Source organism: Trichomycterus rosablanca, chromosome 20, assembly GCF_030014385.1.
Source record: "Trichomycterus rosablanca isolate fTriRos1 chromosome 20, fTriRos1.hap1, whole genome shotgun sequence".
Classification (NCBI taxonomy): Eukaryota; Metazoa; Chordata; class Actinopteri; order Siluriformes; family Trichomycteridae; genus Trichomycterus; species Trichomycterus rosablanca.
Window position 1 is genome coordinate 19,844,160 of NC_086007.1, and position 144,179 is coordinate 19,988,338.

The window sequence follows — 144,179 nt, forward strand, 5'->3', positions numbered from 1 at the left end:
AATCGTGAGCCAAAAAAATGGGTCGCAGAGAAAAAAATTTGAAAATCCCTGCCATTAGAGTCATTAGTGCTACCATCCATTCCCTTTAGCCATGACAAATATTGGGGATTTTGCCAAGTATAATTTTTTTCTGGCAAGTAAAAACTGTAAATCTTGGTGTTTGTGTGGTCTACACAGACATTGTACACTTCTTAGAAGGTCATCTGTAAGAGGGCTTCAAATACTACCGGTGGAACTGTATTACAGTCTAGGAACCACTTCTCTACTGTACTGTACACCAATCAGCCATAACATTAAAACCACCTCCTTGTTTCTACACACACTGTCCATTTCATCAGCTCCACTTACCATATAGAATCACTTTTTAGTTCTACAATTACTAACTGTAGTCCATCTGTTTCTCTGCATGCTTTGTTAGATCCTTTTCATGCTGTTCTTCAATGGTCAGGACTCTCCCAGGACCACTACAGAATAGGTATTATTTGGGTGGTGGGTAATTCCTAGCACTGCAGTAACAATGACATGGTGCTGGTATGAGTGGATCAGACACAGCAGCGCTCACTGCTACTGCTGGATTGAGAATAGTCCACCAACCAAAAACATCCAGCCAACAGCGCCCCGTGGGCAGCGTCCTGTGACCACTGATGAAGGTCTAGAAGATGACCAACTCAAACAGCAGCAATAGATGAGTGATCGTCTCTGACTTTACACCTACAAGGTGGACCAACTAGGTAGGAGTGGACACGGTATTTAAAAACTCCAGCAGCGCTGCTGTGTCTGATCCACTCATACCAGCACAACACACACTAACACACCACCACCATGTCAGTGTCACTGCAGTGCTGAGAATGATCCACCATCTAAATAATACCTGCTCTGTGGTGGTCCTGTGGGGGTCCTGACTATTAAAGAACTTTAAAGACAGCAATACACGATACCTCCACTTAGATAACTCATGCTATTGGTGCCCTCTACTGACTCTCTAATGTAATGACTGCTTAAAAAAAAAGGTTAAAATCATTAATTTAGTCAAGCGATTAAGCAAATAATCAACTGAATTTTTATTATGGTCTTTATTTATATCAGGAACATTCATTAATTTTAACAAACAATATCACATAGGGCTCATTCTCAGAGTATTATGGCTTGGTTTTAATGAAGTGGTATAAGACATAATAGATGAATAATTTAAACAATGACCACATTTAAAAATAAAGCACAGTTGACACATAAAATGGAAAGTGGAGTTAAGTCAGCGTAAAAGACATCAAAGTTGTTCATCTAAATTCTTTGTATTACAACTGTCAGTTAAAATCGTACAATGAAGACAAACCTATTTATTTGTATTATTTACAAAGTATATAAAATGTGTGGGTGTTCGACTTATAAATACTATAAATACGATAAACATATGCAACCATATTCGAAAAACGACACACAGTAATCTTCCCCCCAATTTTTCCCTCCCAATCTAGTCGTATCCAATCACCCGATTGCATTCCGCTTCCTCTCTACTGATGCTGATCTCCACTTCTGATTGAGGACAGCGAGACTGACACACGCCCCCTCCGACACGTGCGCAGTAGCCGACTGCATCTTTTCACCTGCACGAGGCGAGTTCATATGCGGATCAGCTTTGTGTACGGAGAGCCACACCCTGATCAACGCATTATTCCTCGACTCTGTGCAGGCACCATCAATCAGCCAGCAGAGGTCGTAATTGCGTCAGTTATGAGGTCCTTATCCGGCTCCCCACCCTGTATGGACAACAGTCAATCGTTGTTCACGTAGCCGTAGCTGGACAGAGTTATTAAGCCAATGCATTGACTTTGGGACTCCAGCAAACCACAGTGAGAGCTATATCCACAAATAGAGAAAATTTGGAACAGTGGTGAACCTTCTCAGAAGTTGCCTACCAAAATCTCACCGAAAATGCATCAACAAAACAAACATCCAAAGAACTGCAGGCCTCAGATATGGTCACCATACAGAATTCCACAATAAGAAAGACACTGGACACCACAGTTTCAGCTCGCATTTGCCACAAAAACATCTAGATGACCCCAATGACTTTTTGGATAATATTCTGTGGACGGATGGTCTAAGGTAAAATGGGATCCATTACATCTGATTGTTTGATTGCAGTTGTATACGCCTGAGTGGGGGACTAGTGCTGGACTAGTAATCAAAAGATCACTGGTTTAAGCCCCACCACTACCAGGTTGCCACTGTTGGGCCCTTGAGCAAGGCCCTTAACCCACAATTGCTTAAACAATATTCTGTCACAGTACTGTAAGTCACTTTGGATAAATGAAAATGTAAAATTAAAATGTATCAAAATTAGTTGAAACATTGGAAACATTTAAATCTGACAAATTAGCAACAATAGAAGAAATCAGGTGAGAAGCAAATACTTCACAGCACTGTAGCTTATTACTTCATTAAAGCAATTTATCATCTGACCCATGTACAGCACAATTAAAAGTATTCTGATCCCTTGACGTTTTGCACACTTTGTGTCGTATTTAATTGTGAATATATTTCTTAATAATCTACACCTAATACCCCATAATTATGTTTTTTAACTAATTAAAACACTCTGTGGTGATCCCTCATACAGGACAAGCTGAACAACTCAATACCTTTTAAAATACTCTAAATATAAGGGCTGCTCAGGTGGCGCAGCGGTAAAAACACACACTGGAACACCAGAGCTGGGATCTCGAATACATCGTGTCGAGTCTCAGCTCTGCCTGCCGGCTGGCATGTTGTTCGGATAGGGGTGGGATATTAAAAGCCGGATACGGACTCTCTCATAACTAATGCAATTACGACCTCCGCTGGCTGATTGATGGCGCCTGCACAGAGGCGGTAAAAGAGTGCTGTCAGGGTGTGTCTCTCCGTACACAGTGCTGATCCGCATCGCACTCGTCAAAGTGCAGGTGGTAAGATGCATACGTCATGCTGCCCACGTGTCGGAGGGGGCGTGGGTTAGGTTCGTTCTCCTCAATCAGAGCGGGGATTGGCATTGGTGGATAGGAAGCGTGACGCAATCGGGCAATTGGACACGCTAAAAGGGAGAAAAAGGGGAGAAAATGCATAAATATGTTTTAGTTCGTAATTATGAAGAAGTCAAAGGATCTGAATACCTTCTAAATGCACATTAAAAAAGTAAAAAATAAAATGTGTCGTTTGCCAAATGACATTACACTTTACAACAAAATCAATAACCAGGGCAAACTGTGCATTATATATATATATATATATATACATATGAAAAAACTTTAAATATGTTAAATAAAAATATTAAATACAAAAAAAAAAAAAACATCTTTGGTCCTACCCAGTAAAACCATCAGTGAGTTCTAAGAGTAGTCACTACAACAAAGATGAAAACCCCACAATTCAAAGCACAAGCCACTCAAAGCCATGATAATGATAAGTAACTAATAACTGAACAGAGGGTTGTACACTATAATGTATTACCATACACAAAACTAAATAATAAATTAATAATTAATAATAACAGAACGTTAATTAGTCTAACAAATTTTTAGAACATACACTGATCAGCCACAACATTAAAACCACCTCCTTGTTTCTACACTCAGTCAATTTTATCAGCTTCACTTACCATATAGAAGCGCTTTGTAGTTCTACAATTACTGACTGTAGTCCGTCTGTTTCTCTGCATGCTTAGTTAGCCCCGTTTTATGCTGTTCTTCAATGGTCAGGACCCCCACAGAGTAGGTATTAATTGGGTGGTGGGTCATTCTCAGCACTGGTGGTGGTGTTGCGCTAGTATGAGTGGATAAGACACAGCAATGCTGCTGGAGTTTTTAAACACCTCACTGTCACTGTTGGACCGAGCAAAAATATTTAGCCAACAGCGCCCCGTGGGCAGCGTCCTGTGATCACTGATGAAGGTCTAGAAGATGACCAACTCAAACAGCAGCACTTTACGTCTACAAGGTGGACCAATTGGGTTGGAGTGTCTAATAGAGTGGACAGTGAGTGGACACGATCTCTGATCCACTCACACCAGCACAACACACATTAACACACCACCACCATGTCATTGTCACTGCAGTGCTGAGAATGATCCACCACCTAAATAATACCTGCTCTGTGGTGGTCCTGACCATTGAAGAACAGCGTGAAAGCAGGCTAAAAAAGTATGTAGAGAAACAGATGGACTACAGTCAGTAATTGTAGAACTACAAAGTGCTCCTATATGGTAAGTAGAGCTGATAAAATGGACAGTGAGTGTAGAAACAAGGAGGTGGTTTTAATGTTATGGCTGATCGGTGTATATCACCAATAAGTTGACAATAGGTGTTTCCTGAGGGCTGGATTTTCTGCATAACAGTCTTTAAAAGTTTCAGTATAACGCTTGATCACAGGTGGGTCACTGATAGGTTTAACATTTGGTCCAAACCAGCAGGGAGCACTGTTCACATCACTGTAATTCAGTATCAGCAGTGTTATGGCGGTTGGAGAATATGTGAAGCTGAGGATGCTCGATGCCATCATTGTGGAGATCTTCCTGCTTTTGCAGCCCATGAAGCTTCAGGACAAGCTCCTTAATGAATACCTAGATAGAAAAAAAAACAAGCCTCATTAAAGAAGTAATTTAGTTTAATAAGTTTATCACTTAATGCAGGATTACAAATAACTGAGGTCTTTTACCATCTACTGCACATATTATTATGATAAGATTAAGGAAATCTAGATAAATCTCAGTCTGTGTACAGCAAGGCCTGAAACCACAGACAAATGTCAGATGACACTGCATGAAAAACCGTAATGCTACTTTGATAATACTTCTGAAAACAGTTGTCACTTAATACAGTCTGGTGCTACATCAAGAAGTACAACCCAAAACTCTATTGTGCAAAGAGAAAGCCTATATTAACTCAATACACAAAGTTCTCTGGACATTAACTCGTCTCAGATGGACCAAAATACAGTAAAAAGGTGTGCTGTGGTAATGAGTCAAATGAGTTCACTTGGTTTTGGAAATGTGTGCGAAGGTAATAAAGATGTGGAAGTATATATTAGGACTTAAGATGATACAAATGCAATAATCAAGGCAACGCTTTTAGCAGGACAATGCCAGGCCTCATTCTACACAGGTGCAACAATGTAGCTTCATAGAGACAGAGTGACTGTACAACCCCAAATCAGAAAAAGATGGGACAGTATGGAAAATGCAACTAAAATAAAAACGCAGTGTTCCTTACATTTACTTTTACTTTTATTTGATTGCAGACAGTTTTATCTGCTCAACTTCATTTCATTTGTTGATATTCCTCCATTCCTGCATTTCAGGTCTGCAACACATTCCAAAAGAAGTTGGGACGGGGGCAGTTTAGGGCTAGTAATAAGGTGAAAAAACTAAATAATGATGTGATTCCAAACAGGTGATGTCAACAGGTGATTGTAATCATGGTTTGGTACAAAAGCAGCATCCAGGAAAGGCTGAGTCTTTGATGAGCAAAGATGACCAGAGGATCTCCAGTTTGTCAACAAATGTGTGAGAAAATGATATTGCATATGCATATTTCTCCCTCTACAGTGCATAATATCATTAAACAATTCAAGGAATCAAGATGAATTTGAGTGCGTAAAGGCCAAGGGAGCAAGCTTAAGCTGAACGCCTGTGATCTTCGATCCCTCAGACGGCACTGCATCAAGAACCTCCACTCAACAATAGCTGATATAACCACATGGGTGAGGGATTACTTTGTCAAACCTTACATATTACAAAGGCATGGCTGAGGAAGAAGAGGGTACGGGTACTAGACTGGCCTGCCTGCAGTCCTGACCTGTCTCCATTAGAGAATGTGTGGAGAATTTCGAAACGGAAAATGCGACAACAACGACTCCGTACTGTTGTACATCTTAAGACGTGTTTGCAGGAAGAATGGGACAAAATAAAAGCTGAAACACTAAATCACTTGGTATCCTCGGTGCCAAAACATCTTTTAAGTGTGGTGAAAAGAAATGGCAACATTACAAAGTGGTAAATGCTTTACTGTCTCAACTTTTTTTGGAATGTGTTGCAGGCCTGAAATGCAGGAATGGATGCTCAGGTTCATCCTGTCTGCAATCAAATAACAGTCAAAGTAAATGTAAGAATCTCCTTGTCGATTAAAGAGAGGTTAAAACAAATGAACAAAATAGTAAACAAATCACAGAAATGTACAGACAGACACGTCTCCTCTGGTATGACCCAAATAGTGTTAGTACATTATGTGGTCAAAGTGCTATACAAATAAATTTGACATGACACACTAGATTGTCTGGCCTATTTCTTGAGGGCTAACGGTTGAAACGTGCAAAAAGTGCTTCGGGTGGCATCATGTAACAGTGCTAGGCTGAAATTTACTGAGCTTTACAGTATATCCCATTATACATAGTTTATCTATGGCTCTATGGTTGATTATGTACCTGTTAGTAGTGGGTGTCTCAGTTAAAGTCAATCCCACCAATGAGAAAGGATGCTTTTAATACACCAAATAAGGTTAAAATTCAGGGAGGTACCTAGTGGCTAGATTTTGTCCAAGTCCAAGCTATCCTATCATCACATCTGGGACAAGTACTGAATAGTAGCATTATAGTTGAGTAACAGTAAGTTGACACATCAAATTAACATTTAGAAAAAAAGCCCAAGTTAAGGCTGTGTAAACTGTAACCAAACATTACTGATCAACTTATTAGTCTGTTTACATTATTGGTAAAGGTTAGAGCTACACTTATCAGCCATAACATTAAAACCACCTCCTTGTTTCTACACTCACTGTCCATTTTATCAGCTCCACTTACCATATAGAAGCACTTTGTAGTTCTACAATTACTGACTGTAGTCCATCTATTTCTCTGCATGCTTTGTTAGCCCCCTTTCATGCTGTTCTGTAATAGTCAGGACCCCCACAGGACCACTACAGACCAGGTATTATTTAGGTGGAGGATCATTATCAGCACTGCAGTGACACTGACATGGTGGTGGTGTGTTAGTGTGTGTTGTGCTGGTATGAGTGGATAAGACACATCAATGCTGATGGAGTTTTTAAACACCTCACTGTCAGTGCTGGACTGAGAATAGTCCACCGACCAAAAACATCCAGCCAACAGCGCCCCGTGGGCAGCGTCCTGTGACCACTGATGAAGGTCTAGAAGATGACCGACTCAAACAGCAGCAATAGATGAGCGATCGATCGTCTCTGACTTTACATCTACAAGGTGGACCAACTAGGTAGGAGTGTCTAATAGAGTGGACAGTGAGTGGACCAGCACAACACACACTGACACACCATCACCATGTCAGTGTCACTGCAGTGCTGTGAATGATCCATTAACTAAATAATACCTGCTCTGTGGTGGTCCTGTGGGGGTCCTGACCAATGAAGAACAGGGTGAAAGCAGGTTAAAATAGTATGTAGAGAAACAGATGGACTACAGTCAGTAACCCGTTACTGCAAGACTGTTAATCTCACAAAAAAGATACTTACTTCTGTGTTTTTAATACAGGTATGAAGAAGTTCCTGTAAAAAAAGAAAATAGTACAAATAAATAAAAATAGTGAATGCAATACTGTGGAAATGTTCGCCCTGTCTGATTTGTAACACAGGTAAAATTGAACAGAGACATTTTACATGTTTACTGCAGTTATGCAACACCCATTTAGACCAAATAATAACTAGTTACACCTCAACTAGTTATTCTTATGCATGTTCTCCCCATTTTCCTCCCTATTTAGCGCACTCAATTAGTCTTCCGCTGCTGAGGGATACCCGATTGCATCCGAGGAGAGCACGTCGCACAGCCCTCCGCCATTCAGGGTCCTTACACAGCGTATGAAGATCCCACCCACATATAGTCCGGCCTCCACCCTGCAGATACGTTGGCCAATTAATATCTGCTGCAGGCACTGCCAATTATGCCCGCCAGATGGCGCCCAGCCGACCGGTGGCAACGTAGAGATTCTGAACTCCTCGGTTGCTGGTGTGGTAAGGGAATATCCCACTGATGCACTATCTGCAAACAAAGTTTTCTTTAGATAATGAATATCATCCCACATTGGTACTACTCATTTTGTTCAACTCTGTAAGATGTCCATCATGCTTGACAGCTGGTGTAAGGTTCTGATTGTAAAATGCAGGATTCCAGGGCCCACAGATGGTTTGATTTGTATAAAAACAATTTTGTTTATACATTTTCTCCCCCTTTTTCTCCCTTTTAGCGCGTCCAATTGCTGGATTGCGTCATGCTTCCTCTCCACCAATGCCGATCCCCGCTCCGATTGAGGTGAACGAAGCTAACCCACGCCCCCTCCGACACGTGGGCAGCATGCCGTACGCATCTTATCACCTGCACTTTGACGAGTGCGGTGCAGCTCAGAGTTGTGTACGGAGAGACACACCCTGAGAGCACTCTTTTCTCATCTCTGTGCAGGCGCCATCAATCAGCCAGCAGAGGTCGTAATTGCACCAGTCATGGGAGAGAGACCCCATCCGGCTTAGTCCCGCCCATATCTGAACAACAGGCCAATCGTTGTTCATGTGGCCGCTCAGCCTCAGCCGGCAGGCAGAGCTAAGATTCGATGCGATGTATAGCAATGTTTTCTGCCTGTCTAATCTGCCATGGATCATTGTCCAGCAAAGGTCCTGATAGTATTAAAAATGTTAAAGGTTTTTGTTATTTTCAAAATGATTTTACAGGATACTCTTTGTGGTTGTGATTTTGCCATGATTGCCACTCCAGGAAACATTAAAGGCTCTTTAAACGTTTTCTGTTTGGACAATATGGAAATGAAGTGTGGTTCAACTGTGCCCAACAGGCTTCAATAACTGCTAATACAAAGTTTTGTGGCATAATTAGCCCAAATGTACAGTACTGTCAAGTTCTTTCTGAGTAAAAGCTACATTCATGGTGTGCCAGACTGGCCTTAATTAGGGCTGCTTGTATAGCACTAATAAGACATATACACTAGTACATTACAATGAAATTCGTTTCCGCGTATCCCAGCTTGTTTGGAATCTGGGGTCAGAGCGCAGGGTCAGCCATTGGACAACTCCCCCTGAAGTGGACAGAGTTAACACCTTGCTCATAAGCCCAACAGTGGCTGCAAAGCAGAGCCTGGATTCGACCAGACTATCTTCCGATTGATCGCCCAAAGCTCTACCCACTAGGCTACCACTGTTCCATAAAAGACCTAATTCAAGTAACACTGAGTGCATTATTCTTGAGGCAAACACTTTATCAAACCTGACAGTTGTTGAATTGGTACTTTGCACAAGAACCCAACTTCTGTCAATTTTCTACCATAATTACTTTACATACTACTACAATCCACATAAAAGCTGGATTATATTTTATTATATTTATATTATATTTTAATGTTAACATTTTAAATTTTTACCTGAAGCCTTTTGCTTCTCTCCTCATCGCTCTGAAGGTCCAAAAGCTCATCAATATTCACCTCCTCTGGCATGTGCTCTTCCTGCAGCGAGAGACAAAGAAACTCAGTCCATATAGACAAGCTGCAACTTATATAGTGCTGCAAAAAACCCTGACTGTTTGTGAGCCTGGCCCTCTCGTTCGACATCACTGCCTTTCTCCCACAATGTCTCTTTTAACTGAATAGAGACAATTCATCACAGACACACTTCAAACTCTTTTGATTTTTTCCCTAGAAGCATTGAAACAGTTATAGCCACAAAGCAAGGATCCATATTAATGCCTATGTCTAGTATGCTTATGGTAAGGGTGTCCGCATACTTTTAGCCACATAGTGTACTCCAACAACTGTGAAATAATGAAAACATACTACTACTGCCATAGCATAGCAATAAATGTTATAAACCAGGGGTGTCAAACTCGTTTTCACCGAGGGCCACATCTGCATTATGGTGGCCCTCAAAGGGCCGATTGTAACGTATCCTGCTGTGATTGCAGTCGCCTTTTAAGTCTTGGACAGTTTGTTGTTTTTCTTGAAGGCTAAATTCTGCATTTGGTGTCAAAATGCCAAATTTATACTGTATATTTGTAATGTACACTGATTTTGCCATAACATTAACACCAACTCCTTGTTTCTACACTCACTACCATATAGAAGCACTTTGTAGTTCTACAATTACTGACTGTAGTCCATCTATTTCTCTACATACCTTTTTAGCCTGCTTTCATGCTGTTCTTCAATGGTCAGGACTCTCCCAGGACCACTACAGAGCAGGTATTATTTAGGTACATGGTGGTGGTGTGTTAGTGTGTGTTGTGCTGGTATGAGTGGATAAGACACAGCAGCGCTGCTGGAGTTTTTAAATACCGTGTCCACTCACTGTCCACTCTATTAGACACTCCTACCTAGTTGGTCCACCTTGTAGATGTAAAGTCAGAGACGATCGCTCATCTATTGCTGCTGCTTGAGTTGGTCATCTTCTAGACCTTCATCAGTGGTCACAGGACGCTACCCACGGGGCGCTGTTGGCTGGATATATTTTTGGTTGGTGGACTATTCTCAGTCCAGCAGTGACAGTGAGGTGTTTAAAAACTCCATCAGCGCTGCTGTGTCTGATCCACTCATACCAGCACAACACACACTAACACACCACCACCATGTCAGTGTCACTGCAGTGCTGAGAATGATCCACCACCTAAATAATACCTGCTCTGTGGTGGTCCTGGGAGAGTCCTGACCATTGAAGAACAGCATGAAAGGGGGATAACAAAGCATGCAGAGAAACAGATGGACCACTGTCAGTAATTGTAGCACTACAAAGTGCTTCTATATGGTAAGTGGAGCTGATAAAATGGACAGTGAGTGTAGATACAAGGAGGTGGTTTTAATGTTATGGCTGATCGGTGTATTTCTTACAATCCAAGTACTCCTTACTACACAAGCACAGCTAAATAAACTTGTCTTTACATATAATGTCAAAGCCTGTAGGAGCCTGCAGCACAAGCTTTCAGCTCAATTCCAAAATCTGTCACTCACCACAGCTCTCTACAATCTACTGTTCTGTAAAATACACACACACTATATTGCCAAAAGTCTTCACTCGTCTGCCTTCACACGCATATGAACTTGAGTGACGTCCCATTCTTAATCCATAGGGTTTAATATGACAGCTATAACAGCTTCAACTCTTCTGGGAAGGCTTTCCACTAGGTTACTGTGTTTATGGATATTTTTGACCATTCTTCCAGAAGCACATTTGTAAGGTCAGACGTTGATGTTGGACGAGAAGACCTGGCTCGCAGTCTCCACTCTAATTTATCCCAAAGGTGTTCTATCGAGTTGAGGTCAGTCAAGTTCTTCCACACCAAACTCGCTCATCCACGTCTGTATGGACCTTGCTTTGTGCACTGGTGCGCAGTCATGTTGGAACAGGAAGGGGCCATCCCCAAACTGTTCACACAAAGTTGGGAGCATGAACTTGTCCAAAATCTCTTGGTATGCTGAAGCATTAAGAGTTCCTTTCACTGGAACTAAGGGGCCGAGCCCAACTCCTGAAAAACGACCCCACACCATAATCCCCCCTCCACCAAACTTTACACTTGGCACAATGCAGTCAGACAAGTACCGTTCTCCTGGCAACCGCCAAACCCAGACTCGTCCATCAGATTGCCAAACAGAGAAGCGTGATTCGTCACTCCAGAGAACACGTCTCCACCGCTCTAGAGTCCAGTGGCGGCGTGCTTTACACCACTGCATCCGACGCTTCGCATTGCGCTTGGTGATGTAAGGCTTGGATGCAGCTGCTCGGCCACTGAAACCCATTCCATGAAGCTCTCTACACGCTGTTCTTGAGCTAATCTGAAGGCCACATGAAGTTTGGAGGTCTGTAGCAATTGACTCAGCATCCGCCGACCCGCTCTGTCATTTTACGTGGCCTACCACTTCGTTGTTGAGTTGCTGTCGTTCCCAATCGCTTCCACTTTGTCATAATACCACTGACAGTTGACTGTGGAATATGTAGTAGCGAGGAAATTTCATGACTGCACAGGTGGCATCCCATCACGGTACCACGCTGGAATTCACTAAGCTCCTGAGAGCGACCCATTCTTTCACTAATGTTTGTAGAAGCAGTCTGCATGCCTAGGTGCTGGGTTTTATACACCTGTGGCCGTGGAAGTGATCGGAACACCTGAATTCAATGATTTGGATGGGTGAGTGAATACTTTTGGCAATATAGTGTACATCACATGAGACATTTCACAGCCTTGTTTGATTTCAGAGTCAAAAGTAGGCCAAGTGTGATTTCACAAACCCCTTGAAGCCAAGGGGTTTGAATCTCAACGGTGCTATTGGCCAGTCAGGTGTCTACACAGACAAGGATGGCTATGTCTGCAGGAAGGGGGGTTGTTCTGCATCGAAGTATTAATTATAATGGAGTCATTTACACCTGGCCCTAGTAGCAAAACCACGTTTATTTGCTTATTCATTTGGTTAAATAACGTGCATATTTTTTGTGCAACGGCAACAAGTTTAGATCAGTGCTGATTAATATTGTATGTAAAATATTTCAGATCGTGGTGGCTATAACACAGCAGTGCTCACAGTGACATGGTAGTTGACTGTCTGCCTCTTAGATTTATATTAAGGTTACTGAGAGCAACAGGGTGCTAAGAGAATATTCAAAAGTAGTTCAGAAACTGAAAGGTCAGTTGATGCAAGATCCAAGCAGACTGCCCTACTGGGGTGTTTGTGACCTTTCTTTACACTTCAAATGCTACTTAAATGTTCAAACACATCTTTGCACATACACCAACCAGGCATAACATCATGACCGGTGACAGGTGAAGTGAATAACACTGATTATCTCTTCATCACGGTACCTGTTAGTAGGTGGGATATATTAGGCGGCAAGTGAACATTTTATCCTCAAAGTTGATGTGTTGGACAAGCGTAAGGATTTGAGTGAGTTTGACAAGGGCCAAATTGTGATGGCTAGACGACTGGGTCAGAGCATCTCCAAAACTGGAGCTCTTGTGGGGTGTTCCCGGTCTGCAGTGCTCAGTATCTATCAAAAGTGGTTCAAGAAAGGAATAGTGGTAAACCGGCGACAGGGTCAAGGGCACCCAAGGCTCATTGATGCACCTGGGGAGCGAAGGCTGGCCCATGTGGTCCGATCCAACAGACGAGCTACTGTAGCTCAAACTGCTGAAGAAGTTAATGCTGGTTCTGATAGAAAAGTGTCAGAATACACAGTGCATCACAGTTTGCCAGTCAGGGTGCCCATGCTGACCCCTGTCCCGTCGAAAGCGCCAACTATGGGCATGGAGCACCGGAACGGGACCACAAAGCAATGGAAGAAGGTGGCCTGGTCTGATGAATCACGTTTTCTTTTACATCACGTGGATGGCCGGGTGCGTGTGCGTCGCTTACCTGGGGAACACATGGCACCAGGATGCACTGTGGGAAGAAGTCAAGCCGACGGAGGCAGTGTGATGCTTTGGGCAATGTTCTGCTGGGAAACCTTGGGTCCTGCCATCCATCTGGATGTTACTTTGACACCTACCACCTACCTAAGCATTGTTGCAGACCATGTACACCCTTTGCCACAAAGCAAAAATGCTTCAGGAATGGTTTGAGGAGCACAACAATGAGTTTGGCCTCCAAATTCCCCAGATCTCAATCCAATTGAGCATCTGTGGGATGTGCTGGACAAACAAGTCCGATCCATGGAGGCTCCACCTCACAACTTATAGGAGTTAAAGGATCTGCTGTTAACATCTTGGTGCCAGATACCACAGCACACCTTCAGGGTTGTAGTGGAGTAGATGTCTTGATGGGTCAGGGCTGTTTTGGCAGCAAAAGGGGGACCAATACAATATTAGAAAGGTGGTCATAATGAATACTGGAAATGTGGACTAAACACATAAAGGTAGAGTTTCAAGTAAAATCATGGTGGAAAGTACAGCTGCATTCATATTAACAAGAGTGGCGCCATTTCAAAATATTTTTCTTACCCTATCTAACCATATCAGTATACAAGATCTGAGAGGAAACGTTTTACTGGATAGTTAAGTTGTGACTTATTCCAGTTCCTGTTGCTGTCCTACACACAATATAAAAAACAAAGTCCCCTGACAAGTCTATAGGTGAAGGATTAGACTCATTGTTCTTAAGCTTAAGGTCACACCCATTTTGATTTAAAATGTTTAAAAACAATGAACCTCAAAGAAAGATTGGAAGGGATTTGCATATTTCTCCCTCTACAGTGCATAATATCATTAAACGATTTAAGGAATCAGGAGGAATTTCAGTGCGTAAAGGCCAAGGGTGCAAGCTTAAGCTGAACGCCCGTGATCTTCGATCCCTCAGACGACACTGCATCAAGAACCGCCACTCAACAATAGCTGATATAACCACATGGGTGAGGGATTACTTTGGCAAACCTTTGTCAGGCACTACAATACAGAGTTACAGTCCTGCTCACCATTATTGGCACCCATGAAGTTTAAGTACATAATGTGGAATATCTCCTGGAAAAAAATGAATCAAGTGTAACAGCTTTTTTCTATAGGGAACTTGTGTTTGATACAAAAGAGCAAATGATAAACAACATTTAAAACTAAAAACAATGGGAGAGAAAAAATAGAAAAACCTAAAGCTTGCTGTGGCACTGGTATTGGCACCCTTTACAGTAAATCAGTATGGAAACACATTTTGACTCACCTGTGCTAAATCACAAATGAGAATCACCTGTGATAAGTTGTCAGTGCCCATGTGACATTAATTACCCAATGAATGATGACTTCAGTGTTTTAAAAAGCCACATGTTATTCCCTGTTCCTTTGTCACAATGGTGAAGACTAAGGAGCTGTCTGAGGACATCAGAAGTGCTATTATTAGCAAACACAAGACCTCCAAAGGGTATAAGTCCATCTCCAAAGACCTTGGTATCTCTGTTTCAACAGTGTGCAATGTTATTAAGAAGTTTGCCAAGCATGGAACAGTCAAGAACCTCCCTGGATGTGGAGGGAAGAGGAAAATTGATGAGAGATGTCTTCGAAGTTTGGTGCGAATGGTGGAAAAAACACCATGTCAAACATCCAAAGACCTGAAGGCCAACCTGGAACAGTCTGGGGTCATGGTTTCAATAAGTACCATACGGCGCACACTAAACCAAGCAGAGCTTTATCGGCGAAGGCCAAGAAAGAAACCATTGCTAAAGAAAAGACATAAAAAGGAATGACTCAACTTTGCCAAAGAGTACCTGGACAAACCACAATCCTTCTGGGAAAATGTTCTGTGGACCGATGAAACAAAAATAGAGCTTTTTGGCAATGCACACCAACAGTTTGTTTACAGACGGCGCAATGAAGCGTATAAGGAAAATAACACCCTACCTACAGTTTAGCATGGTGGATGATCCATAATGCTGTGGGGCTGTTTTGCTGCGTCTGGTACTGGGGGCCTCGACCGTATCACAGGAATCATGAAATTGGAGAATTATCAAGAGATTTTAGAGCGAAATGTCCTACCCAGTGTAAGAAAACTTGGTTTGAGTCGAAGATCATGGGTCCTCCAGCAAGACAAAGACCCAAAGCACACATCCAAAAGCACGCAGGAATGGTTGAACAGGAAGAAATGGACTGTTTTAAAATGGCCAGCAATGAGTCCTGATCTCAATCCCATTGAAAATCTGTGGGGTGAGCTGAAATCTGTCATTGGGGAAAAAGAACCCTGCAAACATTCAAGAGCTCGAACAAACTGCAAAGGAAGAGTGGGAGAAAATACCAGCTGAGAAGTGCAAGAAGCTTATAGATGGCTACAAGAAACGTTTGGAGGCTGTCATCACTGCCAAAGGGTGTGCAACCAAATATTAAGGAGGGGTGCCTTTATTACTGCACATTCTGTTTTTTTCTGTTTCTTCTTTAAAATGACAACATGTAAGCTGAAAAACAATGTTCTTCATTATATTACTTTGGACCTCCAATTAAAAAATCCTGATAATATAAAATTGGTACATTTCCATTTATTTCTGAAGATATTGTACAGGTTATGCAAAAAATGAAGGGGTGCCAATAATGGTGAGCAGGACTGTACATGCACGAATGCCACTTAAAACTTTACTGTGCAAATAAGAGGCCTTATGTTAACCATGTCCAAAAGCGGCGTAGACTTCTCTGGGCTCTGAGGCATCTAGGATGGACCATCACACAGTGTCCAGGTCTTTTTTGGAAAAAATGGACACCGTGTGCTTTGAACCACAGACAAAAAGGACCATCCAGACTGTTATCAGGAACAAGTCCAAAAGCCAGGGTCTGTCATGGTATGGGGTTGTGTCAGTGCCCTTGGCAAAGGTCATTTACACTTCTGTGATGGCAGCATTAATGCAGAAAAGTACATTGAGATCTTAGAGCAACATATGCTGCCTTCAAGACGTCATCTTTTCCATGGACGTCCATGCAAAACCACATGCTGCACACATTACAAAGGCATGGCTGTGAAAGAAGAGGGTACGGGTACTGGACTGGCCTGCCTGCAGTCCTGACCTGTTCCCAATAGAGAATGCGTGGAGAATTTTGAAACGAAAAATGCGACAACGACGACCCCGTACTGTTGCACATATTAAGACGTGTTTGCAGGAAGAATGGGACAAAATAAAACCTGAAACACTAAATCACTTGGTATCATCTGTGCCAAAACGTCTTTTAAATGTGGTGAAAAGGAACGGCAACATTACAAAGTGGTAAATGCTTTACTGTCCCAACTTCTTTTGGAATGTGTTGCAGGCCTGAAATGCAGGAATGGATGTTTATTAATAAATGAAATGAAGTCAAGCAGACAAAACATGAAATATCTCTGGTTCATCCTGTCTGCAATGAAATAAAAGTCAAAGTAAATGTAAGAAACTCAAAGTTAATCAAGCCAAGCAAAACAAACTAGCACTAAAGCAATCTGCCCTGTTAATCTTGAACTGCCAATGGAGCAGCAGAAATCTAATAGCCCTAATTAATGAACCATGTGATGGTCTGCATTTGGTCCGAGGGAAAGTGATGTAGCGGGACAGAGGGGGGATGCTGACGCACCAGGGATTTCTGTGCGCTGCACTGACATATGGGGTCTTTAAATCCCCACCCCCCATTCTCTTTACTTTACAACCACCCTAAAGATGGAGATCAATCAATCACAGAATCATTAGCATTGAGACTGGGATGTGCAGTTCTGCTGTTGTTCTGGTCTATCCGGAAATGAAGGGGGTTACTCAGGAAAGGGGGTGTGATTACAGTCTCTGTTCTTTCTCTGCTAATAACTGTACAAACACAGTAAAACCATCACACTGTCATAATAATACTACAGGCTTCTGTAAAATCAGCATAAACATGTATTACTAGTATTATTGTCTCTACAGAGCAGGTGTGGCCCAATGGCTATCACTGACTGGTCGAACGATTAGATAGTATCTGCTAAATTGTGTCCACTGTGGGCTCGGTTTTATTACATCTTTATAAAAGCTGGGGTCACAGGGGGTACACGTGCTCCTTTGTGTGTTTATTAAATTCTTAATAGCTGCTGCAGTGAGAATATAACAAATTATATTAAAAAAATATAACTAATATATACACTGATCAGCCATAACATTAAAACCACCTCCTTGTTTCTACACTCACTGTTCATTTTATCAGCTCCACTTACCATATAGAAGCACTTTGAAGTCCTACAATCACTGACTGTAGTCCATCTGTTTCTCTGCATGCTTTGTTAGCCCCCTTTGTTAGACACTGACATGGTGGTGGTGTGTTAGTGTGTGTTGTGCTGGTATGAGTGGATCAGACACAGCAGCGCTGATAGAGTTTTTAAACGCCTCACTGTCACTGCTGGACTGAGAATAGTCCACCAACTAAAAGCACTGTGACCACTGATGAAGGTCTAGAAGATGACCAACTCAAACAGCAGCAATAGATGTGCGATCGTCTCTGACTTTGCATCTACGAGGTGGACCAACTAGGTAGGAGTGTCTAATAGAGTGGACAGTGAGTGGACATGGTATTTAAAAACTCCAGCAGCGCCGCTGTGTCTGATCCACTCATACCAGCACAACACACACTAACACACCACCACCATGTCAGTGTCACTGCAGTGCTGAGAATGATCCACCACCTAAATAATACCTGCTCTGTAGTGGTCCTGACCATTGAAGAACAGGGTGAAAGCAGGTTAAAAAAGTATGTAGAGAAACAGATGGACTACAGTCAGTAATTGTAGAACTACAAAGTGCTTCTATATGGTAAGTGGAGCTGAGAAAGTATGCTATAGCCTCAGGACTTAGCTACATAAAATGCACATTAACAATAATATGAGGAATGGCTAAAAGGAAACGAGAGGAAAAAATGGGCAGGAAACTAACCAGTCAAGCAGCTCAACTTCATAGCTACATGAAAATGAAAGCTAATTTGCTCACCCTGTAAAATGTAAAACAAGTCATACTAGTACCTACTTTCCACACCGATAATTACAGACAATTTATGATCTGGGTTATTGGGTGTGGTGTTCTGTTCTTATTTTTCCGGTAAATCAGAACAGTAGGAAGAATTAAAAATGGACTTTCATCATATTTTAGTGTATTTTACTTGGTACATATACATGAGAGTATATTTATTACCCATTTGTTTTATAGCTTTTAAATGAATGCATAAATACATTGTAAACAAACAAGTTTCACCTCTCAGTTGGTGCCACTACTATTACAAAAATATTACTAGTTTTTGTAGTGAATAAATCACTAATTAAGACAATGTAGAGATTATCTTTGGTAATAGGTTTAACTATCCTGTAAACACTAGGAGTAAAGTACATTGTATACAAGAATTCTAGACAATAGTCAAGGTTGTAGAGAAGGAACCAGTTCTCACGGGGCATAACAGACTTGCTCATTACCATTCACTTGATTTATGGTAGATGCTCCACTAACTGGCATATTTTTGAAATTCAGGTTAAAGGTAATACCTGGCAAAAACCTGAGCAGACATGGCAAAACATGCGGAACTTTACTTATCCATAGATCACCCATAGAACCTATAGATGGACTACAGTCCAGTTATCAGCAACAGTTTTTATCAGCTCCACTTACCATATAAAAGCACTTTGTAGTTCTACAATTACTGACTGTAGTCCGTCTGTTTCTCTGCATGCATTGTTAGCCCCCTTTCATGCTGTTCTTCAATGGTCAGGACCCCCACAGGACCACTACAGAGCAGGTATTATTTAGGTGGTGGATCATTCTCAGCTCTGCAGTGACACTGACATGGTGGTGGTGTGTTAGTGTGTGTTGTGCTGGTATGAGTGGATCAGACACAGCAGCGCTGCTGGAGTTTTTAAATACCGTGTCCACTCACTGTCCACTCTATTAGACACTCCTACCTAGTCGGTCCACCTTGTAGATGTAAAGTCAGGGACGATCGCTCATCTATTGCTGCCGTTTGAGTTGGTCGTCTTCTAGACCTTCATCAGTGGTCACAGGACGCTGCCCACGGGGCGCCGTTGGCTGGATATTTTTGCTTGGTGGACTGTTCTCAGTCCAGCAGGGACAGTGAGGTGTTTAAAAACTGATCCACTCATACCAGCACAACACACACTAACACACCACCACCATGTCAGTGTCACTGCAGTGCTGAGAATGATCCACCACCCAAATAATACCTGCTCTGTAGTGGTCCTGGGAGAGTCCTGACCATTGAAGAACAGCATGAAAGGGGGGTAACAAAGCAAGCAGGGAAACAGATGGACTACAGTCAGTAATTGTAGAACTACAAAGTGGAGCTGATAAAATGGACAGTGAGTGTAGAAACAAAGAGGTGGTTTTAATGTTATGGCTGATCAGTGTTTATATATATATATATATATATATATATATACACAGTACCATGTACTTTTTGTTTGTTTATTAGGATTTTAATGTCATGTTTTACACTTTGGTTACATTCATGACAGGAACTCATTACACAAGGTTGATCAGCTCACAAGGTTATATCAAACACAGTCATTGACAATTTAGTATCTCCAGTTCACCTCACTTGCATGTTTTTGGACTGTGGGGGGGGAACTAGAGCTCCCGGAGGAAACCCACACAGACACGGGGAGAACCAGTACCATTTAAGTACAGTACTGTATATATAATTACACATACGATGATAAAGCATTTTTTTTTTTTTAGAATAAATTAATACATAAAAGATAAATTGCTGGACAGAGAACCAGTTCTACACATGACCCAACCCCTGGGCTATTGTCCAGCATTCACCTGCTCATTAACACGCCCATGTTCATTATGACGTGGATCATTCTGGGTGTTCACCGCGACCACATGCAATCTGATTAAGCGGTATCAGAGATATGTGAGCTAAATCCAGCCTTACAATAAACTATACGTGTTGTACCTTTATTATATGTACTTCTATTAAACCACACTGATAATGATCATTTAGCTCAGTTCAGTGAGTTTAGCAGACATCCTATTTAAGACATTATCCCTATGTACGCAGGACGCATATTATAAAACAGTAATATATATATATATATATTATATTGATCCCATTAGTACTCACCCTTCCCGAATAGAGCTCATCCAGCCCGGCGTCTATCCACTTCTCCACATCCAGCCGCCTCTGCAGCTCTTTTCTGTTATATTTGACTGTTACTCGGGCTTGTCTCTTTTGAACACTTAGTCCAGCTTCCCGTGATGAGCCTCTGCTGGGTGAATGAACTTTGTTGTTATATCTTCTTCCCACTTTGTTTGCAGCCATGTCTCGCTTTACTGTCTGTATGTAGCGTAAGCAGATAAGACATGAAGCTGTATGTAGAGAAAGTGCTCCAGAAAAGCATGTGGACCGACTTCTGAATCTGAACGACAGAAGGAAATCACTGGGTCCTAGTGCCGCTGTGTTTAAACCTTCGCAGAGGCAGGGTGGGGCTGCATGGATAATCAGTCAGAGCAAATGTACAGTCGACCCTTGACTTACAAATGTAGTTGGTTCCGAAGGGCTGTTCTTAAGTCAAAATGTTCGTTAGTTAAGCCTTTTTTCCCATAAGGAATCATGTAAACAGAATTAATCCGTGCCAGACCTCCCAAACCACGCCCTTACCTAACCTTTCTAATGTCTTAAATGGTCTTTTTTGTTATAAATACAAGTATATTTTCCCTTAATCTTAAATTGTAGAATAGACATTCGTGTAATAAACAATAATAAACAATACACAGTAGTACTGTATTGTCCATAAAACACACACCACATTTCAGTACAGTACGTGTGCTGTGCTGTACTATACTTCTTCTTCCTCGGCCTTTGTCCCGTTCGGTTGCGGGGTCGGCTCTCGGAGGATCGTGATCCGCATTGATTCGGCACAATTTTTACGCCGGGTGCCCTTCCTGACACAACCCTCCCTATTTTATCCGGGCTTGGGACCGGCACTACAATGCACTGGTTTGTGCATCTAGCGGCTAGGTATCTATATACAACAGTTAGTTCCGACCTTACAATCTGACTGGTTGAGAAGCGTTCTAACCGCGCTGATATTCGTGATAACAGCACGGCCTTTTCACACCACAACTGTATTACTCCGCTGACGTGTCGCCAGTAACGACAAGCTTCAAGCACACAAGCCGGACTGTTTGATGCCGATGCACATCCTACAGAGCAGCCTTTTTTTTCTAACTGCACAATGAACGGAAGTGTGCAGATTAACATATACAAATAAAGCAATAACTCTAATAAATAACTAAATTCTATCTTTTAATTCTTAATAAATTTTATTTTTTAGCTTTTTCTCCTTTTCCTTTCATCTTCGTTTATTCATATTTGCTTATTATTTTTATTCCAAACTAGCGTTACTATATATATATATTACTTGAACATTTATTTAACTGATAAAAGTACAAGAAAACATGTTCAGTGTTGTCACGAACAAACCTAATTGTATTTTTTATATATAATTTCTAATAATCCATTTCTTATCTTTACCAGGGGTGACAATTTCAAAGGGGACTGTATAGTCTCTGTAAAGAGAATATCATTCATTTTTACTAACTGCTTCATCCTGTTAAGGGTTGTGGTGGGTCTGGTGCCTTTTGGTAACACTGAGTGCAAGACAAGAGTACACCTTGGGCAGGGCACCAATCAATTGTAGGACGAAGCACATTCACATACTCACACCTAATAGCAATTTAAAAGGTCATTTTCAGTCAACACAGTCAGAATTCTGAGTAAATTTATTTAGCAGTCTGGTGAAGTGTCATATTTATGCAATACTGGAAGGACATATACAGCACACACCACACACAAAAATGTTTTAATGAAGAACATACCACATTCCAGAATCCCTGGCCCTGGAGCCGAGACAACCTTACTACCGTTTGTGCAACAGTGCTACCTTCTTTTTGAAAATATTGTTCAATATTGTTTGTGACTGTAATCAATTGTAATTTAACCCTTTGTTAACAGTAAAATAACATTAAATGTTGAAAGCAATTGAAGGAATACGCACATCATTTATATTTAAATAAAATATTGAGACATCCAAAGACTCCACTGACCTGCAAGAAAAGTAATAAAAATATTAAAATATATTAAAATAGCCTAACCGTTTGTACATAACAATACATTTTGCATTACATTTAATATTTTGGTATTGTACAATAACCCCTAGCTCTCTCTTTAACCAATAAAACGATGTTTGCAAACTCCACTGTACAACTTGACCACAGGCCTGTTGTAGAAAAGTGGACGACTTTATATATCTCCTCTTCCAGTTTGCCTATAACGTTGGTTTAGCAACCAGTATTTCCTGGAATCCACTGTTTTAATTATTTCTCTGAAAGCTTCTTTCTCGATTGTCTATAAATGAATCGTGTCCTTGCATATGTGGACTGTTATTGCATTCGTAATGTCGTTGTTTGCAACAGCCATGGCTCGACAAACCATACAGTATATAGTGTTTCATTCTGTTCTAAACTGCCGAAATGCCTCATTTATTTGGCAGGTTTCTCCGGTGCATATTTGGTCTTCCTCTTTTCATCCTCCATCTGTTTTTGTTATTTTTTTTCCCCATATCGAGGTAACCTCTCATCTGTTAACACTGTAATGCTAACGCTACCTGGCTAACTCGTGAGCTGTATCTAATCTGCACAACGCTCCATGGTGCTTTTTAGCGGCGAACAATATTATATAATTTGCTGCCTACTGAAGCCTACAGCTGTTGTATTATCTATGCTATGTTATGGTGGTATTTGAGGAATCAAAAAATGGTATACCAAATGTACTGTTACTAAAATTTTGCAGGATTAATAATGCAGTCCAGTTTTAACCAGTTGAGAGAAATAAAACTTTACATACAAAGATAAACATCATCATATGGAGCTGACGATCTTAAACAACTTCCAGACTCTGGTTGGTGACATCTTGGATGAGCACTGTAACAAAACAGACAAGATGTGGGTGTGACATCACCTGAAGCATGACTGATTTAATATAGTTATATTATATGCTAACCCTGAAACTGGCTGTGTTCATTGAGGTAATTGGACTTCAGATAAGACATGATGTCTTTAAGACACAAAGAGAAACTGATTTTAAAAAAGTCTGTTTATCCAGAGGTTAAGTATCGTTGACAGACTAAGACAGGTGGGGATGCTACAAGTCTTTTGCTGCGTGTGGTGTTAGAGGTGTGGGAATAAAGGCACACGACAAGGTAGAGGTCACTTTACCTGTTTAGTCAGGACTTCAATGAGCGCTACAACACTTTAGACTGCCTAGCTCCAGCACCTGTGCTACCTATTGGGTTCAACGCTGGGGCCATACGGCGAGTATAAACCGGGTGATGCATTCTGATTGGCTGAGCTGAATGTAACTCACATATCGCCGCTACAATATTGTAAATTAATAATAACGACCTGGCGAGTGCAGCCAATGAGGGGGCAGTGGGGTGGGGGGTTGAGTTCATGTCGTGGAGGGTCTTCCCACGCCATGGGCCCCAGTGCACCAGCCCCTCTGCTCCCCCTGTAGTTACGCCCCTGCTTCCTTCTGCATCAAATCTCTTCTTGGACATTTTGGGATTACATGGGTCACAAAATCGACATGCATTGTGGAAGATGTAGTTTATGTACAACTTTACATTATATTTTAGAACAATCATACTCCTTTTAAGCTCTCATGTGCCACATAAAATGATGTGGGGGTCTTGAGTTTGACACGTGGATTAGACGGTCATTTGCAGGAGTGATGTTGGATAAACTATTCTTTATTTTATTAATAAAAAATTCATAAAATCATGACACATTTTAAACGACTTAGTAAGACTATGAACTTCTAGAAATAATGTCTGTAATAAATGTAAATGAAACCAAATTAATAGCAGCTGTAATAGAAACTGTATCAGATTAGTCCCTGCCCATTAGTTTGAATAATGTACATGCACACATGTATTTTCCTATAATTCTTTCAGATATAACAAAGCACCACAGACATTATACTAGGGTATTTGCATGGATCTTTTAATGTTTTTTAAACCTTGTGTGGATCATGGTATTAATACCAAATTAAGCATATGAAATCTGAAATAACACATAAACTCACTATCAAGCACTGTTAGTGCTATTTGTCGCTTCTCCAAAGCATTGCCCACTTCTCCCATCAGCCAAGGAAGAAATCCAGTCTCTATATCTGTTGTGTAAAAAGTAACGACATAAAAGCATAAAATGCAGACAGGTTTTATCTGTAAACATTACATTTTCAGCATTTAGCAGACGCTTTTTTACCCAAAGCAACTTACAGTACTATGACCGTATACAGTCTAAGCAACAGAGGGTTAAGGGCCCAACAGTGGCAACCTGGCAGCAGTGGGGCTTGAACCAGTGACCTTTCGATTACTAGTCCAGTACCTTAACCTCTAGACTACAACTGCCCTACATAGTACAGCCCAGATTTAAAAAGAAACAAAACCCATTATACAGTAGTATGCAAATTAATTAAAGTAGCATATTTACACAGTAAATGTTATAAAAATGATCATTTACCCCTTTTGTAATAAACTTTGCACAGAATAGCATGATTTTCACCGTCCGTTGTTTATGCAATACTATAAGCAGAGTAAATAGCTACAGCTAATGCACACTCTGTCTGTGGCCAGTATAGTTTAACTTTTACATGTTAACATTTGCAGTGTATATAATGTATATTGCAAATGTTAATATAAAGTTTGCACAAATTCCAATCGGATGGTTCGGACTAGGGTTCTATTGCTACGTATTAGATGTGCATTGATCATTTAAAGCATGAATAAAAGAAGCCCAGAATTAAATCTACAATATCAAGATTTATCTCAATCTGTGACATATGAAAAGAACTCTTTAAAAAAGTGCTTTAAAGTATGCTTAAAAAGAGGCATACCTCTCTGCACTGGGTCGTAAAAATATCCGTGGTCTCTCAGATTGGAATAGACGGAGGGAAGAAGGTCAGCCAGATATTGTTGAGTGAATGTTCTAGCAGCAATTTTATCTGCAAGCTCTTTCTCCTTCTGTAGGGCTAATCTTTGCTGCTTAATCCTGCGATCCTGCAATTAAATAAACACAATTGAGAATGGTGCAGACAAAAAAATATTTTAAAATTAGGTTTTTTATGGCCGGGAGAAAACAAATGGGCTGCAAAGCACCATCTAGTGGTCCACTGACCCAACCTGAAGTGAAGACATTGGCCTTATTGGGCCACTTTTAATTACACTAATTATGTCAGGATCTCTATTGTTTTAGATTGTGCTTTGAGATGCACCACATATTTGGCAACATATGTTTCCCAAAATGAATATGTACCCTATAGATTACACAATGCCTTCACATATGTGCAAGTTACCCATGCCATTGACATTTTGGCACTAATACACCCCAGTGCAATGACAGATGCTCACTTCTGAAGTTTGTATTGGTAACAATCAGCATGTTATTAGTTTATTTTATTTTTTTTATATTTTGTTTATGCATTTTCTCCCCTTTTTCTCCCTTTTAGCGCGTCCAATTGCCAGATTGTGTCATGCTTCCTCTCCACCAATGCCGATCCCCGCTCTGATTAAGGATAACGAAGCTAACCCACGCCCCCTCCTACACGTGGGCAGCAGCCGTATGTATTTTGTCACCTACACTTTGACAAGTGCAATGCGGATCAGTATTGTGTACGGAGAGACACACCCTGACGACATGCCATCGATCAGCCAGCAGAGGTCGTGATTGCATTAGTTATGAGAGAGTCCCTGTCCGGCTTTAATATCCCACCCCTATCTGAACAACAGGCCAATCGTTGTTCATGTGGCAGGCAGAGCTGAGATTCGATACGATGTATTCGAGATCCCAGCTATGGTGTGCTAGCGTGTGTTTTACCGCTGCGCCACCTGAGGTTCACGCCCCCCCCCCCCATGCTGTGAATCCTTTAATACTGTTATACATTGTAGATGGTAAAAATTCTTTGAAATGTTATGTTAAAAATGCTGTTTTAAAAGTGTTTTTGCAAAATTGACACATTTACCCTTTCTTACTTTCTTATACGCAGAATAAAATATAAAAACCATAGACACAAATGTAACTTAAACCATAAATAACTTTAAACTTTACCTTCTCCTCACGGTAACGTCTCTCCTGCTCCTCCAGTCTCTGAACCTCCACCAGCTCAGCATTACGCAACTCCTGGAATGCTCGCTGTTGAGCCCTCAAAGCTGCTAACTCTTCCTCTTCAAGAACTTCCAGCAGAGCCTGTTCCATGGTCTTTCCTACCAACACCTCTAACACAGGCTTCACCTCCAGGTCAAAGTCAAACAGCTGAGTCCAAGACAAAGAGCAGTAAAAGTTTTTACTTACATATACTTTGATACTATTTGGACATCCCTCCTAATTAGTGAGTTTTTTCATGTTTCATTTTTTGGTTTGTTTATTTATGACACCTTAGCAAATAGTTTGATCCAAAGCAACAGTTGGGACCCAATACAACTGAAGTAATTAAGAGTTAAAGGCTGTGAGCATGGGCCCAACAATGACAACTAGAGATGTACCGATCGGGGTTTTTGGCACCGATTCCGATCTCCGATCTCCTTTCAGGGACATGGACATTTATTTTAGCAGTAAATAAAATAAATAAACTTAAAAAGAGCCTCAGCGGATAAACCGGAGCAGCGCGCGCGTGTGTGTGTGTGTGTGTGTTTGTGCCTTTAGAAGAGACGCTTTGTTCACAGTATCGCTATAAGTGATTCATTGATTCATGAGTTGATTCGTTTTATGTGAAGCGTAAGTTTCTCTTCTCAGTTATCTCTCCGTGTTTACTGTTATTAATTAAATGTCGTGGTTTTAAATAAACACCAGATACTACAGAACATTTTGTGTGACTCTCTTACATTAAAAAGCTTCATTAAACTGCTATTACCACAGATCTGTAACCGACCGTCAGACTCATTCCGTCTAAGGAGCTAAAAGTTTTCTGATCCTAAAAGTTCAGCAGATGATCCTGAACTAACGAATTTGCTAATGAATAAACTTTTGCCTCGGATTGGCTCTGTAACATTTTCTGTTCTCATCTACATCACAAGTAAGAACCGCTCACGATTTACCAAAGTGAACCAGGAGTTTATATAACGTGCTGATAGAATCGACTCAGATGTGACCGGGTTGAATTATCTTTTTAAAGTAAATATTACAATCAGCAAAATTACATCGTATGTATGATGCACAACGTTAATGATGTTATTTTAGGTCATGAAGAGCTTTCACTGTGGTTTCTGTACGATGGTTGATGAATGGTGATGTGATGGTTGGCGCTTCGTAGCTCAAAGTCTGGATCAATCCACTGAGCTGTTAACTTAACATGGTCTTTATATATCACACGATCGGATCGGATCGGCTACTTTTAGGAAATATCGGCCGATCGCCGATAGCTTATTTTGATTAAAAATCGGCCGATACCGATTCGTAGCCGATCGATCGTCCCATCTCTAATGACAACCTAGTAGATCTTGATTTGATATGTATGGTGTGAGCTTTGGTTTGCACCATGTCATTAAAAGACCAAATCTGAAAAGCCATTTCTTCTATCCAGAGACCACTTCCATTTAATTCCAGGCCAAGGATGGTTTATACAGTCTGCCCTCAATTCTGTGAATTTTTACTGCAGCACTAAAGGACCTCCATTAAAAATACATTGCAATGCCCTCTCTAAAAATAAATACTGCTGCAAATAGTGCCACAATTTTAAGAAAGGATGCCAAATCAAGCATTTCTGTCCACACAGTTACAAAAAATTATTTTCAGGTTTACCTTAGTCCATAGTTTTTTAGAGTAAAGGTGTATCAAGACTTTCCTCCTAATTTGTGGGTTTTTACATCATCCCTACATATGTATGTTGTGTATATAAAATTTTTTTTTGGGTAACTCACTTTTATGTGGTGCTCTACTGTGGTTCAAATGTACTACTGAATACTTTTAAGGTAAAATGATATGTTACTAAAGTGTGGTGGTTTTGCATAATGTTTTTTTTGTTGTACATGGCAGAGATGGGGACTCGAGTCTGCGACACACGGCGACTTCGGACTCGACGCAGACTCATTTCAAATGACTCTGACTCAACTCAAGACTCGCAAAAATGACTCGTAAACAAGAGTCCCTAGCGTCAGCATAATATTTTGATCTGGGACACAGCCTCTTCTTGTGAGGCATCACAACATTCGGAAAGCATGAGTATGATAATGAAAGTAAAATTGGATTGGAATCTCACTTAAAATGGTGGAATACCCTACATAGTGCACTTCACAGGAACAACTGGGGTGAATGGAACGCTCCTACAGAATTGGCACTAATGGTTGAAAGACCGCTTTCTGAACCAATCAGACCTTCTGATTTAAATTTAATAAGAAATGCTGTTATTTGCATTTATTCAGTTTGCGTCACACAGATGATGTGTTAATGAAACGCTTGATTGGCTTTCTAACGAGTTCGTGTTTTACTTCACAACCAGGAAAAGTTTGGAGGTTTTTAATTAAGCACATTTACAAAATAACGGATTCTATTCCTAATGGGACACACACTTATAAATTTAACAGCATCTGGAAGAACATAAGCTAAGGTAAGAGGTGGTTATGATTTTTTTGCTGTGTTTTGGATTTTGGCCGCTGTGCCGTGATTTATCGCACGCTTGTGTTTTGCAATGAAAACAAAACGTATCAGTTTAAGCTTTTAACTGGTACCTTCTTGTTATGTAAATTACATTCATTTGCACAATGACTAGGAAAGTAAAAGTACTAAGTAAAACGGCAAATTACAGTCGCTAATCTGTTGTTTTCTATCTGAATGTACATATTATTTGTTTATTTCTACGCTACATTTCCAATATATGTTTTGTGTATATTATATTGACTCGTGACTTGACTCAGACTCTAGCCTACAGACTCGTGACTTGACTCGGACTCGTATTTTGTGACTTGTGAACATCTCTGGTACACGGTTAATACATCCAGTCAACGCTACCTTATTACACAGGCTTTGTACCTATGCACCAATGTCATAGTATTATTTCCTGCCCTAATAAAAAGGTAACATTTGGGCCCTTGTACTTATGTGTTTTTATTTTTCATTTTCTGTTTTATTAGCCATTTATTAAAACATTTGTGCATTTAGGACTATAAAATTGGTCCCAATCAAGACACCCTGCTGATGAAAAGCATTTCTACATAATGAATTCAAGCTAATGTCCATTTATTTACCATTTGATTTAGGTTCACTTAACATATAAGTGCACTTTTAACGTACACGTTTTTTGCACAGCAGTGACACCACATGGACGATGCTTGGTTGGCACAGCATCCATAAACATTGCTGAGCTAAAATATCAATTCAAAAATGTTGTCTTTTTGGCATTTGAACTGTGTTAAAACAAGCAAATGATAATAGAAATTGTAACTTCATTGGTGGTAAGGACTAAATATTAGGCATACATGTTAAATCTTGTTGAGAATGATTGAGTCATTTGTACCTCTCCTTTTTCTATTTGTGTTGCTACATCTTTCCCAGTTTTGGCAGGAATAAATACGGGAGTGGCTGGTTTATCCAGGAAGGCATCTGTCTGACATTCCACACTGGTCTCCTCAATATGATCACTCAGCTCTTCCAAGTATAGCTCTAAAATACACAAGACGTTCAGTCACAGCTTTGTGCACATTAGTGCATGCAATATTAAAACATCCTGATATACAGTAATAAAGTCCTGATTTTTTAGACTGGCTGTGTAAACCATACAATTCACAAACATGCACAAACAAAATATGTTAGCTAAGTATTTAGAATTTGTATTTAACTAATGTTATTTATTTATTAGTTTTTTACTTTCTACGAGAATAATGAAAATAATAAAAAAATAATAATACAAATAAAAAATGAAAATAAAAATGACATACGGTATACTTTAAAAGGTTAATTTTGCAAGGCCATTTGCCATTCTTTAAACTACTTTTTATATTGTAGAAGATTTGGCTATGAATTTTAAACATTACCACAGGTAAAGAGTACCATAGATAGAGTACAGTTTTTTATTTATTTTTTTTTTTTTACCCCTTTTTCTCCCCTTTTTTAGCGCATCCAATTGTTCAATTAGCATCGCGCTTCCTCTCTGTCTATGCCGAACCCTGCCCTGACGGAGGTGATTGAAGCTAACCCGTATCCCCTCTGAAACACGAGCAGCAGCCAGATGCATCTTTGCCACCCACACATTGACGAGTTTGGCGCCACCTAGCGTTGCATGCGGAGAGACACACCCTAAGGGCACCCTCTCCCATCTCTGTGTAAGCGCCTCCAATCAGCCGGCAGAGAACGCAATCGCATTCTGACAGAGAGAGACCCACATCCGGTTCTTTGTCCCACCCCCCACATGAGCAACCGGCCAATCGTTGCTCATACAGCCACTCAGCTTCGAACCGGTAAAGCAAGGCTGGATTCGATACCACGCTCTCAGAATCCAGCCCTGGTTGCAGCGCGTTTCTTTTTACCGCTGCGCCACCTGAGCGGCGATAGAGTACAGTTTTGTGATTCAATTCGAAAGTTTGTTTTAATTCCAAAGACCTGTGTATATATATATATATTTTTATACAGTGATAGTCAACAACAATTGGCAATGACATTCCAATTTCAGTTCTGCTGGTAATGGCATTCCAGACCTATACAATACTTTTTTACCTATACTCACTGAACTAGATTTTTGTCATCGTTTGAGAATGGTAAAATATCATCATGGCCTTTAACTGTTTTTTTTCTAATACTTTATGTGGTTTTCTGTAACATTAAACTATAAATATCCTTTTATGTACTGAATTGGATATGTCCCTCATAGGGTAAATGCAACCACCTTAACATTCATTAAAAAATATCTATAATATTTAATTATGTGTAATTAAGTGTCCTGTTATAAAGAAAAGATAAAAAGCACTGTGTAGGATATACACCGATCAGCCATAACAGGACCACCACAGAGCAGGTATTATTTAGGTGGTGGATCATTCTCAGCACTGCAGTGACACTGACATGGTGGTGGTGTGTTAGTGTGTGTTGTGTTGTGGATCAGACACAGCAATGCTGATGGAGTTTTTAAACACCTCAATGTCACTGATGGACTGTGACCACTGATGAAGGTCTAGAAGATGACCAACTCAAACAGCAGCAACAGATGAGCGATCGTCTCTGACTTTAAATCTCTAAGGTGAACTTACTAGGTAGGAGTGTCTATTAGAGTGGACAGTGAGTGGACACGATATTTAAAAACTCCAGCAGCACTGCTGTGTCTGATCCACTCATACCAGCACAACACACACTAACAAACCACCACCACCATGTCAGTGTTCTGTGGTGGTCCTGTGGGGTTCCTGACCATTGAAGAACAGGGTGAAAGCATGCTAAAAAAAGTATGGAAAGGAACAGATGGACTACATTCAGTAATTGTAGAACTACAAATTGCTTCTATATGGTAATTGGAGCTGATAAAATGAACAGTGTGTGTAGAAACAAGGAGGTTATGGTTGATCGGTGTAGTTACTAGAGTTATTGTCAACCTTTAAATTAGCTGAGCCACAACAGGCTGCACACATGTATTACTATATAATGAATTTAAACCTAAAGAGTAATAGTGTAGGCCTTAGTTACTTGTATTATGGACCACGGGTTTAAGAACCTCAAGAAACCAATTAAAATAATTCATGATTAGTTACCAGTCTGCACATCAATGTGTTTTCTGTCTTCAGGTAAATTTGGGCTTCTTGAGTAAGGCTGGTCTTTTGCATGCTTTCTCAATGTGGCTCTTCTTCTAGCCTCCTGCTGTCGCTGGTGCTCAACTGGGTCGGGCTGAGAGGTCTGTTAAATATAAATTGTCCAAATGGAGTTAAATAAAAGTATTACAGGAAATTAAATGTTTCATTATATAAATAAATAAATTGCAACCTTTTCACTTAGCTGTAAGATCATGGTGTTTCATAGAACACTTTATTTTTCTAAGTGAATATTTGAAAAATACAACCCCAAATCAGAAAAAGCTGAGACAGTATGGAAAATGCAAATAAAATAAAAATGCAGTGTTCCTTACATTTACTTTTACTTTGATCTCATTGCATACAGTTTGAACCTGAGATATTTCATGTTTTATCTGCTCAACTTCATTTCATTTGTTAATAAACATCCATTCCTGCATTTCAGGTCTGCAACACATTCCAAAAAAAGTTGGGACAGGGGCATTTTTGGGCTAGAAATGAAGTGCAAAAACTAAATAATGATGTGATTTTAAACAGCTGATGTCAACAGGTGATTGTAATCATGGTTTGGTACAAAAGTCTTTAATGAGCAAAGATGATCAGAGGATCTCCAGTTTGTCAACAAATGTGTGAAAAAATGATTGAAATGTTTAAAAACAATGTACCTCAAAGAAAGATTGGAAGGGATTTGCATATTTCTCCCTCTACCGTGCATAATATCATTAAACCATTCAAGGAATCAGGAGGAATTTAAGTGAGTACAGACCAAGGGCGCAAGCTGAACGCTTGTGATCTTTGATCCATCAGATAGCACTGCGTCAAGAACCGCCACTCAACAATAGCTGATATAATCGCATGGGCAAAGGATTACAGGAAGAACGGGACAAAATAAAAGCTGAAACACTAAATCACTTGGTATCCTCGGTGCCAAAACGTCTTTTAAGTGTGGTGAAAAGGAATGGCAGCATTAGAAAGTGGTAAATGCTTTACCGTCCAGACTTTTTTTGTAATGTGTTGCAGGCCTGAAATGCAGGAATGGATGTTTATTAATAAATAAAATGAAGTTAAGCAGACAAAACAAGAAATATCTCAGGTTCATCCTGTCTGCAATCAAATAAAAGTCAAAGTAAATGTAAGAAACCTTTTCTGATTTGGGGTTGTATTCTATTTAAATCTAGATGAATAAAACAAACTCAAAATATATAAATGTGTCTTCTTTGCTTATGCCATTGTGATTCATGTAGTTTAAGAAGTACAAAAATAATGTCTTGTCATTGAAATATGGAAACAGGGATTTTTTGTTTTTTCAGTATTTGTCTACAATGTGTCAGCTAAGCTAAAACAGAGTAAACGTATTTTTTTGTCTTTAAGACTAAACATACAATTATAAAAGTAAATTAAATAAACTTTATTAAATGTAGCATGATATTACCTTCCTTTGTTGACAAAAGCTTTTGTATTACCTATCTATTATTGGCTTTAGTTTCTAATGTGTTTTGATGTAGTAAATACATTCATTGATTCATTTAACTCATTGTCTGTCTTACAGCCATTTCATCCTGGTCATCATATTTATATTAAATTAACAAATCTCTTTAGCCACACCTATTGCAAATATGTGTAAAATAAATGATACCTGTGTTGCTACAGTTTGGAGAAGGCCCTCTTATTGTTTCAGTATGACTGTGCACAAAGCAGGGTCATAAAGGCTCATAAATATGGTTTGTCAAGTATGGCGTGGAACAACTTCAGTAGCCTTCAGATAACTTCAGATACTTGACATCAACCTCTTTAACATATTTGGGATGAATTGGAACATTGATTGTGGGCCAGGCCTTCTCGTCCAACATCAGTTCACAATCTTACAAAATAAATCTTGTAAAAAAACTCCTCAGAGTTGTGGAGGCTGTTAGAGATGCATAATAATGCCCATGGTTTTAAAGTTAGATGTCCAACGTCATGTTTCACACTACATTCATGACAGAAACTGTAGTTATTCGTTACACAAGATTCATCAGCTCACAAGGTTATATCGAACACAATCATGGACAATATTGTATCTCCAGTTCACCTCACTTGCATGTTTTTGGACTGTGAGAGGAAACCGGAGCTCTCGGAGGAAACCCACACAGACACGGGGAGAACGCCCCACCTGGGGTGTCGAACTAAGTACTTTCTTGCTGTGAAGTGACAGTGCTACCCAGAGCTTCCTTCCCCACTGGCCAAGTAATGTTGGCATAAGTTGTGTTGGTGATTATTGAGAATTGGCTTTTCATTTATATTATTATAATATTTTTATTTCACTTATATAATAAGTTTGTACACTTAAGTCGTTTAAGTGTATAAATGCTTACGGGCGGCACAGTGCCTCACAGCAAGAAGGTCCTGGGTTCGATCCCCAGGCGGGGCGGTCCGGGTCCTTTCTGTGTGGAGTTTGCATGTTCTCATCGTGTCTGTGTGGGTTTCCTCCGGGAGCTCCGGTTTCCTCCCACAGTCCAAAGACACGCAAGTGAGGTGAATTAGAGATACAAATTTGACTGTTTTTGACATTAAACTTGTGAACTGATCATTCTTGTGTTACGATACCATTTCTGTCATGAATTTAAGTGTAAAACATGATGTTAAAATCCTAATAAATAAATAAATGGGTGATTCTTCAATTGCGGGCTCTTTTTACCATCTTAACTTTTGAAAAATAAAATTAGTAATAATTTAGTTTCAATTATGTCAAGATAATGCTTACATGCTTTAGAGCAGTGGTTCTCAAACTTTTTAGACCAAGTACCACCCATTATCAAACCAAAACTTCCAAGTACCACCTATGTTTCTCATCATGGCACACATTAATTAGGTGTGTGTGTATATATTAGTGGTGGGAATTATGGCTTCTTGAAGGGAGTCGGATCTTTTGGCTCGGTTCCTTTTAAAGAGCCGTTCAAAGAAATGGCTCTTTGTTCTTCGGGAGGCGCTACTGGGTAAACTATAAGACACCCCCGATATTAATATCAAATTTTGCTACCTTGCCTTAAATGTATTCCTAATTCAAACAACACTTAAACGAGAAAAAAAAGTTACTTCAAAAGGAAAAAAACTACAGAGAAGAGACGTACTGTGGTTGCATCGCATTAAGTTTCAGAACAATCCTCTCTTGTGCAGAGATGTGACTGTGTTTGTTTCTGCTTTAAAACATAAGCGCCATGAAATAATCAGATTTAACACAATTAAACAAGTTTATAGTTTATTTCTCAATTATTTGCCATTATACTACTAGCTCTCTCTCTCTCTCTCTCTGTGTGTGTGTGTGTGTGTGTGTGTGTCTCGCTCGCTCTCCGTGATACTGAAAGTGTTTCGGATTTGAATATCGACAATAAACAGCTCTTATTACAATTTACGATTAATTCCCTCTACTGATGTGAAGCTGAATGGGTGGATTACAGTCTAGAACTGCGCAGAAATAAAAGACTCGGTTCCTTTCGTTCATTTCAAAGATCCGTTCAATAGAATCGGATCGTTCGCGAACGACTCATCACTAGTATATCTGCAGTTACCACTGAGCATTTCAGTGAGTGCGCCTGTTTAGCGGAGCAGCCTCGTGATGTCAGGAACGAGATCAGTGAGATTCAAACGCAGATCTGCTCTGATAAAAGTGAGAGAGCTACTGATAACTTTACTGATAACTTTTCTGAAATTTCGAGATGGAAACCGCGAACGTGAAGTATAAACGTAATGAAGTACGGTGGCTGCGTAGCCCCGAATATTTTTAAAAACACATTCGTTTTAATTAAACTGATTTTATTAAAACAGAATTATAAGAACTTTGAAACAGATTTCATTAGTAATTTCCAAATTTTTTTTAATTTTTTTTTATTTATAATTATTAAATTATTAATTTTTTCGGTGCATGTAATTACTTTTCCGAGATTATCTGGCGTACCACCTCGTGCTGCTTCACGTACCACCAGTGGTACGCGTACCACAGTTTGAGAACCACTGCTTTAGAGCAAGGACTTAATGATGGCTACAATTGAGCTTATATAGAATTTTAATATTTCATATTTATTTGCGAAGTGGCATAGCAAAATGTCATTATGTAATGACGTGTTGCGGTAATGACAATTTTTACTTTTTTTAAGAAAAAAAACTAGCTAGGCCATGGATTTGCTAAAGCTAGTCAACAGCTAGTACAAGATGAACTTTACATACATATAAATAATGTGTAAATTTCTTTTTTTTTTTGGTAAAGCACTGCCATACTGATGTAAATGGTAATGACGCTGAATAAATATACTCTATGATCAGGAGGAATACATGATTAAATTACTCACATTTCCAGACATTAAAATGTCAATCTTCTCTCATGGCTGGCATGTGCTTCCTTGCGAGTCTTTGTTTCCATGGTTACAACATAAACAAGCGTTACCTTCAAATGATTCCCTACAGAAACCGTACACTGTTGCGGTAATGACGATAATGCTGGGGACAGTCATATATTGCTCCAAAATATGCATAGGTTGTACAAATATGAAAAAAAAATTACATTTTGTTTCTTTTTAAGTTATTATAAACTCATATTAGTATAGTTATAATATAGTTGAGTGATATTTATACTTGATTTTAATGTACAGCACTTTGGTTGACACACGTTGTCTTTTAAATGTGCTATATAAATAAAGGTGACTTGACTCATATTGTGATTTTTATAATTAATTGATCACTTTTTAGCATTTTATTAGAGCAGAGAAGTTTTAAAGTCTGGGGACAAGGCCAAAGTAGCAAAATATTGATGTTTAAATCATCATAAAAAATGGAAATCATAATTATTTTGCTGTGTAATTTTTTTAGTGATGTAATGAATTATTATGAAGTATTTTTAACACAAATTTAAAACCTAGGGACGTAAAAGTTCCCCCAATTGAAGAATCACCCAAATATGTATGAATGCTTACAGTTGGAAGGATGTGCTGTGCATAGGTATTTCCCCTGACGACACGTCGATCGTACATGATGTTTCCATAGATCGTTTGTCCTTCATCTCTATATAATAAAAAGTATAAATAGAAAAGAAATCACAATTAAAGTAAACAATCGTGATACAGGTTTAGTAAGTTAAGAGCATAACATAGTATAAACATAAGCAGCACACAGCTAGTTAGTGAACTTGGCGATTCTACAGGATCTTACTGTATAGATGTAGAATCCCTGTATTTGTCGCGGTTAGGAACAGCACGAGGTCGACTAGAAAATATATATGTGCCATTTTGAGCGTCTCCCTGTGGCTGTAACACCGAAGTCATTCTTCCTTACTGTAATATTACATGAAAATAAACGTCTGACGGGTCACTAACTGCTTCAACAAGAGGAGCGTTATGGTAACGGTTATGGCAACTGTAACCAAGCATGACGCAAACAAACCCCGCCCCCTGTCCAGCCATAACATTAAAACCACCTCCTTGTTTCCACACTCACTGTTCATGTTATCAGCTCCACTTACCATATAGGAGCACTTTGTAGTTCTACAATTACTGACTGTAGTCCATCTGTTTCTCTACATACCTTTTTAGTCTGCTTTCACCCTGTTCTTCAATGATCAGGACCCCCACAGGACCACCACAGAGCAGGTATTATTTGGGTGGTGGGTCATTCTCAGCACTGCAGTGACACTGACATGGTGGTGGTGTGTTAGTGTGTGTTGTGCTGGTATGAGTGGATCAGATCTATCTATCTATCTATCTATCTATCTATCTATCTATCTATCTATCTATCTATCTATCTATCTATCTATAATATATATATATATATATATATATATATATATATATATATATATATATATATATATATATATATATATATATATATTTGGTATATTTTTCTAATCTCTTCTTGAGCCAAAACATGTCCACTCTATTAGACACTCCTACCTAGTTGGTCCACCTTGTAGATGTAAAGTCAGAGACGATCGCTCATCTATTGCTGCTGTTTGAGTTGGTCATCTTCTAGACCTTCATCAGTGGTCACAGGATGCTGCCCACGGGGCACTGTTGGCTGGATATTTTAGGTTGGTGGACTATTCTCAGTCCATCAGTGACAGTGAGGTGTTTAAAAACTCCAGCAGCGCTGCTGTGTCTGATCCACTCATATAATACACACTGACACACCACCACCATGTCAGTGTCAGTGCAGTGCTGAGAATGATCCACCACCTAAATAATACCTGCTCTGTAGTGGTCCTGTGGGGGTCCTGACCATTGAAGGACAGCATGAAAGGGGGCTAACAAAGCATGCAGAGAAACAGATGGACTACAGTCAATAATTGTAGAACTACAAAGTGCTTCTATATGGTAAGTGGAGCTGATAAAATGGACAATGTGTGTAGAAACAAGGTGGTCATAATGTTATGCCTTATCGGTGTATATATTGCGTTTGTAAGTTAAATGGAAACATTACTATTATAAATTGGTGTCTGTGATTCTGTGAGTGGGAATCCAGCGCATGCGCTTTAATGAGGCACAGTTACCGTGGTTACAGTGTAACACAGCAGGCTGAGTGAGAAGCTAAGAGAAGTGCTAACTTCGACAATTCTACTTTTGGGTAAGAATAAATACAGTTAAGTGAATTATTTTTAGACAAAATTAATAAAATTACTACACTTAACAAGCAACACTGTCAATTAATACATGACAAAAGACATTATGAAGAGGAATTAGTGCCAAATTGAAATGCAATTACTACAATGTATACTAAAGGGTCTAAATCAGGGGTCTCAAACTCAATTTACCTGGGGGCCGCTGGAGGTAGAGTCTAGGAGCGGCTGGGCCGCATCAAGTATTCCACAAAAAAAGGGTTTCAGGTATTCCAAACAAAAGTACAACTGATCAGAACTTCTCAATCTTTATTAATAACAGTTCAGAACATGAACAATTCTTCAGAACATAGGCTTCTTTTACCTACTCTTTGCTGCCAGAAACCTTCAAAGATCCATTATTCCCAGAATTGTCTTACATCTTGAAGGTTTTCATTTAGTGAAAGTCACAACACCTGTAACCGTGACTTGTTTTGAGTTATGAGATCTGCAGTATGATGTTGTTTGGTATTTGTTAGTGATGATAAGAAGGCTGGTCTATAGAATCCACAATTAATGCCAACTTCAGTGCTTATACAGTTTGAAAATGTTTTATGGGATGGTCTGTACTAAAATGACACATTACATTCCTAAATGCTTTAAATGTTCTATCAACATGTTTTTTCTATTATATTTCAATTAAAAACAGCTATTGTGAGATATATCCACTTGTCCTGTTTGCATTACACAGGAGAGACCCCCCCTGCTGTTAAGAATTTTTTTTTTACTAACACAAGTAACGAAGTAACGTTTACTCTGAGTATGTTTTAAATGAGTTACTTTTTTACTTGAGTAGGTTTTTAGACTAGTAATTTTACTCGTATTTCAGTAAAAAATGATTTGAAGTAGTAGTACTTTTACCTGAGTACAATATTTTAGTACTCTTTCCAATACCTGAGTGTTTGGGATATTATTCAGAAAGCCCTTTCTATATATTCTGAGAGGAATTAGAAAATTTTATCATTGTTCATAGCTTTTTTGAGCTATGAAGTTATAAGTTTTTCTTATCATTATTACATTTATCTCTCAGGTGTTTATACATTTCACATTCATAAATAAAGTGATCTAGATTTTATTCTTTCTGTTTACATCTGCTCTACCAAATCTCTCCGCCACTGAGCTAACTCTGGTGTCCATGTTACTTCACCTCTCTTAATTCTTAATATCAAGTGCATTGTCTGTTTTATATATTTTAAATTCTTGCTCTTTTTGATTAAATTGTTCTTGGTAAATTTGTTTTCTTTTGCGATCGCACCTTTCTGTCTTCTGTATCTTGCACTGGCTGACAGGATATATTTTCCTTCCACTTGGTGTCGCTCTGAATCACGTTTCAGCCAAGTGACGTTGCTAATACGTTGCTAAGTGAAAAAATAATGAGTTGCGCAACGACTCGGCAAAATAGGTGCGTGTGAGAAAACCGCGCGGGCCGCACTAACAATGAACTTTGACGTTAAGTCGGGGGCCACAAAATATCGGCCTGCGGGCCGCAATTGGCCCGCGGGCCGCGAGTTTGAGACCCCTGGTCTAAATGAAATGTAAAATGTCTATTATAAAACGGATAGTTCCGGTCCTAAAATCTGATTGGCTGAGCCGCGTTCGAAGCCGTTGTAAAATCCCCGATAAACGCACACCTATGACCGCCTCACATCATTCCATATTAATACGCCACTGAAAAGAAAAAGTTAATGTTATTTTCGCCCTCATGTTGCCTAGCAACACTGTTAATATGAACTACCTGGCGTCGCGGAAGAATGCTTTATTGTAAGTTTATACACAATAAATACATTTATGAATTAAACGTTGTTGTATTTATTGTATTTTATGTTGACGCACGGCCTCTCGTGGCTTATTGCTTTATTATATTGTTATCACATCGCTTGACCAATTATTATTAACAATTCACAATGATTTGTATTAAAAATAAATAAATGCTGAATTAATGTCAGAACTGTACAATAGTTGGCAGAGTTTGGAAAATGCAAATAAAAAATTCAGTCTTTTTTACTTTTGCTTAATTGCAGACAATATTAACCAAACCATTTCATGTTTTGTCTGGTCAGCTTGATTTCATTTGCTGCCCATTTGTTGCCCACAAATTAAACTGGGAGTGAACGCCAGTTGTCTATTTACTTGATTTAATATTTAATGGCATTGCTGGAATTTCTTGTATCCAGAAAGACAACTATATTGGGTAAGGCATTACATTTGTATTTATTTATTAGGATTTTAATGTCATGTTTTACACACTTTGGTTACATTCATGACACAAACGGTAGTTACTTGTTACACAAGATTCATCAGTTCACAATTTTAATGTCAAACACAGTCATGGACAATTTTGTATCTCCCATTCGCCTCACTTGCATGTCTTTAGTCTGTAGGAGCTCCTACACAGACACGTGGAGAACATGCAAACTCCACACAGAAAGGACCCACCGCCCCACCTGGGGATCGAACCCAGGACCTCCTTGCTGTGAGGTGACAGTGCTACCCACTGAACCAAGAGTGCAGGGATTTATTATCTTGGTTTGGACGTGCAGTATGTATCTGGACATCATTAAAATTTTTACATTTACATTTTCAGCATTTAGCAGATGCTTTTATCCAAAGTGACTTACAGTACTCTGACAGTATATTGTCTAAGTAATTAAGGGTTAAGGGCCTTGCTCAAGAGCCCAACAGTGACAACCTGGCAGTGGTTGGGCTTGAACCAGCGACCTTTCGATTACTAGTCCAGTACCTTATCCACTAGGCTACAACTGCCCATCACAGCACAGCACATCATCAGCATATAATCAGCATAATGAGGTATTTTATGCTCTTCTTCTTTCACTACAATTCCTGAGAGGTTTTTCATTCATACTATTTATCTGAGCTAGAGGTGCTTTGACAAAAGTGAGCAGCACGGTGGCTAAGTGGGTAGCACTGTCACCTCACAGCAAGGAGGTCCTGGGTTCGATCCCCAGGTAGGGCGGTCCGGGTCCTTTCTGTGAAGAGTTTGCATGTTCTGTCTGTGTGAGTTTACTCCAGGTGCTCTGGTTTTCTCCCAAAGACATGCAAGTGAGTAACTACCGTTCCTGTCATGAATGTAACAAAAGTGTAAAACATGACGTTATAATCTTAATACACAAACAAACAAAATAAAAAAGAAACAAAAAGGAAAAAAAAAACATGTACAAAACCAAGGATCATGATAAATTTATTGCATATTTTAATTACAGTATTACACAGATGTTGAGATTGAATTAATGCCATAGTGAGTTTTTTGTAATTGTGTTTTCTGAAAACACAGAGCGTCTTCGTAAATATGCTAAAATGTGGTCAACAGCGACTGTATTTTACAGTTTACTTTTTGTTTTGAAGCTTTTTACTACGATGACATCCCATGGTAACGATGAACCTTCCACCCCTCTTGCTGACGATTTAATAGAGAGTGAAGCTGAGAAGGAATTTCTGCTTGCCAAGGCTACATGTTTTATTGTCATTGGAAAACCAGTAAGTTTTTTTAATTAAATGATCCAAGTTGAAAACAGATGCACTGTATAGGAAGTTGTTATATATTACATTGTTTTATAGGGTATTGGCAAGTCTACCCTTGCCAGAAAACTAGCCCAAATTTGGAGATGTGTCCTCATAGATGGTAAAGATTTGTTGTGTGTTTTTTTAAATTTTATTTTAACTATTACTTGATTCCAGTGCTGTAAACATGTTTATATGCTCCCTCTTTTTAGACACTGAATTGCTCAACAGCCATATACGTGATGGTACAGAGCAGGGCAAAGAGGTTTGCTTTATTTACTTGTTTATATAATTAAATTCATGTTCCCAAAAATGTTAAATTCTATAGACATTTCATAGCATGTCTACTGTGATGTCTGGGTTTCAGCTTTTAGCTATCCTGACTGAAGGAAAGAGCATTCCAGAGGAAATGGTCTTCGCTTTAATCACTGAGAAGCTAAAATCGCCAGAGGTGGAAAACTATGGTAATAATTTGTTATACAGGTGCATGTAAAAAAAAAAAAACTTGGGGTTTAGGGTCCACATATATTAGTCTACATATTCTATAGTCTATATACTGTATATTTTATAGTAATATTTTTTATATTGATTTTCATTGTGACCCTATCACCAAAATTGTGGGTGATATTGTGGCTTGACACAAATCAGTAAAAGTCATATTACTCATTTAATTAAAAATGACTCACTTGCTAATGTGAATCAGTAGGCAGAAGAAGAGGTAGAGTACCTCCTCTCAAAGTTGACAAAATTAGAAAAATGGGTTTAGGTTACTAAAAACACACAAATTTACGAAAATGGCCTTTAGGAAACATAAAAAAGAAGAAATAGGGTGATTTGTCTGGCATTACAGATCTCACCGATACATTTGCATGTACAGTATATATATATAATACGTTATGATCAGATCATCTTTCATTTGAAATGAATACAGTAATCTAGACAAAGTTTTTACATTTGTTTTTCCAACTATACCTTTTTATGCTTAATTGTGTTTGTTAAAATTGCACAGGTTATATTCTGTCATGTATGCCATCCACGTCTGAGGAGTATCTAACGATACAGGAGCAAATAGAGCTGCTAAAAAATCTAAAACTGCCACCAGACATTATCATTAATATTAAGGTACCCATGTTTTCTTTTTATTTATACTTTTGCAGTGTTATTTCAATAAATATTCATAATTGAATTCATCACAGCATTGTCTGAAATGATTATGTTCATAACCAAAGTTTTTGCTTTACCCGTACTCAACCCAACACACTTAGAGTAATACTTGGGGTACAATAAAATTTGAAGTAATACTTGATGCCTTTGGGTGCAGTGTGCAGACCAGGACCTGATTCATCGTCTGGCAGGCCAGAAGCAGCACCCAGAGACAGGCCGCATATTTCTCAGAGAAGAGTGGGACTCTGTAGAACAAGAGACAAACAAGACAAAGAGCAGTGTCCAGGAGAAAGTCGAGAACGATGAGGACGAGGAGCAGGTGGAGGAGAGAGAGGAGGAGGTAAGCGGATTTAAGACTTGGAATAATTTTACACAGGCTGTAAATTTGGTACATCTCTAATTCTGCACAAAGAGCGTGTCTCAGTCTACACCGAAAAACAACATCCTACTGTACTTGATGTAATATGTCAAAGTAGTTAATTATCTGTGTTTTAAATATAAACACATTTAGAATTTGACACCTGCAACACACTCCAAAAAAGCTGTGACAAAAGCACAATAAGAGTGAAACGTTTGTAGAAGATTTAAGCATTCCTCAACAAGCAGGTGAACTGGTAGATAATTCAGTTCAATTTTACTACACCTGTTGTATCTATACATCACTTGAATAGAACCTCACTTAAGGTCAATGCACCAAATTCCACAGTATAAAGATAGTGGGCAAATGTGGCATCCATGGAAGAGTTGCAAGGTCTTGTCTTGCATTTAAAAAAAACATGTAGACGACCCCAAGATTTTTGGGGTTATATCCTATGGACTGCTGAGTCAAAGGTAGAGTTTTTGGAAGACATGAGTCCTGTTACACTTGGCTGACACTGCATTCTACAGTAAGAACTGGAAGTCTGGGGCGACCTGGTAAGAACTGGGATGACCTGGGCGATTTGTCAGAAATGATGGAACCATGAATTCTGCCATTGTTTGTGTGTGTCACCTGTGTGTGTGTGTGTGTGTGTGTGTGTGTAGGCAATACAGATGGAAATGATGAGTCAGCTAGTAAGAGTGAAAGAAAATTACCCAGAGGAGGCTGATCGCAGAATTCTCTCATATAAAGACACATTGCTAAAGCCGTTAGAGGTAAGGAAACCTGATGCTTGTCAAATTATTAGATCATAGCCGCTCAGGTGGCGTAGCGGTTAAATACACTAGCACACCAGAGCTGGGATTTTAAATACGTCGTATCAAATGTCAGCTCTGCCGTCCGGCTGGGCTGGGCGGCTACATGAACAACAATTGGCTGTTGTTCAGGGTGGGATGAGCCGGACCAGGGTTCCTCATAACTGGTGCAATTACGACTTCTGCTGGATGATTGATGGCATCTGCGCAGAGTTGGGAAATAATGCTGATCAGGGTGTGGCTCTCCGTGCGCAAAGCTGATCCACATATAAATTCGCCTCGTGCAGGTGAAAAGATGCAGTCGGTACTGTGCACGTGTCGGAGGGTGTGTGTGTCAGTTGCGAAGCTCCTCAGTCAGCAGTGAAGGGTTGTATCGGTAGAGGTGAAGCGTAACGTAGTCAGGGTAACTGGATATGACTAAATTGGGGAGAAAATTGGGGGAAAAAATCTGAGAAAAGAGAGAAAAAAAATATTAGATCATCAATCTCTATTTGGATTGAGTTCATTTGAAACCAAGAATCCAAGCGCAGAAAACAGTTAAAAAAAATGCCAACCACAAGATCAACCAATGGCTGGCAAAAGGGGAAAGCCTTATGCTAAGTCTACAGGACTGCTTCACACTACAGGACTTTCAAGGTGTTCAGATCGCTGTACAGTTCACACTACACAACTTGATCTCTTGTATTCGGGAGTCTTTTAAGTCGTGGTTTTCACACTACTTGACTGATAGGGGGTCGCACACTACGGGTGTGTTCGAAAACCTAGGGAGCTGCCTTGCTGTCTTACTGTCTACATAGGCAGCTGCCTTAGTAGAGAGGATTCTAATAAGTCAATGACTTATAAGGCAGGTTATTCGAACGCACTACTTAGACAGCGATTCCATCGGGTTTCGCATTTCGCGTTTAGCATCTTGCCATTAAAACCAATAAACTGAGGTAGCACAGCACGCTAACGTCAATATAACATTTTCCTTCATGTACCGATAACGGCTACATTTCCTGACAAGCCCGAACTTGCAAATAAAAACACTCGGTACAAGTTTATACAAGTTAAAAATCAGTAATATTTTATTTACGTTTGAAAATAACTCCATTCGTTTCTCCGCCCCGTCAGCCATGTTTATCTTTCTGTGAGAGATGAGCGCCCGACCCGCAATGAATGCTGGGATTGCCTAGATCACTAAGGACGCTTCCGATGCTCACTCGTTCTTGAGTCAAAATAACATTGAATTATGAAGATGCCTCAGAAGTGAGGAATTTAAGGCATCTAGGATTTCGAACAGCCTCCTTCTCGGGAGCGCGCACAGGATGACGTAAAATGCCGTCTATGTAGAGAGCGCACTAGCTTTTCGAACACACCCTACATGATCTATCACCAGGAGGAATCTCAGACGAGTCTGTCTGGTCTCCAATACTATGTTTGACTATGTGACTATGGGTTTAATGATACCATGTCCAACAATGCACGTCAACAAGAAGCGAGCGATCAAAGATGTTTGTGTGCTGACGTGTAGCGTAAAAGCAACGTGAAAAAGTAAATAAATCTGGCTGAAGGAGTGGGTTTGGCTATGCGGCCAGCAGGGGTTGTCTGTTGTGCAGCGAGAGTTGGCAGTAAAAATTTTTTTGCAGTGCAACGTTGGTATTATGTTTTTTTGGCATGGACAATAAGGTCACAAATACTGTAAAACGTGTGTATTCTGATAGAATATATATTATCTATATAATGAGCCAAGGCACGTGGCGAGCGAAGGCTGTCCCGTGTGGTCCGATCCAACAGACGAGCTACTGTAGCTCAAATTGCTGAAGAAGTTAATGCTGATTCTGATAGAAAGGTGTCAGAATACACAGTGCATCGCAGTTTGTTGCGTATGGGGCTGCATAGCCGCAGACCAGTCAGGGTGCCCATGCTGACCCCTGTCCACCGACGAAAGCGCCAACAATGGGCATGTAAGCATTGGAACGGGACCACGGAGCAATGGAAGAAAGTGGCCTGGTCTGATGAATCACGTTTTCTTTTACTTCACGTGGATGGCCGGGTGCATGTGCGTCGCTTACCCGGGTAACACACGGCACCAGGAAGCCAAGCTGGCAGAGGCAGTGTGATATTTTGGGCAATGTTCTGCTGGGAAACCTTGGGTCCTGCCATACATGTTTATGTTTCTTTGACACGTACCACCTACGTAAGCATTGTTTCATGGAAACGGTATTCCCTGATGGCTGTGGCCTCTTTCAGCAGGATAATGCGCCCTGCCACAAAGCAGAAATGGTTCAGGAATGGTTTGTGGAGCACAACAACGAGTTTGAGGTGTTGACTTGACCTCTAAATTCCCCAGATCTCAATCCAATCGAGCATCTGTGGGATGTGCTGGACAAACAAGTCCGATCCATGGAGGCCCCACCTCGCAACTTACAGGAGTTAAAGGATCTGCTGCTGACATCTTGGTGCCAGATACCACAGCACATTTTCAGGGGTCTAGTGAAGTATTTTGGCAGCAAAAGGGGGACCATGCCTGATCGGTGTATATGTGCATAGGTGTGTATGAATTTATGAATTATTTATGCAGGATTACATGGCGGATCATGATCCACAGTATCTATTTGAATTGGATGGAAACAAGGACCCAGAGGAACTTTTTGGGGTATGTCTTAATCCTCTTTGGCATTGATCAATTTACTATACACTGGTTAACTTTTAATTTCATAAACCACTTCTTTTGACCCAATTCATGTAAGTGTCTCTGATTTGTGTTTGTAGACTGTAGTTACTCGCCTTGAGTACATGGCTGTAAGAAAAGCAGCTGTACCAGTGCGCTTACTACAAGAGCAAGAAGAACTGCCTGAGGACACAGTAATATATGCACCAGTCACTATGTAATTCCAAAGACTGCAGGTTCTGGTTCACTGTCATATTTTTTGTTCTATTCAATGCAGGAAGAGTTGTTGAAGATGCTGTCCTCCTGCAGAGCTTTAGGACCAGGTTACCCATGGAGAAGGAGTCGCTGGGGTCTCATATGCCCAGTTGCCCTTAAAGAGGGCAGAATTATCAATGGCAAACCTGAATTTTCAGTCAGGTCAGTGCAGTGATGCTGATATTTATAGAGACTTTTTGTATCTGTAATAAGGGTGGTGAGAATATCAGGCAGAGATTCTGGGCACAAGTGCAAGGGTTGAACAGAATCGAAAATAGAGAAACTACAAGGAGCCAATTCTTTCCTTGGTTTGCACTCTAACAGGAGGGAGCACTAGGTGGAACTGCTACCATGGCCAGCTAGCTACCTACTTGACCCACCGACCAACGCGCGGTTGTGCCGCCAAATCTTCTTTTCCTTAAGAAAGCTAACATGGCAAAAAGGTGAAAGGAAAGCAGGAAGTCAGTCGAGCTTAAAATGTATTCAAAAATGGCAAATGTAGAGAGTGTGCTGCAACAACACGTGCCAATTGTTCAATTACTCAGGGTGTGTTCGAAAACCTAGGGAGCTGCCTTGCTGTCTTACTGTCTACATAGGCAGCTGCCTCAATAGAGAGGATTCCAATAAATCAATGACTTATTAGTGAGGTTATTCGAACGCTCTACTTAGACAGCGCTTCCATCGGGTTTCGGGTTTCGCGTTTAGCATCTTGCCATTAAAACCAATGGATTGAGGTAGCACAGCACGCTAACGTCAATATAACATCTCCCTTCATGTACCGATAACGGTTACATTTCCTGACAAGCCCGAACTTGCAAATAAAAACACTCGGTACAAGTTTATACAAGTTAAAAATCAGTAATATTTTATTTACGTTTGAAAATAACTCCATTCGTTTCTCTGCCCCGTCAGCCATGTTTATTTTTCTGTGAGAGAAGAGCACCCGACCCGCAATGAATGCTGGGATTGCCTTGATCACTAAGGCAGCGTCGGATGCTCACTCGTTCTTGAGCCAAAATAACATTGAAATATTAAGATGCCTCAGTCGTGAGGATTTTAAGGCATCTAGGATTTCGAACAGCCTCCTTCTCGGGAGCGCGCACAGGATGACGTAAAATGCTGCCTATGTAGAGAGCGCACTAGCTTTTTCGAACACCTCAGTGTTGCACTGATCTTCAGGCTTTCTTCAATAGTCCTTTGTAGCAGTTTGAAAACATTAGGGGAGCAATAAAAAAGAAATTGACAGAGTGGATACAGGCAGTGGCGCTGTCAAGGGGGGGCACCGCCATCCTTATAAAATTGCTGCCCCCCCACTGGCCTTCTTTCTGATATATTTCCTTATGCCAAGTTCACACTACACGACTTTCCAAGTGGTCAGGTCGCTGTACAGTTCACACTACACAACTGGATCTCTTGTAATCGGGTGTCTTTCAAGTCGGTGTGACTCCTTCCTTGCGTTTCCCCTCACACCGTATCTTGCGTTCTCATTGGCTGTTCGACATAGCACTCATTGCCAGTTGGGTGACATAGATCCAGGTATCTGACACGCTAGAAATCTTGCACGTCACGAGAGCGTTCAGGTCGAGTTGTTGAGTAGTTCATACATGGCGATCGAGAGCCGAGTTTCGATCGCCGACCAGTCGCCGAGCGAAAATCAGGGCAAAAGTCGTGTAGTGTGAACTAGGCATTAGGTGCTGTCCATTTCAGTCAATGATGTATATTTTTTACAGTAGTTCAAAAATGCAGGCAGCCAACCGCCATCGCTGTATCACACTCCGAACAACCAACAACCCCAACAACTCTCTACCACTGAAATTGTTAGGTTGTTGTTTTAGTACTATACGTCACGTAAAAATTTTTTCCCGTTAATCATTTTTTGTACAGCCTGTGTCGCTTTTATCTAGTCATATCAATAAGTACGTCTCATTCGCGGTTTGCCGCTTCTCATATGAATGCATACTTACACTGTGCTGCAGCCACCATCTGGTAAAAAGAGGAATTGCATGTTGAATTTGTATGATTTATTATTTTTGTTTGACTGTTCTGGCGGGCCACAAATAATGCAATTTGAAACAGAAATAAAATCCGTGATTGGCCCGCGGGCCGGACTCTAGACATGCCTGGTATACTACAGTAATAGACTACCTGTAATGTAGTTAAGGCTTTTGGTTTTGGTGTGCCACAACAAGATTTTCAGTGGCCCCATCTGGCCAGCCCTATGAAAAATTTCTGGGGGCGCTACTGGATACAGGGTTAAGAAAAGATAAACAGTGCCATGTTTTTGTCCATGTGGGAACTGTAAATCTGAGCATGAACAACTAAATATGTGACAGAATTGAACAAGAAACAGGAAGAAAAAAAGGAAAAAATTAACATTAAGAATGGATTTTAGCATTCAGCCAATGAATAGATAATTCATATAGCATTCTTTTCCACTAGCTTTCTGGATAAATTCTATGTCCTGTCCTCTGAAGAGGCTCTGCAAAAGTTCATGATAAACCCAAGATGCTACTTGCTCCCACCCATGCCACGTCCAACCTGCAGAGTGTCCGTTATTGGGCCACCACAGTCAGGAAAAAGCACGCTGAGCACATTACTGGCTGAGCATTACAACGCAGTGGTAATTGATATGAAGAAAATCAATGAGCTGGTTGTGAACAAGATCAGACAAGAAATGTTGGAAAAAGCACGTCATGATGCAACAGTTTCAGCACTAGAGAAGGTCAAGGAACGTATGAAAACAGATGGTGAACATGAGACTGGTAAGAATTATTTCAAAAATATTTACATTTTACAGACACTTTTATTCAAAGGGACTTACAGTATATAGTATAAGCAATTGAGGGTTTAGGGCCTTGCTCAAGGGCCCAACAGTGGCGACCTGGCAGTGGTGGGGTTTGAACCAGTGACTTTCTGGTTACTAGTCCAGTTCCTTAACCACTTTCTTAACCGCTTATCCAATTAGGGTCGCGCTCGGGTGCTGGATCCTATCCTAGCTTATCAATGGGCGCAAGGCACACCGTAACACCCTGGACGGAGCGCCAGTCCATTGCAGGGCAGGCAGACACACACACACACACACCCATTCACCTATAGGGCAATTCAGTGTCTCCAATTAACCTGACTGCATGTTTTTGGACTGTGGGAGGAAACCGGAGCTCCCAGAGGAAACCCACGCAGACACGGGGAGAACATGCAAACTCCACACAGAAAGGACCCGGCCCGCCCCCCCTGGTGATCGAACCCAGGACCTTCTTGCGGTGAGGCGACAGTGCTACCCACCCAGACACCGTGCCGCCTTGAGCTATTTAGATTTACTTAGATGTAAATATGAACAGTGGTAGCAAAATTTACCTACAAACCTCTACACGTTGTTAATTCTCTTTAATCTTTATTTAACTAATAGAAGTAGAACGAAAATAGTTCACTGATCACATTCATTTCTCAAGAATGCAAATAATTTAGGTATTTTACCATCTATTGTATATAATATGATCTACATGAATAAATACAATTAGACTCTAAATACACTGTTCTGTAGAATCAGAAATTGCTGAGGATCACCCGGAGGTAATAGCTCTTGTGGAAGAGGCCATAAAAGAAGTGGAGCACATTTCCATTGAACCACCAGAGGAGCAGTGTGCAGAAGTCTTGCAAAAATGGATCAGAAAGGTGTGGCCCTTAGTCTTTAATTTCCCCAAAGCACACAAAGTTTAACTATCAATTGCATTACATTATTAAGAGGACATTGCATGAGAATTCATTGTATAAAATGTTTAACTATCAGTGATTTTACACTTTTAAAACTGTTGGAAATGGGCAGACCCACCCTCACTACAGAGTGACAAATTAACCAGTAACCATTTATGTGAAAACACAACAGAGTCACAGTTTGGACAAAAAAACAAGCAACACTGAGACACTTTATTGTAATCAGGTTTCATGTAATACAGTGACAATGATTGGCTCTAGTAGATCTTCCACGGACGTCCCTGGAAAAGATGACGTCTTGAAGGCAGCACATGTTTCTCTAAGATCTCAATGTACTTTTCTGCATTAATGCTGCCATCACAGAAGTGTAAATGACCTTTGCCAAGGGCACTGACACACCCCATACCATGACAGACCCTGACTTTTGGATTTGTTCCTGATAACAGTCTGGATGGTCCTTTTCGTCTTTGGTCTGGAGCACACGGCGTTCAATTTTTCCAAAAACAGACCTGGAATGCTGATTCATCTGACCACAATACACGTTTCCACTGTGAGATGGTCCATCCTAGATGCCTCCGAGCCCAGAGAAGTAGATGTAGAAGAGGAGGGATCACCGGCTAATGCAGCAGTGTGGGCTTAAACCAGGGTCTGTCTCTGACCCTGGCCGAGCATCTGCTCATGCTGATCTAAAAACAGCACCCTGTTGTTCCAAGGCTCACTTGACTCCATTCAGCTTTGTTGAGTTTCTAGCTTGAGTCGATGATTACACTAACCATGGAAGTGAAAAAAGGAAATCAACCACCCAATGTGTTTTCTCTAAACATGTTGAACGTGCCAAAGACTTTATGTATGCAGTGGATGAAAACATTAAGTAGTTCCTATACTCCAAGGTTAGTGACGGTCATGTGATAAGTCAATAAGAATTGGCAGGACTGCAATTCGAGAAAAAAATCACCTAAACATTTTGGTTTTGTTATAGCCTTTTTTTATAATGACTTAACATACTATTAATTGAGCATTACTTGATGCTAGGGCTATTCATTTGCAATTGCAATTATTTAAAGCCACACCCTAATGTCAATGTAATCTTTATGTGTTGAGCAAGATTGAAGCAGATGATGCAGATGGAGAGTTTAAAAGGGGCTGGTTGTTGGACAACTTTCCTACTACTAGCAAGCAGTTGTTAGCCATTCAGGAGCTGTATCCAGACGTCATGCCAGATACGGTGTTCTGTATGAGAGATAGTGATACAGAGGGTGAGAAACAGTTTTAACACATACATACATACAGTATATACAAACATACATACAGAACAAAAGTCGTGCCACCATATTCGACGTATTCTGATATCATGATCATAAAAGATTTATGTACCTACAAAGACCTGTAGGTCAAATGGTTTAGCTCTGTGAGCATTTAACAGTCTGACCTTGGACAGAATTAGCTGCGATGCCCACTTCTGGGAAGATTGGCAACCACTGTCTCAGATTGATGATGAGCAACACTTTCTGGTTTAGGGTCATGCATGATGTTTTCCTCCTGACATGTTGACACCTTGACGTTTTGCACACTTTGTTGTGTTGTGGATTTGATTTTACATGGATGATATTGCCATTTTTATCCATAAACCTACCCTTTATGTTTGAAAAGATTTTTGAACGTGGGCCAATTTTGTTTTTTGGGTAAAAAAAAAATAGTTTGTATTGTTGTAGTTTGTAAGTTTGTAAAAACCCATTGAATTGTAGAAGGGTGTGCTTTACACACTGATCAGCCATAACATTAAAACCACCTCCTTGTTTCTACACTCACTGTCCATTTTATCAGCTCCACTTACCATATAGAAGCACTTTGTAGTTCTACGATTACTGACTGTAGTCCATCCATTTCTCTATATACTTTTTTTTAGCTTGTTCTTCAATGGTCAGGACCCCCACAGGACCACCACAGAGCAGGTACATAGAGCAGTCCAGCACTGTAGTGACACTGACATGGTGGTGGTGTGTTAGTGTGTGTTGTGCTGGTATGAGTGGATCAGACACAACAATGCTGCTGGAGTTTTTAAACACCTCACTGTCACTGCTGGACTGGGAATAGTCCACAAACCAAAAATATCCAGCCAACAGTACCCCGTGTGCAGCGTCCTGTGACCACTAATGTAGGTCTAGAAGATGACCAACTCAAACAGCAGCAATAGATGAGCGATCACCTCTGACTTTACATCTACAAGGTGGACCAACTAGATAGGAGTGTCTAATAGAGTGGACAGTGAGTGGACACATACTAACACACCACCACCATGTCAGTGTCACTGCAGTGCTGAGAATGATCCCCCACCCAAATAATACCTACTCGGTGCTGGTCCTGTGGGGGTCCTGACCATTGAAAAACTGCATGAAGGGGGACTAACAAAGCATACAGAGAAACAGATGGACTACAGTCAGTATTTGTAGAGCTACAAAGTGCTTCTATATGGTAAGTGGAGCTGATATGGACAGTGAGTGTAGAAACAAGGAGGGGGTTTTAATGTTATGGCTGATTGGTGTAGCTGGAAAGTTTAAAGATTTAGAAGCTGGAACCTCTGACATCTGTTGTTGTTTGCTGCAGGAAGTACCATTTTAAGACGAATCTATGAGCAGAACAAGGAGGTGATAAATGAATCTGTTCTTTCTCGACCAAAGGAGGAGCAAAGGCAGAAGGCAGTGGAAAGTAATAAAAAGCAGTAAGTAAGAGTAAACATGACTAAAAACCAACACTATATTATGTAGATATGGATTAATGGTGAAATATATACATATGGATGGTGGTGCCGCTGTTTAACCACATATGTAAACAACCTGTTAAAATTGTCATATTTATAATATAACCATTTGGCATTTGCTATGTTTAAACCTTAAAAAAGATGTAAAGTTTGGTGCAGTAACAATGTCAGTGGCCTTCCATGAGCATTATCATTCTAAATATTATTGTTTTTTAATTATGGTTGGGCTAACAGCAGTTATTTAATGATAGGCTCATATGGATGTCCATATGTATCTTAAGTGTTAAAACTCACAGATTTTTTACAATTTACTAAAAGAAAGCCGCTCAGGTGGCGCAGCGGTAAAATACGCTAGCACACCAGAGCTGGGATTTAGAATACATCGTATCTAATCTCAGCTCTGCCAGCCGGCTGCGCTTGGCGGCTATATAAAAAACATTTGGAAGGGAGTCGGATAGGGACTCCTCATAACTGATGCAATTACAACCTCTGCTGGCTGATTGATGGCTTCTGCACAGAGAGAGGAATAATGTTGATCAGGGTGTGGCTCTCCGTGCACAAGGCTGTTCGACATATAAACTCGCCTCATGCAGGTGAAAAGATGCAGTCGGCTACTGCTCACGTGTCGGATGGGGCATGTGTCAGTTCGCTCTCCTAAATCGGGGCGGGGGTCAGCACCACTAGAGAAAGCATGAATCAACTGGGTAAAGATTGGACGAGCTAAAAATCGGAAGAAAAAGGGAGAAAATGACAAGAAGTCGGGAGAATAAGGGAGAAAATGACAAGAAGTCGGGAGAATAAGGGAGAAAATGACAAGAAGTCGGGAGAATAAGGGAGAAAATGACAAGAAGTCGGGAGAATAAGGGAGAAAATGACAAGAAGTCGGGAGAATAAGGGAGAAAATGACAAGAAGTCGGGAGAATAAGGGAGAAAATGACAAGAAGTCGGGAGAATAAGGGAGAAAATGACAAGAAGTCGGGAGAATAAGGGAGAAAATGACAAGAAGTCGGGAGAATAAGGGAGAAAATGACAAGAAGTCGGGAGAATAAGGGAGAAAATGACAAGAAGTCGGGAGAATAAGGGAGAAAATGACAAGAAGTCGGGAGAATAAGGGAGAAAATGACAAGAAGTCGGGAGAATAAGGGAGAATATGACAAGAAGTCGGGAGAATAAGAGAGAAAATGACAAGAAGTCATTTTGTCAACCTTAATGTTTGCTGCATCATGCTTGCTGAGTGCTTTTCTGGATACAAATACACAAATTGGTTCTTTAAGGTTTCATGTCTTACATTTCAAAGCAATAATGCTCAAGTGCTCATCCGAGTGAGAAGTTCACTTGTAGGTCAGAGCGAGTGCAGCATGGAATGATGATTAATCAGAAATATATCTATGTATAGGTAAAAATAATTATAGAGAAAAAATCAAGGCTGACTGTTTAATGTCATCCTACAGTTGACGAGTGACATTCGAATGTGTAGACGGTGGAGAGTTCTTCTTGCTCTCTGCTGATCTGTAGCTTTACTGTCACCTATGTCTGCTGCTGAACCTTGTTCTTATGAACTGCTGTCTTTGAAATTTTAAACATGAAGCAACATGATGCTCACTTCTATCTTTATTTCCTCGGCTTGCTCCCGTTAGGGGTCGCCGGCGGATCGTGATCCGCATTATTGACCAGGCACAGTTTATACGCCGGATGCCCTTCCTGACACGACCCTCCCTATTTATCCGGGTTTGGGACCGGCACTACAATGCACTGGTTTATGCATCCTAGCGACTAGGTACCTAAAGGACAATTTAGTGTCTCCGATTAGCCTGGCTTCATGTTTTTGGACTGTGGGAGGAAACCGGAGCACTCGGAGGAAACCCACACAGACACGGGGAGAACATGCAAACTCCACATAGAAAGGACCCGGACCGCCCCACCTGGGGATCGAACCCAGGACCTGCTTGCTGTGAGGCGACAGTGCTACCCACTTATAGCATTTTTATAGTTTATACAGTTTGATTAAAGTAGTGTAGAGTGAGGTTTATACTGCCTTATATTTACCGATAATGAAAAATTCAGAGTAGACTCTGAATTCATTTTTCCAATTAAAACACAAACGGATGGTCTGTAATTGAATGTACCATAAACTGCTACTTGACCACTTGCTGTATTTTTGTATTACACATTAAGGCAACAATCAGAAGAGGAAATGCAACAGGACAGTGTTCCAGTGGTGCCTGAGGAGTCTCATGCTATTGGTACTATAAACATTTTTAATCTTATCTCTTTATATTAAGATTCATGTTATAAAATGAAACTTGTTTCCTCGTTGTTTCTACACACACTGTCCATGTTATCAGCTTCACTTACCATATAGAAGCACTTTGTATTTCTACAATTACTGACTGTAGTCCATCTGTTTCTCTACATATTTTTTTAGCCTGCTTTCACCCTGTTCTTCAATGGTCAGGACCCCCACAGGACCACTACAGAGCAGGTATTATTTAGGTGGTGGATCATTCTCAGCACTGCAGTGACACTGACATGGTGTTGGCTAGTGTGTGTGGATAAGACACAGCAGTGCTGCTGGAGTTTTTAAACACCTCACTATCACTGCTGGACTGAGAATAGTCCACCAACCAAAAATATCCAGCCAGCAGCGCCCCGTGGGCAGCGTCCTGTGATCACTGATGAAGATCTAGAAGATGACCAACTCAAACAGCAGCAATAGATGAGCGATCGTCTCTGACTTTACATCTACAAGGTGGACCAACTAGGTAGGAGTGTCTAATAGAGTGGACAGTGAGTGGACACGGTATTTAAAAAATCCAGCAGCACTGCTGTGTCTGATCCACTCATACCAGCACAACACACACTAACACACCACCACCATGTCGGTGTCACTGCAGTGCTGAGAATGATCCACCACCCAAATAATACCTGCTCTGTAGTGGTCCTGTGGGGGTCCTGACCATTGAAGAACGGGGTGAAAGCAGGCTAAAAAAGTATGCAGAGAAATAGATGAACTACAGTCAGTAATTGTAGAACTACAAAGTGCTTCTATATGGTAAGTGGAGCTGATAAAATGGACAGTGAGTGTAGAAACAATGAGGTGGTTTTAATGTTATGGCTGATTAGTGTATATAAGATGTGAACAAATTATTATTACTTTTAATCTGGTAAAATCTTTACATCTTTTGTGTGCAGAAGTAGTATTACCCACTACGTGGGAACATGGCTACCCTTCTGGTCCAGAGATGGAAGTGTATCAATTACAGATCAAGAATTTTATGCAGGACTGGGAAAACATGGAATCCTCTATCACTTCCAACTGTGCTGTACTGGAGACCAACCAAACCCTACAGGAGCTGCTCCAGAAAATGATTAAGGAAATGGAAAGTATGTTGACCAGTATAAAGCTGACCATATTAAACATCCTAATCATTTTGCAGAATGCCCTGTTGAAATATAAATACACTATTTTGCCAAAAGTATTCACTCACCCATCCAAATAATTGAATTCAGGTGTTCCAATCACTTCCATGGCCACAGGTGTATAAAACCAAGCACCTAGGCATGCAGACTGCTTCTACAAACATTAGTGAAAGAATGGGTCGCTCTCAGGAGCTCAGTGAATTCCAGCGTGGTACCTTGATAGGACGCCACCTGTGCAACAAGTCCAGTCGTGAAATTTCCTCACCACTAAATATTTCACAGTCGACTGTCAGTGGTATTATAACAAAGTGGATGCGATTGAGAACGACAGCAACTCAGCCACAAAGTGTTAGGTCACGTAATACGACAGAGCGGGTCAGCGGATGCTGAGGCGCATAGTGTGCAGAGGTCACCAACTTTCTGCAGAGTCAATCGCTACAGACCTCCAAACTTCATGTGGCCTTCAGATTAGCTCAAGAACAGCGTGTAGAGAGCTTCATGGAACGGGTTTCCATGGCCGAGCAGCTGCATCCCAGCCTTACATCACCAAGCGTAATACGGTGGAGACATGTTCTCTGGAGTGACGAATCACGCTTCTCCATCTGGCAATCCGATGGACGAGTCTGGGTTTGGCGGTTGCCAGGAGAACGGTCCTTGTCTGACTGCATTGTGCCAAGTGTAAAGTTTGGTGGAGGGGGGATTATGGTGTGGGGTTGTTTTTCAGGAGTTGGACTCGGCCCCTTAGTTCCAGTGAAATGAACTCTTAATGCTTCAGTATACCAAGAGATTTTGGACAATTTCACGCTCCCAACTTTGTGTGAACAGTTTGGGGATGGCCCCTTCCTGTTCCAACATGACTGCGCACCAGTGCACAAAGCAAGGTCCATGAAGACATTGGTGTGAAAGAACTTGACTGGCCTGCACAGAGTCCTGACCTCAACCCGATAGAACACCTTTGGGATGAATTAGAGCGGAGACTGCGAGCCAAAGCGTGGACCGACATCATATTAAACCCTATGGATTAAGAATGGGACGTCACTAAAGTTCATATGCGTGTGAAGGCAGACGAGCGAATACTTTTGGCAATATAGTGTAACTCTCTAGCTCTTTCCAGCCAGTTTGATATCTTGTTATCTAGCCCATCTGATAGTCTGAAGTATTGGAGAAGGCATTACCATTGTTAAAGACAATAAATTTGAAATTTAAGACAATACACTGTCATTAACAATTTAAAAATATTTTGGGGGACAGAATGCCCTCTCTGATAATGCATCCATTTTTGTATTCCAATTCCAAATCAGAAAAAGTTGGGACAGTATGAAAAATGCAAATAGAAACACATTGTTTCTTCCTTTAACTTTTATTTAATTGCAGACAGTATGAACTGAAGATATCATGGTTTTCAATTAATTTATTTTTTAATATCCATTACTGCATTTTAGACCTTCAACACATTCCAAAAAAGTTAGAATTGGCGATAAGCCAGTTAAGTTTTTTAGGAACCTCAAAGCGAACACCACACAACAGACACAGAGGTTTAACAATTACCTCAAAAGAATCAAAAATACTTAGAAGGAGCAGCAAGGGACCCAGGAGGCAGGAAGGAGGCAGGGGGATCCGTAACACTGGAGACAGTAGAGATGGAAGGTAGCGAGGAGCAGGGGATCCAAGAGGAGACGACTTGAGCCCAGGAACAGGAAGGAGCAGGAAATCCAGGGAAACAAAGAATACTTTTACACTAGAGTTTCAGGGAAAAGTTTTTGCTGACGATCTGGTGAGGAGTGGAGGAAAACCAGAGGCTTTTGAAGGCTGACAGATTGGGAGTAGATAGGGACCAGGTGTGCCTAATAATTAATGGGGAAGATACAGTATATTGGCTGAGCTGTTGGAGGGGGAAAACCTGTGCAGTTCCCTTTAGAGCCACTAAATGCCGCCAACACTTCTCTGAGTGGAGCACAAAGAATAAACAGCACAGATTGAACTCACACAAGACTGAGTCTATAAGCAGCAAATATGAGCAGAGGATCTCAGGTTTCTCAACAAATGAGTAAGAAAATTATTGAAATGTTTAATAACAATGTTCCTCAAAAAAAGATCAGAAAGGATTTGCATATATCTTCCTCTACAGTGCATATAATCAAATTTACGCAATCTGGAGGAATTTCAGTATGTAAGAGCAGTGTGCAAGCCTAAGTTGTCCACCTATGAGCTAAAATCCCTCAGACAACCCTGCATGCAGCATTTTTTCATGCTGTCCCAACTTTCTCTGATTTGGGGTTGTATTAAAACTAATGAATTACACTTTGTTTTTAATTTTCTGATTTAGAACCATTTAAGTATGAAGCATGGGAGGTCTCCAGCATGGATCTGGAAAAAGAAGATGAGGATCAGGAACTGGTACAGCTGGAACATGATGAAAACAAGTCAGAGGTAAGCACAGCTGTAAAAAACATTCCAGTCTACCATGTGTTAATCTAACGCTTTCTTAAATGCATACATTTCCAGGATAGCAGCAGTAAACGATTACTCGGGGACACTAGGGAGTACTGCTCAGTGGTGCTGAGGGAGATGGGTACTTTGGTTCCTTGCACAGATAATATTGCTGCTAGGTATAGAGAGAAGCTCTACTACTTTTCCAGCAGTGAAGCTCGAGAAAAGTTTCTACAGGAGCCAGAAATCTATACCTCAACTACTCACCTACTGAAGGTAGGAGGGTCTACAAATATTATCAGATATTTTCAGTAGCCTGGTTAGAGTGATCAGGATAACTAAGTGCTTCCACTTAGGAAATAGAACAAAGGCCACAAGTCATGAATACACCAAGAACAGCATGCAAGTACATGACATCACATACATCACACACTCACACTACAGGCATGTTTTTGAGAGGTGGGTGGTAACCAAAGTACAACCCCAAATCAGAAAAAGTTGGGTCAGTATGGAACATGTTTTGTCTGCTCAACTTCATTTTATTTATTAATAAACATCCATTCCTGCATTTCAGACTTGCAGCACATTCCAAAAAAAGTTGGGACAGTAAAGCATTTACCACTTTGTAATGTTGCTATTCCTTTTCACCACACTTAAAAGACATTTCGGCACAGAGGAGACCAAGTGATTTAGTGTTTCAGCTTTTATCTTGTTCCATTCTTCCTGAAAACACGTCTTAAGATGTGCAACAGTACGGGGTCGTCGTTGTCGCATTTCTCGTTTCAGAATTCTCCACACGTTCTCTATTGGGGACAGGTCAGGACTGCAGGCAGGCCAGTCCAGTACCCGTACCCTCTTCTTCCACAGCCATGCCTTTGTAATGTGTGCAGCATGTGGTTTTGCATCGTCTTGTTAAAAAATGCATGGACGTCCATGGAAAAGATGACGTCTTGAAGGCAACAAATGTTGCTCTAAGATCTCAATGTACTTTTCTGCATTAATACTGCCATCACGGAAGTGTAAATGACCTTTGCCAAGGGCACCTACACAGCCCCATACCATGACAGACCCTGGCTTTTGGATTTGTTGCTGATAACAGTCTGGATGGTCCTTTTTGTCTTTGGTCTGAAGCACACGGTGTTAATTTTTTCCAAAAAAAGACCTGGAATGCTGATTCATCTGACCACAATACACATTTACACAGTGTGACGGCCCATCCTAGATGCCTCTGAGCCCAGAGAAGTTGACTCCGCTTCTGGACATGGTTAACATTAGGCCTCTTTTTTGTACAGTAAAGTTTTAAGTGGCATTTGTGCATGTAACTCTGTATTGTAGTGCTTGACAAAGGTTTGCCAAAGTAATCCCTCACCCATGTGGTTATATCAGCTATTGTTGAGTGGCGGTTCTTGATGCAGTGCCGTCTGAGGGATCAAAGATCACAGGCTTTCAGCTTAAGCTTGTGTCCTTGGGCCTATACGCACTAATATTTCTCCCAATTCCTTGAGTCATTTAATGATATTATGCACTGTAGAGGGAGAAATACACAAATCCCTTCCAATCTTTCTTTGAGGTTCATTGTTTTTAAACATTTCAATCATTTTCTCACACATTTGTTGACAAACTGGAGATCATCTGATCATCTTTGCTCATCAAAGCCTTTCCTGGATGCTGCTTTTGTACCAAACCATGATTACAATCACCTGTTGACATCACCTGTTTGGAATCACATAATTATTTAGTTTTTTCACCTCATTACTAACCCTAAATTGCCCCGTCCTAACTTTTTTGAAATTCTTTGAGAACTGCTTTTTAAGCCTATTGTTGGTAATGCATGTGATATCAATCCTCTCTAATACAATTTGCATTTGCTAGCTGTTTAAAAAAAATCTACTTCTTTTTTCTTCATCCCTCTAGCCACCTGCCCTGCGTATATTTCAGCTAGGCGTACGTGGCTCAGGAAAGACCATTTTTGGTAGTTGGTTGGCCCAGCACCTGGGTCTCTTCCATATTCAGTTTCGTGAGCGATTGCAAGAAATAATTTTAGCAAAAACACAGACCCGTGTGCTCTACACTGATGAGATGGAACCACCTGAAGAGCCACCAGAGGAGTATCAGATGTTGCTGCAGGAAGAGGTGAAATCAAAAGTGTCTTCTATGGAGCTGGAACAGAATAACACTGACCACACAAAGGTAGGATTATAATGTAAATTGGATTTAAGGAATTGCCATGATATCGGTTTTGTCTTTATTACTTGCTTGTAGGTGCTATTGTATTGTTTTTGTCTCTTTTATAAACGTTGATTATCAGTTTCATCATTTATTTTCTTGTAGATATTAATTATTAAAAAATAAACTACATTGTATGGCAAAAACTACAGTCAAGCCGGAAAGTCTGCACACCCTTTTCACCTTATCCACGTTTTATTACATTACAGAATCATTCTATAATAGATTATAATAGAGTTCTTTTTTTGTCACAAAGTTCTACACAAAATAGCCCACAATGACACATTCGACACCCAAGAGTGAGCTGAGGTTCATTTTGTTTTCACTGATACTGCTCGAGATGTTTCTACAATTGAATTGGAGTCCATCTGTGGTAAATTCAATTGATTGGACATGATTGGGGATTGCCAACACCTGTCTATATAAGGTCCCACAGTTGACAGTGCATATCAGAGCAAACTCCAAGCCATGGGGTGGAGAAGGGTACAGAAACATTGCTGCAGCTTTACAGGTCCCAAAGAGCACTGTGTCCACCATCATTCATAAATGGAAGAAGTTTGGAACCACCAAAATCTTCCTAGACCTGGCTCCCCGGCCAAACTGAGCGATTGGGGAACATAGGCCTTGACCATGGAGGTAAGCAGGAACCTGACGGTCACTCAGATAGAGCTCCAGCATATCCTATCAGAAGATTAACCATCCAGGCAGCACTCGACAAGTCATGCCTTTATGGTGGAGTGGTCAGACGGAAGCCACTCCTTAGTAAAAGGCACATGACAGCTCGCTTGGAGTTTGCCAAAAGGCATCTAGAGGACTCTCAAACCATGAGAAACAAGATTCTCTGGTCTGATGAAACCAAAATTGAACTTTTTGGCCTGAATACCAAGTGTCACATCTGGAGGTAACCAGGCACCGCTCATCACCTGGCTAATGCCATCTCTACAGTGATGCATGGCGGTGGCAGCATCATGATGTAGGGATGTTTTTCATCAGCGGGATTGGGGCGACTAGTCCTGATAGAGGGAAAGATGAATGCAGCTAAGTACATCGAGATACTAGAAGAAAACTTGCTCCAGAGCGCTCTGGACCTCAGACTGGGGTGAAGGTTTACCTTCCAACATGACAACGACCCAAAGCACACAGCCAAGAGAACAAAGAAGTGGCTTTGGAGAAAGTCTGTGAATGTTCTTGAGTGGCCCAATCGGAGCCCAGACCTGAATCCAGTTGAACATCTTTGGAAGGAGGTGAAAATGGTTGTGTATCAACGCTCCCCATCTAACCTGATGGAGCTTGCAAGGATATTCCAAGAGGAATGGGCAAAAATGTCTAGAAACTAGTGTGCCTAGCTCATAGCTTCTTTCCCAAGACCATCAACCAAGTATTAGGCTAAGGTTATGTACAGATATGTAACCCTTAAATAAATGATTTTTGTCAGAAAACTTGCATATTTTCTAAACCCTGTTTTCACTTTGTAATTATTGGTGATTGTATGTAGATGTTTGAGGCAAAAAAAAGAACTCAATCTATTATAGAATGAGTCTGTAACATAATAAAATGTGGAGAAGGTGAACGGGGTGTGCAGACTTTCTGGCTTGACTGTATGTGGAGACCTAATTATGAGCTTGTTGGACATCACATTCTAAAACCATGGATTTTAATATAAATTCATGCCTAATGTCACACTTAAACCCAATAATAAGGAAGGTAGCCCACATACTTTTGTCCATTTGGTGCGTATGATATTTATGATAGTACGTTTTGTGAAAAAAAAAAGCAATAAATGGCTGTATTGTTTGTGGAAGTCCTTGTGTACATCATTGTGTAAACTGTGTGGTTTCTAGGAGAAACCAGCACTGACAGATGAAGAAGAAGCCATAAAGCTATATTTGTCAGACGGAGAGCCATTGCCGCAGGAGATCTTGGAGACTATTATTTTACCACTCTGGCAACAAGAGCCATATAAGTAATAAGATGCACTATTACACACATACAAGCACATGAAGTTTATGTCTACAAATTCAATTTAAAATGTAAAATATCTGGGGTTTTTTTTTTTTCAGATCAACAGGCTTCATTCTGGAAGGCTTTCCTCAGCATCTAGATGAGGTGTCCTTTCTGGTTGAGCATAATTTGTATCCAGATACTGTGTTGGTCATGAATGCAGAGGTGTCAACAGTGGTAAAGCATCTTCTGCCTCGGTGGATGGACAGATGGAAGGAAAGATGCGCGAGAAAGAGAGCACAGATGCAGCTACTCAAAAGTCTACGCAGCAAAATAAGGGTGATTGAAGGGTGGGGATTAACAGTGTAACCACTTTGAGAATATTTACATTTAATGAATACATTTTAAAATCTATTTTGGACGATTGTTTATTACCTGACACAAACTGCCCTTATTTTTTCTATTATGACTTTTTATTATGAGTTTCCAGCATACAAACAGCGACAGGGTGGAACAGGTAGAGTGGACATAGTCGCATCCTAAGGACAAAGGACTTCCAAACACTGCGTCCATGACTAGTATAGTGAAAATGAATGAAAGATACATACAGCTTTTTATTTTTAATTTGTAGGGAAATGAAATGTACATATACACTGATCAGCCATAACATTAAAACCACCTATATGTTTCTACACTCACTGTCCATTTTATCAGCTCCACTTACCATATAGAAGCACTTTGTAGTTCTACAATTACTGACTGTAGTTCATCTGTTTCTCTACATACTTTTGTAACCTCCTTTTACTTTGTTCTTCAATGGTCAGGACCCCCACAGGACCACTACAGAGCAGGTATTATTTGGGTGGTGGATCATTCTCAGCACTGCAGTGACACTGACATGGTGGTGGTGTGTTAGTGTGTGTTGTGCTGGTGAAGTTTTTAAATAACGTGCCCACTCACTGTCCACTCTATTAGACACTCCTACCTAAGTGGTCCACCTTGTACAGACTTGTAAAGTCAGAGACGATCGCTCATCTATTGCTGCTGTTTGAGTTGGTCATCTTCTAGACCTTTATCAGTGGTCACAGGACGATGCCCACGGGGTGCTGTTGGCTGGATATTTTTGGTTGGTGGACTATTCCCAGTCCAGCAGTGACAGTGAGGTGTTTAAAACTCTGTGTCTTATCCACTCATACCAGCACAACACACACTAACACACCACCACCATGTCAGTGTCACTACAGAGCTGAGAATGATCCACCACCTAAATAATACCTGCTCTGTGGTGGTCCTGTGGGGGTCCTGACCATTGAAGAACAAAGTAAAAGGAGGTCACAAAAGTATGCAGAGAAACAGATGGACTACAGTCAATAATTGTAGAACTACAAAGTGCTTCTATATGGTAAATGGAGCTGATAAAATGGACAGTGAGTGTAGAAACAAGGAGGTGGTTTACATGTTATGGCTGATATGGCCAGTTTGACTACTGCAAAAGTCTGTTACTGCAACAAATGATGTCTATTGTAGCTTTATTGTTTACTTAAATGTATCATCCGAATTGCTTACTCATCTGATCAGATCTAAGGTTTTATAGGTGTTTGACTAATTGTGACTGCCTGTCTTTTTAAAGGATGAGTCTATTGCCCAAAGACGAGCTGAACTTATGGCTGAATATTCAGCTAAAACACCCAGAGTAAGACAATGTTCTCATCTCAGAGATAGCATAGATGTGAACTGTGACAGAGCTGAAATATGACCCTGTCAACCTTTTTCACCTAAATAAAGGAGGAGGAGGAGATTCAGGAGGAAGATGGAGTTGCAGAGCAGCTGGACTGGGAGGAAGAGCTGGAGGCCACACTGCTAACAGAGTTTCCCCAGGAAGAAGATGAGTATGGGGAGGAAGAAGAGTCAGAAGCCAGTGCGGAGGATCGGATAGGAAGTGAGATCAGTGAAAGGTTTAACACTGATGACAGTAATGTCTCCAAAATGCTGGTGAGCGTTTGGAACTTTCAAAGTATGTTAAGTCAGTAAGTCATGATGAGTCGTACAAACATATCTTTTTTTTTACTCTGTTTTTGTTAATTGCAGTTTAACATGTAGTACATTTGTGTTATATTTACTTCAGCACCTAGCTGGATTAGGTCCAGCATTACATTTTACATTTACAGCATTTAGCAGATGCTTTTATCCAAAGCGACTTACAGTACTGTGACAGTACACTGTCTAAGCAGTTGAGGGTTAAGTGTCTTGCTCAAGGGCCCAACTGTGGCAGCCTGGCAGTAGTGGGGCTTCAACCAGCGACCTTCGGATTACTAGTCCAGTGCTTTAACCACTAGGTTACAACCGACTGCATTACTGTTCAACATTGTAACTTGCTCCATGGTGTAAGTAAATGAGTTAGTAAATGAGTGAATAAGAAATGCCTTGCAGTGGGGTGGTAATCAGTGTATTTTCTCACTTCCCGCCTGTTTCCTGCCTCTATTTTAATGATAATGGGTGAATGAATAAATCATTATATTTCATGTTTATTAAAAATGTAAAATACACAAATAATGCTATTCAATTTCATATAATGGTCAATTCTATGCATTAATTTCAGCACCTGCCACACTTTGATGTTCTTTTGTAGTTCTAAAACAGAATAATAAAACAGTAAACAACACATTAACTAACATAATGAATAAAATGTATTTATTATTACAACCCCAAATCAGAAAAAGTTGGGACAGTATGGACTTTGTAATGATGCCATTCCTTTTCACCACACTAAACAGACATTTTAGCACAGAGGATACCAAGTGATTTAGTGTTTCAGCTTTTATTTTGTTCCATTCTTCCTGCAAAACGTATTTTTCGTTTCAAAATTCTCCACACATTCTCTATTAGGGACAGGTCAGGACTGCAGGCAGGCCAGTCCAGTACCCGTACACTCTTCTTCCGCAGCCATGTAAAAGAAGAGGTTATCCCTTGCCCATGTGGTTATAGCAGCTATTGTTGAGTGGCGGTTCTTGATGCAGTGCCGTCTGAGGGATCGAAGATCACAGGCGTTCAGGTTAAGCTTGCGCCCTTGGCCTTTAGGCACTGAAATTCCTCCTGATTCCTTGAATAGTTTAATGATATTATGCACTGTAGAGGGAGAAATATGCAAATCCCTTCCAATCTTTCTTTGAGGTACATTGTTTTTAAACATTTTAATCATTTTCTCACGCATTTATTGACAAACTGGAGATCCTCTGATCATCTTTGCTCATCAAAGACTCAGCCTTTTCTGGATGCTGCTTTTGTACCAAACCATGATTACAATCACCTGTTTGGAATCACATCATTATTTAGTTTTGAAATGCAGGAATGGATGTTTATTAACAAATGAAAGGAAGTTGAGCAGACAAAACATGAAATATCTCAGGTTCATCCTGTTTACAGTCAAATAAAAGTCAAAGTAAATGTAAGGAACACTGCATTTTTATTTTATTTGCATTTTTCATACTGTCCCAACTTTTTCTGATTTGGGGTTGTAATGTTTTTAATAAAAAAATGTAAAAAAAAAAAAACAAATAAATGCAAAAATATTAACTATTTAAGTAACTAAAAGATTGTCACTAATTGGATGAACCATTTACACTGTTGCTCTTTGCATTTTAGCACTATATGTGCCCTAACAGCAAATCATTCTTACTGAAGATTCTGCATTCTTTGCCTTTATAATGCAATATGCATCATTGGTTTAATGAGAAAAAGAATTTGATGAATGTTTACTTTATAAATGAGACAGTATGACTTTCATTATCTAAATGTGACTGACCAGACATATTTCAGTCTATATGCACACAATTTTCTGTGCGTATCTGTTAATAAGTTGTTGACAGAAGCTGTTGACATAATATGACCACCCTGTATATGGCTCCCCGATTTGGAAGCTACATTATCTGTTCTGTAATGTTGTGATGTATTTTTCTATTCAGGACATCCTGGCTGAACACCGGATTTCTCGCCTTACAGTCAACTCTGGTCGGAAGCCTCAAATTGTGCGCTATCAACTACTGAGGCTAGTTAAACCCCTGGTGGACAACAGAGAATCACTGTTTCAAAAGTGTTATCCTATCACCTGTGATGTTGCACGTAAACTTCTACACTTCTCTTACAAGTTCTACAGTGCCTTTGGGTGCTGGGACCCTGTTCGGGTTAGTGATAAATACTTAAAATATACTTACAATATACAGTATGTACCTGCTGATCATATCTAATATATTATACAGTAAAAGACAATTATGTGTAGACAATAAGTCTAAATTTGTTGTTTTTGTTGTATATTTATATTTTATTCTGAAAGCTGAGCATGGGACTAATGCACAGCATGGCAGATTTATTTATGGATAATGTATCCAATTACCCTGATTGCGTTACGCTTCACCTCTACCGATACAACACTCCACTGCTTTCTGAGGAGAATCGCAACTGACACACGCCCCCTCCGACACGTGTGCAGTACCGACTGCATCTTTTCACCTGCCAGAGGCGAGTTCATATGCGGATCAGCTTTGTGCAGGGGGGAGCCACACCCTGACCAGCATTATTCCGCAACTCTGCGCAGATGCAATCAATCATCCAGCAGAGGTCGTAATTGCACCAGTTATGAGGAACCCTGAACAACAGCCAATCGGTGTTCATGTAGCCTCCCAGCCCAGCCGGATGGCAAAGCTGAGACTCGATACGATGTATTCGAAATCCCAGCTCTGGTGTGCTAGCGTATTTTACCACTGTGCCACCGGATTATTTAACTTTTAAGAATTTAATTGAAAACATCTAATATAGGGTGGTGTTGTACAGTTATATAACATTATTTTACGCCAGTGGTTCTTATGTTTTTAACAATAGATAGTTTATAACACAGATTCATGCTGACCTTTATATTTTATATAATTTAATTCTTTAATTTCTTTCTTTTATGTTTTTCTTTATGTAAAGCTTGCAGAAGGTGATCTCATCCAGCCTATGCAGGGTCCTGTCAGTGCCAGCTTCCCGGTCTGCTTCCACAACTCAATTTATTTTTTTGCCTCCATTAAAACACGCAACACCTTTATGATGAACCCCATTAAATACCTTCGTCAGTCCAAACCTAATCCATCCCTGCCCATCAAACTTGCCATCATCGGTCCTCCAAAATCTGGCAAAACCATGGGTGAGTGACCACTGCCTCGAGATGCCACATGGATTGTTGTTTCATTTTGTAGATCATTGTAGAGTTTTTTAAAGGGGCAAGTCGTAGCCTAGTGGTTAAGGTACTGGACTAGTGATCAGAAGGTCGCTGGTTCAAGCCCCACCACTGCCAGGTTGCTGCTGTTGGGTCCTTGAGCAAGGCCCATAACCCTCAATTGCTCAGACTGTATACTGTAACTGTAATGTTGGTTGCTTTGGATAAAGGCGTCTGCTAAATGCCTAAAATGTAAAAATATGTAAGTCACAAAGTATTAATAGTATTGTTTTTTCCCATGTATTGTGTGTGTGAGTAGTTGCCCGCATGTTTGCTCAGGAATATGGACTGTCACGCCTTTCAATTGGTGATGCTATGCGAGCAGTTCTCAATAACCAAGGCAAGACAGAGCTGGCCACTCAGATGTTAAAGCACCTAAATCAAGGTCTAACTGTGCCTGAAGAGCTGGCCATTCAGTGCCTCGAGGTGGTGCTAATGAACTTAATCTGCAGCACACGTGGGTAATGAAACATTTCAAACTGCAATCCTGTTCACAACAGCTTTTAATACTGGAGAGAGTGGATTCAGAAAGAACAATACCTTTTAATCAGAAAAAGTTGGGACAGCATGGAAAATGCAAATAAAAAAAACACACGTTTTACATTTACTTTGACTTTTTATACAGGATGAACCTGAGATATGTCATGTTTTGTCTGGTCAACTTAATTTCATTTGTTAATAAACATCCATTCCTGCATTTCAGGCCGGCAACACATTCCAAAAAAAGTTGGGACAGTAAAGCATTTACCACTTTGTTATGTTGCCATTCCTTTTCCCCACACTTATAAAACGTTTTGGCACCAAGAATACCAAGCGACCACAGCCCACACATTCTTTATTGGGGAAGGTTTGGGACTGCAGGCAGGCCAGTCCAGTACCCGTACCCTCTTCTTCCGCAGCCGTGCCTTTGTAATGTGTGCAGCATGTGGTTTTGCATCGTCTTGTTGAAAAATGCATGGACGTCCCTGGAAAAGATGACGTCTTCAAGGCAGCATATGTTGCTCTAAGGTCTTAATGTATTTTTTTGCACTAATGGTCCTGACAAATTAAAACAAATTAAGAAATATAGTTCTTGCATCAGTGGTTCTTGGGACTTGAGGGATCGAAGATCACGGGCATTCAGCTAAAGCTTGCGCCCTTGGCCTTTACGCACTGAAATTCCTCCTGATTCCTTGACTTGTTCAATGATATTATGCACTGTAGTGGGAAAAATATGCACAACCCTTCTGCAATTAAATAAAAGTCAATGTAAATTTAAGGAACACTGCATTTTTTTTTTTTTTGCATTTTCCATACTGTCCCAACTTTTTCTGTTTAATTCAGTTCAGTTTAATTAATATTGGTGAAATATTTGATTGTACTTTATTTGATTTGACATTCAGTTCTTGACTACAAAAGATGCTGATATAACTACTTGACTACTTAAAAATACAGTTCAAAAATGCAAGTTAGACATTATGTTGTTCCAGACCTTTGCTTGAGGAAATTTTATTTCTCCTACATATTGTCTGTTTGTTTGTCTCTGATTACATTTGCAATTTAGGCCCTGACAAATTAAAAGTAAAAAGTAATATAGTTCTTGCATCCGTGGTTTTTGCCAAAACAACAATCTAATTAAAATTGCACTCAGTAGCAATGTTGTGACATATAGTAATATAAAATTGTGGTTAATAATAATGATACAATAGGCTGTATATATTTTGGCCACTACCATTATTAAACGGTTTTCTTATTCCAGGTATGTGTTGGATGGCTTTCCTATGACCAAGAAGCAAGCCGATCTGATGGAGGCTCGGAGCATTATTCCTGTTCGAGTGATCGAGCTGCAGCTAGATACAGAGGAAGTGCTAAGAAGAGGTTTGGAGGATAAAATCAAATCAAACAGGTTTGGCTTATAGAATCAAAATGTTTGTCTGCACTGGTTGCTCTTTAAATAGTCCCTTTAAATAGGTTTGCCCTAACTAGAACTGCTACATTTTATACATATGGGTGTTAATTCTAGTTGTAATGATATTGAAAATCAATTTTTCATTCCTGGATATATTTATATGCATTATATGACAACAATTTGCCTGTTACATGTACACCGATCAGATATAACACCCCCACCCCTTTTGCTGCCCCACACACAACAAACTGTGATGCACTGTGTATTCTGACACCTTTCTATCAGAACCAGCATTAACTTCTTCAGCAATTTGAGCTACAGTAGCTCGTCTGTTGGATCGGACCACACGGGCCAGCCTTCGCTCCCCACGTGCATCAATGAGCCTTGGCCGCCCATGACCCTGTCGCCAGTTTACCACTGTTCCTTCCTTGGACCACTTTTGATAGATACTGACCTTTGCAGACCGGGAACACCCCACAAGAGCTGCAGTTTTGGAGATGCTCTGACTCAGTCGTCTAGCCATCACAACTTGGCCCTTGTCAAACTCGCTCAAATCCTCACACTTGTCTATTTTTCCTGCTTCTAATATCAACTTTGAGGATAAAATGTTCACTTGTTGCCTAATATATCCCACCTACTAACAGGTGCCGTGATGAAGAGATAATCAGTGCTATTTACTTCACCTGTCAGTGGTCATAATGTTATGCCTGGTCGGTGTATATTACTGATTTCAGATGTGCCCTATTAAATTATGAATTAGGTAATTACATTTAATTAATTTAAAAAATAAATGAAATAAAAGTAAATTCCTCACCCTATTCCATTTAACAGGCCATACCCAATTCACAACAGCACCCAGATTCTGAACACCCGGAACTTGTGCTTTAAGCGTGAAGTAAATGCTCTCCAACAGCACTTCAAGCAACAGTACCACAACTGGGTTCCTGTAGATGCACACAAAAGCAAGTGGTGGGTGTGGAATCAGGTTCTGGATAAAGTTTGTATAAGCATGAGACACATCCACAACTACCTGAAAAGAATTCGGAAAGGTGAGAAGACACCCCCTACACACACACAACCATAAATTACTAACTACTTATATTTATAAAGGCCAGCTACATTTAAATATAAACCCCATTGCGTAAAATGCAGAAAAAAAGAAGAATCTGTGTAGTTAATTCTATTGAATCTTTATTTAACTGACAAAATTTTAAAAGAAAATCTTTCCAAAATTTTCACTGATCAGCTTCATTGTACAACCCCAAATCAGAAAAAGTTGGAACAGCATGGAAAATTTAAATAATAAAAAACACAGAGTTTCTTACATTTACTTTGACTTTTATTGGATTGCAGACAGGATGAACCTGAGATATTTCATGTTTTGTCTGGTCAACTTCATTTACATTATTAATTAACATCCATTCCTGCATTTCAGGCCGGAAGAAGAATTTTGTCCCATTCTTCCTGCAAACACATCTTAAGATGTGCAATGGAGTCATCGTTGTTGCATTTTCCATTTCAAAATTCTCCATACATTGGGGACAGGTCAGGACTGCAGCCATGCATTTGTAATGTGTGCAGCATGTGGTTTTGCATCGTCTTGTTGAAAAATGCATGGACGTCCCTGGAAAAGATGACGTCTTGAAGGCAGCACATGTTGCTCAATGATCTCAGTGTATCTCAATGTCTGCATTAAGCTGCCATCACAGAAGTGTAAATGACCTTTGCCAAGGGCACTGACACAACCCCATACCATGACAGACCCTGGCTTTTGGACTTGTTGCCGATAACAGTCTGGATGGTCCTTTTTGTCTTTGGTCAGGAGCACACAGCGTCCATTTTTTCCAAAAAAGACCTGAAATGCTGATTCATCTGACCACAATACACGTTTCCACTGTGTGATGGTCCATCCTAGATGCCTCCAAGCCTAGAGAAGTCGACGTTGCTTTTGGACATGGTTAACATTAGGCTTCTTTTTTGCACAGTAAAATTTTAAGTGGCATTTGTGCATGTAACTCTGTATTGTAGTGTCAAAGTAATCCCTTGCCCATGTGGTTATATCAGCTATTGTTGAGTGGCGGTTCTTGATGCAGTGTTCAGCCTAAGCTTGCGCCCTCGGCCTTTACGCACTGGGGTTGTATTTTGTACATAGAAACACATTTAGAATTTGATACCTATTGATGCGTGAAAATATTCAATGAGATATCTCAATCTGTACAGGGCAATGTTGGAATCCACTGTTGAATCAGATCTATGCACAAATGCTTCCAAGTTTTCTGAGCCCAGGCTCATCGCAGATGGTCTGAAGGACAGTGGAAATGTGTGCTGTGGTTCAAAACACTTGAACTCTTTCTATCGTTATCAGATTTAATAAACATTCACAAATCACAGATTTTTTTATTACATTTTAGAAAAAAATGGTGTTTGTGTTTACGAATAAATACCAGCTCCTCCCACCAGCTCTTCATGTGTTTAAAAAATGTAAACCTTTGTGCATTTATTTTATCCTATATTACTAATTCAATTTTTTTTCTATAGGCCAGGCTGCCAGTATTGATTGCCTATGTATTACCCCACGTGAGCTCCAGTCTCGGCTAGGAGAGTTTGGCCATTATTGTCCTGTGAGCTTGGGTCTTCATAAACACCTAGTTGACTGCACCCATGACAAGTCTCCTAAACTGGCCGAGTTCAGGGGCTGCTATTACAAATTGTCATCCAGAGAGTATCTCCAGGTAAGGGGTTAAATCTTTGTTTTTTTTTAAGTGAGTTTATTATTTATTTGTTCAAAAATTATGTATATGTGCAACCTTGCCTATTATTAAACATCTTTTAGATTAATTTGCAGGCCAGGACACTCATCCAGTGCCTGACCTCACAAATGCTCTTTTAAATGAATGCGATTTCTTACTAACCCTCAAATCTTGTGAAAAGCCAGAATAAAGAAGGCTGTTATAGCCACCAAGGGGAGGGGGAAACTTCACATCCATGTTCTCAGTATTAAAATGCGATGTCTAACTAGCTCATAAAGTCCACATACAGAATTTTGTTTTCACTGATACTGCTTGAGATGTTTCTACAATTTCTACAACCTGTGGTAAATTCAATTGATTGGACATGATTGGGGATTGCCAACACCTGTCTATATAAGGTCCCACAGTTGACAATGCATATCAGAGCAAACTCCAAGCCAAGGAGTTAAAGGAATTATCTGCAGACCTCAGAAACAGGATTGTGTCAAGGCATAGATCTGGAGAAGGGTACAGAAACATTGCTGCAGCTTTGCAGGTCCTAAAGAGCACAGTGGCCACCATTATTCGTAAATGGAAGAAGTTTGGGACCACCAAAAATCTTCCTAGACGTGGTCACCCTGCCAAACTGAGCGATCGGGGAAGACGGAGAGAGGTGAGCAGGAACCCGAGGGTCACTCTGACATAGCTCCAGTGTATCCTTGTGGAGATGGGAGAACGTATCAGAAGATCAACTATTCAGGCAGCACTCCACAAATCATGCCTTTATGGTGGAGTGGCCAGACGAAAGCCACTCCTTAGTAACAGGCACATGACAGCACCTAGAGGACTCTCAAACCATAAGAAACAAGATTCTCTGGTCTGATGGAACCAAAATTGAACTTTTTGGCCTGAAAACCAAGCGTCACATCTGGAAGTAACCAGGCACCGCTCATCATCTGGCTAATGTCATCCCTACAGTGAAGCATGGCGGTGGCAGCATCATGATGTGGAGATGTTTTTCAGCAGCGGGACCAGGGCGACTAGTCCTGATAGAAGGAAAGATGAATGCAGCTAAGTACATCGAACGCTCTGGACCTCGGACTGTGGATGTTTAAGGCAAAAAAAGAACTAAATCTATTATACAATGAGTCTGTAACAAAATAAAACGTGGAGAAGGTGAAAGGGGGGTGCAGACTTTTCGGCTTGACTGTATAATTGGCCATAGAGTGTATAATAATGATTTGTATGGTTACCATACCGTTTTTTTTCTCTACTTGCAATACTACTGTACATCATCTGCATGCAGGATAGCACACTATTGTTTGTCTTGTTTTTCTAATTACAACAGATGTTCCTTGAGACTCCAGAGCAGTTTGTGGTTCCAAACTGTCCTCATCAGTTGCCACTTCCCGAGCTTCTTCCCCGCAAACTAAACGCAGGCCAAGTGAAGAGCTGCTTCCCTCAGCAGGTGGAGATGAAAGGCTTCTGTCCAGTCACATACTTTGAAGGCCATCAAAGGTATTGCACAATTAGCCATTACAAATCGCCACTAGTTATAGATTGATATAATGGTTTTGATTTTGTTGATCATTTTAAAATGTGTTTTATATATAATAAATTTATATCAGGGTCCTTTCTGTGTGGAGTTTGCATGTTCTCCCTGGGTGTGTTCGAAAACTTAGGGAGCTGCCTTGCTGTCTTACTGTCTACATAGGCAGCTGCCTCAGTAGAGAGGATTCTAATAAGTCATTGACTTAGAAGTCAGGTTATTCGAACGCGCTACTTAGACAGTGATTCCATCGGGTTTAGCATTTAGCATCTTGCCATTAAAACCAATGGATTGAGGTAGCACAGCACGCTAACATGTCCCTTCATGTACCGATAACGGTTACATTTCCTGACAAGCCCGAACTTGCAAATAAAAACACTCGGTACAACTTTTTACAAGTTAAAAATCAGTAATATTTTATTTACGTTTGAAAATAACTCCATTCGTTTGTCCGCACCGTCAGCCATGTTTATTTTTCTGTGAGAGAAGAGCACCCGACCCGCAATGAATTCTGGGATTGTCTTGATCACTAAGGCAGCGTGGGATGCTCACTCGTTCATAAGTCAAAATAACATTGAAATATTAAGATGCCTCAGTAGTGAGGATATTAAGGCATCTAGGATTTCAAACAGCCTCCTTCTCGGGAGCGCGCACAGGATGACGTAAAATGCTGCCTATGTAGAGAGAGAGCTAGCTTTTCGAACACACCCCCTGTGTCTGCTCTGGTTTCTTCCCACAGTACAAATACATGCAGTCAGATTAACTGGAGACACTGAATTGCCCTATAGGTGAATGGCGAATGGTGTATGTATGTGTGTGTGTATGTGTGTCTGTGGACTGGCGCCCTGTCCAGGGTGATAGTGTGTCTTGCGCTCATTGAAAAGCTGGAATAGGCTACAGCAAACTGTATTTACTCTATCATGTAAAGGTATGAGGCTCTGGTTCGTGGCAATGTAGAGTTTGCTGTGGAGTATCGGGAGAAGATCTACATTTTTGAGACAAAGGAGAAACAACAGAAATTTCTGCGGTGAGTAGTAAAAAAGTTTAGGAAGCATTGTTATCTTTTTCCTTAAATTACTAATTAAATTGTGTATGCAACTGTTCCCAGATCACCTGAGACTTACTGGAATCAAAAACTCCCTCATAAACTTCCACCAGTGGGAGACCCAATACAACTGACCTCTTTACCATTGCTGGGTTATTTGGAACAGGTAGTTGGGCAATGATTTGGCTTTCAGAACGTGTCTGTTATACAAGTATTTATATCATATGTGTGTGTGTGTATATATATAACATTAAAACCACCTCCTTGTTTCTACACTCACTGTCCATTTTATCAGCTGCACTTACTATGTAGAAGCACTTTGTAGTTCTACAATTACTGACTGTAGTCCATCTGTTTCTCTGCATGCTTTGTTACCCCCTTTCATGCTGTTCTTCAATGGTCAGGACCCCCACAGGACCACCACAGAGCAGGAATTATTTGGGTGGTGGGTCATTCTCAGCACTGCAGTGACACTGACATGGTGGTGGTGTGTTAGTGTGTGTTGTGCTGGTATGAGTGGATCAGACACAGCAGCGCTGCTGGAGTTTTAAACACCTCACTGTCACTGCTGGACTGAGAATAGTCTACCAACCAAAAAATATCCAGCCAACAGCTCCCCATAGGCAGCGTCCTGTGACCACTGATGAAGGTCTAGCGGATGACCAACTCAAACAGCAGCAATAGATGAGCGATCGTCTCTGACTTTACATCTACAAGGTGGACCAACTAGGTAGGAGTGTTTAATAGAGTGGACAGTGAGTGGACACGGTATTTAAAATCTCCACTCATACCAGCACAACACACACTAACACACCACCACCATGTCAGTGTCACTGTAGTGCTGAGAATGATCCACCACCTGAATAATACCTGTGAGGGTCCTGACCATTGAGGAACAGGGTGAAAGCTGAAATAAAAAAGATAAAATGGACAGTGAGTGAAGAAACAAGGAGGTGATTTCTTAATGTTATGGCTGATCAGTATATATATACAGTGTATCACAAAAGTGAGTACACCCCTCACATTTCTGTAAATATTTCATTATATCTTTTCATGGGACAACACTATAGACATGAAACTTGGATATAACTTAGAGTAGTCAGTGTACAGCTTGTATAGCAGCGTAGATTTACTGTCTTCTGAAAATAACTCAACACACAGCCATTAATGTCTAAATAGCTGGCAACATAAGTGAGTACACCCCACAGTGAACATGTCCAAATTGTGCCCAAAGTGTCAATATTTTGTGTGACCACCATTATTATCCAGCACTGCCTTAACCCTCCTGGGCATGGAATTCACCAGAGCTGCACAGGTTGCTACTGGAATCCTCTTCCACTCCTCCATGATGACATCACGGAGCTGGTGGATGTTAGACACCTTGAACTCCTCCACCTTCCACTTGAGGATGCGCCACAGGTGCTCAATTGGGTTTAGTCCATCACCTTTACCTTCAGCTTCCTCAGCAAGGCAGTTGTCATCTTGGAGGTTGTGTTTGGGGTCGTTATCCTGTTGGAAAACTGCCATGAGGCCCAGTTTTCGAAGGGAGGGGATCATGCTCTGTTTCAGAATGTCACAGTACATGTTGAAATTCATGTTTCCCTCAATGAACTGCAGCTCCCCAGTGCCAGCAACACTCATGCAGCCCAAGACCATGATGCTACCACCACCATGCTTGACTGTAGGCAAGATACAGTTGTCTTGGTACTTCTCACCAGGGCGCCGCCACACATGATGGACACCATCTGAGCCAAACAAGTTTATCTTGGTCTCGTCAGACCACAGGGCATTCCAGTAATCCATGTTCTTGGACTGCTTGTCTTCAGCAAACTGTTTGCGGGCTTTCTTGTGCGTCAGCTTCCTTCTGGGATGACGACCATGCAGACCGAGTTGATGCAGTGTGCGGCGTATGGTCTGAGCACTGACAGGCTGACCTCCCACGTCTTCAACCTCTGCAGCAATGCTGGCAGCACTCATGTGTCTATTTTTTAAAGCCAACCTCTGGATTTGACGCCGAACACGTGGACTCAACTTCTTTGGTCGAAGCCTGTTCCGAGTAGAACCTGTCCTGGAAAACCGCTGTATGACCTTGGCCACCATGCTGTAGCTCAGTTTCAGGGTGTTAGCAATCTTCTTATAGCCCAGGCCATCTTTGTGGAGAGCAACAATTCTATTTCTCACATCCTCAGAGAGTTCTTTGCCATGAGGTGCCATGTTGAATATCCGGTGGCCAGTATGAGAGAATTGTACCCAAAACACCAAATTTAACAGCCCTGCTCCCCATTTACACCTGGGACCTTGACACATGACACCAGGGAGGGACAACGACACATTTGGGCACAATTTGGACATGTTCACTGTGGGGTGTACTCACTTATGTTGCCAGCTATTTAGACATTAATGGCTGTGTGTTGAGTTATTTTCAGAAGACAGTAAATCTACACTGCTATATAAGCTGTACACTGACTACTCTAAGTTATATCCAAGTTTCATGTCTATAGTGTTGTCCCATGAAAAGATATAATGAAATATTTGCAGAAATGTGAGGGGTGTACTCACTTTTGTGATACACTGTATATAGGGCTGGACGATATGGCTAAAATTTATATCACGATATAACTCCTAATTTCGGTCGATACGATATAATTCCGATAACGATATGAATAATACAAATGTCAGAAAAACTGCCAAGAACACCAACATTGGAAGGCTGTACCTGCAAACCTCTGAAAAATTTATTTGCAAAGTCTATAAAATCTCACCCTTTAAAACTACATAATATTTTAGAAATAATAATAATAATAATAATGGTACAAATAAATTAGCTTTCACCTTTTACTTGTATTCACCATTTGTATACAGACAAACACACGACATCATTCTCATATAAACATAAGCTTTGACAATATATAATATAATATTTTAACATATGTCTTAACCAGAGGTGGAAAGAGAACTAAAATATTGTACTCAAGTAAAAGTACTATTACTTTAATGAATTTTTACTTAAGTACGAGTAAAGTTACTAGTCTAAAAATCTACTCAAGTAAAAAGTAACTCATTTAAAATGTACTCAGAGTAAACTTTTTTTAGTTACTTTATTAACAGCAGGGGGGGTCTCTTCTGTGGAATGCAAACAGGACGAGTGGATATAAATCTCACAATAGTTGTTTTTAATTCAAATATAATAGAAGAAACATGTTGATACAACATTTAAAACATTTAGGGATGTGTAATGTGTCATTTTAGTCCCATAAAACCACTAGTGATGTGTCGTAGAATGAATCGAATCTATTGAACGGCCCTTTAAACTGAAATAAAGGAATCAATTCGCGCTTCTGGGAGTCGTTATGTATATATACGGCTCTTTAAAGGAACCGAGACAAAAGATCCGACTCCCCATATCAGAATTCACTGCAGTAGTTTCCCAGACGCGATTTCTTTAGCGTTTTTATTTTACTCAGTAACGGATCTTATTGAAAATGTAGCGAATTACAATTCCTAATACGAAACATACTTAAGTAAAAGTTTTAAAAAGTACAAGTACACTAAAAAAACTACTCAATTACAGTAACACGGGTAAATGTAATTCCACCTCTGTAAATGTTACTTTCCACCTCTGGTCTTAACCAACTTTAATCCACAACATGGACTGATGATTATTTGTATGTAAACATTTTCGAACAAAAGTGCTTAAGAGTTGCTGCAGAATTTGCTATAGCAGGTGTTGTGCTTGAAGAATACAGAAAAAAAGAGTCTAGTCTTTCCTCTCTTATCAACTAGTTCTACTGCTTCTTTTTTAACTGTGGATGCTCGTTCACTCACAGCTGTTGAACTCATTTAGCCGCTAATATCCACCGTGTTGTAGCGGAATGTAATCAGAGCAGTAACTCTGGCTTCGTGCCTGTGGCGCACGTCATCACGCAGTGACGTATGCATATCGATCGAATTTGTTTACAAATCATATCACCGTTATTGAAACATTTTCTATCGCGATATATATCGATATCGAATTATTGTCCAGCACTATATATATACAGTGTATCACAAAAGTGAGTACACCCCTCACATTTCTGCAAATATTTTATTATATCTTTTCATGGGACAACACTATAGAAATAAAACTTGGATATAACTTAGAGTAGTCAGTGTACAGCTTGTATAGCAGTGTAGATTTACTGTCTTCTGAAAAGAACTCAACACACAGCCATTAATGTCTAAATAGCTGGCAACATAAGTGAGTACACCCCACAGTGAACATGTCCAAATTGTGCCCAAAGTGTCAATATTTTGTGTGACCACCATTATTATCCAGCACTGCCTTAACCCTCCTGGGCATGGAATTCACCAGAGCTGCACAGGTTGCTACTGGAATCCTCTTCCACTCCTCCATGATGACATCACGGAGCTGGTGGATGTTAGACACCTTGAACTCCTCCACCTTCCACTTGAGGATGCGCCACAGGTGCTCAATTGGGTTTAGTCCATCACCTTTACCTTCAGCTTCCTCAGCAAGGCAGTTGTCATCTTGGAGGTTGTGTTTGGGGTCGTTATCCTGTTGGAAAACTGTTGGAGTTTTCGAAGGGAGGGGATCATGCTCTGTTTCAGAATGTCACAGTACATGTTGGAATTCATGTTTCCCTCAATGAACTGCAGCTCCCCAGTGCCAGCAACACTCATGCAGCCCAAGACCATGATGCTACCACCACCATGCTTGACTGTAGGCAAGATACAGTTGTCTTGGTACTTCTCACCAGGGCGCCACCACACATGCTGGACACCATCTGAGCCAAACAAGTTTATCTTGGTCTCGTCAGACCACAGGGCATTCCAGTAATCCATGTTCTTGGACTGCTTGTCTTCAGCAAACTGTTTGCGGGCTTTCTTGTGCGTCAGCTTCCTTCTGGGATGACGACCATGCAGACCGAGTTGATGCAGTGTGCGGCGTATGGTCTGAGCACTGACAGGCTGACCTCCCACGTCTTCAACCTCTGCAGCAATGCTGGCAGCACTCATGTGTCTATTTTTTAAAGACAACCTCTGGATATGATGCCGAACACGTGGACTCAACTTCTTTGGTCGACCCTGGCGAAGCCTGTTCCGAGTGGAACCTGTCCTGGAAAACCGCTGTATGACCTTGGCCACCATGCTGTAGCTCAGTTTCAGGGTGTTAGCAATCTTCTTATAGCCCAGGCCATCTTTGTGGAGAGCAACAATTCTATTTCTCACATCCTCAGAGAGTTCTTTGCCATGAGGTGCCATGTTGAATATCCAGTGGCCAGTATGAGAGAATTGTACCCAAAACACCAAATTTTACAGCCCTGCTCCCCATTTACACCTGGGACCTTGACACATGACACCAGGGAGGGACAACGACACATTTGGGCACAATTTGGACATGTTCACTGTGGGGTGTACTCACTTATGTTGCCAGCTATTTAGACATTAATGGCTGTGTGTTGAGTTATTTTCAGAAGACAGTAAATCTACACAGCTATACAAGCTGTACACTGACTACTCTAAGTTATATCCAAGTTTCATGTCTATAGTGTTGTCCCATGAAAAGATATAATGAAATATTTGCAGAAATGTGAGGGGTGTAGTCACTTTTGTGATACACTGTATATATATATATATATATATATATATATACAGTATATATATATATATATATATATATATATATATATATATATATATATATACAGTATATATATATAGTAATTCTATTTACTCTTAAGTGTTTCTATTTGTCTTTCAAAGGGAGTAGCAAAATCCATCATCAAAGGCATGACCAAGTTAGGCAACCTAAGGCCAAAATATCCTTACTTAAGTGTGAAGCGGTCTGCTATACTCTATTTGGCCTTGCATCTGAAAGGTAAGATGTCCTTTAGTTTTGGATGTTAACTCACATTTTTACAGGTGGACAAATGAGGATTTTATTGTCTTTTGATGCATGTTCTCATATCTTCAACTATTAATTTAACATTAACCACAACTGTCAAAATACACTCACATTTGGTGGTTAGTAGATGGACTGACAGCAGTGTTAATGAACCTTTTAACTTTTGCAGTACTTATTGTGGCTATAATATTTGAACATATATGTAGTATGCATTATGTAATTTAGGATATTTAGTTTTAGTTAAGTCTGCAGAATTTTAGTGTTGGAGTCTTGGTTTACATTATTAAATAAGGAGAGATTTATTTAACATTAGTCAACAGACAGACTATTGTATAGCAGCTGAATTTAAGTACAAACCCCATTGTCTGAAAATGTGATTTCAAAATACAACCAAGTTGGTCAGACAAAATCTAAGTCTCAGATTCACATTAAGAATGTTAATTGTATGCTTATATTCTAAATCTCTAAACACCACAATCAGTCATGAAGGAAAAGTAGACTAATTAAATATCATATTTTTGACCTTAATCCTTGATTGAACTTGGACAATCTACCCATCAAATACTCTGGCATGTAACCTATCGTATTAAACTTGTTTCCCCTTTTTACATAGCATCCAACCCAAAGATTTCAGAATACATTCAGAAAATGTACAAGAAGAAACTGGCACAGTTCGAGGAGGACTGTGCACTCATCTACTACCTGGGTTCCAATATGTCCAATAAGTCACCTCATGAACTTCCCACAGACTTTGAACATAAACTTTACAGGTTTCTTAACTTAAAAGAATCCACAAAGAACACACCAGAACATAGACAGCTTGTAAACTATTAAACTATTAAAATTATATCTGCACTGTATATGAGAACATCACATTTTTCTATTAAACTGGTTTACCTTAAAATCTGGACGAACACTTGATCAATGTAAACAAAATTGTAATACTGACTTTTTTTGAGCTTGTTCTTTACTTGAATAGACATAAATAAATAAACATATCAGTTACCTAGAACATTGTTTAGCTCTTGCTTTCATTTCATGTACATACAGTTGGGTGACAAATTAACAGCAAATTGAAGCATTTTGAGAAGGTACCACCTTAACAGGTTACCCTGTGGATGGAAGCATTTTTATCCTGGAAGAGACCATACACAGTTGCAACTCACTGCTTATTGGTGTAACAAACAAAACTATTCCCCCTCTATAAAATTTACAACTCTTAACTTCTAAAATACTTTTAAAATGCTATCACTCAGCGCCCATGTGGCACAGCAGGATAATCTGCTAGCACACCAGCACCGAGATTCTGAACTCCTCTGTCCGAAACTCGGCCTTGCCACCGGTCGGCTGGGCTCCATCTAGCGGGCATAATTGGCAGTGCCTGCAGCAGACATGGTTCTGCTAGGGTGGGATGACCGGACTATGTGGGTGGGGACTTTAAACACATATAGAAAAGGGTTGGAGGAGGTGTGAGCAGCAATATACCCACCTCGACTGCAATTGGGGATCGCCCAGCAGTGGAAGAAGACAAATTGACTACGCTAAATAGGGAGAAAATGCATAAATAAATAAGTTAAAAAATATCATCCAAATGTCAGTTGCACTGGTTACTTGTCCTACTTAATAGTTTCTTCTCCTGTGAGCTTACAAAAGCTTTTCCTGCTAACTTTCAAATCTTTATATGGTTTATGACAGGTGTGCCATTGCTTGGTTATCTATATTTCTTCATACCTTCCCAGAGCAGACTTTCTTAGCCATTTTTCCTTAAATAAAACAATTCAAGACTGTTAGATATTTTAAGTGTCCATATAGTTATGGTGCTTATCTCACTTCATCTAACCAAACATTGATCTAGAGATATCTGTGCCTATATAAGCTCTTGTAAATAAAGGAAGGTATCTCAAACTCTGACCTTGTCATCAGAAGGGACATCTGTGTAGTGACTGTAGGCTGTGCCTAACAAGTTGGTGGAGAATGCGGGCAATCTAGTCCAGGTAAGTGATCTTGTCTAAGGCTGCAAAGTTTTTGCATGCCAAAATCGCCTAGTTGGGAGAGCGTCAGACTGAAGATTTAAACGTCTTTAATCTATTTTGAGGTTTTGGCAGTGAATTGACTGCTCTGCCTTCACATTCTGAGGTGGGTGTTGGACTGCCGAAATAGCTCAGTTGGGAGAGCGTTAGACTGAAGATCTAAAGGTCCCTGGTTCGATCCCGGGTTTCGGCAGAAAAAGTCCCTTTTTAAAACATCCCTTGTATACTCTGAACATACAGCCTGCCTCATTAACACCCAGACCCTGTTTTGATCCTGGGTTTAGGCTGTAAAATGCTTCCTCAGTAACGCTTAGAGGTTCCTGGTCCGTTCCCGAGTTTGGGTGGAAAAGTGCTGCTTCAAAACATCCCCATCTATCTATCTATCTATCTATCTATCTATCTATCTATCTATCTATCTATCTATCTATCTATCTATCTAGATAGAAAGCTAAACAGACTGCTCATAAGATGTCAAAAGGCGAAGGCGGCAGTAAGAAAAACAATTGTCTAAGAGGTTCCACTGATATTTGAGCTGAGATCACTGAAGTCACAAGTTAATGCACTTAGCTTAGCAAAGACACAAGACACATACTGCTGCACAAAGAAAGTTATAATAGCTGTTATGAAGTAAGCCAAGCTGGACAGTGTGTTCTTTAATTATGAACATTCCACTCAGATGGATTTGTTTGGTTTGATAGAAAAAGAAATAAAAATGAAGTTGACAAGGTGGAGAACATGAATTAAACCTAGAGGTCGAATAATGCAATACAACGTGATAGTAAATTTTAGAAACATTGGACTTTAATGGCTAGATTTCGTGTGGTTCCATGGTGTAATGGTTAGCACTCTGGACTCTGAATCCAGTGATCCGAGTTCAAGTCTCGGTGGAACCTGAGTCTGTCAATGTCTTCACAAGTGAGCTTTTTGTATGCTTATTTTACATCTACAGCAACTGTAGTGAATATAATGGGTGTAAAGTCAGTAGTTCGAAAAGCACTGTCTTAACTTTCCTATTCTATTTTATCTTTAACAGTCTTAACTGAATGCAGGGGATGATACTACAGGCCTGTAAAACAACTCTTGAAATAATCTGAGAAAAAAGATGCTGTTTCAAACGGTAAAACAAAGAGCAGATTTAGCTCCACTTTTACAGGCATGACATCTAGTGTTCATATTTGGAACTTGATGTAAAAAATTTTCAAATAATGTGCAGGCATCTACCAAATGTGACCACTAGATGTCATGCCTGTAAAAGTGGAGCAAAATCTGGTCTTCATGTTGCCCTTTGAAACAGCATTTTTTTTCCCTCCAATTATTTCAAGAGTGGTTTAACAGCCATGTAGCATCATCATGCATTCAGATAAGACTGCAAAAGACAAAAAAGAATAATAAGAAAGTGCATTTCAAACTACAGACTTTAGCTTTAACTTGGGCTATGTGTGTTACAGAGCAAACAGATAAGCGATAGGGATATTTTAAAGCAGCACTTTTTCCACCCAAACCCGGGAACGAACCAGCAACCTCTAAGCGTTACAGAGGAAGCATTTTACAGCCTAAAGCCAGGTTCAGAGCAGGGTCTGGGTGTTATTGAGGCAGGCTGTAAATTCAGAGTACACAAGGGATGTTTTAAAAAGGACAGTCATTTGCCGAAACCCGGGATCAAACCAGGGACCTTTAGATCTTCAGTCTAACGCTCTCCCAACTGAGCTATTTCGGCAGCCATACACCACAATCAGTAACTGAAGGCAGAGCAGTCACAATTCAGCAGCCTTCACTTTTAACATGCTCTGTTTCTTTCTGAACAAACCTTGATGTGCACACTGGAGAGGAGATGTTTTAAAACAGTTCTTTTACTGTTAATACCCAAGAACTAAGGTTTACCTTTTTCAGTCTGTTGTTCTCCCAACTGAACTATTTCCGCACTAAAACAGTTGGTTCCAAAATGTGTAATGGGGCTCTGTGTGTGTCTTACTAAACATAAATGTGCAGTAAGGACAAAGAAAATGTTGAAAAAAAATTCAATTTAGTGCCACAACCCCAAAAGTTATTAGAGACATTTAAAACTTTAGTCTGACGCTCTCCCAACTAGGCCATTTTGGCATGCCAACACTTACATTGTTACAGTTAGACCAAACAGTATCCATTGAAACTCGATTCTCCACATTGACTAGCGCTGGTAGCAAAAAGTACTTTTATTGTTCAGAAAAGAAAAAATCAGCAATGAAATCATGCAGACATTTTACGTGATATGCCTTGAAAGATTTTGGTTTTATTTTTTCTACCATTTAAACACCAAGTTTTAATGATGGAGATGAAAATGCATCCATTATTTTCACTACAGTGGCTGTAGTGGTAAACTAAGCATACAAAAACAAAACGTTGACAGACATTTCAAGAAGGCTGTGATGGTAAATCCCACTAGGTACAGAAAGATGAGCCCAGGTTCCACCAAGACTTGAACTCGGACCACTGGATTCAGAGTCCAGAGTGCTAACCATTACACCACACAAAAGCTTCCTTGAAATTCCAATGTTTCTAAAATTTTCAATCACATTCTCGTGCATTTTTCGACCTCTAGGTTTAATTCATGTTTTCCACATTGTCAACTTCATTTTTATTTCTTTTTCTATCAAACCAAACAAATCCATCTGAGTGGAATGTTCGTAATGAAAGAAAACACTGCCCAGCTTGGCTTACTTCATAACAGCTATTATAACTTTCTTTGTGCAGCAGTATGTGACTTGTGTCTTTGCTAAGCTGAGTGCATTAACTTGTGACTTCAGTGTTCTCAGCTCAAATATCAGTGGAACCTCTTAGACCATTGTTTCTCTTACTGCCCCCTTTTGACATCTTACGAGCAGTCTGTTAAGCTTTCTATCTATATAGATAGATAGATAGATAGATAGATAGATAGATAGATAGATAGATAGATAGATAGATAGATAGATAGATAGATAGATAGATAGATGGGGATGTTTTGAAGCAGCACTTTTCCACCCAAACTCGGGAACGGACCAGGAACCTCTAAGCGTTACTGAGGAAGCATTTTACAGCCTAAACCCAGGATCAAAACAGGGTCTGGGTGTTAAAGATGCCTGACACCTATTTCAAAGAATTTTACATGAAGTACCAAATGTGACCACTAGATGCCATGCCTGTAAAAGTGGAGCTAAATGAAACAGCATCTTTTTTCTTAAAAAGGCTCTGCCTTCACATTCTGAGGTGGGTGTTGGACTGCCGAAATAGCTCAGTTGGGAGAGCGTTAGACTGAAGATTTAAAGGTCCCTGGTTCGATCCCGGGTTTTGGCAGAAAAAGTCCCTTTTTAAAACATCCCTTGTATACTCTGAACATACAGCCTGCCTCATTAACACCCAGACCCTGTTTTGATCCTGGGTTTAGGCTGTAAAATGCTTCCTCAGTAACGCTTAGAGGTTCCTGGTCCGTTCCCGAGTTTGGGTGGAAAAGTGCTGCTTCAAAACATCCCCATCTATCTATCTATCTATCTATCTATCTATCTATCTATCTATCTATCTATCTATCTATCTATCTATCTATCTATCTATCTATCTATCTATCTATCTATCTATATAGAAAGCTAAACAGACTGCTCATAAGATGTCAAAAGGCGGCAGTAAGAAAAACAATTGTCTAAGAGGTTCCACTGATATTTGAGCTGAGATCACTGAAGTCACAAGTTAATGCACTTAGCTTAGCAAAGACACAAGACACATACTGCTGCACAAAGAAAGTTATAATAGCTGTTATGAAGTAAGCCAAGCTGGACAGTGTGTTCTTTAATTATGAACATTCCACTCAGATGGATTTGTTTGGTTTGATAGAAAAAGAAATAAAAATGAAGTTGACAAGGTGGAGAACATGAATTAAACCTAGAGGTCGAATAATGCAATACAACATGATAGTAAATTTTAGAAACATTGGACTTTAATGGCTAGATTTCGTGTGGTTCCATGGTGTAATGGTTAGCACTCTGGACTCTGAATCCAGTGATCCGAGTTCAAGTCTCGGTGGAACCTGAGTCTGTCAATGTCTTCACAAGTGAGCTTTTTGTATGCTTATTTTACATCTACAGCAACTGTAGTGAATATAATGGGTGTAAAGTCAGTAGTTCGAAAAGCACTGTCTTAACTTTCCTATTCTATTTTATCTTTAACAGTCTTAACTGAATGCAGGGGATGATACTACAGGCCTGTAAAACAACTCTTGAAATAATCTGAGAAAAAAGATGCTGTTTCAAACGGTAAAACAAAGAGCAGATTTAGCTCCACTTTTACAGGCATGACATCTAGTGTTCATATTTGGAACTTGATGTAAATTTTTTTCAAATAATGTGCAGGCATCTACCAAATGTGACCACTAGATGTCATGCCTGTAAAAGTGGAGCAAAATCTGGTCTTCATGTTGCCCTTTGAAACAGCATTTTTTTTTTCCTCCAATTATTTCAAGAGTGGTTTAACAGCCATGTAGCATCATCATGCATTCAGATAAGACTGCAAAAGACAAAAAAGAATAAGAAGGCAGTGCATTTCAAACTACAGACTTTAGCTTTAACTTGGGCTATGTGTGTTAAACCCGGGAACGAACCAGCAACCTCTAAGCGTTACAGAGGAAGCATTTTACAGCCTAAAGCCAGGTTCAGAGCAGGGTCTGGGTGTTATTGAGGCAGGCTGTAAATTCAGAGTACACAAGGGATGTTTTAAAAAGGACGGTCATTTGCCGAAACCCGGGATCGAACCAGGGACCTTTAGATCTTCAGTCTAACGCTCTCCCAACTGAGCTATTTCGGCAGCCATACACCACAATCAGTAACTGAAGGCAGAGCATTCACAATTCAGCAGCCTTCACTTTTAACATGCTCTGTTTCTTTCTGAACAAACCTTGATGTGCACACTGGAGAGGAGATGTTTTAAAACAGTTCTTTTAATACCCAAGAACTAAGGTTTACCTTTTTCAGTCTGTTGTTCTCCCAACTGAACTATTTCCGCACTAAAACAGTTGGTTCCAAAATGTGTAATGGGGCTCTGTGTGTGTCTTACTAAACATAAATGTGCAGTAAGGACAAAGAAAATGTTGAAAAAAAATTCAATTTAGTGCCACAACCCCAAAATGTATTAGAGACATTTAAACCTTTAGTCTGACGCTCTCCCAACTAGGCCATTTTGGCATGCCAACACTTACATTGTTACAGTTAGACCAAACAGTATCCATTGAAACTCGATTCTCCACATTGACTAGCGCTGGTAGCAAAAAGTACTTTTGTTGTTCAGAAAAGAAAAAATCAGCAATGAAATCATGCAGACATTTTACGTGATATGCCTTGAAAGATTTTGGTTTTATTTTTTCTACCATTTAAACACCAAGTTTTAATGATGGAGATGAAAATGCATCCATTATTTTCACTACAGTGGCTGTAGTGGTAAACTAAGCATACAAAAACAAAACATTGACAGACATTTCAAGAAGGCTGTGATGGTAAATCCCACTAGGTACAGAAAGATGAGCCCAGGTTCCACCAAGACTTGAACTCGGACCACTGGATTCAGAGTCCAGAGTGCTAACCATTACACCACACAAAAGCTTCCTTGAAATTCCAATGTTTCTAAAATTTTCAATCACATTCTCGTGCATTTTTCGACCTCTAGGTTTAATTCATGTTTTCCACATTGTCAACATTTTTATTTCTTTTTCTATCAAACCAAACAAATCCATCTGAGTGGAATGTTCGTAATGAAAGAAAACACTGCCCAGCTTGGCTTACTTCATAACAGCTATTATAACTTTCTTTGTGCAGCAGTATGTGACTTGTGTCTTTGCTAAGCTGAGTGCATTAACTTGTGACTTCAGTGTTCTCAGCTTAAATATCAGTGGAACCTCTTAGACCATTGTTTCTCTTACTGCCCCCTTTTGACATCTTACGAGCAGTCTGTTAAGCTTTCTATCTATCTATCTATCTAGATAGATAGATAGATAGATAGATAGATAGATAGATAGATAGATAGATAGATAGATAGATAGATAGATAGATAGATAGATAGATAGATAGATGGGGATGTTTTGAAGCAGCACTTTTCCACCCAAACTCGGGAACGGACCAGGAACCTCTAAGCGTTACTGAGGAAGCATTTTACAGCCTAAACCCAGGATCAAAACAGGGTCTGGGTGTTAAAGATGCCTGACACCTATTTCAAAGAATTTTACATGAAGTACCAAATGTGACCACTAGATGCCATGCCTGTGAAAGTGGAGCTAAATGAAACAGCATCTTTTTTCTTCAATTTTTTCAAGAGTTGTTTTACAGGCCTGTAGTATTATTACCTGCATTCAGATAAGACTGTAAAAGAAAAAAAAAAAGAATAAATAAGTGAAGGCAGTGCATTTCAAACTACTGACTATAGCTTTTACTTGGGCTCTGTGTGCTACAAAGCAAACCTTTAAGCACAGTATAGGGATGTTTTGAAGCAGACCTTTTACTGCCCAAACCTGGGATCGAACCATGGACCTCTAAGTGTTACTGAGGAAGCTGTATGTTCAGAATAGACAAGAGATGTTTTAAAACAACTCTTACACTGCCGAAACCCAGGATCGAACCAGGGACCTTTAGTCTAACGCTCTCCCAACTGAGCTATTTCGGCAGCCATGCATCACAATCAGAAACTGAACACAGAGCATTCACAATTCAGCAGCCTTCATCTTTTAATGAGCTCTGTTTGTTTCTGACCAAACCTTTATGTGCACTATGGACAAGAGATGTTTTAAAACAGTTATTTTACTGCCAATACCCAAGAACCAACGTTTACAACTTTTTCCGCTCTAAAACAATTGGTTCCAAAATGTGTGATGGGGCTCTGTGTGTGTCTTACTAAACCTATAGGTACACAGTAAGGACAAAGAAAATTATTAAAATTATTTTTAAAAAGTCCATTTACTGCCAAAACTTGAAAATGTGTAAGAGATGTTTAAATCTTCAGTCTGACGCTCTCCCAACTAGGTGATTTTGGCATGCCAACACTTACATTGTCAATTGGGGTGGCATGGAGGCTAAGTGGGTAGCACTGTTGCCTCACAGCAAGAAGGTACTGGGTTCGATCCCCAGGTGGGGCGGTCTGGGTCCTTTCTGTGTGGAGTTTGTATGTTCTCCTCATGTCTGCGTGGGTTTACTCCGGGTGCTCCAGTTTCCTTCCACAGTCCAAAGACATGCAAGTGAGGTGAATTGGAGATACAAAATTGTCCATGACTGTGTTTGATATAACCTTGTGAACTGATGAACTCTAAAATCTAAACAAACTCCCAGATCAGACCATCTGACAATGTACGAAATTTTGGTGTTGTCCTGGATAACCAGCTGACCTTCTCTCCTCATGTACCCAACATGACAAGATCGTGCCGGTTCCTCCTCTACAACATCAAGAAGATTAATCCATTTCTCTCCATGGAAGCCACTTGTCCAATCACTTGTAATCTCATGGTTGGACTACTGCAACTTTCTCTGGCAGGTGCTCCTATGTCCACTATTAAAACTCTGCAGCTCATTCAAAATGCAGCCGCTATCCTGGTTTTTAACCAACCTAAACGCTGCCACATCACCCCACTGCTGCGTTCTCTTCACTGGCTTCCTGTAGCTGCCCGTATTCAGTTTAAAACACTGATGCTCCTCTACAAATTCTAAAATGGACCAGCCCCAAGCTACCTTTGAGGTCGAATAAAACCCCGTTCTGTACCACGCAACCTCAAAGTCACTAGTCTTGCTCGACCTGATCCTCCACCCAGAACTCAAGGAAGAAAGTCTCTCACTGTCTTCAAAAGACGATTTAAAACCCACCTCTTTACTAAGCACTTAAGCTGCATTATTTCTTGCATTAAAAACACTCTTGGTTCTAACAGGGTTTACAGCAGATTTGAGTTCTTGGACTGTTGTCTACTTAAACTAGAGTAAGGTAATGTTCACTATGGAAGCACTTCTGTAAGTCACTCTAGATAAGAGCGTCTGCTAAATGCCGAAAATGTGCATGTACAATGATCAGCCATAACATTAAAACCACCTCCTTGTTTCTACACTCACTGTCCATTTTATCAGCTCCACTTACCATATAGAAGCACTTTGTAGTTCTACAATTACTGACTGTAGTCCATCTGTTTGTCTGCATGCTTTGTTAGCCCCCTTAGTTCTTTAATGGTCAGGACCACTACAGAGCAGGTATTATTTAGGTGGTGGGTCATTCTCAGCACTGCAGTGACACTGACATGGTGGTGGTGTGTTAGTGTGTGTTGTGCTGGTTTGAGTGGATCAGACACAGCAGCGTTGATGGAATTTTTAAACACCTCACTGTCACTGCTGGACTGAGAATAGTCCACCAACCAAAAACATCCAGCCAACAGCACCCTGTGGGCAGCGTCCTGTGACCATTGATGAAGGTCTAGAAGTTGACCAACTCAAACAGCAGCAATAGATGAGCGATCGTCTCTGACTTTACATCTACAAGGTGAACCAACTAGCTAGGAGTGGACAGTGAGTGGACACGGTGTGTAAAAACTCCAGGAGCGCTGCTGTGTCTGATTCAATCATACCAGCACAACACACACTAACACACCACCACACACCTGACCAGTGGCGTAACTACAGGGGGGGGGCAGGTGCACAGGGGCCCATGGCAGGGGGGGGGGGGGTTCCCGTTCCCCTCCATGACATGAACTCAACCACCCACCTCACTGCCCCCCCATTGGCTGCACGTATTATGCATGTATTTATGGCAAGCCAAAAAGGAAATATATAGCAAACACTAATATATATGAAATAAAACTGATGAGCTCCTAGTTACGCCACTGGTCCTGACCATTGAAGAACAGCATGAAAGGGCGCTAACAAAACATGCACAGAAACAGATGGACTACAGTCAGTAATTGATTGTATTTTTAACATCATGTTTTACACTTTGGTTACATTCATGACAGGAACAGTAGTTACTCATTACACCAGGTTATATTGAACACACGTTGTCTTGGACAATTTAGTGTCCCCAATTCACCTCACTCGCATGTCTTTGGACTCTGGGAGGAAACCGGAGCACCCGGAGGAAACCCACGGGGAGAACATGCAAATTCCACACACCTGGGGATCGCACCCAGGACCTTCTTGCTGTGAGGAGACAGTGCTACCCACTTTAGTCACCGTACCAGTTATGCAGGGATTAAGTTCAGGCCACACCTAGTCTGGTAAAGCTAAACAATGACGTCAGTAAACGAGGAAGCGGAAGCTGCACCTGTTGCGATCTACCAGTAAGAAACACCTTCATTTCTTCATTTCGGACACAAACCAGTTTGATCATGGCACGGATCGTCCTTCTGGCTTTGGTGTGTTTGTCAGGCTTAGCCCTGGTGCTCGGACAGGACGGGTGCGTGTGGGAATTGAAGAAAAATCAAGGTTTAAACACTAAATCGTTGGACGCCGGAGCCAGTTTCTCAGCTCACCTGCCGAACATTACAGATCCAGAAGAATGCAGACAAGCCTGTTGTGGTCGCACCGACTGCCAGCTTGCTCTGATCGGAACCCCAGCTGACGATGGCACACCTGAATGCTTTCTGGTGAACTGTATGAGAGATGATGAAGATGTTTGTGTTTTGGAAGAGAACTCTCAATACGAAGGCTATCGTAAAACTCAGGATCCCGAGTCAGGAGCTGAAGCGTCTACAGGTAAACCATGGAGTGACATGGCTTCCGAGTTGCACATTAACTTTATGCACTCTTAGTTACCACCTGAAGAATATACAACAGTATACTAAATAGCATTTTTAAAAAGTACACCGCGGTAAGCTGTAAATGGAAATCAGGACTATATGACACTAACGTTCTTAATAGTAAGTATGCGACACTGTAGCCAATGTAACCAACACTACACCTTGATGCAGTGCGTCACAGTAGTCACAGCTGGTTTAAACAAAAAAACTAATATTTACTTGGTGTAATTCTTCACAAAATGTATAAACTATTCGCAACAAGCATCTTACTTAGTTGGGGTACATTTCACATCACCAATAAAGTATAATATATTAATTAATATATTCCTTTAGTGTAACATATCCACTATTTGCAAAGCTTAAATATAATTTTTTTTTAATTTTTATTTTAAAGGGACAGTAGATGTAGACTACTAGGTAACTTAGTTGACAGGTAACATAGTTGACAACTTCCCTATTTTGACCCATAACTTCAGTGGTAGACCTTGCCTGGCTGACCACATGTCATTTCTTGAACAGAATAATGTCTAATTTGAACATACATTTGAATTAAAATTATAAAAAAAAATTGTAACCATAACAATGTATGTAACATAGTTGACAGTTAATTAATATACTCATTGACAATGTTATATTATAGCTAAAATATTTAAAAAAATAAGAGGACATTCACCACAGTTTGTTCAATATACCCTCCACAGAGAAAAATGATATCATGTAATGCTGGTCACATAGTTTTAGAACAAACCATTTTTGAGTTGCTGAGTGGAGTTCTGTTAGTAACATGGTTGACAGAACTTTTGCGGACAATAATAAATAAATATATTTAAATTATTTAAAAGAGAAACTCAATTTAAAAAATATTATTTTTCTTTAGTATTTAAACTTTTGAAATAAATAAAAAATAGATGTTGTTGCCCTTAATGATTTTATTCATTATTTTGAAACCAAGGCACCCTCAACTTAAAAAACAGACACAGCAAAAACTGTTCATTTAGGAACATCATGACAAATTTCAAGCTAAATGAAGCATAGGATGCACATAATGTTTTTGTGATATTACAACATGTTTTCCATTAATAGGTAAAATATGACATTTTTAAAGAAAATAGTTAGAATAAATATAATTATTATCATTGGACATGGAATGTACCCCAAATTATAGAATGACTCTTAAGCAGTGACATGAATCTGCCAAATCTCTCAGGGGGGACAATTGTTGCGATGATGGCCAAGGTGACCCGTTCGATGGGTAAATTAAAGCTTAAATAATTAACATCTCAAGTCATCTGTCAGTTTGCCCTCACAAATAACTTTGAACATGGAGAGAGACCAGCTTTACCATTACAGTAATCATAAAATGAAGTAAAGCCTTCACACTAACAATTTAATTCAGTTTTCATCAGATAGTATTTTATTGTAGGTGCAGCAGATCTTGTAGGTGCAATGAATAAAGAAGTACACCCCCCCCCCCCCCCCGTGATGGTAGTCATGTGACGAGATCGCTGCTACACCAGGTTACGTGTGACGCAAGCACGTAAGCGCGAGCCCTCCCGGAACCCATTCAGATTGTATTGCAGCGCCTACAGTTCGAAAAAATGAATGAGAGCAATCCGGGGCGATTTTCAGTCAGATTGAAATCGCCCCCCAAAAAGGGGCGATACTGTACGGAACACAACTCGGCGCTGATTGGACTACGGTATTCGGAGGCAAGACAGACTGTCCAGAACAGTCACAGCTGTTATAGAAAAATTTCTTCCCTTTCGTCCTTTGGTGGTGCGTCGCCCGATCACCCTAAGGAACGAGCCGCCCCTGCTTTTGTACTAAATGCTACGTGATCACGATCAGCCTACGCAGCCATAAAGAGTTAAAAAGATATCGTGGGTGATTAGGTAAATGTTTTATGGTGGTGTTTTTTAATTATTCTAGCGAGCTTATTTTAATTGCCTGCTATTTCACTAAATATGTGTGAAAAAGCAGCTTATGTTGTCATAATGTTTTAATATAGCAATATAGTTAATACTAGGGCTGGCTCGTTACCACTTTTTTATGTCCGATACCGATACTGCAAATTGAGCATCTTCTGATACCGATACCAATCCGATACTGTCATTTCTCCTCTCAAAGAACTAAGCAGTAATAATACATGTCTCAATGCACCATGGTTAAACTAGCTATCTGAATAACAATGCTCAGACTGTGAAACAAATATTCTAAAGGAATAAATACAGAACCTACAACATCACACTTATGCAAAACTGCTGTTTTAATTTTAACTTTTACACACAGAACATTTAGCAGCATTTTTGGCTTGTTTAACAGCACCGTACAAGCATTTAAAATAAAATTTAAAGTGCAACTTTATCTGTATTTAACAAATAAATTATAATTTCAATAAAAAATTCTACATCTGTCAACTCTCAAGTCCTTGAACACCTTGAAGAGGCAGCGAAAAAAAAAAAAATAATAATAATAAAAATATTATTTATAAACAATAAAAATGAAACAATTAAATAATAACAAATAAATAATAAACAAATGTATCTATCTTGTCCCGGCTTGGAGATCTCTCACATTCTCAACGAATCCATTTCCTGTTTAGCCTCAGATGTCCTCTTCAAATTCCAGCAGAGTTTGTAATAAGTGCGCTGTGGTTTTTTATAATCTAAAAACGTGACAGAACTTTAACGGAAAATCTCAACCAAACACTGCATCAATTCTAATTGGTTAAATCGCATTTGATTGACATCCACATCTTCCAATTGTAGACACTTTGGACGTCTTTTTAGTTGTGGCAGTAGTAGATGATTTTTTAAAATGCTAAAAGTTTAAGTAGATCAGTGTGTTTTCATTTCTAAATGGCCTTATTTACATTAAGTGTTATTTTTACATAAAGCAACAGTATCGGACTGGATTACACGTTTTTTTTTTCCTTCCGATATTTGATCTAGTGATTTGGGCCAATATATATATAGTAAATACTCTTAACCCTTGTGTGGTGTTTGGGTCTGTGGGACCTGTCTTCAATGTTTACCAAAAGAAACATGATGCTATTTATTATGATTTTAACCTCAGACTCCTTGCCTTTGGCTCATTTTGTGTGAAGAACATATAAAATAACATGTTTTTAATGAGTTCACACTGTACACCCCCTCTACATATTTATATTAGACATGTGGTGTTCGGGTCCACTGGAAACACAGGTATAAAAGTGTGTCATTTTACTCTGTCCTACTACAACATGTCCTGATGTGAGACAGACAGACAGACAGACAGACAGACAGACAGACAGACAGACAGACAGAGAAACAACAAAGACACAGAGAGAGTAAGACGGACTGACGGAGACAGGCAGAGAGACAGAGAGAGAAACAAACAGGCACAGACAAACAGATAGATAAAACAGACAGGCAGAGACAGACAGGGAGAGAAACACACAGTCAGACAAAAAACAGACAGGAAGGCAGGCAGTCAGAGAGAGAGACAGACATAGAGAGACATACTGATACAGAGAGAGAGAGAGAAACAGACAGAGACACAGCATACATGCATCAAATGAATGTATGCAACACACACACACACACACACACACACAGTAAAGCTGAGCGTCATGTGTTGTATAGGCTAGTATGAATGTATGTTAAATAAGTTACAATAATGTGGTGGGTCCACCAAACATTGGCTGAGTAACAAAACCATGAACATCAACCACACAAGGGTTAAAGAGCACTTTATTAGGTACACCTATCTGGTACGTATATTCCTTGATCATTTTAAATGCTACACCAACCATACAGATAAATGATGTGAGTATACAATTAATGAAGCCCATCTGTTTCTCTGTACTCTTTATCATGAAGAATGTTAGCACTCGTTGCTGTACAGTTAGAGACCTGAGCTATTTCTTGCTGCACAATGTGTGGTAATCTTAATTCTTGTGGTTTTATGATGATTTTTTGATTTGAGCACTATTCCTCATGCATTGGCATTAATATGTTTAAAAATCCAGTAACACGTCTACTCATGCTATACTATGAATTTCTGTGTATTTCAGTTTATTGCCGTTTTCAAGCTGTAAAGGGACGTTGTCGGGCTTACTTCCCCCGATTCTACTATGATGTAACCAGTCAAACCTGTGAAGGGTTTACCTATGGTGGTTGTGGTGGCAACAGCAACAATTTTGACACAAAGGACGAATGTGAGAGTTCCTGTAGTGGTGTAACAGGTACATCTTCGCTTTTTGTTTACATGGTGGTCTAATGAGTTGAGATTATTAATCATACAGATGGCTCTCCAACTGTAACAACGGTTTCAGTACATTCAAGATTTGGTCACATGCACCCCAACAGTCAGCGACACTGAACAATAAAATTCTTGCACGTTCTTGCATTCTTTAGCAGATGTCATGTGTTGTGTGACAAGGTGTAGTCCTCCCAGATGTGAATCCTGAGGAAGTTTTATACACAGATCAGCCATAACATATAAAAGCACTTTGTAGTTCTACAATTACTGAATGTAGTCCATCTGTTTCACTGACATGGTGGTGGTGTGTTAGTGTGTGTTGTGCTGGTATGAGTGGATCAGACACATCAATGCTGATGGAGTTTTTAAACACCTCACAGTCACTGCTGGACTGAGAATAGTCCACCAACCAAAAATATATCCAGCCAACAGCGCCCCGTGTGCAGCGTCCTGTGACCACTGATAAAGGTCTAGAAAATGACCAACTCTAACAGCAGCAATAGATGAGCGATCATCTTAGACTTTACATCTACAAGGTGGACCAACTAGGTAGGAGTGTCTAATAGAGTGGACAGTGAGTGGACACAGTATTTAAAAACTCCAGCAGCGCTGCTGTGTCTGATCTACTTATACCAGCACAACACACACTAACACACCACCACCATGTCAGTGTCACTGCAGTGCTAAATAATACCTACTCTGTGTTGAAGAACAGGGTGAAAGGAGATTAAAAAGGTATGTAGAGAAACAGATGGACTACAGTCAGTGATTGTAGAACTACAAAGTGCTTCTATATGGTAAGTGGAACTGATAAAATGGACAGTGAGTGTAGAAACAAGGAGGTATTTATTTATGTATTTATTGTATTGTTTTTATTGCAGCTTAAATAAGTTACATTAAAATATTAATTCTAAAAATACAACATAAACACTAACTTGAGGTAAACGTGCTTGCTCTCAGTGTCTCTGGGTGGCACCAGATCTGCCACGACCCTGACAAACAAGAAGCAGTTCTTGGAAATAAATAAAGTAACTTGAAGTAAACCCTAAACAGCATCTTAGTATTTATCTTTAAGCCTCCTAATGGCAAAAAGCTGCCATTATTATTAGTAACGTTCTTTGGAGATTGAAGGGTGGTGACCATTGGGCATGAGTATCTCTTAAACCCCTACTTATTTTAACTCTCTACTGACAAATTTCGCACAGTGCTTGCTCTGTTTGCTTTGTGCTCATCTCAGAAGCGGTAGTGCTTTATAGTAATAGCACAGTTAAACCATAAATGACAGAAGCTCTAAAGTAAAGCATTGTATTGTTTGGTAAATTTCTGTATTACTCAGCCTGATTGCAGTCTAAGTCTGACTACACCCATTTTACAAAGTGACAAGCTTTAAATGGCTTTTTGTAAGCAAATGATAGAGCAAAATATTATATCAAAAATTAAATTGTCATGCCTGTTCTGTGGCTGAATTCCAAATGGCAAATTCAGTCAGGCATATATTGCAGTGTGTAGGTTCTACAATCAGATATTTTATTTCAGATATGTTCATTCTTAATGGAGTAAAATTATACAGTAATTAAAATGTCATTCATAATTTAGTATATTTTTTGTGGATTAAATGGTTACCAGATCAAGACACATAATCTGAAACGTTACATTCAGCAATTAAAACAAAGGCCAGATGTGGGAGCGTCAATGAATAATCATTGTGTACTGTACATCAATTTTTCTTCTTAGAAAATTGAACTAGCTGCAGCAACAACAAATAGCATTTTGCAAAGTATGGAGCTACATAAAGAGAGCTCGGTTATCGCTTAAGCAATATCCATGGGACTAGAACTTATAGGGTCTACAAGCCCTGGAAACACTATCTCAAGACCATCCAACGATAAATAAAATTTTAGATCACATCGGCATCCGAGGAAAAGAAGAGGCTGACAGACTGGTGCGTAAACCTCCAACCATACAACAACCAAAAAATTAATAATATTAAAAAACATTAATATCGGATACCAAACCACAGATCATGAAATACATCAGAAACAAATGGCAATTTGAATGGGAATCACAACACAATAATAAACTACATGAAATATACCCCAATATCAACACACACCATTAATCTATGCCAACTAACAGAAAGGAGCAATCTACTGTATATGGACTAGATGCCATACCATCATAACAATAAAACACGTCATTATTGAATGTCACAAATACAGTACAATAAGAAATCAGTTAGGAATCCTAAGTAATATAATAGAAGCTTTCAACTAGGGCTTGCACCGATCCGATATTCTGTATCAGTGTTGGTCCGATATTGGCCCAGATCACTGGATCGGATATCGGAAGGAAAAAAACGTGTGATCCGATCCGATACTGTTGCTTAATGTGAATAACACATAATGTAAATCAGGCCATCGTTTGTGTGTAAAGCAAATAACACACGAAGATACATTCCAACAGCCGTAACAAGGTGCATCTTGATGACATCATTAACATGTGCCACTGATCTACAACTAATATGCAACAGCCATTCAGAAATTAAAGCACACTGATCTGCTTAAACTTTTAGCATTTTAAAAAATCATCTACTACTGCCACATTTAAAAACACTGTAAACACTTTAAACACAATCAAAATCGCTTCATAAATGATAAATCGCTCACCTGAGATAAAAAAAAACCTATCTTGTCCCGCTTGGAGATCTCTCACATCCTCAACGATTAATCCATTAGTGTTATGAACTAAAAACAAACTACACCGTTTCCCGTTTAACCACAGACGTCCTCTTTAAAATCCAGCAGTGTTTTTAATAAGCACACTTTGGTTTTTAATCTAAAAACGTGACAGAAGTTTAACTGAAAATCTCAACTCTGCGTCAATTCTAATTGGTCCATCGCGTTTGATTGACATCCACATCTTTCAGTTGTAGACACTTTGGACGACACGCCGTAACGTAGGTGAAACCAAAAATGCTGCTAAATGTTCTGTGTGTAAAAGTTAAAATAAAATAAGTGTGATGTTGTAGGTTCTGTATTTATTCCTTTAGAATATTTGTTTTACAGTCTGAGCATTGTTGTTTAGATAGCTAGTTTAACCATGGTGCATTGAGACATGTACTATTACTGCTTAGTTGTTTGAGAGGAGAAATCACGGTATCAGATCGGTATCGGCAGATACTCAATTTGCAGTGTATCGGTATCGGACATGAACAAGTGGTATCGAGCCAGCCCTACTTTCAACTTTAAACACTATAAAAAAGTTGTAAAATTTCTTGCAAATACTGGACTAATCACAAACATCTAAAAACAGACAACATAGAAAACAGAATACATAAAAAATTTTGCAAAACACCTCTCGGCCACGATTATTAACTTCATGTAGACATGGTGTTAAACCCCCCATAAAATGGTTTAACAAACAAACCTATTCCTTTATAATTGAATTTAGATTTTTGTGATGTAAAGTTTGTTACCTAATCTGTTTTGATGTGTAAATTCTCATTGTTGATGTAATCAAACCTGTACACTTGTTTATCTTTGTTTCTGACTTTACCCAAGTAACATGATATGCGGAAGTGCCTCTAGCTGTTTTCCATGATGGTGTATTGAATTACTGCCTTTTTTAAGACTGGAAAGGAGTCTTAACCATTCTGAGTTAATTATGAACTAGAAAATAAAATGGTTAATCTTTCCTTACTTGGCTGTAGTTACGTCAACACTGGGTTGTTTGTGAGAATGTAGTGGTATGTGTATATACTCAAACACACTGTTTAAGATGCTATTTGGATTTGGTAATCTGGCACCTAACTGGCTGGAAATTTTCAGTGTTATATTAGTTATATATATTAGTATCAAATAGTGTAAGCAAGATCGGCATTGCATTGTGGGAGATGCAGTTTATGTACTAATTTACAGTGTATTACAAGACAATCATTCATCTTAAAATGATGTGGCTGGCCAGAGTTTGGGAACTTTTGGCACAAATAACATTGTCCAAGACTAAAGGTTGGTTAAAACACGATTGGTGTTTTGAATTTACCAAGTCTGGGTCCTGAACTTTACCTTTTGATGATAAGAACAGTTGTTTTTACATTTACATCCTCATTATTTTTTTATTATTTATTGCTATTTTCTATAGAAAGAAGTCATTTTAGTGCTTTGCAATGATCTACCTACTGTTACGGCTATGATCATAAATCTCTTTGAATTTAAATGAAGTGTGAAAGGTTTCAGGCAGGTGGTTTCAGTTTACAGTGGTTGAATAACCGGTTGGGTGACCTCTGTTTCAGTTTGATTGAACCATCGGATAAGTTTAGTGGCAAAACACGTTCAAGGAATCTTTGTTATTGAAGCACTTCTAATCCTCTTCTGTGTACCTGTGTTGGGCGGAATCTTCAGCTAAGGAATGTGGCCAGTTTATATCCAGTGTCTATTTAGTGTAACATACGAATTTGATGTTTGCTTACTGCTATCTAACAACTAATAACTGCTTTGCTGACTTGCTTAAAATGTAACACAGGGGTGTCCAACTCATTTTCACTTATTTTCATCAGGCTGATAGTAACGTATATTGCTGTGATTGCAGTCTGCCTTTTAATTCTTGGACAATTTGTTGTTTTTCTAAATTTGTCTACATTTCTGAATTTGTCTAAATTCTGTGTTTGGTGTCAAAATGCCAAATTTATACTGTATGTTATAATGTATATCTACATTTATATTGTACTCCTTTACCACAGACACGGCCTCATAACACAAAAGACGTACCAGTTTTCCTTCTTGAATTACAAACTTGTATTAACTTTCCATCTTTTAATAAATTACCTTCCTCTTGCTTCAATTTTCTCTTCTTGTACATTTTGGGATTATTTGTAAATATTTCTCCCCAAAGCCTTAGTTTATTTATGTGAGGATACTTTCTTTATTTGTATTATTCATTTATTTATTTAATGTGGGATTTGTTTAAAAATTTCATTTCAGTTTTTTTTAACAAAAAGGGACATGTGCAGCATTGTTTTGCATAGTTTGTACCTACCTCAAAAATAAAAGGACATTCATTATTTAAATAAATAAAAGATGAGCACAAATACAGTATTTTACTTTATTTTTTTAAAGACAAATAATAAAAGAAAACTTTGTCATAATTTGTCTTCAATTTCATTTTGTTTAAAAAATCATATCGTGAACCCAGTATCGTGAATCACAACGTAATTGTGGGTAAAGTGTATCGTTACATCCCTATATAATTGTGTTTGTTTATTTATTTATATTTTTGTTATACCTTTAGGAGATATGCTGATTGATTCCCGGACTAATCCAAAGCGCAAAGTCGTCATTCCAGAGGATGGCAAAGGTAGAATGTTATAAATACTATTTACTCATTTTTATTGAAGGAAGAGGATCAAATTTGTTTATTATACGGGTAGGTAAAGTGAACTGTGATATCACTAAAACACAGCTGAGTGCTATAGTGATATACCTCGAATTGAGAGCTTGAACTTTGTGCAGTGGTGGCCATTTAATTTTTAGTAAATGTACTGAATTATTCACAAACACACATGGTATTAATGTTCAATTAAACATAAACTCTTAAACTATTCACTCACTCAGTTTTACCTTACATTGCTCTGTCCCATTTTTTAAAAACAATATCAATAAAAAAAGTTAAGGTAAAAAATTAAAGATTTTGATTGATTGATTGATTGCAATTTTCCTTCTGGGATCAATAAAGTAGTGTTACAGCAGCAAATTACTTACAAATTATTACAAACATCACACAACAACATGTCAGTAGTACAGTAAAGAATACAAAATGTAATCCGCTCAGGTGGCGCAGCGCTAAAAACACGCTGCAATCGGAGCTGGATCTTGAGTACGTCGTATCGAATCCAGCTCTGCCTTACCGGCCGAGGCTGAGCGGCTGTATGAACAACGATTGGCCTGTTGTTCAGATGGGCGGGACTAAGGTCGGAAGTGGGTCTCTCTCTGTCAGAATGGTGCGGTTACGACCTCTGCTGGCTGATTAGAGGCGCCTACGGAGATGAGGAAGGAGTGCTCTTAGGGTGTGTCTCTCCGCACGCAACGCTAGGTGGCGCAACACTCGTCGATGTGCGGGTGGCAAGATGCTTACGGCTTGCTTCTCACGTGTCGGAGGGGATCTGGGTTAGCTTCGATCTCCTCGGTCAGGGCAGGGATCGGCAGAGGCGGAGAGGAGGCGTGATGCAAATTGGGCAATTGGAAAAAAAGGGGAGAAAATGCATTAAAAAAAAAGAATACAAAATGTAAGACAGTAATGTAATGCAAAAATAAGATATAAAAATATAAAAAATATATAGAAAAAAATATATAATAATATAAAAAATAAGAATATAAGACATCTAACATAGAACAAAAACTAAAGGGGTGGGTAAGCCTAAAAGGTGCAGTTATAGTGTGCAATTATAAGCTGTGCAAATAAACAGTACCATGAGCAAATTGCAAATCAAGTATTACCATTTGTAGTTGCATCAAGTATTACCATTGTAGTAGTACCATTTGTAGTAGTACCATTTGTAGTAGTACCATTTGCAAGTTTAATTGTTTTTCATGGGTACTATAGGTTCTGCGTCCTCCTCTTGCACCAGTGAGAGTCATTATAGGTTGCCACAGCTGTGGGCAGAAATGACTTCCTGTAGCCCTCTTTATTGCAGCGGAGTTGGTGGAAACTACCACTGAAATTACTTTGCTGTTTAATCAGCAGGCCGTGCAATGGGTGTGTGGTGTTGTCCATTTTATTGCGTAGCTTGTGCAAGATTCTCTGCTCAACAACTAGCTCTAGGGGCTCCAGAGCAAAACCCAGCACAGAGCCAGCCTTCCTAATAAGCTTGTTCAGCTTCTTGGAGTCTTGGAGGCTCTGATGCTGCTTCCCCAGCAGATAGCTGCATAAAAAATTGCACTTTCCACAACAGACTGATTAAAAAAAAAAAAAGTAGCATATTGCTGCATTGATTGAAGGACCTGAGCCTCCTTAAAAATAAAGTCTGCTCTTTTGTGTGCTGTTTTGATTTAAAGAAAAATAAAATAGTAAAATAGGTGATTTCTGATTTGCACTAATGGTGCTAATGTGAATTAGTGCAGTAAAATTCAATTGTGTTGGTTCAGTTCAGCAAACATGTACAAAACCTTTTTGTTTTCAGTTTGACTTATTCTAGATATACTTAAACTTCTTTTACTTTTCCAGCAGGGCTGCCTGGAATGACATCCACTGTGTTTGCAGGTATGTATTTTCAGGCTTTTGTGTTTTTATTCTTTTTTAATCTGGGACCAGATTTGTTTACCTGGATTTTGAGAGGTTTTGGGAATTAGTGGAAATTGAAACTTACTGGGCAGTGTGTCTTGGTAATGTAACATTTGAGTTGCTTGATCACTGATGCAACTTATTCCCCACAGGTAACATAATAACTGGGGAGATCTAATTCTTTAATGTACTTACCCAGTTCTAAATTTTGTTTGCACAGAAAAGCAGTAAGCATAAATTAATCAAAGTCTATGATGTGCTAGTTAGCTAAATAGGTTCTTTTTTTTGTTGTTGTTTTGCGTTTTCCCCAATTTTCCTCTCAATCTAGTCGTATCCAGTTACCTGATTGCATTTTGCTTCCTCTCTACCGATGCTGATCCCCACTTCTGATTGATGAGAGCGAGACGGACACACGGCATCTTTACACCTGCACGTAGCGAGTTCATATGCGGATCAGCTTTGTGTACAGAGAGCCACACCCTGATCCCCACTATCCCTTGACTTTGTGCAGGCGCCTTTATGAGGTCCCTATTCGGCTCCCATTCTGTATAATCAACAGACCAATTGTTGTTCATGTAGTAGCCCAGCCCAGACAGTTGGCAGAGCTGAGTTTCAAACCGATGAGTTCAAAATGTCAGCTCTGGTGTGCCTAAATGGGTTCTTTAATATTATACTTTATTTAGGTATGTTACTTACCAGTGTTCACTTGCTGCCTAATATTTCCCACCCACTAATAGGTGTCGTGATGAAGAGATAATCAGTGTTATTCACTTCACCTGTCAGTGGTCATAATGTTATTCCTGGTTGGTGTGCCACTTACGGTTGACATTCCTTCTCACAGTAATTAAAAGATATTTAGGCTCTAAGGAAACCAAGCGATCAAGTGTTCCGGGTGTTATTTTGTCACATAGATTAGATTGTCACATTTAATTATAATTTATTTCAGCAAAGTGCCAGGCTGAACCACAGGTTGGGCTGTGCAGAGCCTCAATCCCACGCTTTTACTACAAGAATGGCAAATGCCAGCGCTTCACGTATGGCGGCTGCAGTGGCAATGAGAACAATTACGCCACTGAGGAGGAGTGCATGAATACCTGCACAGGTATATAGCTAACATTTCAGCCTTATTAGGAAATTGGAGGTTTTTTTATGCTGTGTGGTGTTTTAATATTACTTCTTCCCTTTGTAGGAAAAAAACCATCTGAACTTGAGGAGAGCAAGGAATACCAAGGTAATATACTTCAAGCAAATGGCCAGTTTTAATTCTGTGAATTGCATCTGTTTTGAGTACTACGCCTCCAATCACACGCAGGTTTGTTCCTTAGCCACAGTTCTTTTTACATTTGGTACTTTTATTTCACTGCAGACAGGATGAACCTGAGATATTTCATGTTTTATCTGCTCAACTTCATTTCATTTATTAATAAACATCCATTCCTGCATTTCAAGCCTGCAACACATTCCAAAAAAGTTGGGACAGTAAAGCGTTTACCACTTTGTAATGTTGCCATTTTTTTTTCACCACACTTAAAAGACGTTCTGGCACTGAGGATACCAAGTGATTTAGTGTTTCAGCTTTTATTTTGTTCCATTCTTCCTGCAAACATGTCTTAAGATGTGCAACAGTACGGGGTCAGGTCAGAACTGCAGACAGGCCAGTCCAGTACCCGTACCCTCTTCTTCCACAGCCATGCCTTTGTAATGTGTGCAGCAGGTGGTTTTGCATCGTCTTGCTGAAAAATGTATGGACGTCCCTGGAAAAGATGATGTCTTGAAGGCAGCACATGTTGCTCTAAGATCTCAATGTACTTTTCTGCATTAATGCTGCCATCACAGAAGTGTAAATGACCTTTGCCTATCTGGACGGTCCTTTTCACCTTTGGTCTGGAGCACGCGGCGTACATTTTTTCCCCAAAAAGACCCGGAATGCTGATTCATCTGACCACAATACACGTTTCCACTGTGTGATGGTCCATCCTAGATGCCTCCGAGCCCAGAGAAGTTGACGCCGCTTCTGGACATGGTTAACATAAGGCTTCTTTTTTGCACAGTAAAGTTTTAAGTGGCATTTGTGCATGTAACTCTGTATTGTAGTGCTTCACAAAGGTTTGCCAAAGTAATCCCTCACCCATGTGGTTATATCAGCTATTGTTGAGTGGCGGTTCTTGATGCAGTGCCGTCTGAGGGATCGAAGATCACAGGCGTTCAGCTTAAGCTTGCGCTCTTGTCCTTTACAGACTGAAATTCTACGTAAACCCTTGAATTGTTTAATGATATTATGCACTGTAGAGGGAGAAATACGCAAATCCCTTCCAATCTTTGAGGTACATCTTTGCTGATCAGAGACTCAGTCTTTCCTGGATGCTGCTTTTGTACCAAATTATGATTACAATCACCTGTTTGGAATCACATCATTATTTAGTTTTTTCACCTCATTACTAGAGCTAAATTGCCCCCGTCCCAACGTTTTTGGAATGTGTTGCAGGCCTTAAATGCAGGAATGAATGTATATTAACAAATGAAATGAAGTAGAGCAGAGAAAACATGAAATATCTCGGGTTCAAACTGTCTGCAATCAAATAAAAGTCAAAGTAAATGTAAGTAACACTGATTTGGGGTTGTAATTACCTCAACTGGGACCTTGCTAAATTGAGAGGATTTGTATCTTACAATTGTAGCTGACATGTTTATAACATAATGTCTTGTTATGTATGCTGTGTTTTATTTTACGGATGTCAAACAATTCAAAGTTGTATTAAAAACCAAAGGGTCACAGGAGAGAAGTGTTTTTTCCACAATAGTGTGATGCTTGCCTGATAGTTGGTCTAGTAATCAGTGTATTTACCTCAAAATAACTGCTACACGCATTACGCAGAGGCTTGCGGCGTGCCATCCGACTCCGGGCCTTGTCTTGCTGATTTCAAAATGGTCTACTTTGAGCCAAGTACTCAGTCGTGCCAGGAATTCACCTATGGAGGATGCAAAGGCAACAAGAACCGTTACAACACTGTGGAGGAATGCATCTCCAGATGTGCTAGAAAAGACGGTAAGTGAAGTTTGTCAATTAAGTTGACAAAATGAGGGCTTTTTGATGGGCTCTGTGTCCAGCAGTACACAGTAGTAAGAAAATAAACACTAACTAGTCTGTTTTGAGAGTGTTAGAGATCCATATCTTGTTGCTTAATATGTGATAATAACCATGCGTTATCCTTGTAGGGAGCTTTGAGGAGCATGGACACAGCCGCTGGTCTCCAGGTAAGTGTGATGACAAAGAACTTTCCCATTGTTGCATTGAATATCATAAAACATCATGATGGCACCCAGGTGGCGCAGCGGGATATTTCGCTAGCACACCAGCGCCGAGATTCTGAACTCCTCGGCGTTGCCACCAGTCATAATTGGCAATGCCTGCAGCAGACACGTCTCTGCCAGGGCGGGATGACCGGACTATGTGGGTTGGGTCTTCAAACGCTGTGTAAGGACCCTGATTGGCAGATAGAGAGGCAAAAAGGGTTCCGCTAAGGCCTACACATGGGTTGGAGGAGGCATGAGCAGCAATGTACCCACCTCGACTGCAATCAGGGATCCCCCAGCAGCGGAAAACAAATTGACTATTTTATTTATGCATTTTCTCCCCAATTTAGCGTAGACAAAAAAAAATAATAAAACATCATTATATTGCTGGAGGATATAGTGAAAATTCTTATTTTTTAATGACAACATGAAAAGCCTGTCTAAATGATTACTGTTTGTCCTAAGTGTAACTATTAAAACTGGTTTAATGATTTAAAATGACTAAAATTTGCGGAATATATATCGACTTTTTATTTTGCATTGGTATGAGCGAGTTAGTACAGTCAAGCCGGAAAGTCTGCACACCCCTTTCACCTTCTCCACGTTTTATTATGTTACAGACTCATTCTATAATAGATTGAGTTCTTGTTTTGCCTTAAACATCTACACACAATCACCAATAATTAAGAAGTGAAAATTTTATTTTATTTTATTTTACTGACAAAAATGGTTTATTTAAGAGATACATCTCTGTACACCCTTAGCCTAATACATGGTTGATGCACCTTTGGGAGCAATTACAGCTTCAAGACGTCTTGGGAAAGAAGCTACGAGCTTGGCATACTTGTTTCTAGACATTTTTGCCCATTCCTCTTGGCATATCCTTGCAAGCTAAGTCAGGTTGGATGGGGAGCGTCGGTACACAACCATTTTCAGCTCCTTCCACAGATGTTTGATTGGATTCAGGTCTGGGCTCTGACTGGGCCACTCAAGGACATTCACAGACTTTCTCTGAAGCCGCTTCTTTGTTCTCTTGGCTGTGTGCTTCGGGTCGTTGTCATGTTGGAAGGTAAACCTTCTCCCCAGTCTGAGGTCCAGAGCGCTCTGAAGCAGGTTTTCTTCCAAGGATCTCGGTGTACTTAGCTGCATTCATCTTTCCCTCTATCAGGACTAGTCGCCCCGGTCCTGCTGCTGAAAAACATCCCCACATCATGATGCTACCATCTCCATGCTTCACTGTAGGGATGGCATTAGCCAGGTGATGAGCGGTGCCTGGTTTCCTCCATATGTGACGCTTGGTATTCAGGCCAAAAAGTTCAATTTTGGTTTCATCAGATCAGAGAATCTTCTTTCTCATGGTTTGAGAGTCCTCTAGGTGCCTCTTGGCAAACTCCAAGCGAGCTGTCATGTGCCTTTTACTAAGGAGTGGCTTCCGTCTGGCCACTCTACCATAAAGGCGTGATTTGTGGAGTGCTGCCTGGATGGTTGATCTTCTGATCTCCACAACGATACGCTGGAGCTCTGTCAGAGTGACCCTCTGGTTCCTGCTCACCTCCCTGGCCAAGGCCCATCTTCCTCGATTGCTCGGGTTGGCCGGGCGGCCAGGTCTAGGAAGATTTTTGGTGGTTCCAAACTTCTTCCGTTTACGAATGCTCTTTGGGACCTGCAAAGCTGCAGCAATGTTTCTGTACCCTTCTCCAGATCTATGCCTTGACACAATTCTGTTTCTGAGGACTGCAGATAATTCCTTTGACCCCATGGCTTGGAGTTTGCTCTGATATGCACTGTCAGCTGTGTGACCTTATATAGGCAGTTGTTGGCAATCCCTTATCATGTCCAATCAATTGAATTTACCACAGATGGACTCCAATTAAATTGTAGAAACATCTTAAGCAGTATCAGTGAAAACAAAATGCACCTCAGCTTACGTTTGGGTGTCATATCAAATCACATTTAGCACAAATGTCTAAAAACCTGTTTTCATTTTGTCATTGTGGGCTATTTTGTGTAGAACTTAGTGACAAAAATGAACTCAATCTATTACAGAATGAGTCTGTAATGTAACAAACTGTGGAGAAGGTGAAAGGGGTGTGCAGACTTTCCGGCTTGACTGTACCTGTAATTATTTTAACTGGATTAATGATTTAAAATGACAAAAATATGCAGAATATCTCTTATTTTTGCATTAGTATGAGTGAGTAAGTGGGTAAATGTGTGATACCTGCCTTGCACCACGTGCTTTCATCAATTGTTATCTTCAGTAAATGTAAAAGTAACTCTTGCTAACTGATTAGAAACCAACATCCTCATAGTTCTAATGCAGTTCTATTCACTTATCTCAAATTATCTTTCTCCGTCTTCTGTTCCTCAGGTTTTTTCCTGGTTGGCACTCTGACCATCATGTGCGTAGTGCTGTTGGTTGGCTTGATACTGATTACAGTTCGCCGTGCTCAGCATCGTCGCCTCCTCACACTGGACGACAAGCAAGAGCTGCTGCCTGAATGGCACGTTGCTGAAGAGGATGACCTTAAAACCGACACCTACTAAATCTATTTTTTCGGATTTTCTTTACTGTTTTTACTCCCTTTGTTCTACTTTTTACTAAGCATTACTGTGTCTCCACACTAACACTCCATGTCAAGTCACACGTCTTGGATTGAGGAATTCTATCAGATGCTGCAGTAATCAAAATCAAACAGCACATTGTACCTACGTGCTATATTTTGTTACTTACTCACTTTCTTAACCGCTTATCCAATTAGATCGTGGGGGGTGCTGGAGCCTATCCCAGCTTTTCAATGGGCGCAAGGCACACAGTAACACCTTGGATGGGGCGCCACATACACACACACCATTCACCTATAGGGCAATTCAGTGTCTCCAATTAACCTGACTGCATGTTTTTTTGGACTGTGGGAGGAAATCGGAGCTCCCGGAGGGCTGGCCTATAATGGTAAAAATTCTTTCTAGAATCTTATTTTACACCCTTTCAAATGGATGAACTAGACCTTTGTTCTGTGAGTATAAATATTAATGGTAATAACTACTGACTATATCGAGCATATACAGAATAATGAAGTACAGATTTTAAATACATTTTTACACACTTCAAGGCTGGTACTTAACAGTGGTTATTGTTAGTTGATTTTGTTTTACTTTAGAAGGACAAGCAAAAACATTACGGTACTACATCTACTGTAGCCAAATGTTCAAGTCTTGCTTTAATTATAATATTTGAATGAATATAGAATGGGAACTGGAACATCATTTTCTGTCTTTTTTTTGTAACGTCATAATAAAGAAAGCCTGAAGGTTTAAATCTTGATTGCTTTGTGCCTTCTTAACTGTTGATTTGGCTGTTTTACTAATTGCTAACAGGTTCATGAATCAAACAACCAATGGCAAAATAAAGCGATTATAATGTGGCGCAGTCATGGGGTGCTAACTTCCACATTGCCATTTTCTAGCTGTTTATACCCAGAATGATTTTTATACCTAAAGGTATTATGTTTTAAGTAATGATGTATAGGGGTAAGTAGCGTCTTTTAGAATGTAAATCGGCAATCTGTCTTGTGACAGCAATGATCACCAGACAATAGAACATAAACCCAGCAAAAGTGCAGATGCAACTCACATCATCCACATATTTACGTTTGTTTTCAAACCTGTTGTACTTGCCCCTCAGGTGGCGCAGCGGTAAAATACACTAGCACACCAGACCTGGGATTTTGAATACATCGTATAGAATCAGCTCTGCCATCCGGCTGGGCTGGGCGGCTATATGAACCACGTTTGGCTGTTCATCCAGGGAGGGGAGCTGGATAGGGAACTCATAACTGATGCAATTATGACCTCTGCTGGCTGGTTGATATTCGAGGAATAACTATTGTCAGAGGGTTATGGTAGATGTGAAGTCAGAGTCGATCGCTCATCTATTGCTGCTGTTTGAGTTGGTCATTTTCTAGCCCTTCATTAGTGGTCACAGGACGCTGCCCACGGGGTGCTGTTGGCTGGATGTTTTTGGTTGGTGAACTATTCTCAGTCCAGCAGTGACAGTGAGGTGTTTAAAAACTCCAGCAGCGCTGCTGTGTCTGATCCACTCATTCCAGCACAACACACACTAACACACCACCACCACCATGTCAGTGTCACTGCAGTGCTGAGAATGACCCACTACCCAAATAATACCTGCTCTGTAGTGGTCCTGGGAGAGTCCTGACCATTAAAGAACAGCATGAAAGGGGGCTAACAAAGCATGCAGAGAACCAGATGGACTACAGTCAGTAATTGTAGAACTACAAAGTGCTTCTATATTGTAAGTGGAGCTGATAAAATGGACAGTGAGTGTAGAAACAAGGAGGTGGTTTTAATGTTATGGCTGATCGGTGTATACTCACATTTGTAAGCTCTGAGTCATTTCCTGTTAGCAATGGTTATGGACAGGCTGAGTCTCATTGACTATTATGCTCACATACGTTGTGATTTGTAATGAAAATGAAAAAGGAAAAGTCCATACTTATCTTCCTCTTGATCACATTGTAGCGGTTTCTGGGTCCATGACTAGAGATTGGTCATGTACCTTCATCCACACCTTGACCTGGCTGTCTAGTTAAAAAATTATTGGAGTTGGGGAAACCAGTGTCTCTTTGGTGGTTTACAGGGCTCTTCAGGTCCCTAACAATTATGTCCAAATGTTGGTCCAGTCTAAAAATTAGATACCCAAAGACTATGACCTTACTCTAGTTCTCTACTGTGCAATGCGTATGGTCTTTTGTAGACCTCAGCTCTTCTTTTCTTGTCAGTGATGAGCTTTTTTCTACCTTTGCTTGATTTCAGTTCCTCTCTTAGGAGGCTGTTGAACCATTACAGCTGTGTATCTTATCCAAACTTTTACTTTACACCCTTTTCTAGGTTGTTTAATGATTTCCTATGGTTGTTAAGTGACATTCAATTAGGGTAGCAATAATCTGTCAGTTATTTTTGCCCTCTGCCAGTCTGTAGCTTTGTTGCATTCTGCCAATCGGTAGCTGTTGATGTCTGTTGCTTGACTTTATTCTTAGGAACTGTCTATTGTAGGATTTTAACTCTTAGGAGTCGCAAATCACGCCAGCGTGATCAAACCATGTGCCTGGTTCAAGACATCACAGCACAAAAACAAACTAACGTTAAACATTTCTATCAACGTGCTTCAAAAGTGCTGGATGGAGCTGGTGTTGCATTTGTCTCCATATATTTGCGATCGTCTGTCTCATGAAGACACGGAAAAGAATGTTTGAATCTGCTGAATACAGATTACACTAAAAAGGTGTGGTGGTGTGAACTAAGTGAAGTGGGAGTGAGAGAAGTCAGACGAATAGTCACCAATCATGTCGGCGTGAACAAACCACGTGACTGCTTCAAGACAACATAACACAAAAACAATGACATACTGAACATTGCTATCAACTTGCTTTGAAAGTGCTGGATTGAAACACCATTCCAGTTTTACTAACACTACCCCACCCAGCTGGTTCTGCAAGAAGATATTAATAATCACTGAAGAATTTTTATATTTTTTCTTCAGGTAATCATTTAAATCAAACAAATAGAAGTAAAATGAAATGTGTGTGTGTGTGTGTGCTTGTGTGTGAATTGAACAGACACTGGAATAGCCACCATAAAAGAAAAAAGTGTCTCAAATAATATAGGAAGACCTGTTACCATCATGGGTCAGAACGTAGAACTGGTGGACATTTACAAGTGCTTAGGTGTCTGTCTGGATTTGAGGGCCAGCACAGAGGCTGTGTACTTGAAGGGGACGAGCAGACTACTTTCAGAGAAAGCTCATATACTTTAATGTTTGCAACAAAATGTTGACTATCTTTTAGCAGTCAGTTGTTGTGGGGGCTGTCTTCTATGCAGCAGTGTGTTGGGGAGGCAGTTTTAGAGTAGAGGATGTAAAGAAACTCAACAAACTGATCAGGACGGCTGGCTCAGTCCTGGGCTACTTACTGGACGGTTTCGAGTTGGTGGTCGGAAGGATCTATCTATCCATCCATCGATCTGGAGATGATTGATACCAGTGATTCCTTTGCATTTCACAAAACTAGTTGCATCTTGATGTGATCATGTTTTTAGAAGGTAATGCCAAATACAAATTGCACACTGATTGAACGGAAACTTTTATTCCCAGTCACCAGACTTAACTTTTATTGGTGTTGACGCACAGACTGCAAAGTAGATGTTGACCTTCTTTATCCCTAAATAAAAACGGAAATATTTTTCACTTTCAACATGATGTTTTACTCTGCTGTCATTACTCAAGAATGTATTGCACTCTTTACTAAACTGAAAACATCCTATACTGTATAAACTCATTCTTTTAACATCATTGAAATTCGGAATCCAAAATGCAAACTAAAAATGAGTTCTGTGAATGTTCTGGGTTCCCACACATTTTCTTGATTTTGTTTTACAACCCCAACTCAGAAAAGTTGGAGTGTTGCTTACATTTACTTTGACTTTTATTTGATTGCAGACAGTTTGAACCGAGATATTTCATGTTTTGTCTGCTCAACTTTATTTCATTTGTTAATAAACCTCCATTCCTGCATTTCAGGCCTGCAACACATTCCAAAAACAGTTGGGACGGGGGCAATTTAGGGCAAGTAATGAGATGAAAAAACAAAATAATGATGTAATTCCAAACAGGTGATTGTAATCATGGTTTGGTACAAAAGCGGCATCCAGGAAAGGCTGAGTCTCTGATGATTAAAGATGATCAGATGATCTCCAGTTTGTCAACAAATGTGTGGGAAAATGATTGAAATGTTTAAAACCAATGTACCTCAAATTAAGATTGGAAGGGATTTGCATATTTCTCCCTCTACAGTGCATAATATCATTAAACGATTCAAGGAATCGGGAGGACTTTCAGTGCGTAAAGGCCAAGAACGCAAGCTTAAGCTGAACGCCTGTGATCTTACATCCCTCAGACGGCACTGCATCAAGAACCGCCACTCAACAATAGCTGATATAACCACATGGGTGAGGGATTACTTTGGCAAACCTTTGTCAAGCACTACAATACAGAGTTACATGCACAAATGCCACTTAAAACTACTGTGCAAGAAAGAAGCCTTATGTTAACCATGTCCAGAAGCAGCAGCTACTTCTCTGGGCTCTGAGGCATCTAGGATGGACCATCACACACTGGAAACATATTTTGTGGTCAGATGAATCAGCATTCCAGGTCTTTTTTGAAAAAGAAAAAGGACGCCATCTGCTCCGGACCAAAGACGAAAAGGACCATCCAGTCTGTTATCAGCGACATGTCCAAAAGCCAGGGCCTGTCATGGTATGGGACTGTGTCAGTGCCCTTGGCAATGGTCATTTACACTTCTGTAATGGCAGCATTAATGCAGAAAAGTACATTGAGATCTTAGAGCAAGATGTGCTGCCTTCAAGACGTCATCTTTTCCAGGGACGTCCATGCATTTTTCAACAAGACAGTCCATAACCACATGCTGCACACATTACAAAGACATGTCTGCGGAAGAAGAGGGTACGGGTACTGGATTGGCCTGCCTGCAGTCCTGACCTGACCCCAATAGAGAATGTGTGGAGAATTTTGAAATGAAAAATGCGACAATGACGACCCCGTACTGTTGCACATCTTAAGACGTGTTTGCAAAAAGAATGGGACAAAATAAAAGCTGAAACACTAAATCACTTGGTATCATCGGTGCCAAAACGTTTTTGAGTGTGGTGAGAAGGAATGGCAACATTACAAAGTGGTAAATGCTTTACTGTCCCAACTTTTTTTGGAATGTGTTGCAGGCCTGAAATGCAGGAATGGATGTTTATTAATAAATGAAATGAAGTTTACCAGACTAAACATGAAAAATCTCAGGTTCATCCTGTCTGCAATGAAATAAGTATCTATGTATTAGGTTCAGGCAATATTACGCATATTAAACATTCCCCACAGGAATGTTAAGGCTCTGTCTACTGTACTGTATGTATATTCCTGTTTTAGGCTGAAAGTAGTAGAACCCAATCTTATCCTCTGGCATTGCAGCCATCCTCTGTTGCCATTATCTTCTGGCCTGTCTTATCAACAAGGCATTTTGGTGCTTGTCTGGCACCAACAATCAATTCCTTTGTCAAAAATGTTGAAGATCTTGTTGTGTGTTTGTATGCAATGTTGCTGAGACATGAATGACAAACTGGATTGCATAAATAAGCAGATCTAAAAATGGATCTGCAGATAGGTCCGTGAAACAGATCCACTTCTTTATACCACACGGGGGAGCTGCTGGATATTTTATAGTCTAGCTTCTGCATGTGCTTACTGATTTACTTGATATTCTGGATGTAGGTGTTTAAAACATCTCTACATATTGCAGGCAGATGATTATTCATTTATTTGTCTTCATAAGAGTGCACAATTCAGGATAAATGTTCAAATAACATTAAAACCACCTCCTTGTTTTTACACGCACTGTCCATGTTATCAGCTCTACTTACCATATAGAAGCACTTTGTAGTTCTACAATTACTGACTGTAGTTCATCTGTTTCTCTGCATGCTTTGTTAGCCCTCTTTCATGCCGTTCTACAATGACCACCACAGAGCAGGTATTATTTAGGTGGTGGATCATTCTCAGCACTGCAGTGACACTGACATGGTGGTGGTGTGTTAGTGTGATCAGACACAGCAGCGCTGCTGGAGTTTTTAAATACCGTGTCCACTCACTGTCCACTCTATTAGACACTCCTACCTAGTTGGTCCACCTTGTAGATGTAAAGTCAGAGACGATCGCTCATCTATTGCTGCTGTTTGAGTTGGTCATCTTTTAGACCTTCATCAGTGGTCATAGGACGCTGCCCATGGGGCGCTGTTGGCTGGATATATTTTTGGTTTGGTGGAGTATTCTCAGTCCAGCAGGGACAGTGAGGTGTTTAAAAACTCCAGCAGCGCTGCTGTGTCTGATCCACTCATACCAGCACAACACACACTAACACACCACCACCATACACAGTGTCACTGCAGTGCTGAGAATGATCCACCACCCAAATAATACCTGCTCTGTGGGGGTCCTGGGAGAGTCCTGACCATTGAAGAACAGCATGAAAGGGGGCTAACAAAGCATGCAGAGAAGCAGATAGACTACAGTCAGTAATTGTAAAACTATGGTAAGTGGAGCTGATAAAATGGACAGTGAGAGTAGAAACAAGGAGGTGGTTTTAATGTTATGGCTGATCGGTGTATATAAGGAGAGCTCTCAAAGGCCCAAGGAATGTGTTTACCATAGCTGGCTTCTGTAGCAGATAATTCATGGTAGTTCCTTTTGTCAGTCTGTTTCTGTTAGGTGGTATGTGTGTACTGGGGCTTGATACGTTCAACTGCACAGCATTCTGGGTTTGTGCCATTGTCTCTGCAAGCTGAGGCAGCTGAAATTAGGTCACAAAGACTGAACCATTAGCTCATTTCCTAGTCATGTCCAAGCAGCCCCTCCATACACCAAGCACTTACAAAATAAATCTTTCACTGTTCTAGGTCAAAGTCAGATTGAAGAAAGACACACTTTGGTTAGTTTACTTTAGTGAAAATAATGATAAAGTAATAATAATAGAGTGAATTGAAAATGTATTTAGTGTCTAAAATGTCTAAACGTCAAATCTATATCCCAAGCTTATGGTATTCCATTACGGTATGTTAGTATGCTAGCGTACTACCACTGAGATCCAGGAATCCAGGGTTTGCATCTCAGCTGTTCTACTGGCTGGTCTACATCTACATAGATTGGCTAATGTCCGAGTGGGGGAAGAAATGGCCAAAACAGCCTAGCACTCTCAGTGCCAGTCGCAAGCACGGATATACACCGATCACCCACAACATTAAAACCACCTCCTTGTTTCTACACTTACTGTCCATTTTATCAGCTCCACTTATCATATATGAGCACTTTGTAGTTCTACAATTACTCACTGTAGTCCATCTGTTTCTTTGCATGCTTTGTTAGCCCCCTTTCATGCTGTTATTCAATGGTCAGGACTCTCCCAGGTCCACCACAGAGCAGGTATTATTTAGGTGGTGGGTCATTCTCAGAACTGCAGTGACACTGACATGGTGGTGGTGTGTTAGTGTGTGTTGTGCTGGTATGAGTGGATAAGACACAGCAGTGCTGATGGAGTTTTTAAACACCTCACTGTCACTGCTGGACTGAGAATAGTCCACCAACCAAAAATATATCCAGCCAACAGCGCCCCGTGGGCAGCGTCCTGTGACCACTGGTGAAGGTCTTGAAGAACTGCAGCAATAGATGAGCGATCGTCTCTGACTTTACATCTACAAGGTGGACCAACTAGGTAGGAGTGTCTAATAGAGCAAAAACTCCAGCAGCGCTGCTGTATCGGATCCACTCATACCAGCACAACACACACTAACACACCACCACCATGTCAGTGTCACTGCAGTGCTGAGAATCATCCAACACGCAAATAATACCTGCTCTGTGGTGGACCTGTGGGGGTCCTGACCACTGAAGAACAGGGTGAAAAAAGTATGTAGAGAAACAGATGGACTACAGTCAGTAATTGTAGAACTACAAAGTGCTTCTATATGGTAAGTGGAGCTGATAAAATGGACAGTGAGTGTAGAAACAAGGAGGTGGTTTTAATGTTATGGCTGATCAGTGTAAATAGGAGGGTTGCATCAAGAAGGACATCTCATGTAACAACTGTGCCAAAAGTTGAGCTCTTGTGTTTCAATCTCAGCTCTGCCATCAGCTGCCTGGGCGTTTAAACAGACTCTCAATTGGCTGTGTGTCTGTAAGGGGCGGGATAATGGTGGAACAGGGTTTTCTCATAACTGCTGCAATTGCGGCCTCTGCTGGCCGATCGGTGGTGTTTGCACAATGAGATGGGGGATAATGGAGATTAGTGCGCACCTTATGCAGCTGAAAAGATGCAATTGGTACTGAACACATGTTAATACTGAACACATGATGGTTGCAAGTCTCCTAGTTTAGGAGGTCATTTTAAAGGCCTCACCAGATGTCGCTGTGGATCAGTGCACGACATGATTAAAAAATCAGTGTAACAATTTTCTTCAAACCTAATATTGTTGCGCTTTTATTACATATGGCAACGGTATCACTGTCCGATACATTCCAAACATCTTCCTGTACCTGTTACATAAAGGCCAGTAATTCTCCCAGCAGTCTTCATTTAATGAGCATGGGGCCAGCCCATCAGCGTACTTCTAACCATGTAAGCAGTTGAAAACACTTTAGTGATGAGCTGTGGGGCACAATCATGCTGGCCCCATGCTGAGAGCAGCCAATAAAATGTATATAGGCCCATGTCAGTACATACTGTAAACATTGTTTACAGTATCAGTGTTGCTATGCAGAGTTTCTTACATTTACTTTTACTTTTATTTCATTGCAGACAGTTTGAACCTGAGGTATGTCATGTTTTGTCTGCTCAACTTCATTTCATTTATTAATAAACATCCATTTCTGCATTTCGGGCCTGCAACACATTCCAAAAAAAAGTTGGGACAGTAAAGCATTTACTACTTTGTAAACACTTAAATTACGTTTTGGCACCGAGGATACCAAGTGATTTAGTGTTTTAGCTTTTATTTGGTCCCATTCTTCCTGCAAACACGTCTTAAGATCACATGTCGCATTATTATTATTATTATTCTTTATTGGGGACAGGTCAGGACTGCAGGCAGGCCAGTCCAGTACCCGTACCCTCTTCTTTTGCAGCCATGCCTTTGTAATGTGTGCAGCATTTGGTTTTGCATTGTCTTGTTGAAAAATGCATGGATGTCCCTGGAAAAGATGACGTCTTGAAGGCAGCACATCTTGCTCTAAGATCTCAGTGTACTTTTCTGCATTAATGCTGCCATCACAGAAGTGTAAATGACCTTTGCCAAGAGCACTCATACAGCCCTATACCATGACAGACCCTGACTTTTGGACTTGTTGCTGATAACAGTCTGGATGGACATTTCGTTTTTTCCAAAAAAGACATGGAATGCTGATTCATCTGACCACAATACACGTTTCCACTGTGTGATGGTCCATCCTAGATGCCACAGAACCAAGAAAAGTTGATGCCGCTTCAGGACATGGTTAACTTGAGGCTTTTTTTTTGCACAGTAAAGTTTAAAGTGGCATTTGTGCATGTAACTCTGTATTGTAGTGCTCGACAAAGGTTTGCCAAAGTAATCCCTCACCCATGTGGTTATATCAGCTATTGTTGAGTGGCGGTTCTTGATGCAGTGCCGTCTGAGGGATGGAAGATCACGGGCGTTTAGCTTAAGCTTGCACCCTTGGCCTTTACGCACTGAAATTCCACCCCTTCAATGATATTATGCACTGTAGAGGGAGAAATATGCAAATCCCTTCCAATATTTCTTTGAGGTACATTGTTTTTAAACATTTCAATCATTTTCTCACACATTTGTTGACAAGCTGGAGATCCTCTGATCATCTTTGCTCATCAGAGACTCAGCCTTTCCTAGATGCTGCTGTTGTACCAAACCATGATTACAATCACCTGTTTGGAATCACATCATTTTTTAGTTTTTTCACCTCATTACTAGTCCCAACCTTTTTTGGAATGTGTTGCAGGCCTGAAATGCAGGAATGGAGGTATATTAACAAATGAAATGAAGTTGAGCAGACAAAACATTAAATATCTTGGGTTCCAACTGTCTGCAATCAAATAAAAGTCAAAGTAAATGTAAGCCTTCTCATGCTGTTTGTAAGTGGCAAACAAATGGAGTGCTTTGTTTGCCGCGAGGTGCGATCTGTGTCTGTGAAGAAAAAGATCCAAGTACTTTAGGGAAATGACAAGTTGTGGCTGCCAGGACCCAACACAGTGCTTTGGCTCCTACTTCACAGAGACAGAAGGCTGGAGAGTCCCACTCCAATCAGTCTGCTTGTCAAAACGTGCCATGGTTCTTTTAGGTCGCTTGAGAGCTTCCAGAAGGTGTTGGCTAAGGGTCAATCGAGTAACATTATGACATCAAATGTCTGCTCGGGTATACCAAGCCCTAGTGCGCACCCACAGGATGTCCGTGACTCTGCGCACCCCGTTGTTGGGTGGGGAGTAAGGATAACGAAAACATACACCTATCAACAAGGATAAATTAACAACAAAGTGAAGAATGTTCAACCTAGACCTAATTACGGATGCACTGAAATGTGCCTTACCCTAAACGACAACTGGCAATGTTTGTATTACTACAAGATCTCTTCAGATCCTAATTAAGTGGGCTAAGAAGGTACAGGTGAACCTTCTCCCTGCCACCAAATTGGCATAGGGTTTGAATTAAATCTCAACCTATCTTTTCCCTAACAGCAGTAATGGAGTTATTCAAACCAGAGGGGCATGTAAGAAACTAAATTAAAGCCGAATTGTCAAGTCAAGGAGTAACTCACGTCAAATGGATTATCATTAAACACCAGGACAGAACTATCAGAACAAACACCTACACCCTCTTGTTCAACAGATCATACCCTCCTGAGAAAATAGATATTGGGTTCTTGAAAACTTCAGTGGAGTTGTATACAGTGGACCCTTGGATTACGAACGGTTTACCATACAAACATTTCGGGATACGAATTATCTTTTTCAACTGAACGTACGAACAAATTTCGGATTACGAACTGAAATTCGGACAGCAGATGGTGTTTTTTCGGTGTTTTCTTTATATTTTGTAAAATTAAATATTAAAATGGCCTCAAAGAAGGTGCAGAGGAAGCTTAGTGCTGAGAAAATGAAGAAATCTATTACTATTCGTTGTTGTATAATTACTCCTGCCAGTAGCTGTCACTGTGTATAAGACAGAGGGGACAGTAAGTAAGAGAGAAGAAGGAATTCGGCTCAATAAAGTATTCTTTCTTTTGTGCAGTTACACCTACAAAATACAATACTACTGAAATAAAGAAGGAAATAATAGAGAAATATGAGAGTTATTGTTGTTTCTTATAGATACATTTAATAAAAAAAGAAGAGGGAAATGTATTATGGTGTATAGTAAAGCACATGTACTGTACTGAAATGTGATGTGTTTTATGTACAGTACTACTGTGTATTGTTGTTTATTATTGATTATTACAGGAATGTCTATTCTATAATTTAAAATTTAAGGGAAAATATACTTGTATTTATAACAAAAAAGACCATTTAAGACATTAGAAAGGTTATGTAAGGGGGGGTTTGGGAGGTCTGGCACAGATTAATTCTATTGACATTATTTCTTATGGGAAAAATAGGTTTAACTAACGAACATTTTGACTCAAGAACAGACCTTTGGAACCAGTTAAATTCGTAAGTCAAGGGTCTACTATATTAGGAAGGTGGTCATAATGTTATACCTGATCGGCGTATGTGGAAGCCATAATTTTCCAATTACAGTAACCCACTATACAGAAATGGCAACTTAGGGAAGCAAACTGACCCCACTTCTGTGAAGAAAAACTACATCCCTCAAACCAAATAGACTGCTGAACAAACAGTTCCAAAGACAATGTCCAAAAATCCCAGAAACCTTACAATCCATGGTTTAACAATGAATGCAAAACCACAATCAAAATCCAAAAAACTGTCAAAAGAGCCCTTTCAAATATCCCACCACAGAAACCTTTATTAAACTTAAAATCTAGAGCACCGACCCGCAGGATAATAAACCAAAACAAAAAGCAAACATGGGAAAAGTGTGTCTTAGGACTTCAAACCAATACATCAACCAGACTGTCTGGGACATGATCCGCAACATGAAAAATAAAGAAAATCTAACCCAAATACAACACCTAATACACAGAGAAACCATACTAACCCCTGAAAAAGAATACAGACTGGCAAATACATTTGAATCCAATGCCAATTCCAAGTGTGAGCTCTGTGAGCAGAAAATTTTTACTCCTATAACTCTGAAATCCGGCCCGCCACGTCATTGTATGTGGCCCATGAGAGCTTAAAAGACGTATGATTGTTGTGATGGTTCGAGTAGCTACAGAGACGTACTTAAAATTTAATGGGACACCTGCGCCTTTAAGCATCAACCGTTGACATTGTAGACATTGACATTAAGTTTATTGTTTTTATTGTTTGTATTTTGTACTTTTACTCCATTCTGATGCACACAGTGTACATTTGGGAAGCAAATAAAACTGACATAACTGTATTTTGGAGGGAGTTGTCTGTCCGTCTGTCTATCTAGCTGAAAAAGGGGGAAAAACTCTTAGCGAGGGCAGAACAATTGTCTTAAAATACACTGTTAAATCATACATAAACTGCATCTCTCACAATGCATGCCGATTTTTTGTGACCTGCAAAGTGACCACATCCCAGTGTTTTTACATGTGTTTAACTGAAACGGTTTTCCAACAAGTGATGTTGAGAAATATTTACAAATCATCCCAAAATGTACAAGAAGAGAAAATTGAAGCAGACGGACGGAAGGGAATTTAATAAAAGATGGGAAAGTGAATAGAAGTTTCTGCTTTAAGAAGAGTAACCGGTACGTCTCTTGTGTTATAAGGCTGTGTCTGTGGTAAAGGAGTACAATACAAATGTACATATACATTATAAATATACAGTATAAATTTGGCTTTTGGACACCAAACACAGAATTTAGCCTCCAAAAAAACCCAACAAATTGTCCAAGAATTAAAAAGTGGACTGCAATCACAGCAGGATACGTTACAATCGGCCCTTTGAGCGCCACCATAATGAGTTTGACACCCCTGCAATAGAAGAACTACTAAAAGCCATTCACATCATTACAATATGATTCATTATAAATTTTTGAAACACCCACCCCATACTGCTTATTTAACACTCCTAAACAATATAAACACCACATGGTCCGACAAAGAGATCACAATACAATGGAAAGAGGCAACAGTTATCCCCATCCCCAAACCATGCAAAGATCACAGAGACCCTAACAACTACTGTCCCGTAGCTCTGACGAGCTGCCTTTATAAGACAATGGAAAAGATGGTAAACCACAAATTACTATGGTTCCTGGAGCAAAATAACTTAATAAACAGAAAAACCAAAGCAGGTTCAATAGAGGTATGATCACTGTGGACCACCTGGTCAGAACAGAAGCAAACATCCAAGATGGCTTATTAACAAACAGCACATAATAGGAGAGTTCTTTTAAGAGAAAGCCTATGACACCACATGGAGAAATGGTATACTGGAAGCCTGCAACAAATGGGCCCATAGGGATGACTGCAGAAGCAGAAGCTTACTTCTTACTACTTGCCATGAACCCTATACAAGATAACCCCCACATGACCTCCAAATCCTGTCTACAAGCCATGAAATCCCCTTAAAAAGACCACTACATTATTATTGAACTTCTCGCAACAGAGAAAATATTAAGCCATCAATAATAACAACTAAGCTAAAGCCCTAATTTAAATCCATTTGGTATTCGTAATATTGTGTTGGTCCCCCTTTTGTATTCTGACAGCTTTCTATCAGAACCAGCATTAACTTCTTCAGCAATTTGAGCTACAGTAGCTCGTCTGTTGGATCGGACCACACAGGCCAGTCTTCGCTCCCCACGTGCATCAATGAGCCTTGGCCGCCCATGACCCTGTCGCCGGTTTACCACCGTTCCTTCCTTGGACCACTTTTGATAAGATACTGACGCCTGCAAACCGGGAACACCCCACAATAGCTGCAGTTTTGAGGATGCTCTGACCCAGTCGTCTAGCCATCACAATTTGGCTCTTGTAAAACTCGCTCAGATTACTTCGACAAACCTTTGTCAAGCACTACAATACAGAGTTACATGCACAAATGCCACTTAAAACTTTACTGTGCAAAAAAGAAGCCTTATGTTAACCATGTCCAGAAGCGACGTCGACTTCTCTGGGCTCTGAGGCATCTAGGATGGACCATCACACAGTGGAAACGTGTACTGTGGTCAGATGAATCAGCATTCCAGGCCGAAAAGGACCATCCAGACTGTTATCAGCAACAAGTCCAAAAGCCAGGGTGTGTATGGAGCTGTGTCAGTGCCCTTGGCAAAGGTCATTTACACTTCTGTGATGGCAGCATTAATGCAGAAAAGTACATTGAGATCTTAGAGCAACATGTGCTTTTGCAGGGACGTCCATGCATTTTTCAACAAGACAATGTCAAAACTACATGCTGCACACATTACAAAGGCATGGCTGCGGAAAAAGAGGGTACGGGTACTGAACTGGCCTGTCTGCAGTCCTGACCTTACAAAGTGGTAAATACTTTACTGTCCTTATATATAGTTTAATATAACGCGTCTATCCCAGTAAGAGCAAATGTATTTGTTGGTTCACATTAAATATTACACTTCCTTTCGCAGATAGTATCTATATTGTTGCTTTGTGAATGTTTATGTTTCCCTCTGTCAGCCTTCTCATCCCTGCAGACCTCTGGCAGCAGGACCCTGTCAGCAAAATTTTAACAGTTGAGAAGGAACAGAGAGCAAACTTAACCCAGCGGAACAAATGCAAAATCAAGAGACAAAGACAGAATCATGGGAATAAATTCAAAGTAAAGAAAAGAAATTGAAACATGTGGAAGCTTGTGACAAGAGAGGAGGAAATCCGAGAGTGCGGAGGGTTTGGGAGTGTGCACGCTTCACCCATGCCAAAGATGATGTCATGGCTTTGTCTTTCTGGAGTGTGGAAGAAGTCGGGGGGGCGTAAAGAATCTTGGCGGAAAGGATCTGTAATTTGAGTGACCCCCGTCCAAAATTGAAAGCAGTTGTGAAGTATCTGCAGGGCAGAGCATTCGCAACCCAGACTCCGCTCATGGTTCCCACGACACCGGCCGACCTCCCTATTTCCTTTCTGACTTCTCGTCCTCCTTGTAATTCTCTTCTTCCATCTCGAGTCTCTGTGCCTATAAATGGGAAGTCTGCTGGTATTTTAGAGATGCAGTCTCTAAACTAAAAAAGGGGAAAATAAAGAAAGTGGGAAGGCAGCCACTGGGTCACAGCGTCTGTGATTATTAAAAGCAATCTCAAGCATTACAAAATGCCATGAAATGGAAAATAGGTCTGATAATGGAGGAATGTGAGGTGGCTTGACTGCACTTTCTAATTCCATCCCCTTTTCCCAGCTGTGGCTGGTGAACTGTCTCTGTATCACTGTTAGATTTACTAAATACTATGACTTATCTTATCTTATGTTTTTTTGTAAATATAGAACTTCCAGTTTCAGTATTAACTATAGTTATTATCTCATGAGAAACATGGCCCAATACCAGGATCATGGGGACCTGGGTTTAAACCTTACTTCTGGTTACTGTCGGTGACAGGTTTTCCCCTACATGGCTTTTCTTCAGAAACCATTAGGTTTCTCCCACTTCTCATACCAAAGAAGATGTGGATTGTGTGCTCCAAACTGCCTGTTTGTATAAATGAGAGTGTACGTCTATGTGAGAGGCTGAGTGTATGATGCCCTGTCCATGATGTATTCCTGCTTGACGTCCACTGGCCTCTCCATGACCTGAGAATGACATGGGAGACATTGGACCACTTTATTAGGATAGTCTTATAAGGTCTTATCTTGCACATGCCTTTATTTGATGAGGTACAGAAAAAGTTGGGACAGCATGGAAAACGCAAATAATATATATTAAAAAAAAACACAGAGTTTCTAACATTTACTTTGCAGGCAGGCCGGTCCAGTACCCGTACCCTCTTCTTCCACAGCCATGCCTTTGTAATGTGTGCAGCATGTGGTTTTGCATTGTCCTGTTGAAAAATGCATGGACGTCCCTGGAATGCTGCATCACAGAAGTGTAAAGGACCTTTGCCAAGGGCACAGACACAGCCCCATACCATGGCAGACCCTGGCTTTTGGACTTGTTGCTGATAACAGTCTGAATGGTCTATTTAGTCTTTGGAATGCTGATTCATTTGACCACAATACACGTTTCCACTGTGTGATGGTCCATCCTAGATGTCTCTGAGCCAAGAGAAGTCGACACCGCTTCTGGACATGGTTAACATAAGGCTTCTTTTTTGCACACTAAAGTTTTAAGTAGCATTTGTGCATGTAACTCTGTATTGTAGTGCTCGACAAAGGTTTGCCAAAGTAATCCCTCACCCATGTGGTTATATCAGCTATTGTTGAGTGGCGGTTCTTGATGCAGTGCCGTCTGAGGGATGGAAGATCACGGGCGTTATTAGTTAATATAGCTGAAAACTATGGTTGAAAGCACACATTCAATAACAGGAAAAAAGAGAGGAGTGACTGCCCTTTAGATGTTGAAATATGGGTTTGCAACCATATTGTGCAATATCCTATTACAAAATACACTGATCAGCCATAACGTTAAAACCACCTCCTTGTTTCTACACTCACTGTCCATTTTACCAGTTTCACTTACCATATAGAAGCACTTTATAGTTCTACAATTACTGACTGTAGCCCATCTGTTTCTCTACATGCTTTGTTAGCCCCTTTTTATACTGTTCTTCGATGGTCAGGACCCCCACAGGACCACTACAGAGCAGGTATTATTTGGGTGGTGGGTCATTCTCAGCACTGCAGTGACATAGTGGTGGTGTGTTAGTGTGTGTTGTGCTGGTATGAGTGGATCAGACACAGCAATGCTGATGGAGTTTTTAAACACCTCACTGTCACTGCTGGACTGAGAATAGTCCACCAAACAAAAATATCCAGCCAACAGCGCCCCGTGTGCAGCGTCCTGTGACCACTGATGAAGGTCTAGAAAATGACCAACCCAAACAGCAGCAATAGATGAGCGATGGTCTCTGACTTTACATCTACAAGGTGAACCAACTAGGTATGAGTGTCTAATAGAGTGGACAGTGAGTGGACACCAGCACCTCACACACTAACACACCACCACTATGTCAGTGTCACTACAGTGCTGAGAATGACCGACTACCTAAATAATACCTGCTCTGTGGTCCTGGGAGAGTCCTGACCATTGAAGAACAGGGTGAAAGGGGGCTAACAAAGCATGCAGAGAAACAGATGGACTACAGTCAGTAATTGTAGAGCTACAAAGTGCGTCTATATGGTAAGTGGAGCTGATAAAATGGACAATGTGTGTAGAAACAAGGTTGGCTGATTGGTGTATATGCTTAATGTTTCCAAACCACAGTGTGATGTGCAGCTTATGTTAGTTGGCATGTCTTTTCTAAGCCCAGGATAAAAGCCAGTTAAATTGTGGGTGGCAGCCTTGGTATAGCCAAGCATGTGTGTGGCAGACTTTATTAGCAATCGATTATATTTATGACACAGAACGAATTATTTAGCATGCATCTTTATTAAAGGGAGTGCCACATTCTGATGTAAGACGTAAGGAAGGTTTTTAAGGTCATTGCCCCCCTACCAATCTTCTACTTCTCCTACTCCCTGATTTCTTTCTTTTGACTTTCAACCCACCGAAAAAATAAATAATGCCCCATTGTACTTTCGCATGATTAAATCAGAAGAAAAGAATGTTTGGTGCTGATTCAAAAATGTAATCAGTTGTCAGAAAAGAGTCGTACGTCAGCTAAGCAAACATAGGAAAAAGAATGGAGCCCTTTTTCATTTTTTATTCGTAAATGGATTGTAAATTTATTTGTTTCATAACCATGTGCTAGGATCAGATAAGAACCATTACCAACCGTTCTAGATTTAGCATATCGTGACTAAATCTAGCAACTCTGAGGTAAAGGTGCTCTGTAAATTCCCAGCTCTGATTATAAGTTTTGCTGTGTTTCACCCTCAGGCTGTACTACAACCCCAAATCAGAAAAAGTTGGGACGGTAAAGCATTTACCACTTTGTAATGTTGCCATTCCTTTTCACCACACTTAAAAGACGTTTTGGCACAGAGGATACCAAGTGATTTAGTGTTTCAGCTTAGTGTGTTGCTCTAAGATCTCAATGTACTTTTCTGCATTAATGCTGCCATCACAGAAGTGTAAATGACCTTTGCCAGGGACACTGACACAGCCCCATACCATGACAGACCCTGACTTGCGGACTTGTTGCTGATAACAGTCTGGATGGTCCTTTTTGTCTTTGGTACAGAGCACACGGCGTCCATTTCTTCAAAAAAAGACCTGGAATGCTGAAACATCTGACCACAATACACGTTTCTACTGTGTGATGGTCCACCTAGATGCCTCAGAGCCCCGAGAAGTCGATGCCGCTTCTGGATATGGTTAACATAAGGCCTCATTTTTGCACAGTAACGTTTTAAGTGGCATTTGTGCATGTAACTCTGTATTGTAGTGCTTGACAAAGGTTTGCCAAAGTAATCCCTCACCCATGTGGTTATATCAGCTATTGTTGAGTGACGGTTCTTGATGCAGTGCCGTCTGAGGGATGGAAGATCACAGGCGTTCAGCTTAAGCTTGCACCCTTGGCCTTTACGCACTGAAATTCCTCCTAATTCCTTGAATGGTTTAATGATATTGTGCACTGTAGAGGGAGAAATATGCAAATCCCTTCCAATCTTTCTTTGAGGTTCATTGTTTTTAAACATTTCAATGATTTCAATAATCTTTGCTCATCATCACCTGTTTGGAATCACATCATTATTTCGTTTTTTCACCTCATTACTAACCCTAACTTGCCCCCATCCCAACTTTGTTTGGAATGTGTTGCAGGCCTGAAATGCAGGAATGGATGTTTATTAACAAATGAAATGATGTTGACCAAATAAAACATGAAATATCTCTGGTTCATCCTGTCTGCAATGAAATAAAAGTCAAAGTAAATGTAAGAAACTCTAAATTTTTATTTCATTTTCATTTTCCATACTGTCCCAACTTTTTCTGATTTGGGGATGTATGAAAAAGTGAACTGCGATGGTGTGAAAGAATGAAACATGCTCCACCCATCAGGACAGTCATTTGTTTTTGTGTTTGCTTTGGAAGGTTTATGTGAGACTAAAAACATAGCTCATGGCCACTAATAGTAACAGATGGAACGCTTTTGGTTGGGGTGTAATTGTTTCAGTGCTTATTACCATGTTTGGTGATTGTAGTTCTCTTGGAGTGTTTTTGTAAAATCTTGGTCAGGATAAAATAGCCATTAAATCTCATTTCCATGTGTTTTCATATCACAATAAAGGAATATATGTATATTAATTAACATATTTCATGCTAAATTAAGCATTTTTAGTTTAATTAACCTTTAAATCGGTATCTACAATCACAAAAAAATACAACCACCTCCTTGTTTCTACACTCAGTGTTTATTTTATCAGCTCCACTTACCATATAGAAGCACTTTGTAGTTCAACTGACTTTAGTCAATCGGTTTCTCTGCATGCTTTGTTAACCCCCTTTCATGCTGTTCTTCAATGGTCAGGACCCCCACAGAGCAGGTATTATTTGGGTGGTGGATCATTCTCAGCCCTGCAGTGACACTGACATGGTGGTGGTGTGTTAGTGTGTGTTGTGCTGGTATGAGTGGATCAGACACAGCAATGCTGCTGCAGTTTTTAAATACCGTGTCCACTCACTGTCCACTATATTAGACACTCCTACCTAGTTGGCCCACCTTGTAGATGTAAAGTCAGAGACGATCGCTCATCTGTTGCTGCTGTTTGAGTTGGTCATTTTCTAGACCTTCACCACTGGTCACAGGACGCTGCCCACGGGGCGCTGTTGGCTGGATATTTTTGGTTGGGGGAGTATTCTCAGTCCAGCAGTGACAGTGAGGTGTTAAAAAACTCCATCAGCATTGCTGTGTCTGATCCACTCATACCAGCACAACACACACTAACACACCACCACCATGTCAGTGTCACTGCAGTGCTAAGAATGATCCAACACCCAAATAATACCTGCTATGTGGTGGTCCTGGGAGAGTCCTGACCATTGAAGAACAGCAAGAAAGGGGGGCTAACAAAGCATGTAGAGAAACAGATGGACTACAGTAATTGTAGAACTACAAAGTGCTTCTATATGGTAAGTGGAGCAGATAAAATGGACAAAATTGTCAGTATTTTATTATAAAAAGACATTTTCTCTAAATGTTGGTAATTATTCTTTTATTTTTATGATACTAAACACCCTGGTCTTTAGAAATGCCTTTTTATATTTAACTTTAAGATTTCTGGGTATTATCTGTGGGAATATTGCCTGCCTTGAAATATATTGCTTGCAAGTGTCAATTCATATCAAAGGCATTTATAAAAGTAAGGAACACTGCATTTTTTTTTTATTTGCATTTTCCATACTGTCCCAACTTTTTGTGATTTGGGGTTGTAGAACATTGGTTAAGTGTTCCATACTGGCCATCATACAATATAACTAAACACACGAATAGAAATATTTAAGATAAGGTAACGTGACAGAGAAATATTAACGATAAGCTAATGGTGAATATCTAATGCAAACAAAAGTGCTAATACAAATAATAAGTGTTATGCTAGTGACAGGGTAATGACCCAGCAAATGCTTGACAAATGCTTAAGTCGAAACATAAATACAGACACGTATTTATTCCCCTTTGGAGGCTAACAAAATGCCTGTCTTTCACTGGCTCATGTGTAAATGTAAATACACAGACTAGGCATAACATTATGACCACTGACAGGTGAAGTGAATAACACTGATTATCTCTTCATCACGGCACCTGTTACTGGGTGGGATATATTAGCCAGAAAGTGAACATTTTATCCTCAAAGTTGATGTTAGAAGCAGGAAAAATGGACAAGCGTCAGGATTTGAGCGAGTTTGACAAGGGCCAAATTGTGATGGCTAGACGACTGGGTCAGAGCATCTCCAAAACTGCAGCTTGTGGGGTGTTCCCAGTCTGCAGTGGTCAGTATCTATCAAAAGTGGTCCAAGGAAGGAACAGTGGTAAACCGGCGACAGGGTAATGGGCGGCCAAGGCTCATCGATGCACGTGGGGAGCGAAGGCTTGCCCGTGTGGTCCAGTCCAACAGACGAGCTACTGTAACTCAAACTGCTGAAGAAGTTAATGCTGGTTCTGATAGAAAGGTGTCAGAATACACAGTGCATCACAGTTTGTTGTGTATGGGGCTGCATAGTCGCAGACCAGTCAGGGTGCCCATGCTGACCCCTGTCCACCACCGAAAGCGCCAACAATGGGCATGTAAGCATCGGAGCTGGACCATGGAGAAATGGAAGAAGGTGGCCTGGTCTGATGAATCACGTTTTTTTTACATCACGTGGATGGCCGGGTGCGTGTGCTTCGCTTACCTGGGGAACACATGGCACCAGGATGCACTATGGGAAGTAGGCAAGCCGGCGGAGGCAGTGTGATGCTTTGGGCAATGTTCTGCTGGGAAACCTTGGGTCCTGCCATCCATGTGGATGTTACTTTGACACGTACCCCCTACCTAAGCATTGTTGCAGACCATGTACACCATTTCATGGAAACAATATTCCCTGATGGCTGTGGCCTCTCTCAGCAGCATAATGCGCCCTGCCACAAAGCAAAAATGCTTCAGGAATGATTTGAGGAGCACAACAACGAGTTTGAGGTGTTCACCTGGCCTCCTAATTACCCAGATCTCAATCCAATCGAGCATCTGTGGGATGTGCTGGACAAACAAGTCTGATCCATGTAGGCCCCACCTCACAACTATCAGGAGTTAAGGGATCTGCTGGTAAGATCTTGGCGCCAGATACCACAGCACACCTTCAGAGGTCTAGTGGAGTCCATGCCTCGATGGGTCAAGGCTGTTTTGGCAGCAAAAGCGGGCCAACACAATATTAGGAAGGTGGTAATAATGTTATGCCGGATCGGTGTATAATACTAGTGTATACATGTATTTTTGCATTAAGCTTAGTGTTTGTCTTTAGAACCCAACAACCTTGACCAGCTGTAAGACCGGGTACTTTCTCACTTAGTCATTATGGCTGCCAGGAATCAAGTTAATGAAAACGCATGGAATTTTTTAACAGTCATAGAACCCTACTGTGTTTAATTAGCGGCTACAGATGGTGCTATAATGTGAGAAGGCAAGAGGAGGAACTTACAAGCAACATGGTATCCATTATGACCTTTCACTAATGATTTGGAGCCAGGGAAGGAGAAAAGATAATCGTGAAGCTGGGGATACTGGTCTATTAGTTAAAGTTTTGTTCATATTCTTATTGGATTAGTATTATCAATACATGTTAAATCTACAACCCCAAATCAGAAAAAGTTGGGACAGTGTGGAAAATGCACATTAAATAAAAATGCGGTGTTCCTTACATTTACTTTGACTTTAATTTGATTGCAGACAGTTTGAACCTGAGATATTTCATGTTTTGTCTGCGCAACTTAATTTCATTTATTAATATACCTCCATTCCTGCATTTCAGGCGTGCAACACATTTCAAAAAAGTTGGGATGGGGACAAATTATGGCTAGTGATGAGGTGAAAAAACTAAATAATGATGTGATTCCAAACAGGTGATTGTAATCATGGTTTGGTATAAAAGCAGCATCCAGGAAAGGCTGAGTCTTTATGAGCAAATGTGTGAGAAAATGATTCCAAGAAAGATTGGAAAGAAATTTGCGTATTTCTCCCTCTACAGTGCATAATATCATTAAACCATTCAAGGAATCGGGAGGAATTTCAGTGTGTAAAGGCCGAGGGTGCAAGCTTAAGCTGAATGCCTGTGATCTTCGATCCCTCAGACGGCACTGCATCAAGAACCGCCACTCAACAATAGCTGATATAACCACATGGGTGAGGGATTACTTTGGCAAACCTTTGTCAAGCGCTACAATACAGAGTTACATGCACGAATGCCACTTAAAACTTTACTGTGCAAAAAAGAAGCCTTATGTTAATCATGTCCAGAAGCGGCATTGATTTGTCTGGGCTCAGGGGCATCTAGGATGGACCATCACACAGTGGAAATGTGTATTGTGGTCAGATGAATCAGCATTCCAGGTCTTTTTAAGATAAAATGGACTCCATGTGCTCTGGAACAAAGACGAAAAGGACCGTCCAGATTGTTATCAGCAACAAGTCCAAAAGCCAGGGTCATGCTGTGTCAGTGCCCTTGGCAAAGGTCATTTACACTTCTGTGATGGCAGCATTAATGCAGAAATGTGCATTGAGATCTTGAGGCCTTCAAAACGTCATCTTGTCCAGGGACGTCCATGCATCTGCCTGCAGTCCTGACTTGTCCCCAGTAGAGAATGTGTGGAGAACCCCTTACTGTTGCACATCTTAAGATGTGTTTGCAGGAAAAATGGGACAAAATAAAAGCTGAAACACTAAATCACTTGGTATCCTCAGTGCCAAAACATATTTTAAGTGTGGTTAAAAGGAATGGCAACATTACAAAGTGGTAAATGCTTTACTGTCCCAACTTTTTTTTGGAATGTGTTGCTGATTTGGGGTTGTACAATTGATATACAATTATTAGCCTATCCTGCTTTCTTTTTCCACGACCACCATCAAAAGCCACTCTCATCTTTACCACAGCATTTTTCATTGCACTTTTATATATAACCACACATATAAAATCAGTATAAACAATATGATGAGGGTAGAACAAAGAGACAGAGAATGTTTACTGCATTTGACATGATGCCCCGACCTTTCTAGAAATAGCGTTTATACTTAAAAACTGGAGCTAGTCTGTTGGTTATGGGTTCTAATCATTTTTAAGAAAAAACTCTTGATTGGAGTCCGTTTACTGGTACTTTTATATTTGGGAGTTTTTGTGACTGCAAATTGACTATAATGCCGTCTTTCACAATGTTTCTGTTTTAATTAAAAGTGCTACATTCCAGTCGACACACATAATTAGTACACCACTAATGACATGTCATAAAACAACGGAGCTCAAGTTGGCCCAGTTGGTCCTCCAGCAGACTGAGACAATTAGCCTTGTCTGAGGGAGAAAAGGCCAGATGCCACCGCAACTCCAACTGTCTGGTTGAGGCACTGGCACGAGCGGCAGAGAAGTATAGCCTGTGGATCTTATTGGCTAGCGAGCGTGTTGTATGTGGCAGTGATCACCAGAGTGCACAAGAAAATTGGACATATTTAAATTGGGACACTGCATAGAAAATATTAATAAACACGCATTCTTTATCAGGTACTTTATCAGCTTTTCAATGGGTGCAAGGCACACAGTAATACCCTGGACGGGGCACCAGTGACTGTCAGGACCTCCACAGGACCACTACAGAGCAGGTATTATTTAGGTAGTGGATCATTCTCAGCACCACAGTGACACTGACATGGTGGTGGTGTGTTAGTGTGTGTTGTGCTGGTATGAGTGGATCAGACACAGCAGCGCTGATGGAGTTTTTAAACACCTCACTGTCCCTGCTGGACTGAGAATAGTCCACCAAACAAAAATATCCAGCCAACAGCGCTCCGTGGGCAGCATCCTGTGACCATTGATGAAGGTCTCGAAGATGACAGACTCAATGACCAAACAGCAGCAATAGATGAGCGATCGTCTCTGACTTTACATCTACAAGGTGGACCAACTAGGTAGGAGTGTTTAATAGAGTGGACAGTGAGTGGACACGGTATTTAAAAACTTCAGCAGCGCTGCTGTGTCTGATCCACTCATACCAGCACAACACACACTAACACACCACCACCATGTCAGTGTCACTGCAGTGCTGAGAATGATCCACCACCTAAATAATACCTGCTCTGTGGTGGTCCTGTGGGGGTCCTGACCATTGAAGAACAGGGTGAAAGCAGGCTAAAAAGGTATGTAAAGTAATAGATGGACTACAGTCAGTAATATATATGGTAAGTGGAGCTGATAAAATGGACAGTGAATGTAGAAACAAGGAGGTGGTTTTAATGTTATAGCTCATCGGTGTATGTATTTGTGAACCCAGGACCTTCTTGCTGTGAGGCGACAGTGCTACCCACCATTTATAAATCTTAAGGGTCCTCTATAGGACCCTTCCTGACCAGAAGCACTGCAATGACTCCAACCTGTTAAAACATGTTAGTAATATGGTAGTGTGTTGTTCTGGTGTGATTATCAGGTGCAGACATTTTGTTTGGATTTTTAAATACTGTTTAAAGACATTTCTTCTTAACATGTAGGTGTATAATTACAGACACAAGCTATTTTTATCTTTTTTCAAAAACAATGTGTGTTAATCTTACCCTTTTTTGTTATCAGAGCAAACTTTACAATCACTAGGTAGTGTTTGCTTTGTATTTTTAGAGCACTATAGAGCACTATTTGTTCAACAACACTGTCACTTTATACACTTATACAACCCCAAATAATAAAAAACACAGTGTTTCTTACATTTACTTTGACTTTTATTTCATTGCAGACAGAATGAACCTGAGATATTTCATGTTTTGTCTGCTCAACTTCATTTCATTTATTAATAAATATTAATTGCGTTCCTTTTTACCACACTTAAAAGACGTTTCTGGATGGTCCTTTTCGTCTTTGCTCCGGAGCACACAGCGTCCAGAGCCTCTGGGCTCTGAGGTATCTAGGATGGACCATCACACAGTGAAAAAGTAAACTGTGGTCAGATGAATCAGCATTCCAGGTCTTTTTAGAAAAAAATGGACGCCGTGTGCTCCGGACCAAAGACGAAAAGGACCATCCAGACTGTTATCAGGAACAAGTCCAAAAGCCAGGGTCTGTCATGGTATGGGGCTGTGTCAGTGCCCTTGGCAAAGGTCATTTACACTTCTGTGATGGCAGCATTAATGCAGAAAAGTACCACATGCTGCACACATTACAAAGGCATGGCTGCTGAAGAAGAGGGTACGGGTACTGGACTGGCCTGCCTGCAGTCCTGATCTGTCCCCAATAGAAAACGTGTGGAGAATTTTGAAATGAGAAATGCGACAACAACGACCCCGTACTGTTGCACATCTTAAGAAGTGTTTGCAGGAAGAATGGGACAAAATAAAAGCTGAAACACTAAATCACTTGGTATCCTCGGTGCCAGAACGTCTTTTAAATGTGGTGAAAAGGAACGGCAACATTGCGAAGTGGTAAATGCTTTACAGTCCCAACTTTTTTTGAAAGGTGTTGCAGGCCTGAAATGCAGGAATGGATGTTTATTAATAAATGAAATGAAGTTGAGCAGACAAAACATGACACATATTGGGTTCAAACTGTCTGCAATCAAATAAAAGTCAAAGTAAATGTAAGAAATTCTGTTTTTTTTTTTTTTTTTTTTTTTTTTTTTTTGCATTTACCATGCTGATCCAACTTTTTCTGATTTGGGTTGTAAAGACACAGTCAGTTTGGTGTGTGTAAACTTCTGTCCAACTTGGGGAAATGATCTGTAAGTAAACATTTGTCATTCAAAAATGAGATCTTAAACATTTTGCTGAAACTACACACACACACACACACACACACACACACACTCCCCTTCAACAGTACAAAACCTTGCAGTATACCACTGCCTCACTACCTCTTTGTGTAAAAGCCTGCTGTGCATTTGTCTTCTCCATAACTGCTCAAATATTTCAAGCATCCATTTACAAGCAAAGAAACCAAGTGGACTCAAACAAAGTTACTCCCACCAGCTGTGGTAACAGATACCATGCTGCAAAGCACTGCCCCAGAAACAGGTGGAGGGCCTGGCACTGAATTTCTCTGGGCCTTGGGCTCCAGTGGGATCAGTGACGAAGTCTCAGACAGCAAATGCTCTCACAGGGAACGTGGTCAGCCCAGCGATGGACGGAGACAGGAAGCAACCCTTTGTTTACTTCCTCTAAGGCACCAGTTGTTTCCTGCTGCACGGTTGGTCACTGAACACAAAGGCTATAGGGTTCACTGTGTTAATGTACACTGACCTGTTACTTATCTAAGTCTTGGGACAGACCTCTTCCTCTGATATTCTAATAAATCATGTAAGGATAGTGGCTTACTGCCAGTGGATTTTCTCTAAACTCAAGCAGGGTCAAGCAAGGTCACTGGTTTACCCCTACTACTGCCTTATGGGTCATTAAGCAACGCCAACAGTGCTGGAACCCTATTGTTTTATTGGGCTTTGTTTCTCTGATGAAATAAAACACACAGACCAAACCGTAATGAGACATGAGACACTACTCACACACTACTCACACACACACACTACTCAGTGGCTCAAGCTCAGCCTAATTAGCCCAATGGTGGCGCTATAGCGTAGTGTCAAATATCTGAGTTAATCATGATTGAAAATAAAATGAGGATCTATTAAAGCATCAGTGTTTCCAAGCAATAATGGGTCATGGCTCACCACTTTGTGCCAATGTTTGGAGAGAATTGCCGATCAATTCAACGTTCAAAACTACATTTCTTAATTCAAAAATTTCTTTCACCATCTACTGTTCATAATATTGTGAAAAGACTGAGGGAATCTTGAGAGATCTCAGTCCATGTAAGGCAAAGCCAGAAACCACTATTGAATGTGTGTGGCTTTTAGGCTCTCAGATGAGAAACTGTCATGCTACTGTTATAAATATAGCCGCATGGCCTTGGTAGTACTTCAGAAAACTATTGTCAATTAATGCAGTCCACCTCTGCATCAAAAAATGCAAATTGAAACACACGTGTTGGACAATCGTCGTTAAAGAACCAAGGTCAGCATCAAAGTGCCACCTATTATCCAACGTCAGTGCTAGTCTGTGGTACACAAAGTAATATCATCATATTGTACAAACATTAATAATGCATGTTTGTAGACTACAGTGGTTTGTGTCTGGCATTCACTGGTTGAATATCCTCCCAAGTCAAGACTTGAATCACCACTCATTTTGGCTCCCAAAATGACTCTTAATTTATTCTACTGCGTATTATTGTTCTAGACAAGAGCAGGAGTTTCTGGGACACAAAATTATGTTTAAATGCCCTTTATGAGTTTGAAGCGGGAACAACTAAGGGTACAGAAAATAGTATATAAAATACATGTATAAACACATTGATTAATCAAATATTTAATGTTTTGTCTGCTCAACTTCATTTCATTTATTAATAATATATACATCCATTCCTGCATTTCAGGCCTGCAACACATTCCAAAAAAGTTGGGCGTCCATTAAAAAAAAAAAAAAGACCTGAAATGCTGATTCATCTGACCACAATTCACGTTTCCACTGTGTGATGGTCCATCCTAGATGCCTCAGAGCCCAGAGAAGTCGACGCCGCTTCTGGACATGGTTAACATAAGGCTTCTTTTTTGCACTGTAAAGTTTTAAGTGGCATTTGTGCATGTAACTCTGTATTGTAGTGCTTGACAAAGATTTGCCAAAGTAATCCCTCACCCATGTGATTATATCAGCTATTGTTGAGTGGTGGTTCTTGATGCAGTGCCGTCTGAGGGATCGAAGATCACGGGCATTCAGCTGAAGCCTTGGCCCTTGGCCCTTTACGCACTGAAATTCCTCCTGATTCCTTGAATGGTTTAATGATATTATGTACTGTAGAGGGAGAAATATCATATGCATTTCATGCATTTGTTGACAAACTGGAGATCCTCTGGTCATCTTTGCTCATCAGAGACAGCCTTTTCTGGATGCTGCTTTAGCACCAAATCATGATTACAATCACCTGTTTGGAATCACATCATTATTTAGTTTTTTCACTTCATTTCTAGCCCTAAATTGCCCCCATCCCAACTTTTTTTGAAATGTGTTGCAGGCCTGAAATGCTGGAATGGAGGTATATTAGTAAATTAAATGACGTTGAGCAGACAAAACATGAAATATCTCAGGTTCATCCAGTCTGCAATCAAATAAAAGTCAAAGTAAATGTAAGGAACACTGCATTTTATTTTATTTGCATTTTTCACACTGTCCCACTTTATCTAATTTGGGGTTGCACAATAGTCCATAGCTTTTGTTTTTGTATTTAAAACAGTACTTTTAGTATTACCAACATTGGAAACCATTGATAACCATCAAAAATGTTATGACATGGTGGACCGGGAAGCAGGCATGAGTCTGTAACCAGACTTCAGTAATTAAGGAAACCTAAGCAGTGCCTCTTACTTTGTGCCTGTCATGTCGGCAGCCAACTTCATCTTAGTATACAGTATCTAGGTCACTGGGATGTGTTTGCTTAGGGGTGAGTGCAGAGCCTGATCTATGTACTTTCTCCAGCAGTGTGAGTTTAGCTGTGGTTTGTTTCTCCTCTTACTACCAGCAACAGTCATTTTTGGGACTGCAACAGTATCAACTTATTACCACTTTGCATATTTCATGATAGCGGGTTCTTAAGTAGGCAAACCTGCATAGCCATCCAAGAATGTAGAAAACACACATGGAAAAATATTCAGGATATTTTCCAGCTATCCTTGCTGGAGGCCTCAACAATCTATCCAACAGTCCTATCCCAAACTGCTTAGGCTGTCATAAGATGAAGGAAATATACACCTCCTGTTTGGTCTTCATCCTTTTAAGTTGTGCTGAAATGCAGAATTCTTCTCCTTATGCAGAATCCCAGTCTGGGTTAAGTTCCCTTGCATACCACAAGGCTTCTTTGGCTTTATCTCTTGAGCATAATCTTGAAAGCTTAAAGGGACCTGTAAATATTTGTATGGGTCTTCAAATGAAAACAGATGTACAACCCTGAATCAAAAAAAGTTGGGACAGCATGGAAAATGCAAATAATAAAAAAAACTTCTAGAACTTCCTGCAAACACGTTGGGGACAGGTCAGGACTTCAGGCAGGCCAGTCCAGTACCCGTACCCTCAGATGACGTCTTGAAGGCAGCATATGTTGCTCTAAGACCTCAATGTACTTTTCTGCATTAATGCTGCCATCACAGAAGTGTAAATGACCTTTGACATACCATGACAGACCCTGGCTTTTGGACTTGTTGCTGATAACAGTCTGGATGGTCCTTTTCGTCCTTGGTCCGGAGCACACAGCGTCTATTTTTTCCAAAATAGACCTGAAATGCTGATTCATCTGACCACAATACACATTTCCACTGTGTGATGGTCCATCCTAGATGCCTCAGAGCCCAGAGAAGTCGACGCCGCTTCTGGACATGGTTAACATAAGGCTTCTTTTTTGCACAGTAAAGTTTTAAGTGGCATTTGTGCATGTAACTCTGTATTGTAGCGCTTGACAAAGGTTTGCCAATGTAATCCCTCACCCATGTGGTTATATCAGCTATTGTTGAGTGGCGGTTCTTGATGCAGTGCCGTCTGAGGGATCGAAGATCACAGGCGTTCAGCTTAAGCTTGCGCCCTTGGCCTTTACACACCGAAATTCTTCCTTCCTTGAATCGTTTAATGATATTATGCACTGTAGAGGGAGAAATATGCAAATCCCTCTTTGTGGTAAATAGTTTTTAAACATTTCAATAATTTACTAGCCCTCAATAGCCCCCGTCCCAACTTTTTTTGGAACGTGTTGCAGGCCTGAAATGCAGGAATGGATGTTTATTAATAAAAGAAATGAAGTTAAGCAGACAAAACATGAAATATCTCAGGTTCATCCTGTCTGCAATGAAATAAAAGTCAAAGTAAATGTAAGAAACTCTGTTTTTATTATTATTATTATTATTATTATTGTTATTTTAATTTTCCATGCTGTCCCAACTTATAGTCACTTCATATTGGCCAGTCTAATAAAGCCCCATGAGGGTAAAATAATAATAAAAAAACTTGTTGACTTTAAGTGAAAGGGAACATTCTCAGCATTTTGTGCCTGTCCTAGACCCTGTAGAATGGAATGACCCTCCTGTTTGTTTGTGTATAGCCTAGAAGTTGATAGTACGTTTGGAATGTCTTTCAACCCCTGCTTTCACCTTTAACCCCTCATTCTTAGGGATATTTAGGAGAACCTATTTCCCTCTCTCTCTTCCTTTCTCTCATTATCTCTCTCTGTATGTGTGAGTGCATTTGTTCATATGTGTTTACTCAATATTTTTATAACCATAAAATGGAATTGGTCCCCATTTCTTTTGTAACAGCTGACAATCTTTTTGAAGGCTTTTCTCTAGATTTTGGAACATGAGAGTAAAGTTTAAAAGGCAGTTGTAGCCTAGTGGTAAAGGTACTGGAGTAGTAATTAAAAAGGTTGCTGGTTCAAGCCCCACCACTGCCAGGTTGCCACTGTTGGGCCCTTGAGCAAGTCCCTTAAACCTCAATTGCTAAGACTGTATTAACTTAAACAGCATAGTATTTTAGTTCTTATAGTCATTACACAGTGAAGCCAGTAGCTTAAACGCATCTGTGTGTCCCAATCCACAATGTTCTGTAATAAAAACATGAAATTTTTTTCTAAACTACAACCACAAATCAGAAAAAGTTGGGACAGCATGGAAAATGCAAATAATAAAAAAACAGAGTTTCTTACATTTACTTTGACTTTTATTTGCATTTCAGGCCTGCAACACATAAAAGAAAAAGTTGGGACAGTAAAGCATTTACCACTTTGTAATGTTGCCATTCCTTTTCACCACACTTAAAAGACGTTTTGGCACCGAGGATACCAAGTGATTTAGTGTTTCAGCTTTTATTTTGTACCATTCTTCCTGCAAACACGTCTTAAGATGTGCAACAGTACGGGGTCGTCGTTGTCGCATTTTTCGTTTCAAAATTCTCCACATGTTCTCTATTGGGGACAGGGCAGGACTGCTACCAAACCATGATTACAATCACCTGTTTGGAATCACATCATTATTTAGTTTTTTCATCTCATTACTAGCCCTAAATTGCCCCCTGTCCCAACTTTTTTTGAAATGTGTTGCAGGCCTGAAATGCAGGAATGGAGGTATATTAGCAAATGAAATTCATTTGAACACACCAGAAATACACATAAATGCCTTTTTGATGTAAACCAACAATGACCAGCCTAAGGGTGTTCAAGTACAAATGTTGGATTCCCGGTTGCCATTCCAAATGGTTTCATATATGAAGGTTTAATGACCCATTTAACAGGGTTAAGACTAAGGCTCTGTACAGGCCAGAACTTTTGGCTTAAGTTTAATGGCACACAGCTCTCTAGAATGTCTGTCATAAAATGCTGTTAAGGTTTCCTAACCATTAAATGATGACATGGACAGTCTGTTCTGAATCTTTGTAGTCATCTAATGGTACCTGAACATCTGTTGGGGCAGGATGATCTCATCACTTCACACTGCTAGAACTGTCTAAAAACC

The 144,179-nt window shown here is 40.2% G+C and overlaps 4 protein-coding genes and 6 non-coding genes across 11 annotated transcripts; 6 read left to right on the forward strand and 4 right to left on the reverse strand.

The window, feature by feature from the left end:
* Window positions 1-4,459: 4,459 nt before the first annotated feature.
* ppp1r14ab (protein phosphatase 1, regulatory (inhibitor) subunit 14Ab) lies at window positions 4,460-20,760 on the reverse strand. Its single transcript, XM_063016484.1, has 4 exons — window positions 20,563-20,760; window positions 9,425-9,505; window positions 7,515-7,547; window positions 4,460-4,594 (listed from the first exon to the last, which is right to left on the reverse strand). Exons 1-4 carry the CDS (start codon window positions 20,758-20,760, stop codon window positions 4,460-4,462), a joined length of 447 nt encoding a protein of 148 aa, XP_062872554.1.
* A 1,448-nt stretch (window positions 20,761-22,208) lies between these two features.
* Window positions 22,209-37,634, reverse strand: rsph3 (radial spoke head 3). The gene is made up of 9 exons (XM_063016772.1): window positions 37,448-37,634; window positions 37,213-37,300; window positions 32,231-32,372; window positions 30,010-30,155; window positions 26,610-26,813; window positions 25,399-25,561; window positions 24,586-24,672; window positions 23,347-23,423; window positions 22,209-22,547 (listed from the first exon to the last, which is right to left on the reverse strand). The coding sequence occupies exons 1-8, from the start codon at window positions 37,558-37,560 to the stop codon at window positions 23,380-23,382; spliced, it is 987 nt and encodes a 328-aa protein (XP_062872842.1). The 5' UTR covers window positions 37,561-37,634; the 3' UTR covers window positions 22,209-22,547; window positions 23,347-23,379.
* Window positions 37,635-38,803: 1,169 nt separating this feature from the next.
* ak9 (adenylate kinase 9) lies at window positions 38,804-83,506 on the forward strand. Its single transcript, XM_063016439.1, has 35 exons — window positions 38,804-38,857; window positions 42,252-42,383; window positions 42,465-42,528; window positions 42,620-42,672; window positions 42,775-42,871; window positions 43,417-43,529; window positions 43,729-43,911; window positions 44,595-44,705; window positions 47,308-47,382; window positions 47,499-47,591; window positions 47,675-47,814; window positions 50,092-50,414; window positions 51,194-51,324; window positions 52,469-52,619; window positions 53,968-54,082; window positions 56,297-56,364; window positions 57,314-57,505; window positions 59,868-59,971; window positions 60,047-60,247; window positions 61,886-62,161; window positions 64,039-64,160; window positions 64,258-64,477; window positions 65,769-65,831; window positions 65,924-66,130; window positions 68,101-68,319; window positions 69,104-69,317; window positions 69,649-69,850; window positions 71,128-71,274; window positions 72,109-72,326; window positions 73,816-74,009; window positions 75,355-75,524; window positions 76,484-76,582; window positions 76,664-76,766; window positions 82,364-82,478; window positions 83,119-83,506. The coding sequence occupies exons 2-35, from the start codon at window positions 42,264-42,266 to the stop codon at window positions 83,337-83,339; spliced, it is 5,124 nt and encodes a 1,707-aa protein (XP_062872509.1). The 5' UTR covers window positions 38,804-38,857; window positions 42,252-42,263; the 3' UTR covers window positions 83,340-83,506.
* A 1,149-nt stretch (window positions 83,507-84,655) lies between these two features.
* Window positions 84,656-84,728, forward strand: trnaf-gaa (transfer RNA phenylalanine (anticodon GAA)). Its single transcript has one exon. It is a non-coding gene; the product is annotated as a tRNA-Phe (tRNA).
* A 628-nt stretch (window positions 84,729-85,356) lies between these two features.
* trnaq-cug (transfer RNA glutamine (anticodon CUG)) lies at window positions 85,357-85,428 on the forward strand. Its single transcript has one exon. It is a non-coding gene; the product is annotated as a tRNA-Gln (tRNA).
* Window positions 85,429-86,179: 751 nt separating this feature from the next.
* trnaf-gaa (transfer RNA phenylalanine (anticodon GAA)) lies at window positions 86,180-86,252 on the reverse strand. Its single transcript has one exon. It is a non-coding gene; the product is annotated as a tRNA-Phe (tRNA).
* Window positions 86,253-87,771: 1,519 nt separating this feature from the next.
* Window positions 87,772-87,844, forward strand: trnaf-gaa (transfer RNA phenylalanine (anticodon GAA)). Its single transcript has one exon. It is a non-coding gene; the product is annotated as a tRNA-Phe (tRNA).
* A 654-nt stretch (window positions 87,845-88,498) lies between these two features.
* trnaq-cug (transfer RNA glutamine (anticodon CUG)) lies at window positions 88,499-88,570 on the forward strand. Its single transcript has one exon. It is a non-coding gene; the product is annotated as a tRNA-Gln (tRNA).
* A 698-nt stretch (window positions 88,571-89,268) lies between these two features.
* Window positions 89,269-89,341, reverse strand: trnaf-gaa (transfer RNA phenylalanine (anticodon GAA)). The gene has a single exon. It is a non-coding gene; the product is annotated as a tRNA-Phe (tRNA).
* Window positions 89,342-93,871: 4,530 nt separating this feature from the next.
* On the forward strand, window positions 93,872-112,416 carry spint2 (serine peptidase inhibitor, Kunitz type, 2). 2 transcript variants are annotated; one of them, XM_063016808.1, is made up of 9 exons: window positions 93,872-94,242; window positions 98,341-98,511; window positions 103,815-103,880; window positions 105,747-105,782; window positions 106,750-106,905; window positions 106,993-107,034; window positions 108,679-108,849; window positions 109,020-109,058; window positions 111,469-112,416. In XM_063016808.1, the coding sequence occupies exons 1-9, from the start codon at window positions 93,876-93,878 to the stop codon at window positions 111,642-111,644; spliced, it is 1,224 nt and encodes a 407-aa protein (XP_062872878.1). In that variant the 5' UTR covers window positions 93,872-93,875; the 3' UTR covers window positions 111,645-112,416. The 2 variants fall into 2 exon arrangements, with proteins under 2 accessions (XP_062872878.1, XP_062872879.1); XM_063016809.1 differs by having other exon boundaries at window positions 105,750-105,782.
* The last annotated feature ends 31,763 nt before the right edge of the window (window positions 112,417-144,179 follow it).

What these genes read in the sequence shown, in the direction of transcription:
- ppp1r14ab (XM_063016484.1), bottom strand. Translation starts at nt 20,760, where the DNA reads ATGGCTGCAAACAAAGTGGGAAGAAGATATAACAACAAAGTTCATTCA. An exon ending in ATGAGCTCTATTCGGGAAGG is followed by an intron (nt 9,506 to 20,562) that starts GTGAGTACTAAT and finishes CTCTCGCTGCAG; the next exon opens with GAAGAGCACATGCCAGAGGA. An exon ending in CCTGTATTAAAAACACAGAA is followed by an intron (nt 4,595 to 7,514) that starts GTAAGTATCTTT and finishes TTTTCTATCTAG; the next exon opens with GTATTCATTAAGGAGCTTGT.
- rsph3 (XM_063016772.1), bottom strand. Translation starts at nt 37,560, where the DNA reads ATGACTTCGGTGTTACAGCCACAGGGAGACGCTCAAAATGGCACATAT. An exon ending in AGGGATTCTACATCTATACA is followed by an intron (nt 37,301 to 37,447) that starts GTAAGATCCTGT and finishes TTTATTATATAG; the next exon opens with AGATGAAGGACAAACGATCT. An exon ending in AGCACTAACAGTGCTTGATA is followed by an intron (nt 23,424 to 24,585) that starts GTGAGTTTATGT and finishes GTTTTGTTACAG; the next exon opens with TGCTCATCCAAGATGTCACC.
- ak9 (XM_063016439.1), top strand. Translation starts at nt 42,264, where the DNA reads ATGACATCCCATGGTAACGATGAACCTTCCACCCCTCTTGCTGACGAT. An exon ending in GTACAGAGCAGGGCAAAGAG is followed by an intron (nt 42,673 to 42,774) that starts GTTTGCTTTATT and finishes TCTGGGTTTCAG; the next exon opens with CTTTTAGCTATCCTGACTGA. An exon ending in TGGAGGAGAGAGAGGAGGAG is followed by an intron (nt 43,912 to 44,594) that starts GTAAGCGGATTT and finishes GTGTGTGTGTAG; the next exon opens with GCAATACAGATGGAAATGAT.
- spint2 (XM_063016808.1), top strand. Translation starts at nt 93,876, where the DNA reads ATGGCACGGATCGTCCTTCTGGCTTTGGTGTGTTTGTCAGGCTTAGCC. An exon ending in AGGAGCTGAAGCGTCTACAG is followed by an intron (nt 94,243 to 98,340) that starts GTAAACCATGGA and finishes TGTGTATTTCAG; the next exon opens with TTTATTGCCGTTTTCAAGCT. An exon ending in ACACAGCCGCTGGTCTCCAG is followed by an intron (nt 109,059 to 111,468) that starts GTAAGTGTGATG and finishes TCTGTTCCTCAG; the next exon opens with GTTTTTTCCTGGTTGGCACT.